Source organism: Misgurnus anguillicaudatus, chromosome 15 (assembly GCF_027580225.2).
Source record: "Misgurnus anguillicaudatus chromosome 15, ASM2758022v2, whole genome shotgun sequence".
Taxonomy (NCBI): domain Eukaryota; kingdom Metazoa; phylum Chordata; class Actinopteri; order Cypriniformes; family Cobitidae; genus Misgurnus; species Misgurnus anguillicaudatus.
This window is the reverse complement of record NC_073351.2, coordinates 6,495,873-6,628,263: the sequence shown is the minus strand read 5'-3', so window position 1 is coordinate 6,628,263 and position 132,391 is coordinate 6,495,873. Positions and strand designations below refer to the sequence as shown.

Here is a 132,391-nt window from a genome sequence, read left to right as displayed (position 1 = left end):
TGGCTTTATGCCCAGCTGCACTACTTCCTGAACTTCAGACAGCTCCTTTGTTTCCTGTCTGCCATTATTGGACAAACTGATTAATGCAGGTGTGCTTGACCACAGTAGTCACAGCAACAATAATGGCTCCAGTCTATGTGTAATGTTCACATATGTCTCCAATCCCTCCCAGAATATGTTACTGTTACCTAAAAGACAAGCAGAAAGCATTTCTTTATAACTACAGGTCGACAGCAGCAACGCTTCTCTCTCCCCACCTGAAGATCATCATGGCCATTGAGGGGGTCTCGTCCGAAGGGCGCGGGATAAGTCAGAGATCCCCCATTACTAATGTAGTCAGCTGCAATATCCACTGCAGGTGGAAAGAACTGTGATGCGATCCAAGCGGTTCTGAGGTGGGCGGCGAAAAGAGCATCTGGTACGCCTTTGGATGGGATTGTATGTGCATTCCAGGCTGCAAAGAAATTCTGTAACCCAACCACACAGCATTTTGAAGCAATGGCAGACACACAGTGCTTCCAAAATGGGTCAACAATGTCAAAGAACCCGTTGTTAACCAGGGCACACAGTGTATACTTAATTGGGTAGTTTATTCGCGAGTTGATCTCTACCCACTTTCTTTCGGCAGCGTGATTCTGTCTTGATTGACTTTGAATGAAGGGGGGTCTGTTAACATTTGTACGAAACTGCTGAATATTATCTTGGTGATACAAACATAAATAAAATTCACACCCGTGATCAACTCTTAGCTGGTCCCAAAGACCATGGCTCAGACAGATTTCTCTGTACACCTCATCGTAAATGATAAGGTTATTCTTGATCGGCATTACCGAAACCCCTACAATTTTCCCACTGAAACCATCAGAGGCAACAACTTCAGTCATTCCAAAATCCACAAGTTTTTCGTTTGGTCCACATGTAGTTTGTGACCAGCATATTCGGTGTAATATATATGGGGGTTCGTTTGAGGAGCAGTTCCATCTCTTCGCATTTGAGTGTACTGCGAGGTAATTTGTGCCAGAGTGCGTCTTACAGCTCTTTCACCCAGCCTGTATCCTGATGCTCTCAGCATACCAGTCATCATCTTTCTACCACATACAGGGCCGCAAATAGTAACTGCTGGTCGAACAACTGCATCAAACCCATTTCTTCCTAGCCTTGCGTAATCAAAATGACAAATGTCCCTTAGTGCACAAAATTTGGAAATGGAGGAAATACTGGAACCTCTCTCGAGTCCATACTGTTGCTGCAGGACCTCTCTTACTTGTTTGCATGTGTAACCCAGCTGCTCTACCAACCTACGGATCACACTTTCGAATGGATCAAGCGCACTCCACTCAGTCATTGTTCAGAGAAATATAGTGTTGTTGACGCTTAAAGTCCCAGTAACAGACGTCTAAAAAAAAGCTCAGCGCAACTCGGTCCCAGTGACCGGCTGCAGGCTTACTCCCCTACTGCCGGCGATAATGGTACGGTCCATCCGCAAACACAGAAATGGAAAATTAGAATAAGAAGTAATTTTTCTGTTTGTTCCAAAACCCGAAATTACAAAGCAACAACCTAAACACGTTGAATTGAAAATTAAACCGAGAGACAATTATCCGTTTGTAAAGTACTCATAAAAATTGAAAAATGAAAGTTTGAAACCAATTTTTCATTTGAATCATTTCGATGGTGCAAATTGAAAAAAGAACTGCAAAACGTTACACGGACCATTGATAGTTAGATCATTGTAAGAAAATAAATAGACACTTATTTGAAATGTGATGTGTGAATTGCCTTTTGAAATAGTAGTACTTTGATATTAAGTTGTGTCATATTGAAAAGGTGATTTTGGTTGAATGAACAAATGATCCAAGTTTTATGTGTATTGTATCCAAGCAATTGAGAAAAGAATTAGAGTTTTGAAAAATGTGCATTCTGATCATTGGTTGTGAGTTTTGTGTCTAGAGTTGTGAAAAATGATGTCAAGGTTCTGAAAATAGTAGCAAAGTGATTATGAAGTGAATATCTTATAATGTAAAAAACTTTTGTTGTACTTTACTGTGTAAATTACAAAATTACTTTAAACATTAATGGCACCTTCTATATTTCTTTAATTATTCATCTGTAATAGTTATTGTTTATATTTGTTCATTACATTGGCTATTATAAAACATTTATGCCAATAAATGTGTTTGAAGTTAAACCAACTACATACAGTACATTGTCAATCACTGTATCCCATGGTATGCATGCAGTCAAAAAACCAAACTCATACCAATGATAGCTTTTATTTTAAAACAATTTTTTTAAAGACAATGCACACATACATATAATCATGTAGGCTTACACAAACAGGTGCACACACGCACTCACTCACTCTACTCAGCCTGAAATTCCCCTCCATTAATGAGAAAACAATCAACTGAGCAAAAGCCCTGAAACTCCTTCTCTGAATAAAATCCTTGCAGGACTCCCCTTCTGCCATCACCCACATACCCAGGTGGGCAGTCCTTGAATATTTCAGTGCATTGCAAGCACGCAGTCAACGAGTAGGGCACCCGGAACTCTTCCCTATATTTTCTGGAAAATGAACTCCAGTTCACAACACCTAATTTAGATAAAATACAGAACAAACAATATGGAATAATTTTGAAGAAAGGCATTAACATAGTACTGAGTCATACAAGGAATTTCTTTTTATATACATATATACATACATATACATACATATATTTTAAATATATTACAGGAAAATGTTATACAAGATATGCTTGAGTGTTATTGGGCTTTGTCTGTAAAGTACAGCACCTAAGAGACTATGTTGTTCATTTACAAAGTAAAACCAGTTAAAAAAGACATAGACAGATGGCTAGATAGATGTTCTCAAGTACCTTTTACAGTACTCACAACTTATATCTAAAGAACTTACTGTCCAGCCATAGAAAGTGTGCCTCTTCTCTAAATTTGGGCCTGCTGACAATGTCCCTGAAAACCTTGCACGTCAGCGAAAGTCTCCGGAAAGCAATATCGCCATCGTCTGTGACGACTCCAATCAGGATCTGCCAGAGGATCTCAGGTGGCATCTGTCCAAAGTAGCAAATAGTCAGTCCAAAATGTATCTTGAAATACGACTTATTAAAAAGGGTAAGAGATTGACAAGAGATTATCCTGCCTTTACCTTGGTCAAATAATCCACAGGCAGTGGGGTTTCCATCACCTCTACATTGGCAAGAGTACAACAAGAGTAGCATCATTTTCAAATCCCTGTTATTTAGGTTCAAGGTTTAAAATGCAAACCAATACCTGCTCTTTCTGCTCTCCTCTTTTTCCGGAGTTGTTGTTTTTTTCAGCGTCTGACCTTCAAATGTTTAAAATATAAAGTCCCATGAAGACAGTTTGTTTTTAATGACATCCACAGGACCATTATTGAAATAGACTTGTTTAGATTACAGTACATGCATCAATGAATTGATCTATAGTTGAAAACATTTATTTTAAACTGCTCAATTTAAAGGATAATTCCGGTATTTAACACTTTGAGTCTCATTTCTGGTTTGTTTTGGATGAACTACAGTGATGGACACAGAAATTTTGACAATGGGTCGTGTCTTCAGTTTTTGACTCGTTTAGAAGCGTCTCTTGACGGCTTCAGAATGGAAGTCAATGACCATGCACAAACATGTCATTAAAACAACACTTAACGTTCATTTTCAAAACTGTGCTACTCACCGAGTGGTTTGTGGTGTTCGTTGATAATTAAAAACAAGTTGTGTAGCGAAATACAGTTTCTATCGTGTTTTATTTGGCATTTTGTAAAATTCCATTGACTTCTCTAGGAAGACGCAATGCTCGCTGATATATCACTCCGCCGCCGGGAAACAGAAAAGGGGCTGTTTACTCTCAGAAGAAATTTTTCCCATATTTGTAGGGCTGACATTCGATTCGTGGGTTGACATACGGACTACCGGCACATCCGGGAACTTGACTGTAAATTTCGTCACCGCCCCTTTTCGGGGGTTAAAAAAGCAGCGCCTCCATTGGCTTCCATTCAAAGTGGCGGAGCGGGGCGGCGGTTTTACACAGCCGGCAGGCGTAGATGGCTTGTGGGGTCACTCAGATTAAACATGTTGAGTGTTTGTCTGTCCATCCTGCCTGCCGTGGAGCGCGAAAGATACATTAACACATTTGATTTGGTGAATGTGGGAACATGTCCCTTTCATTCTCACAGCGTCAAATTTTGTGTAACAACGCCATCCAGTGATTGCTGGAAATATCGCTAAGCCAGTTAGTTGTATGGCTGGAAGGAAAAGTGCAATCATTACTCTAAATATAAAGACATAATAAATAAATACGAAGTAACTTTCAAATACGAAGTAAAATCATTCACTTGCTTCCCTGTTGACTTGATGAGGTACGTGTTTAATGTCCGGGTAAGACACCTCTGGCCAATAGGGAGCGTTGTTACACAAATTTGATGCTGGGAGAATGAAAGAGACATGTTTTTATATTGACCAGATTGGATGTGTTGATGTATCTTTCGCGCTCTATGGCTGGCAGGGTGGACAGATAATTACTCAACGTGTTTGGTCTGAGTGATTTCATGGGTTGTTTACGCCTGCCGGCTGTGTACGAAGGTTGCTTTGTTCCGCTGTTTTGAATGGAAGCCAATGGAACGTCTAGTGCGATTTCCCCCAAAAGTGGGCGTGAACCTGTTCAGAGACATTCTATGACGTTGCGCCGGTTGTGCGTATTCGATTTTCAGTTTTGAGATTCGAATATATATATATTTTTTTACAGCGTTAATGCAGAGCTTTTGCCAAGCAGGAAGTGCGCTTCACGCTCCCGCTCTATAGGTGGCGCAGAGAGACCAACATCCAGAGCCAACAGCACTAGTGGAAGAGATCACCTCAAACAGAAAGCACGCTTCCTGCTTTGGTATTCACGCTAATAATGTTGTAAATAACGTTCAGTTTCTTGCAAAAACTGATTGATTTGCTTCACAAGACGTCAATATGTCACACGACGTTATGGGGGATTACTGTTGTATTGGATATATATGCTTTAGCTCTTAAAGTGTGCGGATCTGTTGACTTGCACGACGGAGCACTGGGGTTTCTGCAAAATATTTTCTTTATTGTTTTGCTGATGAAAAAACATATTCGATGGTGTAAGTGTTATAAATAAACTTGATTTTGAAAGTATACTACCGTTTTATTACAGTTTGTTGGACTACGTTCATTCATGCTTCAGACTCAAATATAGAGCGGACGTATATACGCGGTTGTGAGGTATCTGAAAAAATAGTTCCACTATAGCAAACAACACGGATTGAAATCATACATTGCGCCAATATATTTGTTTTTAATCATCAACGAACACCACGAACCACTCGGTGAGTAGTACAGTTTTGAAAATGAACGTTAAGTGTTGTTTTAATGACATGTTTGTGCATGGCCATTGACTTCCATTCTGAAGCAGTCAAGAGACGCTTCTAAATCAGTCGAAAAGTCAAGACACGACCCATTGTCAAAATTTCTGTGTCCATCACTGTAGTTCATCCAAAACAAACCAGAAATGAGACTCAAAGTGTTAAATACCGGAATTATCCTTTAAGCATTTGGTAAATAAAGCTTCAATGAACAATAGTGTGACAGCACAGCAAAATCTGAGTGCAAGTTAAAATGTGGATAAAAAAAAGGAAGAAAACAAACCTCAAGGGGAAATTTTCCAAAAGTAGCAGACACCACCATCTCCTGATGCAAGGCATGTCAGCCTAAGTAAAAAAAAACTCAGTTTACTTTTAGTAATATGGGGGTTTCCACTGCATATTTCACTTACCTCTGTAAAATCAAAGGCCCCTGCTGTCACAAAGCTCAGTGAATACTGAAATAGTAAACATTACAAATACATTTTGGTCAGATACATATACTGAATAAACACCTAGTAAGCAACACACCACCTTTATAAACTTACCATTAGGACAAAGACACCACAGCTGTTGCTTCAATGTTGTTGTGGAAAGCCCTGTTAATGTTGTCATGCATGTCAGTACACCCTAAAAAAAAAAAAATATTCCAATGCTTTTACAGTTATTTAAATTAATATTGGTACCGTAATATCGCCGACACAGTATGGACCGAGGAGGAGGAGGACTGGGGTTGCGCCTGCTGGACTGAGGGGGAGGACTGAGGTCGGGTTGGTGGTGAAGGATGGCTGGCAATGTGCTTCAGCAAATTTCCCCTAGTTACCACAGTCGTTGAACAATAGCAGCAGTAAAAGTGGACCTTTGCCCGACATTTAAAATTACATTTTATAATGGTGAAATCTGAAAGAGGGGGAAAAAGGTTTGATATACTGTGAATGTGTGGATTGCAGACAATGAAGTTTACCATAGCCTTAAAATTAAACAAATTCAAATTCAAAAGCAATGAAATCAGAAGCATGCACAGTGCATTATTGACTGGTTCGTCACTATAGTATACTTAAACTAAATAAAGTGACATAAGCAAAACATTGTTAAACTCACCATTATGTTGAAAATGGTTCTTGATGTGGTAAAACATTAGCTGTGGCATGCTGGTGTACTGGCAGAATGGCCACTTATTACTGGGGTCTTTTAAGTACTGCTCACACTCCCTCTTGCTTAACACAGTTGTGTGCATTTTAGCAGGGGGAAATGGCTCTTAAAAGAGCCTTTGAGATATAAGATAAACAACAACAAAAATAGGTGAGAGAGAGAGAGAGAGAGAGGAATAAAATAAAATAATAAACACTGCAAAACAAAAATATAAAGTAGAACAGCAAAAGTGGTACACAGGGAATATAATTGATGATGACAATGCCAAGGATCTGCAAAGAGAAGGAAGCATCAAAATGAGCATAAAATGTTTTATTTTATTACTATGCAGGGGTGTCCAAAATTGCACTTGGAGGGCCACTGTCCTGGAGAGTTTAGATCCAACTTGACTCCACACACTTGCCTGGAAGTTTCTAGTATGTCTATTAAAGGCGGAGTCCATGATGTTTGAAAGCCAATGTTGATATTTGAAATCACCTAAACAAACACGCCCCTACCCCAATAGAATCTGGACCTTCTGTTGATAGACCCGCCCCACACATACGCAACCCGGCATTTGATTTGATTTGATTGGCTATAAGTGTGTTTTGGTAGTCGGCCCGTCTCCTTTTCCAACGCGTTTTTCAAACATCGTGGACTCCGCCTTTAAGAATTTAATTGGTTGGTTCAAGTGTGTTTAACTGGGGTTGGAATTAAACTCTACAGGTTGCCCTCCAGCAGCAGGATTGGACAGTGCATATACTGTATAGAAGCATAAGTGTAAGTAACAGTATGCAATATGTAAAACAAGCCCTACTTTCAAGGAGTTATGTTAAATTTATTTTACTATTCAGTGTTGTACGTTAGGTGCTATAGAGGTTGAAAGTTTTGTAGCACAGGCCAAACTGTTGTAGCACAAACATAAAATTGTATCATTACTATTAAGTTATCATGTCTGTAAACAAACTATACTGAACTGTACACGCGTGCTACATTGGAAAACGTATTCATTGCACAGACCAGTTTTTCGTAGCACTGTACAGCCATGCTATTGAATGGAGTTTCCGGTTCAATTCAATAAATGTATACTTTTTAAAAATAATATCAAAATAGTTTACATTTAATCAACCCACACACACACACACACGAACGCACAAACAACACATATGACGTTAGTTAGGCTAACACATGTAACGTTAGTTAACGTTATGCTTTTGGGAAACGCTGCCCTAGTTTTTTGTGTAATAGGTGAGTAAAGTTACACAATCTTTTACACCACTTCATTTGAACATCACACTAAACGCCACTTCAGAATTTAAAATTGTAATTGTAACTAAAACTAGAACTAAACAGAGTAGCATGCCTGTACTCACCATGCAGCGATAAACCACGAAAATGAAAACTTGCTAGAATCGACGTCACCATTTCACGCTACTAACCAATGAGAAGAGATGTTGGCGGGAAGAGACGTGCAATCCCGCACTATGTGTGGCCCGCCTTGATTGGCATCATCACTTTGCCACTAACCAATGAGAAGCAGTGTGGGCAGGAATGCACGTGCACACCCGCCCCAGGAGCACCCCCGCCCAAATCTGCAGGCTGCAGCCAGGTGCTTCTCTAAAAAACTGTAAATGTATCAAATGTTTCAAGGATTCATATATGGTATTCATGGTATTATGTTCTTGACTAATTTTGACAATTGAACAGACTACTTTGCATGTGATGACTTACAATAAACTAACGCTGACGTTTTGGAAAACAACCATTAGACTGAGAATCAACAATAAGTTTAGATCAACAAGATCTATTCACTTGGAAATTGTGCTAAATGTACGTTACCTGTACTTAATCATTTGCAAAGATGTACTGATATATTGAGACAGGTACTTAGACATTTAATGAAATGAATAAGAAATTAAATTCTGTTGTGAACAATTGCCAAGTGGTTTGGTGGTTTGTCCATGTTGTTTTCAGTGTTGCCAACTATTTTCAATGGAAAGTAGCTAAAGCTTGCTTGGAAAGTCGCTAAATGTCGCTAGATTACATAATTGCATCATTTGCATAACAGTGACGTCAGCACGTCGCATTTGCATTCTTACTACATTGGCTGTTTTCACGGTTCTCTTTCTCTCTGAACTGTCAAAAATGATATTTTAATACATATGAATGCCTGCAAATGTTTTCTCGTTTGATTATCTGCTAATGTTTTCATAAAACGAAATGTGTGTTTGTTCATGTTTATATGGCTAAACAGTCCAGTTTTAAAACATACGCTGATAAATGATGGGAAACATTGTTTTGTAGGTAAATAGCCCATTCACGCGTCAGCTCCGTACAGTTTGTCTGTTCTAAATGTGCTGCTGCTCGGCTCCCTCAAGTACATTTATTTTATGTACAGAGATTCATTTTATTTAAAGACCATTTTACATTTACATTCTGCCATAAATGTAAGCCATCGCGAGATCCGCCTGCTCCGGCTTCCCGCATGCACGATTATGCCGTCTGGACGCGGATAGATAACCACTCCTGCCCTGACTGTAGCTGGGAGAGTCTCTGCACTTCTGCACGAGGACTAGACCGTCTGTGAGTGCTTTGGGACGGAGGTTGAGCCCACGGTAGTTGCTCATTGAGAATAATGAATGTCGCGTAAAAAGTCTCCAAAAGTGTCCAACAACACCAGAAAAAGTCGCTAGATTTGTCGCTAGTCGCTTTTTTTGAAAATAAGTCGCTAAATCTAGTGACAAAGTCGCCAAGTTGGCAACACTGGTTGTTTTGAGAATGTCATTTCTGTTTCAAGAAATGAGCCAAACCAATGGAGAAAAACTGTAAGAAAAAACTAATTTATCAGTTTTTACTGGAGAATTAAGGGACGTTAAATAGGGTAATAAAGCAATGATTATAACTTAACTAACTGAATGAATAAGACATTTATGAACACACAACTACCAACATAGATAATACAACTTTTCTTAAAAACAAAAGCAAGTTTGAAACTACATACATTTAAACACCACATCTTTGTTTGTATGTACATCTGCGGCCACCGCCATTTTTTTTTTTTCAATAAAATGGTTGTTGACATCAATGCAGAGGACTGTGGGCTATCTGCGACAGCAAAGGATACACCTCATGTATTCCCTGTAAGCTCTGCCATAACAAGCTATTTTAGTTTCATTTAACCAAGAAAAATGGCATTCTGCGATGATCACTGAGTAATAAGTGTAAAAAACATTATTATAACATTACCATTATTATTGAATATAAGGCCCAGTAACATTTAAATATGTTTTCAAAAGGCTCGCAATGACATGCTGACTGTACATGCAATTGGGTGGAATTGACGGAAGCATGATGGCCTTCATCTTGCATTGTCCAACAGATATGTCAAGGTATTGACCATATTACACAGAATGAATCTGGTCCAAGATGGTAAAGGCAATTGTTTGTTTGCATTTAATTGAAGACCGTTCGAAAGGCTGAGTCCCAGAGACTGGAGAACTTGAGCCGTGAACTTGGGTGTCCTGAGAACATGGTTCAACAGTGGGCACATGACGTCAGACAGTGGGCCACTGATGGTACAGTATTAATATTATAAATAATAGGCTATTTACAGTTCCAGCATAGTGTGCTCAACAGTGTTGAGGACGTGTTACTGTAATCACATTACTTTCTTCTGTAACACATTACGATCCTAAATGAATATCATGTTTAAGGTGTTTTAGCCACTTTTGCAAACTGCACATAAAGCATAGTGTTAGTAGACATGGTGCCATTGATGCACTGTCAGGTAAATTTGTGGTTTCTATGCCTGTACCTTACTCAGGCTGAAATGGCTCTGCCCCAAATGCCTTACAACTAACAATTCAGTAATACAGCTATCAGAAATGTAAACTGACCTTTCCAGAGTGGTTATTTATTCATGCTTTTGTCTCTCTTCTATAGATGCTAGACAGGATGACCAACATATCCTTCAGTGGTCGAAAGAGCACATATGTTTGGGTGTCTATAAAAAAAAATGCAAGCCTTTATAATCAGACAAGTATATTGTTGACTTATCTATTGTATTTACATGACTTGTGAATCTCTTGTCTAGATTTTATGTTTCTGTCATGTGTTTGGAAACTATAGACAGCAACAAGATTCGACAAATGTGGCGACGGAAATTGGAGGGCGAGAAAAGAAAACTCTTTGAAGCAATCAAACAATACAATGAGCAGGTGCCAGAGGACGAGGACATAATTGAGCAGATGGTAGAGAGCCAACTCTCTATGGTGGGCCATGCCAGTGGAGAGGACAGTCTAATATGGCCATGGGAGGTTCACAGCACTGGTATGGAACAACTTCTGTGAGGGAGAGGGATTACATTAAGCAAACAGTCTTTGACGCAGCTTAATGGGCATGTATGCTATACAACTATATTGCAGCTTACAGGTCATTCCTGTTGAATGGCTCATTTTTATGACTTTAGAATCCACAAACACCCTCACTAAGAAAAAGATCTTCCATGCATACATGTCAAAGATGCGGCTGCAAGAAGATCCTAATTCTTAGGGAGATGAGACAGCACTGCACCCACCTCAGAGGGCTGGCTGAAGGCATTAGGAAGCAGATTGCAGACATGTCTGGAGGAAACTGTGGTAACAACATGGGGATAACACCAAGGTGCCATTTTATTATTATTTTTTTACTTGCCATTATTATTTATTTATTTACTTGAACTTTGAGTCTATCTATTGTGGCCTGTGTATTTGTTGTTGTGGTGCCCAAATGCAATATGATGTCATTGACAGTGTTTCTGAATGCTTGACTAAGGGTTGTCTTGTTGATATGACTTGTAGTCTAAAACTGAATTGCCCTACGGGGATAAATAAAGTTGTTTGAATTTAATGTTATAATGCTGTTCAAAGATGGAAATGTATGGCTGCTATCTTAACTGGTAAAGGGTCTAAACGTGTAAGAATTAATGTGTTCTATTAATGTGTGCCTTTTTCGTTTTATATTTCCTCCTAGGGAGTTTAACTGACGAGGGGCATTGTGGACTAGTGTCTTCTACAGGAAAGGCTTGCTGATGTGGAGGAGAAGATTCAAGTAATTTCCTCAAGATACAGCTTGGCTTTAGGACCTCTTTTCCCTGAAGACTGGTCCAAGGAGATACCGGAGATACCAGATGAGAGTAAAGGACTTGAATAAGAGAGCTCAGAGGACAGTGAATTGGAAGATGTGTAATTTGTTAATTGACATGTGTTTTCGATTTGCTTGCCGTTTTTGGAGGGGGTGGTTTTGAACATCCCCTTTATCAATAGATAGCCTCCCTTATTTAAATTACATAAATACCATTGCATTTGTTGTGATGAGTAAACTAGCAAAATTATTTCAGTGTCTGATCAAGTGTCCCCACCCACCAGCCCTGTAACTGGTCAAACTGATGTACTACTTTATGGATATTATAGAAACTACATTAGCCTAATATATAATGCTGTTTTTGTTGAAGCTCATCCAACTGCAGACGTGTTAGGTGACAGTATTTGTGGTATTTTGTGCCTCTTATTAATGCAACATATAAGTCACACATGCTATAAAAATAAAATATAAAATCTGTGTGCAATTAATTATCTGCCATAGACCCATCTAGTTTTAGCATTGTTCCTTCACAATTACTATTCAGACTGTTAGATTTTGGTTAAATTGATTGTTTAATGATTCATCTGTATGAAAAACTGTATTAAAGAGGTTTACATAGCGGGGAAAAGGGGGGAGGTACAAGTTACATTAGGAAATGTTGGCATGGGACTATTATTGATACAGGGGTTAATGACAAATTTGATTTGTGAGATTTGAGACATCTAGCTGGTTCTGTGTTCACAGAAGGCAGAGCCACGAATCAGAAAAAAATTGATTTGTGTAAAAGTGTCTATGAATGAATGAGGTGTGATTTCACCTTGCTTGCTTGTTTTTTATCATATGTTATTGTTTAATGCAACATCTCTGTTGTTGTAATTGTTTAATGCAACATGTTCTGTTAGAAGTTGAAGAAATGGTAAACTTAGGTTTAATACCCATGAAATGCATATGGTTTAAACAGGCCTTTGTATCACACCAGATAATATGGACTGCCTTTGCCATTTTAAAATATGCCATTTAAAGGCATAGTAGGCAGGTTTAAGTATAAAAAGTGTCTAAAACACTTTTTTCCAAAAAATTTTAACTGTCTTTAAATACCAATACATAAGTAAAATGTAAGTACTCTGAAAAAGAGAGTATAAAAATCAAGGGTCTGTAGACCTTTTACGACTATCTTCACGATTTCTATTTACTCCACCCCCTCCCTTCTGGGTTTCTTCTAAAGCCACGCCCCAAAACACGTGAACACGCAACCCTGACTGCTCTGCTGGGAGAAGCATTTACCTGAGACGAGCGGGGAGGAAGGAGCGCAGTGCATGTAGTAACATCATGTCAGAATCACATGTAATAATAATACACCTAACTTTATCAATATGAATATAAACAAATAGGATAGCTTTTAGTACTCACTATTATGCTAGCATATTGATACTGGTAATGTTTAAAATATATTTTGTTTGATTCGGTAACAAACAAGCTAGTTATATTTATAAGACAAAGCTAAAAACAGGTTGCATTGATACAAGTTTTATCATTATCATCAGTTACACTGTGACGAAGGTGAATTTCGTGGAAGATTCATAAAATATATGGTGTTTTGCATGTAAGAGTGATGAAACGGAAAATATCTGCACCGAACCTATATTTATGCCTGACACGACTGTCTTTCTTGTGATTTAATATTATGGTATTTCTGTGCTAAATAATAACGCATAGTGTCTATAAAATCATTAATTTCAGTGTTTTTATGAAGCGTATATAAAGTTTAGTTTTTATAATTTGCAGTAACAATCACAAATTATTTGTCATTTCTCATTTGTCGTTTTATTTTGTCATGACTGCTTTGATGCGCTTAATCTCCAAATTAAGTAAAAACACTGAATTAGCCGAGGTTTCCAAGGCAGGATCACCTTTGTTATATTTGTAGGTTTAGTTATCAAAATGTTTTTTTTGTGTGATGTTCTGTAGATCGTGGCTTTAAAATGTTATGAGGAATAATTAAACAAATGTTGCCTTACATTTTACCTTAAAAATATATAAATGCATTGTAAGTTTTGTCTTCGTTCATCACTTGAGAGACAGTTTTGGTTACTTTATCAGAAAGTTGTTTATGTGTGCTGCTTGTGAAAGAAAATAAAAGTTATCGATTTGTACCTGGTCTGACCCCCTCCCAACCCATGCACACAGACATAGATGATTCGACTATCGGTTGACTATGAAAAGATTCGACAATTCTGATACGAATATGTAAATCCTTAGTTGAGGACAGCCCTAAATTTGTTATATAATCATGGTTGCCAACTCTCACGCATCTGGTGTGACAGCCACGCATTCAGCCTCAATCTCACGCTCTCACGCTCAAAAAATAAATCTCACGCTAAAATAGACATTCTTCTCTGCTGCATTTTTTTCACTCATGTGCATGGCCGTACTCACTATTGACGGACCTCTGTAATTTTCTGACACTTGTCTTATTTAACCCAACGCTCAGCGCTCATTTAGCTTCTTCCGACGCCGTGCAGACCATTCTGAATGTGACATCTTATCATCGCGAGACCGTTTCAACAGTAAATGACTCAGTATGCGTTTAAATCGGTCTCATGGTAGTGTGATGTCTCATGCCAACAGGTCTGAGCTGCACCCCATTAAGTAAGATAAAGTCCAAATTATTCCCAGATGACGAATCAAATCACAGACAGAGGTGAAACTCAAAAGGAGGACAGCTGCGCGATTCCTCAGACAGTGGAAGTGCAAGAAAGATGTAAGTAATCAAACGCTATTATACAGCTTTATTACACGGCTCTCTGGAATGCATGATTCTGATTGGTCAGTTGAGACATTTGCAGGTTCGTTCTTTTCAAATAATAACTGCTCCAAAGTAATAACGCATAGCCGGTGCTACTTGTATGTTTTAAATCCCTCCGCGCCAACAAAGATTACTGTTTGGCGCTATCTTGTGACAAACACTGGACAACCACAATTAAGAATGGAACATTTTGACATTAATTTTAACATGTGCGGAAAAAAACAAAACATTTAAACAGTGGATAGAAGAACGAACAACGACAAGACACAGAGAGCTTACTGAGACTGAACTTGACAAAATAGAGCATGACAGCTACGAAGCCAACACACACAAAAATACAGAATGGGCATTAAAACTTCTCAAAGACTGGCTAAAAGAGAAAAATGGAGACAGACAAGTATGAAGCAGAGGATCTTAATAAGGTATTACGATCATTTTATGCATCTGTGCAAAGTTTCGCGGAAGGATAAAAATGTTAATTTAAAACAAATATGCCAATAAAATGTTTCAAATTCATATTCATGTCCAGTTTTTTTTCTTATGTGGCAAGTAGCCGTGTAATAAGCGGGATAATGTAGAGGCAGCCGGTAGTTATCGGGTAAATAAGCCCCTTCAGTGTAATACAAGACCCTCCGTACACTGTCGGGGCTTATTTCCCGATAACTACCGGCTGCCTCTACATTATCCCTTACGTATAATGATTAGATTCACAGCCTTGAACTTGAAAACCAGATGCATCGTGCGCGGCACAACGCTTCATCCACCGGTAGCTCGAGTGCACAGTGTTTAAATAAGCCCAGGTTCGTCTTTTGGCTTAAACGGACAAATTCACATAACATTTGTGAATGTAGCTGTCTTAGTGAGTATCATGGTAAACAACTGATTATGTCTTAACCGAATGTAAACATTTTATTGCATTCAGTCTAAACAAAGTCTGCCTAATAAACAGCAGTTAAGCTTAAAGATGATTATTTGTTACACCTGACCTAGATTATACGTTTCATAGGCTGATATGTGAAGAAATTACTGACATGACTTTAAGACCAACAGAGATTTGACCCTTTTTATTGAGGTTACACAGTGTTTATTTTCCTTAGCTTAACAACCACTGTACCTGCATGATAGTTTTAAATGATGTCAGCCACATGCAAGTTGACACAGCAGGGGATAGTCAAATGAATCAGTACAACACACATGTAAGAATCATAAAGATAATTATGGATGTTTTTTCATGGTTTCTGCATGCTTTCACTGCAAGTCCAGGTTCATGAAAGTCATTGCTCCAGAGAGCAGTTTATTGCATTTGCTGGTCTGGGGGATTATATTCCTATGATGAAGATGACTGAAAATAAACAGGATGTACAAAAGAGGGCAACCTGTTGGAGTAAGAACTTGTGTGTGATGACTCCTCCGTCACAGATGTTGATGGAATGCGTTGTATTTAAAAGTGCATAAAAGAGTAGGTCCAATGAAGACATTTGGCATTGTAACATCTGTTTATTAAAAACACAAACACACACACACACACACACATTCTGGTTTCCATGTCTTGTGGGGACATTTCATAGACGTAATGCATTTTATACTGTACAAACTGTATATTCTATTCCCCTTAGAGAGCTGTCGCAGAGATTCATCATAAACACCTGTGTGCCTTTATTGAGTGTGCTGTGAAATGGTAAAGTTTACTTTCTTACTGTTTTTCACATTTGTCATGTTTATTCTATTAGTTGATAATAAAGAGAGCCAAACAACTGCTTATAATATTTATTTACTGCTGTTTATTTATTGTTTAATAAAAATGTGTATAAGATTTTAAATAGAAGATAACGTAATTATTTTTAATTTGTTTATTTTCACAAAGTAGAAAATAACTGACAACAAGAAAATGTTTGGTGTTTACTGTCAGTAGCCTCTTTCACACAGTAATTCTGGTAAATTACCATGAATTTACCAGAATGAATTTACCAGTAAATACAAAAATGTGCTGTTCACACATGCAGTGACATTCCGTCTTTTTACCAGTAAGACATCATTCACACATCAGTATCAAAATATCTGTAAATTCGTTGAGAAAGCGGAAGTACCTGTGGCGCACGTTGAGCTAAGTGTTGTATTTGTAAACAATCCACGTCGTTCATATCCACGGTCCGTATTTTGTTGTTTTTACGTCTGTGGTAAACTCTGACAGTCGCGAAGTTGCTCATGACCAAACAACATTACATGAGCCGACGTCAAACCGAAAATGCATTTTAAACAACAATACTGTTTGCACTTTAGGCTTCACAGAGAGCGTGCTAAGGACGTCGGCAATTCGGCAAGCTGTTTTAAACAACTTTGGTGAAGAAATGTGGACGTAAACTTCAGGTGTGCTCGACTTTCAAGCAGCGTGTGTGTGGAAACGTCCGTAAAACAGTGCGGGGGTAAACGCGTCACCTGTATTAAAACATTATGATTGGTCTGAAGCTGTCAGCACGGTCTGACGTCATCTAAATGCCGGTAATGCTATATTTTTCTTTCACACACAGCGCTGACCGTTAAATTACTGGTAATCTTACAACCTGTCTTACTGGTAAATTGGGAGCACTGATTTACCGGAAAGGTTCTGTTCACACATGACATGTTATCGGCAATTTACCAGTAAATTACCAGTAAAGACTGTATGTGTGAAAGGGACTAGTATCCTTCAGCTGATTCAAGTTACGCGTTCGTCTCCCGTTGCATCATGGGAAATATGAGTGAACGAGTGTACATCGAATGTACCCTCAAAATCAGAGTGCATTGTGGGTAAAAAGTAGTGAATGAATGTAGGGAATGAAGTTGTTCACTCAGGTTTCAGACACCACTACAAAATGGCCGACACCCGATAAAGTGCACTATATAGTGGATAGGGAGCGATTTCAGACACAGCTACACACTCACTCTCACATTCACACAGTTACACACATCCTCATTCTCAATTACACTCACTCTGCTTCATACACACACACACACACACACACACACACACACACACACACACACACACACACACAAACACTTACAACATTCTTACACTATCACAATCTTCTCATACTGTTTCAAACACATCCTCCTCTCACAAACATCTCTATGTAGCAAAAGTCTACTATAAGCATGTCATGTGCAAATTCTTATTATTCTGCTTTAATTTTTTTATATTTAAAGCATATGTTACAGTCCATGTTTTATCACTAACAATTATTTCCATTCAACAGATGCATTTTTAAGATGAACCCCGATAAGGGATTAAAAGTGGTAAAGACCTCATCAAAAAAGCAACCGTCAGTGAGTCCAAAGGTTCTTTCACTTATTAACAAAATTGCAGACTTTGAATGGATAGAGTAAAACGTTTTTATCCAATTATTATTTCATGTTTCATCTATTATTTCATGTTTCATCGGTTGTCATGATGAATTATTCTATTCACTGTTCAGTTTTAAAGGAAAAATTAATAATTACTTGTTTACCAAACTACTACAGTATATTGGTGTAGTTTTAAATGTAATTGAATTTTAACTTTTAGACATTTCTTTCAATTTAACAGCACTGCAGTTATGAACAATTATTTGTTATATTGTAATATTTGTAATTGTAATATTGTTGCAGTTGTAATGAATGTTTAATTGTTATACAGTAATTAACAAACTGTTGCTACTGCCTACAATCTTTATACAAATGTTATTGGTATATTTTTGGAGATGGTTAATACATTTTTGAAATACATTTTGCATTTATGGCTGATTTATTCAAATTACAGCAGTGTTTACACTTTTTAGGGTTTTTACTTAACTTGCACAATATTCAAGTAAAGTTCATTATTGAACGTATTGTACATATTGAACGCAAAACATTCAAAATATAGAAAATTAATGTAACATCAAAATACTGTATTTTTGAATTACCGGAAAATGTCTGTAATTGATTGTGCCCGTTATTTTATGGTATTTTTCCGGCAAACCAGCTGCCGGAATTTTACCGTTTTTTAACGGATTTTTATTTTACATTGTAATGTAAAATTACAGAAAAAAACGTATTTTTGTATAACGGAAAATGTCTGTAATTTATTGTGCCCGTTATTTTACGGTATTCTTACAGTGTGGTTTGCAAAACCTGTAAAGTTCATGCTTGTATTAGACTCAGTTTAACTGAGGTGGACACTGTCAAAATTATTTATTTTTCTTTGTAGGCTGGAGGAGATTGAAAAGGCAGAAATAACAGCCTTGAGAACATTAAACATTGAACTGCAGAAAATACTACTAACCGTGTCCTCTTACCCCACTGAATGCAGTGAAATCAGAGAGACCTCTTTAAGTAAAACATGCATTTTTACACTGAACTAGAGTTGTGACGTTCGCAAACGGACCGTTTATTTTGAACGGCTCATAAACATGAACGATGGGACCCGAGTCGGTGGATTGAATTTAGACATTTGCATTTTATTTATTCTAATTTGTGAAAGTGTTTGTAGTAAAAGCTGTTTTGCACAGAAATTGTTTTTGATGTTTATTTGTGAGTAGGTATTGTTTGAATAAAATAAGTCAACATAGCTTTACACAAACACACACTTTGTACTAAAGGTAAATCCAAAATAGTGATGTTACTGTCTAAGCAGAGGGATGTTGTGCAACCCTATAAAATATAGTCTACACATGACGAATGAGGTAATAATCCATATTTCAGAATAATTCAAACTCAGATATTGGTGTGTGATATCTGATATCATTCCTCCAAGTGATTATTTCCAGGATAAAGCGAGATGCCCCCAGCTTGCTTCTTAAAACTGACTAAATATTTAAAAAGAGCAAGATCGCAAAAAAGGAACGGATCGCAAAGATCCGGATCCCCTCAAAGAGCCATAAATCCCATCACTACACTGAACTAATGAAATTGGGTTAAAAAAGTTAAAACATTTTCTAATAAATACACGTCCTCTACAGTGGAGCAGTCTGGTACTAACAGTCTACAACAGTCTGAAGCAATACTTACTGTGGTTTGAGATAACGTAATTTTCCTTTTTTAACTATTTTATTCAATATAAAAAGGTGAATTTCCAACAGTAGGCCAAAAGACACAATGAGTGTAAAAAGACCATTAGAATACAAACTACCTATTTTCTATTGTAATATAATACAAAATAAAATACAAAAGAAGAACACAGAAGCATTATTTTATTACAGTTTGGTTTGGTATGATTACACACCATTCCATGCACAAATTTCTTAGCATGGTTCGTAAACAGTAGGCTACTCAAGACAGACAAACTGTACTGGTAAAACATTTTAGTGACATATAGTCTCATGATTGGTCAGTTTCTAAGGTGTTACTAGGCCGCTAGCTAATATTTTGTTGATGGTAATGAAAAATTAAGTAATTGTATCTAAATAGGAAAAATGCTTGAAAATGATTACAATGCACCTGAATATATCAAGATGGGCTGCCATCTTGATATATTGCCTATACACATGTATAGTTCAATGCTGTGTCCATTTTAAGTTTTTCTTTACTTATTTTTTGGTGAAAGGAAGTTTGGGAGAAAATCTGAAGCAGCACTAGGTAGTCTTTATTCATTAAAGAGTGGCAATGGCAGTCTGGGTATCCAAAACCCGTGGGGAGTCAGTCTTACAGGCCAGGAGTATCCCATCACAAAATCCAGTCGATAGCCCCTGACTCCAAAAAAAGTGAAAATAGTAAAAGGTATGTCACTGTAGCCAATAAAAACTGTACACAATTTAGTCATTCAGCATGAAATATTGTGGACAGTTGTGATGGCATGTACGTCCTTCAAATTTTTCAATTATATGTGGTTTGCAAAAATTGGTTGTGAACAGAGGGACTTTTCTAGTCAGCATAATATCTCATTTCTCTTTTTCCATTCAAACCACATCACTTAGAACTGCCACACTACAGAAGTAAAAATGGTTATGAATGGTCTTCATTTAAAAATAAATCAGCTGCATTTATTTTTTGGACATTGTGATAAGTATGTGATGTTTGTTTTTTTCAGCCACCTTCCGTGATTGGCTAGAGCATAAAAATATTCCAAAGGAGAAATTAGAAGCCAGGGCCTCAAAGTCTGACCGTTACATCACAGAAAAGATAATGGACATTAACAAACAAAAAAAGGAAGCCATGTAAATGACGGGAATATCCAGAATGTTTTTTTTATTAAAAAGTGAATAAACCAGGCTGGTCGGCCAGCACACCAGCGATCAGCACTCCAGGCTGGTCGGAGAGCGCACCTAATGCTGGACCGGCATCCCAAGCTGGTCCCTGCATGCAAAACATACCTTATGCTGGTGACCAGCAATTCTGTTTTTTAGCAGGAAATTCTAGGCATAAGATAGCCTACACTGTAAAAAAAAAGTATTTTTACAGAAAAAAACTGTAGAATTTAACGGTATTATGACATTTTGATTAGAACTGTGAAATTCCATAAAAATGCTAACTTTGACATTGAATGTACATTTTCCCTGTTTTTTAACTATTTAAATTTGTTCCTGCAAAAAAATGTCACTTTCCTTTAAATAACAGTAATTGTTGGCTATTGTTATCCTGCAATGTCCTTAAAAAAACATTCCTGTGTATTTTTTGGTCAGAGTTTTAAAAAAATTAGTTTTACAGAGAAAACCAGTAGAATTTTACAGTCATGTCACATTTTCATCAGAACCGTGTTTTCTACTAAAAATGCATGCATTATTCTAACATCAAATAAAGCCTACATTTTTCCAGTTGAATTAGGCAGTGACTATATGTGCACAAAGTGCAAAAAGCAACAGTTGTGATTTTCACTAATCACAAATAGCTATATGAAGAGTTTGGTTCCAAAACGCAATAAACGCCATTTTTTAAAAAAATGAGTTACTGCCAGAATCAGTATTATATGAGGTCAGTGTTAAAAAGTACATTCTTAATTTTACGCAAAATCCAATATACGCCATGTTATTCTGTCATCTTTTCTCCCTTTTTTCCCAAAATGCAATAAACGCCACTCCCCCTTTTCTACAGAATGCCATAAATCCACTCCACAGATTGCAGCGCACCATTCACGCAATGTAAACAAGCAATGGCGGCGCGTTGAGTGCACGGAATCCTAGTTTTCCTCATCTACTTTGCACTTCGTGATCAACAAACAAACAAAATAATACTTTAATAGCATTGATAAACCTGTGATGGTTTTCTGTGACGGGAAAGAAACGTAAGCCATTAACACCTAATAATTTACGCAAGAGGCACTCGGGAGACGGGTGCTTGTTTGCCCGTATCGACAGCATCAAGTTTCTGTCATGATAACACATTGACCCCAGGAGATCTTATGAAAAACTTTCCATAATTTTAGTCAACGAAAATCGAGCAGGACCAAAACATTTTACACCTGATCGACGTCAAGTATAACCGCAGCAATGACAGTGATCTTAATATGACAAAGTAAGTGTTTTGATTAATGACATTAATGTTTATATTTTTAATTAGTGTGTACAACTAGTCAACTAAATGAATATAACATGGCAAAGATGAATGCACATTTACATAGGCGATTGATTCAATAGATTTATAGCATTTTGAATAAAAACTTGGCATGGATTTATTGCATTTTGTGGAAAAAAAATCAGTTTTTATCATAAATCTTTGAAAATCTAATTATGGATTTGAATTTTTTATGTTGTTATAACCTAAATATGCTATGTGAAAGTTGTAACAGAAAATAGTGGTTTTCATCTTGTCACTTTCTTGATATAGAAAACACGTTTTTACCAAAATTTGTCAAAATGGATTTATTGCGTTTTGGAACCAAACTCTTCATATATTCTATGTACATAGTTTGCAATAAGTCTAAGTAATTAGATGCTGTATTCTATATTTTGTCAGATTCTATTTGCATCTCAGTATTTTTGTACATTAACAGGATGCAATGATAGTACAAAGTGTTTTAATAAACACTCGTTAGACACTTTATTTCTACTTAATTTTGTGGAAAATAAATGCCTTTTCGATGTGATTTGTATTACCAAAAGGTATAAAATGCAGATTCGAACCAAGGACTTTGAAGCGTCAGATCTACGAGATGAGGCTTACACACCCACACCAGTACCTGTGCCACTGAAGACGTCAAATTGCGCATGTTTTGTAAAGTTCATGGTGATCGGACACAATGTATTATGTTGTTTCCTTTTTTCATGCATGTCATACATATCATTCGTTTGTTAAATAGGCGATCTATCGCTGGACTGTGTTTTTTCTAAAATCATATTTTTTAGTTTTTTGCCGCTGTTTTAAGTGGCGAAAGGCATCAGTGTTGTCTTGTGGTTGTTAGAGCATTTTATTAGCGTGGGGCAGTAGTATCTTAGTGGTTAGAGAGTCGGGCTTGTAAGCCAAAAGTTGCCGGTTCGAGTCTCGCGGCCGGCATGTTGCGACTGTGGTGTCCTTGAGCAGGTACCTTATCCTAATTGCTCCCCACACCTCGCATGTGTTCACGACTCATTGGGATGGGTTAAAGAGGTCACATTTCGAGTATGCGTTTTATACTTTCACTTATTGGTATCCTTATCCAAACACACCCTCCTGTCCAATCCACTTGTTAAACCAGATCGAAAAATCTGTTTATTGTTAAGTTAAGCTATGATTTATGGTTTTCATATACAGAAAAATAGTAATAGGAAACATTTTCCACTAGAAAAATATTTGTAACTAAGCAGTGCTGGGGCCCCACTGCCTTCTATTCACCTGTTAAGTCAAATATAACAAATAACAATAACAAAGAGATTGAAAAAGTTCTCAGCATAGTGAGGAAACGTTTACCCAACACTCAGCTATACGTCCCTATGCTCAACTTTTCTAGATCCTTACCGGTAGAAGAACAGTCCTTTCTTGAACAGCTGAATAATTATATTCACAAGAACACAAACTTTATACCTCCCCTGTCTCAAACACAATTTCTGGTCGAACATGATTACATACATTGGAAACCTACCACGGCCAGGGCTATGTTAAAACACTGGGCGAAACATTTAAACTTGCTCCAAGCATAAGCCAGAAATTTGGAGAACATAGTCTTATTATTAACCTTTCCGACTCGTTTGAACTTACACCGACACAAGAAGCTGTACTCTCTAAAGGCCTCTCTTTTATTCCAACACCACAGAGTTTTAAAACACAGAAAATTGAAATACAGAATGATTTACAAAAATATCATAGGAGGCTCAAATTGGAAACCTTTTTTGAACCTAGAAAGAGTAAAAAGAAGAAGCTGCCGTTCACACATGGGTCTGATTGGACACCAGCGTTATCCAGTTTACCCAAACAGATACCCTCTATAATCAGAGCAGACTACCTGGCTCTTAAACACCTCAACTGGTCCATCCAACCAGGCTCAAATCTTACGGTATTAGAGAGAAAGGCCATTAGAGAGTTGCAACAAAACAAAAACATTGTGATCAAACCAGCCGATAAAGGCAACGCAGTAGTTATCATGGACAGAGACCAGTATGTATGGGAGGGACAGAGACAATTAGCCGTGACCGAGCATTACAAAAGTCTAGAAAAACCTATTTATTTGGACACCATGAAGGAAGTGAGAGACATTTTAGAGGAAATGTGTGAGAAAAATATTTTAAAGGAGAAGCAGATAGAATATTTAGAAGGGCCTACGATTCCCAGAGCCAGACGTTTCTATTTGTTACCAAAAATACACAAAGAACCTGATAAATGGAGCATTCCTTTCAAAATACCTCCTGGACGCCCGATAGTATCGGATTGCAATAGTGAGACGTACTATACGGCTGAATACATTGAACATTTCTTAGGCCCCATTTCACAAAAGCATCCTAGTTATTTAAAGGATACTTATGATTTCATTTCTAAAATTAAAGATATTGATGTTCCACAGGAAGCCATGCTTTTCACTATAGTTATAGATAGCCTATACACCAACATTGAAACGACTGCAGGTATTGAAGCGGTTAAAAAATGCATGGAAAAGTATCCTGACAGTAAAAGACCAGATGAGTATATTTTAAAATTATTAGACATTAATTTAAACAAAAATGACTTTGAATTCAATTCTAATTTTTATTTACAAATTAAAGGAACAGCTATGGGTAAGAAGTTCGCCCCATCATATGCAAATATATTCATGGCGGCCTGGGAAGAATCTGCTCTCTCCTCTTTTCCTTTAAAACCTCACGCTTACTTCCGTTTCCTAGACGACATATGGGGTATCTGGACTCACTCGAGGGAAACCTTTTCTGAATTCATTGAACACCTTAATAACCATCAGAGTTCCATCAAGGTCAAGTTCACACTTAGTAACACTGAGGTAAACTTCCTAGATGTGGTCTCATATAAGGGGCCTAACTTCTCCACTACGAATAGACTAGACTTTAGAGTATACTTCAAGGATACGGACACACACTGTCTACTACACAAGTCGAGCTTTCATCCTAAACATACATTCAGGGGTATCATTAAATCTCAACTCCTCAGATTTCACAGAATCTGCACGGAAAAAGCCCAATTTGATGTAGTTACAAAGATACTTTTCTCAGCTTTGAGACAGAGAAATTACTCTAGATCCTTCCTTAGGAGCATACACAAATCTTTTCTCAAACCAAAACCGTCTAACGTAGTGAATGAACCACCGAGAACAAAGATCATCCCCATGGTGTCCAAATTCTGCGATCAAAGCATCCAACTGAACAGAAAGATTAAAGAAAATTTCTTTAAATTTACAGACTCCACGCCTTACCTACAAAAACATAAGCCTATTGCAGCTCATTGCAGGAATAAAAACTTACTAGATATTTTGGTACACAGTAGGGTACCTAAACCTCAGACTAAAAGTAAGGCTGGACTCTGTAAATATTATGTTCATAGGAAGTGGATACGAAATAGGGTCACGAAACAGATATTTGAACTAAAACAATCTCTGTCCCCCCACTCGACCAACTGTGTGTATCTGATCTTTTGCAATAAATGTAAAATGCAATATGTTGGCCAAACTAAGAACAAGATTAACACTAGAATTTACCAACACGTACATAATATTATTCACAAGATTGACAAAAGAAGACACTTAGTTAATCATTTCCTAAAACACGGACTGAAGGAACTTAAGGCTACTGGCTTACAATCAGATCCACAGTGGTCACTTAGAGACAGACTGAATACAGAAAGTTGGTGGATTAGAAAACTCAATACATCCTTTCCTAGAGGCCTAAATGAGGCCTAAAGGTCAGCTGATTTCTTTACTCTAGTGTGTCACACTGAAGTCTCCCCTGTTATATGGTTTGTGTATACACACACACTTTTAAATAATGTATTTCTTTACAAATAATATATCTTGATATACATGTATCTTCTTTTTCACATTACAGAGAGCTGTGAGGAACACATCTGATCACAATCACAGGAGATGAACAAACACACCTTGAGAGGCCTTAAACACAATTTCAGGAAAATGGCACAGTTTTCCTCACGCCTAACCCCAAGTCAGGTGATATCTGTGCAGTTTGTCACAAATAAAAATAGAACACCACACCTACCCCTTTCCCAAACCCCAAGGTCACAAAACCTGAGCCCTGATCTCCACATACACTGATAGAAGCCCCAACCTACCCCTTTTCTAACCCCAAGGTCACAAAACCTTAGGCTTATCCTTATATTGGCAAACAGCTTCTAACCCTGTAGGCCACAACCCTTTAAAATTGAAACACATATAATCACAACCCTTATATTACAATACATTGAATTCATTCATACTATACAAAATTATAGTAGCATAATACACATGATTTTTCACACACAGTATAAATATAAAAATTAAAAATACCCTAAAAGAGGTACACATTATATAATGTATACACACACACACTCATAAAGTTATTAAAATAAAGAATTACAGTCATAAGACACTGATTACATTTAAAACTATTACATAATCAAGGAAGTGTTCACCTGTTGATTGGGGATGTGGAACTCACAGTCTCTCTACGTACATGATTACCTCAGGTATGTTCCTCTACTTTCTCATACCTCTTGAGCATATATATTGAACAACACACTACACATACTTAACAGGACTGTGAAATGGGGGCCTTTCTGTTCCTGGGGGTGCTGATGGGATTGCTCGGAGTGGTCAGTGGACTGATGGCCCATGCAAACCGAGTCTGGACTTGTCCAGTCTCTGGACTAACCTGAACCCTTAACTGTCTTCAGAGAGCAATCACAAAATTTGCACAAATACATAATCATCCATATGGTGGAAGGTAACACACCTCATAAGATGAAATTCGTTGTCCAGGAAAACGAGTCTTCTTAAATGATTGTGAAAGCAACGTTCTAAAACAACAACAACACAATTCAGAAACCTATTTAGTACTTTTTAATGCAACTTGCATCAAACAATTAGATTTAAAAACGTATGTGATGATTAACTATTGTAATTGTATTCACCTGTTGCCAGTTAACCTTTAAAGGAGCGGTGAATCAAAAACTCAATTTTAACTTGATAATTTGTTATATAAGAGGTCATCATACTTAAATGAACATCCTGCAAGTTTCAGAACTGAAAACGTCCGTGCTACTGAAATATAACCGTCTTTGGCACCAAGCCAGCTAAAAACTCCAGTCTAAAATTCGGAAATCTATGACGTCAAAGTAGAATTGAAACACCTCCCCATAACCAAAAGGACAAGTCTACTTTTGTAGCCCCGCCCACAGCTTCGCGTGACACGTGTGTCTCAGTAAGTAAACATGTCTTTAAAGATTGACAAATTTAACTAAAATGACTTTTTAAATACATTTTTTCTGAGAGACTTTTATTTTGACGCGGTGATCTGTTATGATACCATGGAAACGCTTTTTCGGTTGTGAAAGAACCGCGTGGGAACAACCATGGGAACAACACAGAAGCTAAATACTTCAATTCGGAGGCTTGGAACTTAACATTAGCAATATGCTTGGATAAAGTTTGCTTTTGAAAAAGTTACAGCTCGTGTGGGGAGCGTTTGTTAACGTTGTGGACATGGATTCATTTGTAAAGAAGTCGATGCTGGATTTGCAGAGAGACTCAGTCAGAAGCACCACTTATATTGGATCTGACAACAATGACACAGCAGTATAATTCACAGTAAGACATTTTACTTTATTTAAGTTACTGCGTTTCACTATTGCTTTGTTAAAAGAGATTGCTTGATGTGTCCTGTTGTAACATCCGTGTCTAAATACGTTTGTTGACTGTTTTAATTTAGTAAAAACATTAAACGACTAATAAAGGTACAACACTTAACAATATGACTGTAATTTAAAGGTAGAAATATACAAAGTTAGTTATAAGGAAGGATTTATCAACCGCAGTTTAGATTCTGATGCCCGTTTACTGTGTTGTATACGGTAATTTAGGCATGTTGCGTTTGAAAGGTCAAACACTCAACAAAGCTTATTTTTTATCATATAACTGTGGTATTTAACATTACGTGAATGTAAAAGCAACCTCACAAGCACAATAGAAATATACAAAGTTATTGATAAGGATTTATTAGCCGCAGTTTAGATTCGGATGCACGCTTACTGTGTTTTATACGGTAATTTAGTCACGTCGAGTTTTGTTTCTACTTTAATATACGTATTGCATTTATGTGTATCATGTTTAGCACCCAGAATCTTTTGTGTCTCAAACATATTTGTGTTCGGCTGCTATTTTTATCACATTAATGTTTTTAAAACATTTTTACATGTAATGACGGGGAATGAAGCTGTCCAATCATAGCAGTGGGTGTTTACGTTCAGGTCTTCAATGCGGCCCGCCCCTTCAAACGAACCATTTCTCAAGACAGCCACTAATCCATGTTACAAAATAGCGTATTACTTATTGCTTTTGATGTTTTTGAATGTAAAAACAACGCGAAATGCAAAAGTAGACATCAATCAACGTCATAAAGCAATAAAATCGACCAATTCACGGCCCCTTTAAATTAGGTTGGATAATACGTCAACAGATTTTTTAAACACCTACCATTCACGACTTGACATCGAGGTCCATGATTGTTTTGATTTGTCATTGTGTTATATATTGCATCCATACAGCAGAATATGTTGCCTAACACACAAAGCTACTTTTGAAAACAAACTGACGCCTGCAAATATTCCAGCGAACCCAACTCCGCTCCGTGTTTTAGCTTATTAACCATGTCAATGAGTAAGTTTCCCGACCAAAAAAAAAAACAGGGATTTTTTCTCGAGGCATTTTTACGCTGTTTTGGAGCATTGTGTACCACCTGCAGATAACAGGCTGCTGCTATGTCTTGGCTGATGCTGTTGGGCAAGGGCAATGATTGAGAAGCAGTTTGACCAATGGCGTGCGTGAAGGCGGGATTTATCAAGAAAGATCAAAACAGTGCAGAAAGAAACGGACACAAAAAATGTCTACCATAGAAAGCAACAGGTGAAATTTCCTGCTACATTGTGAGGTAATCTACTGGGTAAATATGCTGGCATATAATATTGAAAATAAAATTGTAATCAACAAGTGTTACTGTATTTACGTTGTTTCTGCTTTTTTTGCAGTGCACCATTGGCCTTGTCAGTGGCTGAGGTCACATCACTTAACTGGCTGAAGAAGTAAGTTATCGTGGACCATCATAAAATTTGTAAGTGCATTACATATTTAATGGACCAAATAATTTTTTTATGTAAGAAGTGTAAGAACATCTAAAAAGAGTAACATGATCAGACATCATAATTAAAATAGATATGTGATGGATGATATATAACCATTTTCTCTTTTTTTATTTAAAGGCATCAACATGGAGATTGAATTGGAGACCATTGTTCTGTTCGAAGTGTAGTTTGTGGAAGATGCAATGATGACATTACTTTGAATTGTCAATGTTGTATTTTAAGCATATAAGCAATGTTCATATGATGGTACTGTGACACTGTTTAAAGTTTTTAATATTGTTGTTATTTACAATGGAAACTATTGTAACAGAAAAAAATAAATAAAGAGAGGAAATACAAATTATTTTCTATAATGACTTTTATTGTGACACATAACATACATTTCATGAACTACATATAAAATTATCTGTAAGCCATAATCAAAATAAAAATGCTGCACATGCCTTTCAAAATTATGGTCCATCACAGTTCATTTTTCAAATAACGGTCAAGATTTGTTATTTCAAATAACGGTAAACTCTGTTAAATAATGATTAAAACATGATTTCAGTTTACATTCAAAATATGCTTTATGAAGTGATGGTGTCAACATGTCATTTATATCTACATTCAAATCATGTTAAACAACTGCTACACCATCCTTTTACGTTTACAGTCAAAACATGTTTTATTAAAAAGGGTTTAAACGTGTTACGTTAACTTACAGTCAAATAATGCCATTACATTTAATGGTCTATGCATGTATTTGCAATTATACAGACAAAATATGTTATTTCAGATTACATTTTTTTTATTTTATAGTACTGTTTGGTCAATGTTCTTTTTTCATGTGGCTGTGTAAACATGTTACTTCAGTTCATGGGGTTTTACCGTTATTTTAATTAATGGCAAACGTTTGGCACCCTGTGCTGCCATGCATTTGCTCGTTTTTTTCTGGTTTTTTGTACAGTGTACATACATATCCAATAAATTATATCCAGATAGCATATTGTAATATGAGTGGCATGTCAATATACATACTAGTATCCTTTACATGTTTCTTCTATCCAGTTTTCCTTAATTGGGCACTGATGTAGACCTTTATTCTCATCTATAATGTTTTGTTGTTAATGTACACTGTAAAAAATAAATGTATTTTTACAGAAAAAAAACGTAGAATTTAACAGTATTATGACATTTTGATTAGAACTGTGAAATTCCATAAAAATGCTAACTTTGACATTTAATGTACATTTTCCCTGTTTTTTAACTATTTAAATTTGTTCCTGCAAAAAAATGTCACTTTCCTTTAAATAACAGTAATTGTTGGCTATTGTTATCCTGCAATGTCCTTAAAAAAACATTCCTGTGTATTTTTTGGTCAGAGTTAAAAAAAAATTAGTTTTACAGAGAAAACCAGTAGAATTTTACAGTCATGTCACATTTTCATCAGAACCGTGTTTTCTACTAAAAATGCATAGTCTAACATCAAATAAAGCCTACATTTTTCCAGTTGAATTAGGCAGTGACTATATGTGCACAAAGTGCAAAAAGCAACAGTTGTGATTTTCACTAATCACAAATAGCTATATATTCTATGTACATCATGTAAATGTCGCAATAGTTTGCAATAAGTCTAAGTAATTAGATGCTGTATTCTATATTTTGTCAGATTCTATTTGCATCTCAGTATTTTTGTACATTAACAGGATGCAATGATAGTACAAAGTGTTTTAATAAACACTCGTTAGACACTTTATTTCTACTTAATTTTGTTGAAAATAAATGCCTTTTCGATGTGATTTGTATTACCAAAAGGTATAAAATGCAGATTCGAACCAAGGACTTTGAAGCGTCAGATCTACGAGATGAGGCTTACACACCCACACTAGTATCTGTGCCACTGAAGACGTTAAATTGCGCATATTTTGTAAAGTTCATGGTGATCGGACACAATGTATTATGTTGTTTCCTTTTTTCATGCATGTCATACATATCATTAGTTCGTTAAATAGGCGATCTATCGCTGGACCGTGTTTTTTCTAAAATCATATTTTTTAGTTTTTTGCCGCTGTTTTTAGTGGCGAAAGGCATCGGTGTTGTCTTGTGGCTGTTAGAGCATTTTATTATCGTGGGGGCAGTAGTAGCTTAGTGGTTAGAGAGTCGGGCTTGTAACCCAAAAGTTGCCGGTTCGAGTCTCACGGCCGGCGTGTTGCGACTGTGGTGCCCTTGAGCAGGTACCTTATCCTAATTGCTCCCCACACCTCGCGTGTGTTCACGACTCATTGGGATGGGTTAAAGAGGTCACATTTCGAGTATGCGTTTTATACTTTCACTTATTGGTATCCTCATCCAAACACACCCTCCTGTCCAACCCACTTGTTACGCCACATCGAAAAATCTGTTTATTGTTAAGTTAAGCTATGATTTATGATTTTCATATACAGAAAAATAGTAATAGGAAACATTTTCCACTAGAAAAATGTTTGTAACTAAGCAGTGCTGGGGCCCCACTGCCTCCTATTCACGTGTTAAGTCAAATAACAATAACAAAATCCTAAATAACCACACATGGACTCATGGACGTATTTTTAATGAATTATTAATGGGGAGCAACTGTTTACGCAAAGTGCAAATAGCGGTAGATGCTAATTACACTAAGAAAAATACAGATATATTATTTTTACTAAGTGACAATATCAGCATTTGCACATAATATGCTATTTACATTAGGTGTAAATAATTTTCATTTAATAAATATAACTATCAAATTTGCACTAAGTGTAAATACTAATTAGATGCTATCCATATTGGCAGATACTTACACCTCTACAGTATACCCGGAAACATTATTCCTTACGTTATATCATGACTTAAGTGCATAGTCGAAAAAAATACCATGGAAGTCAAAGTTGTCACTGAACTGTTGGGTTACAAACATTAGTGAAAATAAATTTCTTTGTGGTTAGCAAAACAAATTAATTTATACAACTTGAGAGTACAAGACAGATTTTCATAATGTGAACAATCACATTAATGGTAAATAGAATGCATCCTAACTTAAAATGTGCTAATATTGTTTTTGGCAGAGTAAAATAGACTTCAGGATAAATTTGAATGTTTTCTACAACTAAACTAACACTGTGCAAAAAAACACATCTGCAGCAGCTCACTTCCATAAAGACCAAATAAAAAAAAGTGTAATTAGCAACCATCACTGTCAGGTCAGGCACAAAAAAGGGTTAAAGGATGCTTTTTGGAGGCGTTAAAGAGACTAAGCAGTAAACAGACTACTGCAAGCCACTTATATTTGAATACCTTAATACTGTGCTTTCATAAAGGAAATGTCCTACAAATGCATATCCAATTAGGTCGAGATGCAATAATCACTGTGCATGCCTTTCTATCCAGTCTTCTGTAAACCCTGACAGTTCTTTTAAACACATTAAGAAAGTGTGCACTGCCACAAACAGTTAGCAAATCCGGGCTTACATGTTTTCATGCCATAATATTTTTAAAACAAAATGTACCGTGACATCTTGGCATACTGTGTGACAGATGTAATGCTAAAAACTAATGAAAAATACTTGAAACAGAAATTGTACTGCATATTTACAAAATACACCAAAAACAGCTAGCACTTTTGTAAAATGTTATACAATAAATGATGGGATCCAGAGTATTGCTGTTAACAACTTTAGCTTTTTATTATATAGCAAGCCTTCAAAATGGAATGGAAATAACACTTCCACCAAATGTCATGTTTTAGAACACAAATTTGTTCAATAAAAAAAAAAGAAGTCGTCGACCTGGATTCTGATTATCCCGAACATGTCACATGGGTAAAAATGGATAAGGCATGTTTTTAGAACACAAATTTGTTCAATAAAAAAAAAAAAGTCGTCGCCGACCTGGATTCTGATTATCCCGAACATGTCACATGGGTAAAAATGGACAAGGTATGTTTTAGAACACAAATTTGTTCAATTTACAAACAAACAAAACACTGGGCCTGTATTCTGACAATCCCAATCACATCACAAGGTTATAAAAATTATTTAAGGAACAAATCACTGCACTGATGTACAAAAAGTCTGTCTGTCCTGTTCTTCAGAGAAATGTCAATCTTCTGAAAGACCACATCTGTGGGGACACAAACAGTTATAATTAAAACACAAACCAAAAGAAGGGCAGAAACAGCAACAAGCCTTAACCAAATACTCTCAGACAATTACATCACATTTATTGGAGTTAATCATAAAAATTGTATTTGGTGCACTTTATCATCGATGAATGATAAACACAGAAAATGAAGTCTACCACTACTATACAAGACAATAAAGCTTCTATACCCGTTACTCTCCCCAGTCAAATGCAGCAATTTTTGACGTCAGATTCAATACTCTGGGATTGACAGAGTACGCTCTCTTTTTCTCTCTCTTTTCCACCTTGGTACCTTTATGAGGATTTATTCTAAAGATGCACCTTTAAAACAAAACAACACAAACAATAACCTTAAATAATTGTTGTAACCTTCTTAACCAAAAGGAATGCATCCGATGAATTACCTTTGCAAGAATTCTAGTGTGGCTCCCAGTTCCACAGGGTAACTGATGTTCAATATATAGTAAAGAGAGAACATCAGATACAGGGCTTCTGTAAAACTCAAGAGATGGTAATTTACAATCATCTGGTCTACTGCTACCATGTACACACTGGCTGTCAGAGGGTTCTCTCCTTTGAACAAGCACAAAAATCAGTTAAGACATAATATTTAACAGATTGTGGGTCCTGGTCACCCGAAACAATTACTGTGGTGCAAGATCATAGAAAATAATACCCACCACACACTACTATACATGGTGTTGCTGGAAGCTTTTCTGAGCATATATCACTTGGAACACAGGTGTCTTCTACCATCACAAGAAAGTGGTCTTGGTTATTTTTGAAATGGGTTAGCAGCAACATCACTGCCCCACAAACATGATCCCCTCCAGCTCTATACTTTGTGAGGATTCTCCCTGCTCTGCTTGCTCTTTCTGTGCACTGAAATTGAAAGTACTCCAAAATTCTTCTGAACTTACTGGAAGCAGATTCTTCAAAGCTGTTGTTTATGTCAATGCCAGTGAGCTCTTTAAAGTGTGCTTTCATTCCTGCTGGCTGAAAAAGATATGGCCACGCATCAAGTAAATCATTGGTTTCTATTCCAGATTGGATGTCGTTTCTTTGAGAGGTTTAAGTAGAAGTCATTAAGTCATAGATTGTCTTTACATCACTTTCGTTATTTTGAAACATTACTAGCAACTTCTCTTTTTTTTTCCTGCTGCAATTCAGATGTTTCTCCAACTGGCATTTGTGGATCAGAATTTATACAACCATACACCGACTTTCGTTTGTTTGCTGATACTTCTAGAGTACCACAAAGTGGTGTACTAATAGCTTTTGCTCTTTTACAATTGTCAATTCTACACACCAGTTGTTTGAGGAGAGAATCATATCCACTTCCTACAACCTGGGAATTAATCTCATCTCTAAAAGAGTTTGGGTATGTAATCACCATCTGTCGGGCTATTTCTGATACATGTTTTTTTGCTGGACATTTGCTGACTTCCAGGATCTCAGAAGAAACAACGCAGACCAACTGTCTTCTCTCAGAGCAACTTGGCCTTTCGCCATTTTGCAACTTTTCCATAAAACTTGCTGGCATTTTTTGCCATGGAACATCAAAACTATAATGCCAGTCATGATCATAGAATGAAGTTTCACAGCTACTGTCACCTAGAAGATAAACCAATGTCCACAGGTTATAGGATGAACTTTTAATGCAGCTTTAATGTTTTGCAAAATTGCCTATTGACGAGCTGCAGATTTATTGAAGTTTAATAACGGACAAACAGAGATGGCATGGGACACTGTGGGTTTGTTAATGTGCCACATTATAGAATATGCATGTGTGTGAATATGCAAGTGGTGCACAGACTTGTTTTATGTCCACAGTGTATTATTGTCAGAGAGGAGGGGACGCTGTTGTGCGTTGTTCACAGGGACCGCAGGACCACAGTGCAACAAATCACTAGCATAAAATGGCACATTTAACATGTTGCTGGTGATTTGCTGCACTGCCCTGTGGTTGCTTTGAGCAGCGCACAACCGTGTTCACTCTCTGCTGGCATAAGCTGCGGATGACACACAACTGGATGATATTTTGGCTATTCATGCACCACAGAGTCACCACAGTGGCACATGTACGGATCACAAGATATGCAATTTTCAAAATCAATGTTTTGAGGCCCCGTGCCATCACAGTTTGTTCTTTATCAAACTACTATTTAAAATTTGAAGTGGATCAAAATACAAAACTTTTTTGATCCACTTCAAATGTTGACTAGTGTACAATAAATCTGCAGATTTCTACACACAACCACACCCAGACATCTCTGTGAACTGCGCATGCTAAAGGCTGGGCATGCTCACAATGCAAATTCTCCGTATAGGAATTCCAAGAATTGACAAATTACATGTTTTGCTTTCAAAATGTTTGTGGATTGTTTAATGTTGTTTAAGCTTTTTACTCATGTCTTCCACTTGAAGAGCTGGATGGTGAAATTGAACATCCAGGAGCAGGTGAACCTGATGCATCAGATGTGTATTCAGCAGCACACAAATCATTGGCAGTGTTTTGCAGATTGGAAGCAATATCTACATGGCATAAACAACAAACTGAATTAAAAACCATACTGCAGAAACAAGAAACATATTGACATACTATACTGTAATACAAGTAAAGAGTACAGCTAACAAAGTACAGAATGAAAGAGACCTGGGGTGTTGTTTTTTCCGTTTCATCTAATTGTATGCATGTACAATAATTAACATTTAAAGTGGATCAAACCTTTCATAATAGTTGTCTTAAAACCAATACCCAATACCTGTTCTTGTTTTAGGAAAACTTAATGAACTTTTTTGATCCGCTTCAAATATTGACTAGTGTATATGTAAAAATAACCATTGATTTGAAAACTTACTTGGGATTTGGGCTATTAGTTTTCTTGCTTCAATTGGTCTCAGAAAGCCACCTAGATCATCATCTTTCAAAAACTGTAGGTCATCTATGGTCTCCACACCTAGGCTGTTCAAACCCTCTATGGCTAGCTTTGAAGTAGTAGGGTTTGGGAACACAGTCTCAATAAAATGCAACAATGCATCCATTTCTGTTGGGAAAGGACAGTTTATCCTTTTTACAGATGAACAACGCTGTGCTTCAGAGTAATGACCTTCAGTCCCATGAAACTGTACTCATTTAAGGGATAATAATCCAGACATTCCTCAGCATTTACACAAATTAGTTCCTTTGTCGCAGGCAAAATCTCATAAAGTCCATAATCATGCAAATACATTGAGGGACGAGGAGTAACAAGAAAAGTCACATCATCATCTTTCACGAAAATCAGCTCAATCTGTCCAAATTGTGAAATAAAATATTCCTCTTCACATTTAAGGCAAATTAAGTTTCCTTTCCTGTAGAGGGTACCCTTGTATTCTACCCGTGTTGAAACGAAGTCTGGTTCATTAAGCAAGCTCTTCTCAACAGCTTTGCACACAGCATCACTGTACAAATGAGGAGAGTATGTGGCCAAGTCAACACTTTTAAGCTTTGGTGAAAAAAATGACCGTGAGTGAAGATATGCTTGAAGAAGTTGATGGTTGTGTGCCAATGTCTTGCATACATTTTTGAAGTTCTGTGTTCTTCTCATACTTCTTTTGAAGTATGAATGTTTGCTTTCAAATCTTAATGACCATAAACGAATTAAAGGTCCAAGACTCAAAATGATTGACGTATAGTGAAGTATGTAATGGTGTTTTGGTTTCAAATTTTGACCAGGAAACAGCTCCTTTCTGGTTTCCAGATATTCTGGTATTAAGACATTGAGATATGCAATCTGTGCAGTGGTAATCTTGGGAGCACACACTAGCTCAACCAGTTCTTTCAACTTAACAGTCAGTTGCCATACAGGATCTTGTGACTCTACTCTGTCTCCAATTATGACAGGAAGAAATCTGAGGAGACACCAGTTCTCAGCTGCTTGACCACCTAACTTTCTGCCTTTTTCACATACATGGGAAGGGGCAGAACCAGCATCAGAATCCAGATATTTGAATTGTGCAAGTCTCCTGTTCAGCTGTGTATATGAAAACCACTTCCTTTTTACAAAGTATTCCAAGAAAATGGCAAGATCGATAGCTACAACGCCTTCAAACAAGTCGTGGCCAAGGCATGGAGGAAGGCCAGGCTGAGCAACATGAAAATATTTGAGAGAGTTGAAAATGGAGTCAAACTTCAACCCATTTACAAAATTTTCTTCGGACATCCTTAGAGTTTCCACTGCTGCCTTATAGGACTCAACTGTGCGATTGGGAAAGTCTACACACACATTCTGAAGTTCACTGCGAGATAGCAAGCAATACCTACAGCAATGCTTGGCAGTACTGAAGTTCTGTGAGTAACCTCCGATGCAGTGGGACCCCAAATTATCACCGATAATAGCCACAATTGTTGCACGTACTATGTCTCCTGAAGATGTCACAAATCCATGCTCTTCAAGCTCTTTGACATCTGCCACCAACTTAGAAAAAATCTTGGTTTGACCAAAATAGTTAAAGTCTCGCTCATAACACAAAAGTGATAACTGAATGTTATCAATGCATGATCTGTAAAATGGCTCAAAGTTGCCAAGTGTAAAATACACTCCAATCATTTTGTGTTTTTTTTTAGCTGACCCAAGGGGATTCACGATCTCAAAGGCATCCTGGTACAAGATAAGTTGGATTGTAATCTCTGGCTGCTTAAACAAGTCATTGGATTTGAATACAGAGCCATCACAGATGTCAGAGAATACAGAAGAGTTTACATGCTGATGTTTGGCACACTGCTCCCACACCACTGGGTCGTTTAACATGGTTTTTAAAGTGTTCTTCAATGGAATATACTGGGCATAACGTTGTTTTCTGTTCTCATCACGACCAAGACACATACTTTGTGGATGCACGTATGAAAAATTTTTCTGATAATACTGTCTTCTTTGGTATTCTGTGGAAAGTAATGAATTACAAGCAGAATGTAAATCTTGGCCTTGCAAAGTCTGCACCACAGATTCAATATCACATTGTGAGAGGGCTGTTTTTGACTTGAGTATTTCACTGAACAACTTCTGTGTGTATTGATGACAGATATAATTTAAACTAGTGATGCACCGAAATGAAAATTCTTGGCCGAAACCGAAAACCGAAAAAAGGAAACCAAGGCCGAAAAACCGAAACCGAAACACCGAAATAAATTATTATGCCAATTATTAGTACAATTGCATTTATGGCTATCACTGTGTGCTAACTTTACTAGGGGTGTGTGACGGATAAAAAAACTCACAGTTCGGATCACATTACAGTTTTTGAGGCACAGGTGAGATTATTTTTCGGATCAGCAAAAAGCAGGTGGGAAAAATCTAATAAACAATAAAGAAATTGCAAACATTTATAAAAGAGAACAAAGTTGTACATTAATAAGGTCTGAAATTAGCATTAGGTACAGAAATCAAATTAAATGAATCATAACACAATAAATTAAATATATTATTATTTTTTACAGCTATTTGTCTCTTTGTCATGGGTTGTTTGATCAACATTAATGACACAGACTTCAGTAGGTTAATCTGACTGTAATCTATACAGACATAAACAAATGTTTTTATTAGAAAAAGAATACTGTGGAGAGAATTTTGTTTATATGTGCCCTTTCAATAACAGAGAGAATTTATGTTTGCTTGTTTTTTTTTTAAACGCGTCTCTATTCAAATTATTACTCTAGTGCAGCACTGATTTGGAGACATTTACAGTACATTAAAACATTAGGATAGGTGAAGAAAAGAAACCGATCCACCATTGCAAACACAGTTTAGAACAAACAAGAAGACAACAAAGAACAGGAATCGAACAATATGGTAACAAACATGCTCCACAGCTTTCTGTTTATGGATGAAATAAAATTAAAGAAGAAAAACGATAGTATGTGTGCAAATGCTGTCTATTTCCTTTGTATAATTGTTTGTAGTGGAGTGTCCTGTCTAAATATTTTCACGCGCATGCGATGTTGTACGCGGACTGTACGCGCACTGTCCGTGCGGTCTCAAATTTTGGGCTGCCGGCCACGGACCCTCCTGATGACGAAAATGATGGCGCACATACGCGGACGTCCCTAGTATACTTTCGGCTTTAAGGGCACTTAAACGCATGCATATACAGAGACTGATGTTGAATCCCAAACAGCGCAACAGTCCCTCCACATAAAAACGTTACGTTGTGTTTCATTGCTTTATTCGCCAAATGTACGTTAATGGATTACAGTAAGAGACACATAGCGCGACTCTCTCTAAAGTTTACACATCAAGACATTCTTAATCTTTGCAGACGCGTGCAAACAGCTGGACCCTGAGTGAAACCTGCTTGAGCACGAAGGGGAGGGGTGGGAGACGACTGATCACCGTGAAGGCTGAGTGAAACCCGAGCGCTAGCGCACAGATGAAAGGGGCGCGGTTGACATTCATTTTCGGTTTACATTTTCGGCTAGATTTTTTATTTCGGCCCGAAACCGATAATGCCATTTTCGGCCGAAGGTTTTGGCGACCGAAATTTCGGTGCACCCCTAATTTAAACCACTGATTTCCTCCACAATCATTTGAATGGTTGACGATGGCACCAGGTATTTGGCTTGCAGCTGCATATAAAACAGGCAGAGATTTTTCATGTACAATGAATGTGTGTTACATTTAGTCGGTGAGTCTTTCAAATTATTTTCATTAACCTCATCCTCAGTGACATCAGAAAATGCTGAATAAGGTTGCTCAGATAAAGTATCCATAATCCGTAATTGTGCAAATGTAGAAGTCCTGTGCTTTCGTGAAACATGGGCAGTGAAACTTGATCTTAAACGGAAATTTTTGTCACATTTTTCAAAAGGACAACACACCACCTCTCCCTTGGCTAAATGTGACCTGAGATGAGAAAGGACGTTGGTCATGTCTGTAAATTTTTGTTGACACTCTGTACTGTTGCAAACAAACGTGCCCATCGATTCATCAAAATGAGTATGTGGTCTTTTGTGATGCCGATAAACATGAGCTTTGAAAGCATTGTATTTTGAGAATTTACATTTGCATTCTGGGAAGCAACATGGAAATTGAATATTTGCTTCATGTCTGTGTAAGATTTGATGATTAACATATCCCTTAACTGTCTTCAGAGAGCAATCACAAAATTTGCACAAATACATAATCATCCATATGTTGGAAGGTAACACACCTCATAAGATGAAATTCGTTGTCCAGGAAAACGAGTCTTCTTAAATGATTGTGAAAGCAACGTTCTAAAACAACAACAACACAATTCAGAAACCTATTTAGTACTTTTTAATGCAACTTGCATCAAACAATAAGATTTAAAAACGTATGTGATGATTAACTATTGTAATTGTATTCACCTGTTGCCAGTTAACCTTTAAATTAGGTTGGATAATACGTCAACAGATTTTTTTAAACACTTACCATTCACGACTTGACATCGAGGTCCATGATTGTTTTGATTTGTCATTGTGTTATATATTGCATCCATACAGCAGAATATGTTGCCTAACACACAAAGCTACTTAACAAAGTCACTTACGAATTTTGAAAACAAACTGACGCCTGCAAATATTCCAGCGAACCCAACTCCGCTCCGTGTTTTATTAACCATGTCAATGAGTAAGTTTCCCGACCAAAACAAAAACACAGGGATTTTTTTCTCGAGGCATTTTTACGCTGTTTTGGAGCATTGTGTACCACCTGAAGATAACAGGCTGCTGCTATGTTTTGGCTGATGCTGTTGGGCAAGGGCAATGATTGAGAAGCAGTTTGACCAATGGCGTGCGTGAAGGCGGGATTTATCAAGAAAGATCAAAACAGTGCAGAAAGAAACGCACACAAAAAATGTCTACCATAGAAAGCAAAAGGTGACATTTCCTGCGACATTGTGAGGTAATCTACTGGGTAAATATGCTGGCATATAATATTGAAAATAAAATTGTAATCAACAAGTGTTACTGTATTTACGTTGTTTCTGCTTTTTTGCAGTGCACCATTGGCCTTGTCAGTGGCTGAGGTCACATCACTTAACTGGCTGAAGAAGTAAGATTCATAAAATTTGTAAGTGCATTACATATTTAATGGACCAAATTTCTTTTATGTAAGAAGTGTAAGAACATCTAAAAAGAGTAACATGATCAGACATCATAATTAAAATAGATATGTGATGGATGATATATAACCATTTTCTCTTTTTTATTTAAAGGCATCAACATGGAGATTGAATTGGAGACCATTGTTCTGTTCGAAGTGTAGTTTGTGGAAGATGCAATGATGACATTACTTTGAATTGTCAATGTTGTATTTTAAGCATATAAGCAATGTTCATATGATGATACTGTGACACAGTTTTTAATATTGTTGTTATTTACAATGGAAACTATTGTTACAGAAAAAAATAAAGAGCGGAAATACAAATTATTTTCTATAATGACTTTTAGTGTGACATATAACATACATTTCATGAACTACATATAAAATTATCTGTAAGCCATAATCAAAATAAAAATGCTGCACATGCCTTTCAAAATTATGGTCCATCACAGTTCATTTTTCAAATAACGGTCAATACTTTTTATTTCAAATAACGGTCAAACTCTGTTAAATAATGATAAAACATGATTTCAGTTTACATTCAAAATATGCTTTATGAAGTGATGGTATCAACATGTCATTTATATCTACATTGAAATCATGTTAAACAACTGTTACACCATCCTTTTACGTTTACAGTCAAAACATGTTTTATTAAAAAGGGTTTAAACATGTTACGTTAACTTACAGTCAAATAATGCCATTACATTTAATGGTCTATGCATGTATTTGCAATTATACAGACAAAATATGGTATTTCAGATTACATTTTTTTAATTTTATAGTACTGTTTGGTCAATGTTCTTTTTTTCATGTAGCTGTGTAAACATGTTACTTCAGTTCATGGGGTTTTACCGTTATTTTCATAAATGGCAAACGTTTGGCACCCTGTGCTGCCATGCATTTGCTCGTTTTTTTCTGTGTTTTTTTTTTACAGTGTAGGCTAGAAGTTCTCCTGCTCTTTCATTAACTGAGAGCATGGTGACATAAAATGGTTGACGTGTCATGCAAATGAGCAGTAAAAACCTGATTGTGCATTCCATATTTTTGTCACAGATGCTCGCACATCCGCGAGTAGGCTACTTGTAAAAAAACTGCTCGGGCTGTGTCAAAAACTCAATTCCTGCACATTGGCCTCCTCCCTATTGCCTATTCATTCATTCCTATGTCTCCAAACAGGGATGAATTTAGAAGCCACCAAACACTTCCATGTTTTCCCTATTTAAAGGTTGTTACATGAGTAGTTACATGAGTAGTTACACGAGTAAATATGGAGGCACAAAATAAAACTTTAGTTTGGAGCATTAGGCTAAATGCTAACACATTCAAGAAGTGCTGTACAAAGATTAAAAGTACACGCATTGATAAAAGATATGTATGTATTAATTCATCTAAGCTGAGGTAAGAACATAGTAAAATATTGAAAAACGGTGGTGTTTTCCTTTAAAGTGTGACAAAAAATCACGAAGGGGGCAAACACTTTTCCACACTACTGTATATGAAAAAAAAAACATACATTCAAATGGTTAAAACAGTGCAGTCAATTTCCAAAAGCATGTTATCCATGTAAAAACCTGAAAACATTATATGAGTCATTATGAGTCAAAATACCATTTGAGGATCTAGCATTTCACAGAATGAACCAACCCTGAGTGCTCTGACTTTTATTAGTTTTACAGTGACTTATACTATATAATAAAAAGCAGTGAGATTTATTTTGTTACCAATGTTGTAATAACATGGGTAAAAATGTAATTCACTGGGTAGATGCAGAAAATCCCACAATATTTTTGCATGAAATTAGCATAGCATTTGTAAAAAGATCCTCTACATTCTGAACTGGAACTCCATTCCCCCTTGAAATTCACTTTCCTGGATTTATTTCCCCAAGTATCCACCCTTATGTATGAACATCAACTGAAGGATATCAGCTGTGCTCATAAAAAACACATAATGTCAAGTGAACCCAGAACATAAGAACCACCAGGGGCTGAGATGTCCCACTTGGTGCGCTGTTTTCTCTTAGCGCCCTCTGTTGACTGGCTATGAGATGGCATCGTCTCAGATTTCCTGCTCTGTCCCACAACACCAGCTCTGCTTGAGGAGCACAGCAGCTTGAGGAATAAAACATCATAATGGGCTTCCCCTTTGACCATTCACTGATATTTACAGGTGCTTCTCTACTCATTACCTGGATGTTCTTCTGTCTTTGAGATTCATCTTCTGTACCTGAAGGCTGACTGTTGTTAAACTCCACAGATTCAGAGGTGTCTATTTGACGCTGTAACAAAGGGAGATGAGCGACTCCTGTGCTTTCCTCATGAAGCTGTGTGAAATGGTTTCTGCTTTTCTCTGTTGTCACATGAGACAGGGTGAGGAGACCTTCTCCTTGTGCCAGCTGTGCATATGCCAGTCCAGAATGACCTCTGTCTTTGGCTACCAGTGAGACTTTCCAGCTGCCCTGAGAGCACAGTGAAGGACAGGCAGACTCCACACGCAGAGCAGAACATGCTGGAGGGCTTGTGTCTTGTTCCTGTAAAGAAATGGTGGTATTACTGTTTGCATTCTTGAATATTTTTATATAATAAAATTGCTTCTTGTGTACAGGTAAGATAATCTATGTCTCCGTGATCTACACTGTTCAAAGGTTTTAAAGAAGGGGTGTCCAATCCTGCTCCTGGCGATCGACTATCCTGCAGAGTTCAGTTCCAACTCTAATCAAACACACCTGCCTTCAATTTTCAAGTATTAGAAAAAAAAAGAATGACCTAGACCAAATAAGACTTAAAACTTATCCTTATATGACCATTTTGGCCATTTGTCACCTGAAATACATCCCACAGGGGGCATTTTCTAAATTAGTGTCCTAACAGTTGATACAAGACTTTGCCTTTTGCCACAATCCTGCAGCCCTAATCCTGCAGCAACCATAAGGTATTTTACTATTATTCAAGTAAATTTAAAAAACTACTGAAAGGGAACAAATGTGTTTGTGTTTTCCTCTATATTTCTATTTCTTAAAAAATTTAGGTCTTGGGATTAACTGTTGGGTTTCTAAAGTTTGGAAACCCCTGATATACAATACACAAGTGAGATTGATCAAGAATGCAGGGGAAACAGATGGAAAAAATCCTCGGGCCTCATTTATCAAGCGTGTGTACGAACAGAAGTGTGCTTAGGAACAGTTTTACGCAAGGTGTGGAATTTATCAAATTGCACTTATACGTAGAAATGTGTGTAAATATACGCACACCTTGGAGCATGCGTAAACACAGAATCTAGTGGTAGAATAGCGATACTACACAGGATCATCCCCAATGTGTAAAGAAGTGTGTATTTATTATCCACAAGCAGGTGTTAACCCTCTGGGGTCTAAGGGGTTTTTAGGGCCCTGGGGAAGTTTTGACATGCATTGACATTTGTGCTTTTTTCAGTTGCTTAAAAACATATTATTGGCAAAAGTCTCATAACACTGTGTTCAGCACACTGGGCTACAATATTATATAATCAACATGTATGTACATGTTTGTATTTTTGAGAGAAAAAATGTTTATGCATGGTTTTTGAAAAAGCAAATGTTTAAGTCACTGATATAAATCCACAAAACTAATTCTAAACATGTTTTCCCAAGACTTTTCAAAACAGGATCTAGTAGTCTAGAGTTTTTTCTTTAAAATGATGTGAAAATCATTCGGCCTACTCATTCACATAAAACAATATATTGATTTACAATTTCTAAGACACTTTGGCCTGGGAAAGGGCATATGCGTGGAGGCGGGAAAGCTCGTGAATAATCAGTGATTGACAGCTGAGAAACAAAAGAGTTGCATAATGAGCCTTGTAGGAATGTTCAACAGGAATGTAATTTTCTCTGTAGTAAAACCATGACAAGGTTTCTTGGAAAGTTATAACAAAAATTTTCGATGTAATGTAAATACACACACACACACACATTATTTATATATAATAATAATTTCTATTAAAATATTTTCTATTAATTTAACAAGTATAACGTACCTTTTAAAAACCATAGTAGCCTAATCATGGTAAAGGTACTGTTTGGAAGGAAGTGCTATACTCTCTAGAAATCTGACCAATAGTCTTACTTTTGTCTGTTAGCTGCCTTGACATGTCAAGATCACATATATCCCAGCACATAGAGCCTTTTTTACCAGAGTACCAACACAGTACCACACTGTGTCTGTTCCTCGAACAAATAAATACAGAGCACCGTTTACCTCGTCTTGTCCAAATCTTATTAACATACAATTAGAACACAATACATTAACAGATGAAACTCAAATGTTAAAATTCTGCCTTCTTAACATTAGATCGCTTACCAATAAAGAACCTTTTATCAATGAAATAATTACTGACCAAAACTTAGATGCACTCTGTTTAACAGAGACCTGGCTTAAAGCAGACGATTACATCAGCTTGAACGAATCCACCCCACAAGACTATTACTATAAACATGTTCCTCGTCTAAAAGGGAGAGGGGGTGGTGTAGCTACAATATACAACAAAATATTTAAAGTAAACCATAAATCTGAACTAAAATTTAATTTGTTTGAAATAATCCTGTTAAATATGGAAATAACGGATCGTAACAACAAACAGCTTTCGTATATTTTAGCTACCATATATAGGCCTCCGGGCCACCACACAGATTTTCTTAAAGAAATAGCAGACTTCCTATCTGAGCTTACAGTCACTGTAGATAAAGCTCTTATCGTTGGTGATTTTAATATCCATGTGGATAACCCAAAAGATACATTAGGACGTGCAGACGTGCGTTTACGGATGTTCTAAATTCTCTCGGTATTAAACAAAACGTGTCAGGGCCCACGCATACTCGTAAGCACACATTAGACTTAATTCTGTCACTCGGACTCAATATTAATGACATTGAAATATCACCCCAGAGCGATGCCGTTTCAGACCATTGCCTTGTGTCATACACGATACTTCTAGATAGGACCGCTCAGTCTACAATATCCTACAGATTAGCCAGAACAATAATTTCCACCACTAAAGATAGCTTTATTGGCACTCTTCCAGACCTGTCTCAAATGAAACATGTAGCACATAACCGTGAAGATCTGGATATTATAATAGAAAACATGAACAACGTTTGCACTAGCACATTACATGCGGTTGCTTCCATTCGAAAAAAGAGAATCAAAGAAAAAACGCCAGCTCCATGCTATGACATCATACTGCAGCCCTTAAAAAGTAACTAGAAAAATGGAAAGAAACTACCGAAGCACAAAGTTAGAGGTATGGCGTTCAGCATGGAAAGAGAGTGCTCAACACTACAGACAGGCAATTAAAACCGCAAGATCTACCTATCTTAGTACGCTTAAAGAAAATCATAACAACCCTCATTTCCTATTTAGCACAGCTGCGAAACTGACTAGAAACAAAAAACAAACAGAAACCAATAGTAAACTCCAACACAATAGTAACGACTTCATGAACTTCTTTACTAACAAAATATCACTTTGTTTATGTAAATGAGGAAGAGTCATATCACTCCCCTGGTAAATACGGCGTACCTCAGGGATCAGTTCTAGGCCCTATCCTATTCTCGTTATATATGTTACCTCTAGGAGACATTATCAGGAAACATAACATAAGTTTTCACTGCTATGCAGATGATGCCCAGCTTTACATCTCGTCACATCCTAGCGAAACCCACCAGTTTGCTAAGCTTACAGACTGCATTAGTGATATTAGGGACTGGATGGCACATAACTTTCTTATACTAAACTCCAATAAGACTGAGATACTTATTATTAAACCAAATCGCTCCAAACATAATATGTCAGATTACATGTTGTCCATAGATGGCTGCACGGTTAAGAATTTAGGGGTAATGTTCGACAGCAATCTTTCTTTCGATAGTCACATCTCCAACGTCTGCCGCACAGCATACTTCCATCTTAGAAATATATCAAAAATACGCCATATGCTGTCTGCATCAGATGCAGAAAAGCTTATACATGCTTTTATGACCTCTAGAATAGACTATTGTAACTCGTTACTCGGGGGATGCCATTCAAATCAGGTAAACAAGCTACAGCTGGTTCAAAATGCCGCCTCAAGAGTGCTTACTCGATCTAAAAAGTATGACCACATTAGTCCAATTCTGGCATCTTTACATTGGCTACCAGTTAAATATCGCATACAATTTAAAATATTACTAATCACCTACAAAGCCTTAAATGGCCTAGCGCCCTCGTATATTAAAGAACTACTATCAGAATACAATCCACCATGTAAACTGCGCTCACAAAATTCTGGTAACTTAATTATCCCTAGAATATCAAAAGTGTCTAAAGGTGGTAGATCCTTTTCCTACTTGGCCCCTAAGCTCTGGAATGACTTACCAAACAATGTTCGAGTATCAGACACAGCCGATCAATTCAAATTTTCTTCTTTAACAAAGCATTCACATAAAATGTCCAGTAAATGTACTTTTCCCGCAGTAGTTATTTTGTCTAGAACAAAGTACTCACATACCTCATATGGGTAATATACTATTGCCGCAATAGTTAGCCTGTCTGGAACCGAGCTGACTTAAACCACTATAATGTATGACACTTGCATTACATGCGAACGGCCCCTACGCTAATAGAACTGTTTTTGTCTCCCTCGACCCCGAGGACAATGAGACAAACAGACCCAGTTCCTGTTGCTGTAAAGGTCATCACACCACTGATCTACTGGCTGTCCTTCAACGTGATGACCAGCCGATGCCCGACCAACGACCACCAGCAAAACCAGTTTAATCCGCTTACCCGCTTCCTATCCCTACCGTTTCTACATATATGAATATATTAATTTCTCCCGAGGGTTTTTGTCCTTCTAGTAGTTTTTTCCACCGGGGTTTTCTCCTAGGGGTTTTTTTTGTCCCAGGGAGAGTCAGCCAACTTTGGCTTAACTTAGCACTTTACTGTACATGCTACATTATTAATACGCTTGCTTGTATGGTTTAACCTTAGCCGCTATATTCTACTTCTTATATTATCTATTGATTTTCTGTGTTCTCCTTTACTCATGTAAAGCTGCTTTGCAACAATTAACAATTGTGAAAAGCGCTATATAAATAAATAAATTAAATTGAATTTGGCCATCGTAAAAATGAACACAGGGTTAGTGTTTGGTTGGCCAGTGAGAGGTTTACTTTTGTGAAGTAAAAAGCTCAAAACTGCCTATCGTTGTCTGGACTCTTATTTGTGTTTTTGTAATCCTTATAGTAGAAACACAACAACAAGCGTGATAATATAATCTTTTATTAAGGACACTCTCTCTTGGTCCATAAAACAACAACAACAACAACAAATATACACACATAGACACATACAGTTACACTTACTCATATACATATAAACTAAAACGCCAATGATTCCACATCCTTGAAAAAAACCTGACTGAAACTCTGTGCCAGGTTCGTCAATAATAAAATGATACTGCTAGAAGAGTCCAATAATCTACATATACATTTATGCATACGATTTCGTATTACAGCAGCACAGGTTGGGCACACCAGCACTGACAAACATTTGACTTGCACTGTTCCATCGTGGAACCTTCATCAGTAAACGCATTCCGTCATTATATGCAACATTTAGCCTTCGCATGCATCTTTTCGTGTAATGTCGCCACAAATGGGCAATATACATAGGGGTACAATACACTCTAAAAAGTGTGGTCTTCACAGATTCTGAGCACATAGCAAACTTACGGATCAAAGTATTCGCCTGAGCATAAAGTGCACAACACTGTCTGTAGATGTCCCTATCATCAGATAGGTCATCAGTGATATAGTGCCCTAAATATTTAACCTCATTACATACTTTTAGTGAATTTCCAGATTGAAAGAAGTCAGGAACTGTCAGTTTCCTGTCCTCCCTACTCCTGACAATCATAATATTACTCTTTTTTGCATTATATATAATATCAAAATCAGAACCATACTGTACTCAGTAACTGTTGAAGATCAGCACTATATGGACAAAAAAAATCACCAGATCATCTGCGTACATTAAATGGTAGATAATAGTATTACCAACAACGCAGCCTGTTGTACAATCATTTAGCCGTTTTGACAATTCATCCATATAAACATCAAATAAAAAAGGGGACAGAATACTTCCCTGTCTGACCCCCATTACATACACTGAATGGGGCAGACACACAATTACCCTATTTTACATACATTAATTGATGAGCATACCAGAATGCCAAAATTCTTACTATAAGTTTAGGGACTCCTCTATTTTGTAACTTTAAAAACAGTTTTTCATGATTTACACGGTCAAAAGCTTTAGAAGCATCAATAAAACACATAAACATTGTGGAATTATGGCTATTATAAAAAATCTAAAATCCCTTTTAGAGCAAAAATACACACATCAGTACCATATTTTGGTTTAACCTCTTAAGCGTCGTCCTATCCTTTAGAGTGGGGGGGGGTGAAAAGTTGAAGTGCATCTTCAAATGAATATAACTCTGGCACTTTTTGGTCTAGAAGCCTAATCTTGGTCTTGTTTTAAAGAAGACAATTGAAGGTTTTTGACTGAAGTGTAACCAGGTGAAAATATTTAACAGAAAAATTGTTATAGCAGTTTACATTTATTTTAATAAATAAAAATAATCCAATAACATATTAATTTTATTAAAAAAATTATAAAAAGGTAAATTTTTTAAAAAAGTAATAATGTAAACATGAAGCCAGATGTCTCAAGCAGTTGTGATCCAAATTTCAAGTTAAAATCACAAAAAATGAGGTTTGTGTTACAGTTTTAGTGGTTTTACCAACAACGGCCAGTAGGTGTCAACGGTTTGCTGCATACTCTTGTCATAAATGAATCAATTACTTTCACAGCATTATTATTACTGCTAAAACATTTTGAAATATGAAAACTACATTCTAAGAGCTTTCCAATGATATATAGTTTGTCAACATTTTTGAAGATTTATAATAGGATATAGGCATTATGAATAAATAATAATAATATGCATTCCTATGGGAGGGGGGGGCAATGTAACAAAAAACTGTCACTAAATTATTTCTATCATCAGATGACTTTGACATATGAAAACTACATTCTGAGAGCTTTCCAGTGATATATAGTTTATCAAGATTTTTGGGGTTTAGGGTGGGGGTTTAGTGTTAAAAAAATGTAAAAACATATTGGGCCCTACATGTGGGCCAGTGACCTTTTTGAAACTGACTTTCACTACGTCATTTTTCTCTCAAAATGGTAAAGATATATGATAACTACACTCTTAGAGCTTTCCAATGATATATAGTTTGTCAAAATTGTTTAGGTTTGGAATAGGGTATTAGTGCTATACATATGTAAAAAACAAACTGGGTCCACCTGTGGCCCGGTGACATTTTTGAATCTGACTCTTACTCTGTTATAATTTCTCCAAAATGGTGATAAAATATGAAAACTACACTCTTAGAGCTTTCCAATGATATATAGTTTGTCAAGATATTTTAGGTTTAGATAGGGTATTTGTGTTACCAATATATAATAACAACATGGGCCCACCTGTGAACCTGTGGCATTTTAGAAAATGGCTCTCACTATGTAATTTCTTTCCCAAAATTCTGATGATAAATGGAAACTACACCCTTAGAGCTTTCAAACGATATATAGTTTGTCAGGATTGGATAAGAATTCACGTGGAAAACACTGAAATAAACGTAGGCGCCCCACTGGCGAGACAGTGACATTTATCAGGATATAAATGTTTTGAGGCGCACTCTCTTCATAAATGAATCAATTACTCTCCCTACATAATTTATTTTATAAAACACTGCTGAAATATGTATTCTAGAGGCTTAGACCTTTCCAACAATATATAGTTTGTAGTGATAGATTAACATTTACCTCAACAATATTGAAGTAAACTTAGGTGTCCCGTATACGGGACGGTGACGCTTAAGAGATTAAAACCAAATTGGTTGTCAGAAGTCAGGATAAATTGTCCCATTCTATTCAGTAAAATTCTCTCAATAACTTTCGACAAGGTACTGGCCAGAGCTATAGGTCGGTAATTATCCATACTATTTATTTTTCCTGCTTTTTCTTTAATAATGGGTACTAGCGTAACTGATAAAATAGAATCTGGTAAAACACTGTGAGCTATCAACCCAGTAAAACAAATAGCTAACAGAGGGTATATTCTCTTACTCCCAAATTTTAAATGTTCAGCAGATACCTCATCCATGCCACTGGCTTTATTATCTTTTAACATCATAACTGCATCAAGTACCTCCTGCGTAGAAACATTCAAAACTTCATCATTTGGAATGGTACCCACTACACAGGGATTACTCTTAACACAATTATATAACTCAGAGTAGTGCCTTTGCCACATGTGTGTAATCTCCTCTACCCCATTTACCCCACTTATATTTGTTGGCAGGGATGTTTTACAGTTATTCATTCGTTTAATTTCTGTCCAAAAATTATTCAGATTATGGTTTTGTAGTTTCTTCGCAAGTGAATCAGATCTCAATATATTTCATTCCTCTTGATGAATCTTAATGCATACTTAAAATTGGCATTTGTCCGTTTCTTATATTCAAACAGTGGACCATGTCTGTGTCTTCCTGACTCAACCCAGGCTTTGAAAGCGTTTCTAGCCTCATCATAAAACTCTTTTACATATTCATTCCATCCTGGCTTAGTATTATACATCTTAGATTTACGCAGAGGACCTACTTGAGGTTACAAGACACTCCACAATATTATCATATAAGACACATAACTCACTTCCATGCTGTGGGTTTTTACAGTTAGAGTCACAAACATGTAACTGCATTTCTAGGCAACTCAATATTACTCAACAACCCATCAGATTGAGCATGATATTGTTCCAGTTCCTCCTCTGTTTGATAAACTTATCAATGTTTGTTTACAGCCGCCGCCGCCATTACTCCCTCACGTGTTGATCATGAAAGCAGTATGTGTGCACATGCAAGTGATCCTGTGTTTAATAAACTTGCTGTGCGGAGATATAAGCTTTGACGCAAGTAAATAAGGATTGTACTGTTTGCAATCGCGTATTTTATAAGAATACCAAAAAACGCGTCAAAGTTCCTGACTCGTGTGTTTGTGTATGTGCGTTCCCGTCGCTTAAACTGAAGAACAAAGAAAACACTCTGGTTTCTCTTTTGTTTCTATGACAAGTATTCGTTAAGTTCCAGTTAATTTTTCTGATGTGTTTCTGAAAGGACTTCACTGAGGGAGAGAGAACAAAACGCGCATCATGTTTATTTTCTTAATTTTGTGAAAAGCACAACATTCTGTTTTTATTGGGAGTGGACAGAAAAAAACTAGACACTTTAACATTTTAAATGATGTATAAATCATATCTGTATGTACAAAATCAGCAGAGTAATCCAAGTCTCTTTGCGGAGTGATTAAAAATAAAGAGTTTGCGGCGCCTGCGCCGCAGTCGACCCCAGAGTGTTAAAAATGATGTGTGTCATTGAACAGCAAACCAGTGTTGAAGTTAATGATTTATTTGTGATTTGTTGTCAAATTGGTGTCTACCCCTATAAATAAAAGCTTCGACAAACGCTTGCCACAGTGCAATGGCTTATCTTGCGTTAGTGGAAGACTTGGCAAATCATCCATTCCGCCTGACACGCATTTTCAAAGATCCCGCAGATGATGTTGGCTATATGCGGCTGTTCAAGGTGGAAAGTTTTGTCGTTGTCTGTCCTCCTCCAGTTGCACTGATTTTATGTCGGTGTGCTGTGACGCGTTTTTTTTTTTGCTGATCATTTAATGTTAAACCACTTTTTTATTTCTGGGTGTGTTCTCTCCCCATATTCAATGGAATTAAACGCACTGGTAACATGTTCCCATGCAGATTTGTTTTCTTTTGTAAGTCATTCCTCCCGCACTAAGTGAACCAAACAGGATGTGTTATTAGGATTTAACCTCATCCACCAGCAACTCATTTCTGTGTCTGTAAAGTTCCTCGTTTTCACTCTCTTTGCCATTATTGCGTTGAGGGAAAAAACACAACCACGTGACTTAAAAAGGGAGGTGTTGTCACCATATATGGTTCATTGGAGACGTTTCAGAATGCAAATGACCATGAACGTGCACTGTGCTTAAGAACAAGTGGGATTTATCATCAAGGATAACTTACTGATGTGCATACGAACCACGTGCGCACGTTAGATAAATCCCGATTTTTTTGTAGTTCCGCACCTATTAAAATTCATTCGTAGGTCAAAGTATAGAACATTTTCTACGCAATGTTGATAAATGAGGCCCCTTATCTTAATTTTTTTATACTTTTATCATGTATATTGCCAAATAACGTAAGGTAGGCCTACATTGTGTCAAAAAAAGAACAAATATATAATGGACTTTCAAAATTTTGTTTTAGTTGAGAAAATGTCATACTCATATGAAACTTACTTTTTTCAATAAATTAATGAGTCTATCAAATTGATTTTTGTTCCAAACAATGACTATTCATAGACGAGTCATTGTTACATCTATGACTTGGATAAAAAAAAGGCAGTTCGAATGAAGACACGCTCAAGTTTATTTTAAATCTAACGCGCAGCAACCGCACTCAAATACATACGCATCTAAAACAAAACTCGTTCACACGCAAGGGCTTTAAAAAGCAAAAAGTGGCATGTCCTGTGTTTTCCATGGGTTTTAGATGTTAATGGACCCTAATGCAAGAATTTTTCCAATACGTGGTCGGGACTTGGGACACAATCAACTTGGGTTGATAATGATAATAAATGATAATAAATAATTATGTATGTGTGTGTAATATATATATATATATATATATATTAGGGTTGTGCCGATAGACGATAGTATCGTGTATCGACGATCTTCAGACATATCGCCAATGGCAGGCTTTCATGGCGATAGTCACGACGATAGTTGGCGAATGGTTATTATTATTATTATTATCATCATCGTTTTATATTAACACCCACAATACATGCTTTTCCTCACATGAGGGTTTAGCTTCACTTTACGTGGAGAGCTTGTAAAGAGAGAATTCCTTCTTGCACGTACCTGCATTAATGCGCGTTCCGCTGGACTGATGCGTTTAAAAAGGCACCTCATGAGAACACCGCTGCTTGACACGTGTAGTCTTCTGCAACAGCACTAAACCAATGCATTGAATTGTTTATGTGCGCGCACGTGTGTGTGCGTGCGCAGGTTCATGTTTTTACAGTTATTAAGTAATCATGATAGGGTTTTAATGACGCGGTCGCATTAATGGCATCAGGTTTAAGAAGGTTGCGGTCATGACGGTGTTGCTCTTGTTTTTTTTTGTCCACCCATCAAGTGACTTGTTATAATGAGTAAAAAATTAACATATAAAAAAATGAGTAAACTACTGCCCCGCCCCCCGATAATATCGTGTATCGCCGATCTCACAGGCTGACGATAGGACGATCTGAAAATAGGGCATATCGCCCAACACTAATATATATACATACATATATATATATATATATATATATATATATATACTATGAAAATTCAATGGGCCCCATTTTAAGAATGGACTTCTCCTTTAATCTTATATACCTTTAGAGTAGTATTGCATCCTTCAAATATATAAAGACCTTTTAGTTTTATCAGACTTATAAAAGACAGATCAGCTGTACGGATTCTTTAGGCATAAATCCGGACGGGAGCAAATGTAAGTCCCTTTGCTTACATTTACAAGTATACATTTACTTATATATGCTACTACACCAATGGTATCTTGCACTGAACGATTTCTTATATATATATATATATATATATATATATATATATATATATATATATATATATATACACATATATACATATACATATATATATATATATATATATATATATATTTTTTCGTGTTATGAGGATACTTGCAAAGACAGGAATTTTGACGCATATATCTATTTAAGGCCAATAAAGCAGCAAAAATGCTCACAAGCTTAATGAGCAGCGGTTGTGCGACTTGCACGCTCCTCACAGACAAAGAGGAGCGGTTGAGCAACTCGCGCGCTCCTCACACACAGAGAGAGCGCACGTGTCGCGTATAGATCTGTTTTTTTGTGTTTCAGTGGCTTAAAATCACTTATTTTAAAACTGCGGTGCTTAACTCATTCACCGCCAGCCTTTTTGAGAACAGTTGCCCACCTGCATTTTTGTGATTTTAACAAAATTTTCACAAAATTCCTTGCAGGAAAAATTTTCTTCTATAAATATATAAACATACAAATTATATCAAATTAAAGAACACACCCTCTGCTTTCAAACAAACAATAAACAAACAAAATGGGGAAAAAACGTTTCATTATATATTTACTTTTTCCACTTAATTTAACCACTGAAATATGGATATTTTCTTCAAAAATACAACATTTTGAGCAAAAAGCTTGAAAAATTGCGTTTTTGTAACGGAATTTATGTTAGAGATCAGACTCAGAATGACTATCAAACATAAAGGCATTTAAAATCAATCATTAAATCTTTTTAACTTCCGTTTTTGATAAATTCGGTTTAGTGGATAAAAGCGGTATTACACTTTCACTTTGAAATTTGTCCAGAAAGGCATATTTATTAGTTAAATATTAACTCATAATTGACGAGATAACTCGTAAATGGCGGTGAATGAGTTAAAGCAACACTATGTAGTTTCCATGTAAAAATGACTTACAGCTCCCCCATGTGGTTGAAAAGCGCAACAGTGCCTGGTATCAGACACTCTTCTGCAGGCAGGGGGAGGGGCGGGGCTGTGTGCTCTACCCTCCACCGCCACTTTCAGAGTGTGCTTGTAGCAGCTAGGAGGCTGCTCATGTTGCAGCAACAGTACAATTTGTCCAGTTAAAAGTTGTTCTATCACTGAAATAATTTAAGAGACATATTTAAAGGTAAAAGCTTATGTGACTCTGTAACCAAAAGTCCCTGTGAAGAAGTGGGGCAGAGTTACGAAACATAAAATCCGGAGAGTGTGCACATGTGACTAAACAACATTTAAATCATCAGTCCAGATTATTACTTACTCTAAAGGTGAGGATCCAGATGCACTAAAATTAAGGCCATGTTGATGTCCTGATGGCTTTTAATATAATCCACTAGCTGCCTTTAGTTCCTTTAATTAAGCATGTTTGTGCTTCACAGTGTTAAACTTTCCTTTTAATCTCAAACCTCTGTGAGGTAAGTCATGTCTGCGTTGATGTTCATATCAGACCCACAAACTAATGATCATCTTCTCCACTTTGGTGATGGTGTCTAATATACCATAATGGTCTTTTAAAAATTATTAAATAACAGCCAGAAATATTTTCTTTTTCATTCTTAGACACTGACTGCACCACTTGTATTATATACAAAAATAAGCGTTTTATATCAACGACTATGCAAATGAGAGTTAATTCATGAGCATTTTAAATGGGTATTAATTAACTCTTTCCATGCCAGCGTTTTTTTTTTTTTAAAGTTGCCAGCCAGAGCCAGCATTTTTTAAAAGTTTAAATACCTTCCAGAAAATGTTCTTTAAATATATAAACATACAATATATCAAATGAAAGAACAGACTCTCTGCTTTCAAAAAGCAAAACAAATTTTTTTTATCCTATCTTCACTTGTTCTCTTTTTATCACCTCTCAAATATTGGGTAGGTTTCTTCAAAAATACCAAATTTTGGGCAAAAAGCTGAGACAATTAAGTTTTTGTGAAGGACTTTTGATGGAGATCAGATTCAAAGGGATAATCAAAACATACAGGGAGTTTGAACTGTTTGCCCTAAGGCAGGGCTATTTAAATCTTACCCTGGAAGGCCGGAGCACTGCAGAGTTTGGCTGTTTCTCAATTCCAAGAACGCAAAGAACGGACTTGCGTCCTCGTGGAGATCGGTCTTGCCAGGCGACCTTGGAAGAACGAACTCGGAAGTTTTGCCGCAATGACTTCTGGGGCGTAAAGCGATTTCAGCAAGTCTGCACTCGATGCATCCTCGATATCAAGAACACATCCGGGTATTTTCATGCGTCCTCTGTCCTTGCGTTCTTGAGAATTGGAATTGAACTTCGACCGTTAATGATGACGTAGAGCGAGGACACGAGGACGCAAGATCGCTGAAGAACGCATATTGAGAAACAGCCTTTATCTCCAACCCTGATCAAACACACCTGAGCAAGCTAATCAAGGTCTTCATGTTCATTAAACAATCACAGGTGGGTAAGTTTGATTAGGGTTGGAGCTAAACTATGTAGTGCTCGGCCCTCCAGGGTAAGATTTGAATAGCCCTGCCCTAAGGGAATACTTCCAGGTTCTATAAGTTGGGTAAGAGCGCCACCTGGTGGACAAAAGCGGAAATACGGATTGCCGGAAAAACTCGCCATTGCTTTGATTAATTTATCATGATCATAAAATGTGTGGAAAAAGATCAAGAAAGAATAAGTGTTTGAGAACTTTTGAACAGTAGTGTATATGATCTTGTGGTTCTCACCTGAGGTATGATGGTCAGATGTACCACAGCATAGTTTGAGTCTTGTGAATCTTCTGCCTTGACAGTAAGGGTCAAAGTGATGGATCTTCCTATCTGAGCTTTGTGAGGTGTACTCAGTTCAATCTCCCTCTTTACAGAGCTCCTCTCAGCAATAAACAACCGATTTCTAATAGAGAATAAAATAGTGGTCATGAACATATATGGGCTCAGAGGCCAAAGCTTTCCCCTGCTGAATAAACCAGCATACCAGCAAGACCAGCATATGTTGTGTTTTGGTGCTGGTTTGCTAGTGAACACCAGCTAAACCAGCACCAAACCAGCATTAGCACCAGCTAAACCAGCACCAAACCAGCATTAGAACCAGCATCACACAGCATATGTTGTGTTTTGGTGCTGGTATGCTGGTGACCACCAGCTAAACCAGCATAGACCAGCATAATTCCCATGCTGGTCCATGCTGGTTTGATGCTGGATTTTTCAGCAGGGTCTTTATGTATTGTCCACCTTTTTCTCGAACCCGGAAGTAAGTTATATGACGTATTTTCGTTTATATTTACTACACCTGCCATGTATGAACCAGTGTGAGGATGAAATTAAGAAGTGGCTTGAAATATGAAGATATATTCAATCATTTCATGTTGTTGATCGGAGGTGACGGGTCTTCAATGCGCAAAAATAAAAGCACAGAGACATACCAGTATCTTTACAATGGGAAAGTCAGTTGAGTGTTTGTACTTGGAATTTACCAAGACTTTGTGTTTTTAGCTTTTTAGGTGATGGTTTAAAATGGCGACACGTCGAGATTCACGCTGTCCGACACAGTCAGCAGTATCTTTCTTATTCAACACATTGTAAGTTATTTGAACAAACCATAATAAACATATTAAACTATTACATGTATTCAGTATTGTTTTAGTTTTATGAAAATATTATTACATCGCTTCTGACGCACTAGGTGGAGACATGAGCTGATGAAATTATTTGCTTACTTTTTAAAGTATTTGCGTTTTCATTTAAAACATAACAAAAGAACGCTTAAACACATTACAAACTATTATAAACATTAACTAAGCAGATTATGTTGTATATATTCTGTACTGTAATCACATTTTTGTAATAATATACTGTATAGTAGGAGAATAAATAAATCTGCTGAATCAGCATATTTTTATCAGCACAATATTAGTTGTTTTTAAACAATTATTGTATTTATTGTTTAGTGACAATGTCTATGAAAGGTTTACTGGATGGATTTGTAAATACAGATCATGATTGCATGTGCGCCACATACACATTCAGTTCTTGTGCATGGATTGTGATATTTACTGTATTTGTATTAGCTAATATGGCGACCCCTAACTGCACAAATTATGTCAGTCTTCCTGGATTTTATAATTAACATTAAACAGCCAGTCAAAACGGCACTCTGTGTCCTTCGCAATAGACTACCATTAGCTTTAGTGGCTCACCGGAAGTCATAAACAAGAAAGCTCAAAAATGGCGGCGCCCACATTTACGTCAAGAAACAGGTGGATACATTCATCAAATATTTTCGCTTCAATTCCGCTTAATCATGACCTCAGGCCATTCAGAAATACCGGTTTGTTGGCAGAATCCATTAAAAGATTAAAAAATACAAATTTACAAAAAAAATGTAACAGACGCACTTAAAGGCTTTTGCATCTTAGCTCTTCATACAGTATATACATCATCTGATTGGAACTGTTATTTGATTCTTAGTCATTGACTCACATAAAATAATATTTATGGGCCAAAGATTATAGCTTTTGTTATTATGTTATGTCATTTATTTATTTTTACCTTCTGAATTTCTCACCTGTGTTTTTCATTGTGGGAGAGGTATCCATAGTCATCTTCTGCTGAAAGAATGAACTGACGGCTTGGGCCATGGTTAAATACCTCAAACAGCACAGTAGAACTGTGACCTGGTACAAGGTGTGGAGCAGAGAGGACCTGCCCGCGAGGGCCACTTTTAAATTTAGCCTTTTCACACTTTACCAACACATTACTCTCAGAATTTTCTGTATTCATACCTGCATCTGTACGTGTGTCGGTTGAATCATCTCTGTTGAAACTCTTTCGAGGAGGTTCCCCTTTCCATCCTTTCCAGAGAGACACAAACTGAATTGCATTCTGGGTACCGAGTCTATGTAGCCCACTAGCTCCTCTCCAGACCAAGAAGAAGATGAAGAATTTAGCAACACAGTCAGCAGGCTCTCCCCATTGGGTCCTAATAGGGTCATGTGACTGAATGAGGCATCTCCATTGGGTGAGAGGCCTATCACAGCAACCACTAGAAACACTGGGGTGTCTGTAAAGAAATGTGGTGGTTAAAAGTGTTTTCACGAAGTTGTGAATTGGTCTATCAAAAGCAGAAAGGTTTCAGACAAACCTGCTATTGGACTGCCTTCTCTTTTCCTGCCCCCTGGATGTGTCTCATTTGCCTCTTTTGCAAAATAGTACAGAAAGTCCAAGCTGCTGTCACCTAGAAAATACAGGTTCCAGTGTTTAACCATCTGAAGCACACTTTTTTATTTGCAACATCAGCTGTTTCAATAGCAAAAGGGAAAATAATGAGTAGCTAGAGAATTAAAACTAAACACATTCATTTTTTTCTCATGGAGAATCCAAACTGATCCTGCAGTCATCTGTTTTATTATTATTATTATAACTTTTTTTGGTCATAATGCTTTTTAGTTGGGATGCTTAGGTTAACAGGAAAACACTGGGTCTTTACCTAGGACGTTGAAAGTAACTGGTCCAATGGCTCTGGTCACAACCTGCCATATACCTATTTCTAATGGCGTCAACAGGCTTATTCTGTACAGACCCTGTGATGAGTCCACCACTGCCAGCGGGCCATCAGAGCCAGGAACCAACTGACTAGAACCTGATAGATAGATAGATAGATAGATAGATAGATAGATAGATAGATAGATAGATAGATAGATAGATAGATAGATAGATAGATAGATAGATATTTAAGTTAGGTTTATGTTTTTTTACACAATCAACACACACATCTTTGCTACAATTAACTGTGTTTGTTAATTAAGTTTGTTTGTTGGAACTACTGTTGTCGTACAATTACACAATAAAGGTACAAAAGTCGTACCCTTTCTTTCATTGGGACAGTACTAGGGATGCTCTGATCGATCGGCCGATAATGCTTGCTATGCTTTCAATGAATTACGGTGAAATGCCGCTACATACAAAAGCCAGGGGGCACTCTCATGCAGAAACTCAAAATGTGCTGCAGACGAAGAACCACACACATGCAGCTATGATGACATGCAGCTCCAGGAAATGTCTTAAGGATATATTTATATTGCTGTTCTTAAACCTTTTCAGGTATTTCATGATAATTAAGAATATGTATAATAATTATGTTTGATGAGTGTTGCTTTTTCAAATGCATGTTATAAACGATTCAAACTAACAGCGATTTCAGATCGATAAGGACTTACTGATCAAAACCCGTAGTACATGAAATAGCTGTGAATAAGATCGGCCGTCCGATTAAGAATAGTGATCGGCCACGTATTTTTAGTAGGGGTGTCAACAATAATCGATTCGGCAATGCATCGCAATGCGCGCATGCACGATTCAGCATTGATGCAGCAAAGTGCCATAATCGATCATGTCACTGTTTATTTTCTGGCCTCGAGTGGACAATAAAGTTGTGAAGTTTCAATTACTTCCGGGGGCATAACAACAACAATCAAGATGGCTGAGGTGGAGAGAGATGACAGTGATAGACGCGTAAATAAAAACGCACCCTTTTCCATGGAAAGTGGACCTATGGGCACATTTCGTATTCTATCTAAGTTAATGGGAAACTAGACAAGACTTATGCTGTGTGTAAAATTCTCATCTCAGGTATATAATTGTCATTGTCTTAAAGTTGCTCAGCTTCCGTTTTTGTTGAGAATAGTTGCACTTGACTTTACTACTTGACTGAATAAAAATTTCCCTTGTTGTGTACAGTAGAATTCTGATGCATCGCAATGCATCGTAGAATCGAATTGAATCGATTTGTTACCTGGTGAATCGTAATTGAATTGAATTGTGAGGGCAGTGCCAATGAACACCCCTAATTTTTGGTGGATATTGGCATTGATCGGAGCACCCCTAGACAGTACCTTTTAGAAAGGTCCAAATATGTTCGGTTTAGGTACAGATATATACTTTGAGATACCAGTATGTACCGCTAAGGTACCAGCATGTTCCTTAGAGGTACCAATGTGTACATTTTAGGTACAAAAGTGTACTTTTTAAAAAGGGACCGCTCCAGTGACAACTTTTGTATCTTCGTGTGCCTTTTTTCTGACCCTGCTAGAAAATTTAGTTTAAAAACAAACAATTCAATAAAATTCTGTCAATATACTAAAGGTGGATATTGTTTATATATCTGCCTATAATAGATAGATATCCACCCCTACTATATAAATTCTTTGTGTGTGTGTGTGTGTGTGTGTGTGTGTTTTGTCCCCACAAAGATAGGAATACCAGTATTTTTGTGACCTTGTGGGGACATTTTGATGTCCCCATGAGGAAACAAGCTTATAAATCAAATAGAATGATGTTTATTAAAAATTTGAAGTAGCAGGCAGTTTTCTGTGATGGTTGGGGTTTGGGTTAGGGGAAGGGAATAGAAAATACAGTTTGTATAGTATAAAATTCATTACGTCTATGTCCCCACAAAACATGAAAACCAGAATGTGTGTGTGTGTACCTGATGGGCTGATGAGCTGACAGTGTATGATCTGGCCTGTGATGTGCAGCTTCACATTCATCACAGCTTTGTCCACTCTAAAGGATTTCGATGAATCTAACCCACTGTCTACATGAAGCAGAGTCACCTATTAAGAGACAGAAAAGACATTTTAAATGAGTCATATTACCCAGATTTCATGTTTTCCTTTGTCTTTAGAGTGTTAAAATATGTCTTGCATATAGAAGGTCTGCAAAGTTGCAAAGATTAAAGTTTCAAGCCCAAAAGAGATCTTTTAAAAAGTAAAGCCTCATCCACAATGCCTCGTTCAAACAAACCCCTGCAGTTGGACGTCATACTGCAGGGAGCATTTGCATAACATAGCCCTAATGTATACACAAAGATATAGGGTGTAACTTTTGCTTCGTCTGCGTTTTCTGGGTCAGATTCAGGCTCGTATTGATATGGTAGTAACTATTGCTTTGGGAGCTAATCTTCAAAACATGGTAAGGAGTGTCACATTTCCGTTTACGCACTTGAGATATTCGACTGATCACAATGCACTGAATAGCTGGCCAATCAGATCACACTGTGCTTTCTCAGAACGATGAGATTTGTACAAATCGACGTGTTACAGAAAGGCGGGCACAGAGGAGATACTAGAGATGAAAAGGTATGAAAAATTTACATCACGGTTATAGTGACCAAATTGTAAAATTGATTTTACATGTAAGTGCACTTTTGTACGCATGAACTCTAAATAAATAACATTCATCATGGCACATTTTGGGTTGTGAGATAGTTCAAATAAAACACAAGTGAGTAAATCAGATTTTCATATAAACACAGGACAAATCAGCAAGTGAACATTTTTTAAATTTAAATTCAGTCAATGAATCACTGTCATCACAAACACATGGGAGCAGATGTGAATGAATGAGTTTGTCTCACATTATTGATTAAATTGGTTGATGATGGACAGGGGTTTTTGAGCTGTGACACTGACATTTTTATTGCTGTAACCATTAAACCGGTAATCTTTAAATATGTAGGAGCTACAATAATGTACGGTATGTGAAAAAATAATGTGTTTTTTTTATCATAAAGCAGGCAAACACATTGCATTATGCCAAATACACCAAATAATCTGATTTTTAGCAATGGAATATTGGCCCTTTAACATGATTTTATAAGTGCATTTACAACAATGAGTGAAAATCCAGAATAGCAACAGGACCCCATTTAAATCTTAAAAGAGACAGATGCTTTAATCTGCTGGGCCTCTTGATTTATTGTACCTTACTGGAGGTGGTCGTGTCTTCTACAATAGCCGACACTTTGTGAATGTCTTTTTTTGTAGTGAAGATGGTCATTCCTCCAGACACAGATGAAAGAGAAGAATACAGAGAGAATCTATCTGGAGACAGAGTTTCTCTCCTCTTCCTCTTTCTCAACAATCTTCCTCTTCCTGTGAGACTTGGATCTTCAGTGAGGAGAAAATTCACCTAGGACAAAAAATAAAAAGACAGAAAAAAACTGAACAAAACAAATAAAACAGTGTGTGGGAAATTTTTGCAGACGGACATTTGTGAATAGAAGTTCTATACTAAGACTACGTTTACACGTGGGCGGCTATTTTCATAAACGGACATTTCAACCTCTCTGGTTCCAAAAATAACTTTGTGTACACATGTCAGTTTTCAGAAAAGTGTTAATTGACACGTACCCGTGTATATATGGTGTAACAAGAAGCTCAAGCCCACGTAAGCCAATCAGAATCCCGAAAAACAGCAACAAATCACTTCCTGTTCCTCTTTTGAGCTCTGGCGCATACTGTGATGTTGCCTGCCTAAACATCGGTTTCTCTCAGTTTACATGCAACCGTACACACGAACATTTTCAAAATCTCCACTCTGGCCGGAGTTTTTAGAAAGAATCGGTTTCAAAGGCGAGTTCTCCGTTTGCGGGTAAACGAAGGGCGCAAAAGATGGGAAATGTCTCAGTTTTTCAAAATAACCATGTATGTGTAAACAGGGCCTAAACCTTGTTTTTATTGTGTGTTTGCTTTAAAGGTAGTTTTGTCAATAAAGGTAAAATAGCTAAAGTGCCACATGTCATTACTAAAACATTCCTGTGTGTATGAATTGTGCATGTGTGTTACCTTTGTTTGCTTCTCCAGTATGAGAGCCTGAACTGCACCATGCAGATGAGAATCTTTAGGGGAGGCGTCGGTAAATACGAAAATCTCTGAGAGTGGAGGGCAATGGGTCAAAGCCAGCTGACCAGGAGACACAAACACACAGAAAATATATTACACATTAGAAAATATATACAGTAACTGTACCTAAAAGATTTCATTTTAACTTTCTCTTTAACTATCTTGAACTTTATTCAAACAACTTCATGATGACATGAATGCTGCTAAACATCACTGGGTAGGACCAATTCTTCCTCCACTTCCTGCACTTATAATATCATCACAGTACCCTTTACTGTGACACAAGCTTTGCTTCCAGGACTGTGAGACAATTCCATTCATTTTAATGGAGAACTGGCGATTTCCAGCAACATGAGGGACAATGAGCATTGGCGACAAGATAGGGAGTGTCCAGAGTGCAACAATGTTGAAAAGCCTTTAACTTTTTGCAAATGATTAGCGACTTTCGGGAGCAACTACCAATAGGAGTGAATCATGGAATTCACGTCACAAACTGATGTCACAAAGTTCCGTGGGATAGTCATGGAATTTTTTGCTAATTTTTCCGTGTTATTCTCACGGATTGGTTACTTAACTGTTTTGTCCTATTTTCTTACCATTGTCGCTTCGGTTTAGGGTTAGATTTGCATAAAATGTCATCCTTACCCAAACCCAACGCCAGGCGACAATTGTTTAAAGTTTAGAAAATATAAAAGAATAAAGCAGAACAAATAGTATAACCCAATACTTAAAGTGACATACTTATGCAAACACCAAATCTAACCCTAAACCGAAGCGACAATGGTTTGAAAATAGGAAAAAGCAGTTAAGTAACCAATCTGTGGAAAAATGCGGAGATCCGTGAGAATGCCACGGAAAAGGAGCAAAAAAATTCTGTGACTATCTCACGGAAATTCGTGGGATCATGTTGCACGTCATCTATCAAAGCCTCCGACTTTATTGAAAGAGACTGGTGACACACATCGATAACGTTGCTGGTAGTGTGCATGCAGCAGACTACTTATGAGTGACCTTTGTATGCATCTTCATGCATCTGTCATAGTTACCTGAAGGGCAGAGAGACACATTTCTGGTTCATCTTCACCACCGAGAGCCATCAGATCCTCCATGTATAGCATAAACTCATGAGGATCATCAGTTTCCCTTACCGGACCAAAACCTGAGATACAACAGACATTTATTAACTGTCACAGTTGTAACTGTATAAAACACACAGAAGCTTAATTGAATATATACATCAAGTCTAACCAGGGTCATGGAAGGGTACCAGAATGAAGGTGCCGGGCAGACTGCTTCTGCGACTCTTTTTGCGGACCTGTATGATGGAGAGCGCACGGAGACGGGCGGCTGTGATCTCTTCAAACATGCTGCCGGTGGTGTCCATGACAAATACCAAAGCTGGAGGCTGCTGGACACTGAAGAGCCTACAGATCCAGCATGTGGATCATTTAGTAAACCCACAAAAATGAATTTATTTAAAAAGCATTCTTATTTTTAATCGTAAAGCTTTTACAGACTTTAGATTAAAAAGAAAATGTGTGTTTTTTAGTCATTGTCTGTTAGCTTCTCTTTGACATTCATTCTTAACAAAAAGACAACACGTGATCCACCCCACCATACTTTCTTCTCATTCACTGCGGTGCCTAGAGGAAAACAGATCACTGTAAACAATTGCTGTAGAGGTAAATTAAATTGACCTCTGACCTGAGGAAGCTTTTGGGCCCAACCTCATCTCTGAGGTCTTGGAGCACTCTAAGGGTTGCCGTGGTAGCCAGATGAGCAGCCTCTTTATGGAGGTAGTGATGAGGGGAGAAAAGAGGAGATGTGCTGTCTTTGTTGATTCCTCCTGCAGCTCCTTGGTGACGACTGCTGTCCAGAATCCCACCGTGGCTACACTTGCCTTTTTTTAATAGGATCTCCTTTTACTTTTCTTATATCTAACAAAATATTCACTATAAACATAACCGAATCTAACCATCTAATAGACAGGGATATCCAAAGATCATAAATCACCCCAAAATCAAAAGAAAAGTTTAACAATTTTACGACTTATTGTGATTTATTGTGATATTCAAAACTTGAAATATACCTGGTGGTTTAGCCGGGAAGCTGCTGAAGTAGCCAGTAGTCAGTAGTGGCTTTGTCTGCTGAATCATTTGCTCCAGAAAATTGTTATAACAGCTATATCTGTAGCACTCTGCACAGGTAGGAGTGTCCTCTGAAAACAACAAATACGTCTACTGTAAAAGGCAACCAAACTAAAAAACAGTATTTTGAGCAGATGGAAGTGTGATTTGGTGTGGTAAACAAGAAGAGAGATTCACCTGAGGCCACAGGTACTGCAGGCTCTTCGGGATGTAGGAGGTGAAGATATATTGCCTGCTGACCCATCTCCACCCAGTTACTATGACTGTAGAAGTCCTACACACACATTTTGTATTACATAAAGTTGATTGCTAACATTACCCTTACGAAAATTAAGCATGGTTTTATTGTAACCTTAAACCATGGTTAGTGTAGTAAAACCATGGTTTTGCTGATATAATCAATAGATTAAAAAAAACATGGTTACTACACTTTTACCATAATAAAACCATGATTCATTTTCATAAGGGTGGTTTTATTGCAGTACCATGTTCTTTTTTTGTTTGTTTTAACTGTAGTAAAACCATGCTTAATTTTCGTACAGGTATTATAACTACAATATTTAGAAATGCATGAATGCTACAAATATCTTGACTCATATGTCTAAAAAACTGTGTAATTGAAGTGTAAAAAGCATCCAAATATGTTTTCTATTTGTTCTACCTGTAGTGAGTGGAAGAGCTGGCCCAGGCTTTGTCTGGCACCCTGGTACTCTTTTGATTTGGTTAGCAGCACCGTTTGCTTCCAGAACTCCCGCAGCATCTCTGTGGCTCCTGTAACACGCTCAGAGTCAAAGTGATAGATTGGATCAGACCGCGTGGCGCTCAGGAAGTCCATGTCTGCGTTGGTCCTTGCTACGTCACCCACAGCATGCCAAAATCCCCGACCAAGTCCAGTATACTATAACAAACAAATAAGAGCAAATATATTTTTTTAATTAACTCGTGCAGCAATGCATGCTGGGAGTTATAGATCAATTTGTATGAAGTTTTTTTTGTGATTATGTTTGAATATATATATATATATATATATATTCCTTTATATATAAGTTGCTTTGGATAAAAGCGTCTGCCAAGTGCCTAAAATGTGTGTGTATAAAGCAGGGGCGCCGCGTAGCCAGAATTTTATTTTTGGGGGGTTCTATCCTAAAATGAGGGGGCAACTCATATATATATGTATGAGTCGCAGATGTGTTATGAAAAGATAATCATTCAATTTTGGCCGTATTTGGGTGCACACATTATCTGATTTCACATATAACAACGTTCTCCCAATATATTATTATACAGCATATTATGATAATGCTATGCAAATAATATGTGAAGAAGTAGCTTTAAATAAATATTTTTAAAATGCTTTAATAAATCCAACAACCCCACGGGGCTACACGTCCATAAGAGGTTTCTATGTTAAGGATTAAGGAACCATTGCCTCTTTGTTTCTACATTTAAAAGACAAAGCTGGCAATTCTGGTTATACTTTCGTTCTTTTAATAATTTCTTTATTTTATTTTATTTATAAATCACTCGGGGTTATCTGATTTAACTATTTGGCTTGTGTTTTGTTTCCGTACACTTCAGGCATTTTGCACATAATTTGTTCTGCACCTTGTTACTTCTGACCTTATTTATTTTATTTTTTTTTAAATGATTTATTATTAACGTAAATTCTGATCTAATTTAAGTCTGTACATTTTGGATTGCTTCTCGTTGCATTGATATTGCGCTGTTTGCGTTCTGGCCATGAGGCTGGCGCATGCAATTTAGCCGAACACGCTATGTGCTCTGCGTCTCATATTTAGGAGTTCATCAAACTAAACATAAAAAAACGGATGTTTTTCAATGGGTATAAGTTTTTAAAATGTATTTAAAACAAGGGTGGTTTTCTTGTCAAAAGTTAAACTACAAAACAGGTAAGCAGTGTCTTTAAATTTCGGTTATGACACGGAAAATATCTGCACAGAACCTAATTTATGCCTGACATGATTGTCTTTCTTGTGATTTTAATATAATGGTCGGTGTTCACTTTCTAATGATAGAAAAGAGATTCCTGAAATAAATAATATAAGAATCATCAGTTGTTTCTGTACCTAAAGTGAATAGAGATGATCAAAGTCAAAGCAAGCAAGCAGGTATTTCTGTGCTAAATAATAACGCGTAGTGTCTATAAAACAATACATTTCAGCGTTTTTCTTGTTATAAATTAACATTTAATGAATTGTATATAAAGTTTAGTTTTTATCACTTACAGTAACAATCACAAAATGTCATTTGTCATTTTTTTTGTCATGACTGCTTTGACGCGCTAAATCGTAAAATTAATTAAAAACACTGAATTGTAGCCGGGGTTTCCAAGGCAGGATCACATTTGTAATATTTTTTAAGCTTAAAGGAACAGTATGTAGGACTGTGGCCAAAACTGGTATTGCAATCACAAAACCTGTGGCTAAAACTTGTACTGCAATCACACAACTGGTGGCCAATACACAACATGACAACATAAACATTAGTTGAGGGCTGCAACTCCACTTTTTAAATGACAATATCCTGGCCGGATCACTGTTGTCAGTGATATAAGTATTTGAAATGAAAATGATTTCTTAATGTCTAGTGACATATCAGGGACATGTTATGATTAATTGATATAAATTTCTTACATACTGTTCCTTTAATTATCAATTTTTTTGTTATATCTTTGTGTGATGTTCTGTAGATCGTGGCTTTAAAATGTTATGAGGAATGATTAAACAAATGTTTATGTTGCCTTACATTTTACCTTAAAAAATTATTGTCACCGAATATTAATGAACTTTCATGCGAAGATGACAGCGTAAGTTATGCAAAACAACGAGTGACATGAGCTAATCCAATCAAGTTTGAAAATAGCTGCATTTTACTGCGCAGCATTTTGATTGGTCAGTCTATCAATCAGACTAAGAAATCAACATTTTATTTTAAGCAATTGGAAATCTGAGGGGGCCGGACATGTAAATGAGGGGGCCAAGGCCCACCCAGGCCCCCTCGTGGCTACGCCCCTGGTATATAGACACACACACGCACACACACACACCTTCTGTTACGCGCGCAAAAAAACGAGGATGGTGATGAGATACAAAAACATTTAAACTTTAATTAGGAATAATAACATTGACCATACATACATGTAGACATTGACAATAATGGACAAAAACTATGATAAACAACAGTGTATAACAGACAATGAGGATGATGAACATAATGAATGACAGGTGAATACAATAACGATGATGATAATTAACTGAATTAACAACAGGTGATGACAATGAAACATAACGGAAAACATAAACTACAAACGGATATCACATATCAACTCAGTATCATGAAATTCCGTACCTATAGCCACATAAATTTGTTTTTCCGTGAAACTGACACGTTTTTCCGCCTTTTTGCGTGAACATGTCACACATTTCTGTTTACGCGTCACTGTCATGTATTTGTTACTCAACTGTTTTGTCCTATTTTCTTACCATTGTCGCTTCGGTTTAGGGTTAGATTTACATAAAAGGACATCCTTACCCAAACCCAACTCTAACCCTAATGCCAGGTGACAATGGTTTAGAAATGAGAAAATATAAAAAATAAATCTGAAAAAAAATAGTATAAACCAATACCTAAAGTGACATCCTAACGCAAACACCAAATAACCCTAAACTGAAGCGACAATGCAAAAAGGCGTAAAAACGTGTCAGTGTCACAGAAATATACGTGACTATAGGTACATAATTTCGTAATAACAAGGTTGCACATCTATGCATATTTTGGTTTATGGACTCACTATTACTGATTTGTCATTTTTATTATTATTACCTCTGTTATTTCTAAAACTACTATCAATATCATACTTAAATTTTTGCTGTTGACTCCTGTTTGCTGTTGACTTTTTTTTCTCTTTTTCCATTTCATTTCCTGTTAGTGTAATATTTAACTTTTTTTCTTTCTCTCTTTTGCTTTTTCTTTAATTTTCTATTTTTCTTCATCTTTTTAAAATTAAAAAGGATTTAAATGCATGGGAGATGATGCAGACAAGAGCGAATGTATGAATGTAGTTGTTTATTTTCAGTTGCTTTATCATATTTATATGCCTTTTCAAATATTATCAAAGGATCTACTTAAAGCATGCTGGTGAACCAACACAATCTTGCTGGCTAAGCTAGCTAAAATTAATCTAGTTAAGATTTCAGTCTGTGTGCATGTTTCCTTGAGAATCAAACCCACAACCTTTGCACTGGTAACACACCGCTTTTATCCCAATTGTCTTACAGTATGGTGCTTTACAGGGTATATATTTTATCAGTATGTGCTCAAATCCTTGATCTTATGTGCTGCTCACACAGTGCTCTACAGAAACATTAGTGAGTATGATACCTACCAGCTCTTCACTATCCACATCTTCCATTATTTTGCTTAGGGTTTCTATAGTGATGTTAAGTACAGCCTGCTCAGTCATGTACTGATGTGTGTATGAGTCCCAGGACATTGTCAGTACACGAGACCAAAAGTTGGGCAGGAAGGCTTGACAGATTGGCACAAAGCAGATGAGCAGGACCAATGCACACAGTTGGGTCTTTGCCCTGATGTTCACACCTTCATACATCATTACACACCGATCGAAACACCTGGAGTGGTCATAGAAAGATGCATCTGTAAATGTGTGATATGGAGGTAAGTGCTTTATTACGACTTATACAAAATGATGTTATGTACAGGATGTGGTGAACTGTCTCATGATACATGTGCCATTCGCTTTGCCTATTGGTGGTACTAGAGTTTTAGCCTATGCTAAAAAATATGCAGACATTTATTTTAGACATTTTAAATAAAGCAGTGGCAGCAAAATATAATAACCTTACATTATAGGCCTATCATATTTTTTTGTGCAGGCAATTTCAGTAATTCACATTCAAAAATAATTTTAATGATAAAGTGTTATACAAAAGATTAAAAACAACACAAAAGATTAAAAACAACACAAAGATTAAAAACAACACAACATGTGTTGTCCCCTAATCCACATCTTTGTATTATTATTGAAATTGTTGAATTTATATTTCAACACAAAATCAACAAAAAATTACACATAATGTGTTAAAAGCATAACACAAAATGATGTGTACAAATTTACATATCCTTTCATAGTGTGCTTCTTAGAGATGCTTGACCAAAACAAAGAAATTTTAATTTTTTTATTAATAACCTTAATGGTTTGTTATTGCATGTCAGGTTTGGGTGAGACTTGATTCAACTGTTTACAACCACTGAAGTGTGAAACAATTAATTTCCGATTTAGTCATATATTATTTATATCACTAGTATAGTGTTCACCCCACTACTACACATACTATAAACACAAATAAGGCATAGAAAATTATTTTTACCACTTACCTCTTTAAATTATTTCCTTGGTTTCAGTGTAGCGTTTCTCAGCGTGTGTTTTTTATTTGACAGGGCCAAACTCCAATCAGCAGTGAGCGTCTGGTGTGGTTTTAACCCACAGCCAGATATATGTCATAGGTGACGCGTCTCTTCACCACATTTCGTGCAGTCTTCAGAAAAACACGTCTTAATGCTAATGTGGTTGTGAATATTTCTGGAGGTGCCACTCCGGCTCGGAGAGAAACATGTTAGCAACCTGCTGAATTGAGAATGATGATAAAAGTCCACTAGGCAGTATATCATGACCTCTCTATTGCATGTGTTTCCCTTCTTGTCTTCTTTCTCCTTTACCCCTCTTTCTCCTTTTTCTCCTGACAATTGCCCCATTTTAGCACACTGCATTGACTACACACAATAGTTCTGAATATTTTAAGGGCCACGGCGTCCCCCTTGCCCCCTACACACACACACACACACACACACCATAGTCACTTCCCCCAGTGCCTCTATTGTGACATCACCGCTCAAAGACTTCAGGCATGTTGCTAACCAACCCGTCTTTCTGGCATTAAACTGCAGACTTATACTTTAGAGGTGCTAAATAAATAAAGTATGTTATTGCTTTTGTAGTTTGTGCTTCCAACCTAGAGAGACAGGGGTTAGGTTCATAATTGGGTACAACATACAATTTACTGCCCTTCATTTTAAAATGTAATGTTAAGCACAGCTAACCTGTCACAATATCCCTTCTAGTTGTATGTTAAATTCATTCAAATCATTTTGATCTTGCATAAAATTTTTTACAAATAAAGGGCAAATGGTACTTGTATACTGTATGCATTTGGGTATTCTGTACATGCAATACGCATGCTGTGTCGTATGCTATTTCAGAAAAAAACGTATATTTAAGCAGTCTATTGTATCATTAATCAATGGTGTTGGGTATTGTGTGCGTGTGTGCGTTTGAATGATGTATAAATGGGTGCATTGAAGCAGAACAAATGAGTAGGACAAGAGCATGGACTGATGTTCTGACCAAATCAGTGTCAAGATAAATAATTTAATGGGCTGGTCAGATTGTAAATCACACATGCCTTCTATTGATCACCAAAAAGTAAAATAAACTGACAGACATCTTCCTAATATGGTATGATCTGTTTCATCTTACCAAACCAAACGACTGTATAAGCAAAAGGCATGAAAACTGTCCAAATATGGTCCCTAGCTGTCACTTTTTTGTGGGCTAGTAATACCCTAATGCAGGGGTCTTCAACTAAAATTGGTGGAGGTCCAGTAAATGAACCCTCTGCACCAGCCGAGGTCCGGACATGTACTGCACGTAAAAATATAAATTGACAGCTTTCGCCAGACTAAAGAAATTAGTGTAAATATTTGTTTTATTAAACAAAATATAGTGTTACCAAGTATATTGAATAATGTTTCTTCATATGTACAGTATTGTTCAAAATAATAGCAGTACAATGTGACTAACCAGAATAATCAAGGTTTTTAGTATATTTTTTATTGCTACGTGGCAAACAAGTTACCAGTAGGTTCAGTAGATTCTCAGAAAACAAACAAGACCCAGCATTCATGATATGCACGCTCTTAAGGCTGTGCAATTGGGCAATTAGTTGAATTAGTTGAAAGGGGTGTGTTCAAAAAAATAGCAGTGTGGCATTCAATCACTTTGTGAAGAAACAGGTGTGAATCAGGTGGCCCCTATTTAAGGATGAAGCCAACACTTGTTGAACAAGCATTTGAAAGCTGAGGAAAATGGGTCGTTCAAGACATTGTTCAGAAGAACAGCGTACTTTGATTAAAAAGTTGATTGGAGGGGGGAAAACCTATAAAGAGGTGCAAAAAATGATAGGCTGTTCAGCTAAAATGATCTCCAATGCCTTAAAATGGAGAGCAAAACCAGAGACGTGGAAGAAAACGGAAGACCACCATCAAAATGGATAGAAGAATAACCAGAATGGCAAAGGCTCAGCCAATGATCACCTCCAGGATGATCAAAGACAGTCTGGAGTTACCATTAAGTACTGTGACAGTTAGAAGACGTCTGTGTGAAGCTAATCTATTTTCAAGAATCCCCCGCAAAGTCCCTCTGTTAAAAAAAAGGCATGTGCAGAAGAGGTTACAATTTGCCAAAGAACACATCAACTGGCCTAAAGAGAAATGGAGGAACATTTTGTTCGCTCACCCCGCTGACCACAGCCTGATCTCGGACACTTATAATTTCCAGCTAGCTCTGATGTATCCGCCTTTGATGGGTCAAAATTTAGATTTTATTTGTTTAGGGTTGATCAGACCAGCAGTATTTGGTCTCATGAATTTATTACTTGTTTCTTTAATTCATATTTAGTCTTTTTTTATTGTTGGCACGAGGAAAAAGTTAATAAAACTATATTTATATACTTTTGATTTTCCATTTAATCAAAATCCAGTTTTTTTATTAATAAGTCAGAGAGATGTTTCTGCGTGCTGCTTATAAAAATCAGTGGTGATATCTCACAACGTGAAAATAAGTAATTAAGTGTCCTTACCTTACCAGTTCCAAATGGCACTTTTTAGTCCTTTTGAGGGCACTTCAGGGAGAAGAGATGCGTAAACAGACACTACAGATAAAGAGCAAATGATTGTTTTCATTGCTTTATTCACCAAGTGTGTTTTAATTGTCCACACGATGTGGCATGATTGCGCTACTCCCTTGAAATATTATATCCAGGAGCTCTGATCTTCGAAGGGATTAGGGCATAGGGATAATCACTTCCGATTGGGATTCACAGATTGATTCACGAGCTGGAACACACGGAAAGTGTTTAAAAACAGCATTTGTGCCTGTGGATTTGTGTATGTGACCATTCGCTCTGGTGGCAGCTTTTTCCAATTACAGATATGTGAGTATATGGCTCAAGAAAGAAGCCTCCCTCACTAATTATAAAATGACCAGTAGGTGGTGGAATGATACAAATGGTGAAGCGGTTACTGTGATGATATTAGCAACAAGGGGCCAGGCTTCAGTACATACGTAATGACCTGATATAGCACACTAAATACAAAATAGGAAGTGTTTAATAACTATATGCACCTTTTTCATAATGCCTAAGAGAACGTTTGAAACCAGTGTGCTTAACTAACCCAAGCTGATTGACATTGAACAGTTAGACTGGAGGTTTAACCATTCAAGTTCGGACATTCAGTATCTCTACATATGTGAGTATGGCAGACTTAAACTCTTTTAAACAGTTCAACACTGAAGAAATAAAAGAATGACTGATTGCACTTTACAGTATGCACACTTACAGGAACTTACTGAACTATATGTACTTAGAAAGGATACATTTGCTACTTACTCAAGTGCTATACTATAAGCATATACTAACTATAGGCAAGTGTTACCAAATGAATTTATATTGTCCAGGCTAAATGTAACAATAAATTCAAACTGTTAATAATATCGAAGCATGCGGCAGTGTTTCCGCCTTCACAGTGTAACTCTTAGATGCTTTAGTGTGATCACTGACTCACTTTGTTCAGAGCAATGAAGCTATAACAATTTAGATGTTTATAACTGAATCTGTGCTGTTACAGTCAAACAAAACTTCCCCAGAAACTGAGATGGTTGCGGTGTTTCTGCTCTTGTGTAAGTGTTACTGAAACTCCTAAATAATCCTAAGTACATAATGATTGAGGTGTTTGATAATAATGATTATTATTAATATTTCAGGCATCTCACTGAAGCTGTTCCTTCAGACTCAAGGTACGTCTGAATACATTAAATGTACAAGAGCAAATGACTATTTGCAGATTTTGAATGTATATTTTTCTAACCAACAGGTCAAAACATCCAAAAAGCAAAGATTTATAGTAAAACCAGAGAGATTCCAGAAGGTGATGACCTTGAGGTTACTTGCAGCACGTTTGGTTATACGACAAAGAGTGTTTATTTATATCTGTGTCAAAACGGGAAAGCTATAGAAATGAAAAAACAACGCAATCAAGAAGACACAGTCTTTAGACTACAGCATATAGAAAAGAACAAGACAGGAAATTATAGCTGTGTGTTCTCAGAAGATGGTTTGAAAACAAACGAAGTGATGGGATATGGCGACAACCACATCTTCATAAATGTGACCGGTGAGATATGACACTTATATGTCGTCAATGTTTTCTTCTCTAGACAAATACACTATTAAGACCCTTCATAGCACATAACATAAATTACCTTTGTGCAGTAAGTAATTTATGAAACATGACAACAGTTTCATGCTATGTTTAATGTTAAACGTTGAGCTAAAGGATCTTTATCTTCACCCAGAACCCAAGACTTTAATTCCTGCTGAGATACGTTTGCTTAAGTCTGAAGTACAAGAGGGAAGTGACGCTGAGTTCACCTGTAAACCATCAAAGTTTTTAAACAGAACCTCGACCAGACAGTTGATTTTGGCAATTTTAATCAAAAAGGGAACAAATATCTCTATAGTCAATATTTTGGACCCAAAGAAGGCAATGGCAACATTCACACTCAGGAAGGTCAGGAAGGATGACGCTGGAACATACAGTTGTGTTGTGATGTTGAACACACTCTTTTATCCTGAAAAGTGGGTCTATGGAAATAATGAAGTCAACCTTAACATAACAGGTAAAAAAGGTGGACAAACAAAACAAAACCAAACACTGTATTCTACAATGAATCGCGAGTAAAGCTGGACTTTAAATAGTTTATGTGTTTAGTTACTATAAAGTACCATTAGATTTTGTTATAATTATAGATTTAATGAATGTATAGAAATGTAGATACTAAACTATACCAAAACAGAAGAAGGGGATATATAAAAATCTGACTTTTTCCATGTTTAAAGGAGCATTTCACCTTTAAAAACATTAATCTTTATTGAAAGTTCATCATATGTGAAGTCGAAATGTAACATACATTTCGAATTTGGTGCCTATTTGACCGAGAAAAGGGGTGTCCTGCAGAGTTTAGCTCCAACCATAATTAAACATACCTGAAGCAGCCCATTAAGGTCTTACTAGGCATACTAGAAACTTAAACTCTGCAGGACACCGGCCCTCCAAGACCGAAGTTGCCCATCCCTGATCTATATAGTATTTTGAGCTAGTAATCACATGCATACACTGGACACACCAAAGATTTATTTTACATCTTACAGATGTCCAATTTAAAATCACTTCACAAACTGACATTTTTCGTATAGTCGTTGTTTTTTCTGATTGTGTGTTTTATTTTTGACAGCTGCACCTGTGGTGTACAGCAGCACTGGGGAGGTCAAAATATTCATAGTGTCTTTAATCTTATTGTTGTTCATCATTCTGTTACTGGGAATTTTGGCAATGATCCAAAAGCAAGGTACAGTAAACACTTTCCTGTAACATCATTTTGCTTTGTAGAAGAGTTCTGCTGACTAACGCTATATTTCTTCTTTTATAGGACGTCTTAGATGCCTCAATAAAAGGTCTGTTTGAAATGTATTATTTTAATTTTAATTGCAAAATTAAATCGTAGCATTAATTATGTTTTTACAGCTACAAACCTAAAACATTTAAAAAGTCTTTCATGCCATAAAGATTGGTGTATAATTTTCCTTTAACCATTTTACATTCACAACCACACTTTAAGTAAAAATAAACATATTCTCATAGGATCACATTGTATTTTAAGTATGTGTGTTCTCTGGGAATTGAACCCATGACCTTTTGCGCTGCTAACACAATGCTCTATCATTAGGCCTCATTGAACATTTTATTTTAATGAAAATAACTGATATACTATATGTAATAAACAGATGTTTGGAGAACGAGGAGGAGCCTAGAGAAGTAGTCCGAGTACTCCATGAAGGTATTTGTAAGATGGTTTTATTTAATATTTATCACACAGCTTTTCCTAAACCACTAACCCTACTGTAATATTTAGCTTCTGCAATTATTTCAACCAGAATCACTCAACATACAGACTATATTCAAACTTTGTTTTAATTTGTGTATCATTTTACCCACATGCATATCTAAATCTGAGTTTTGTCACCATTTTAAGATAAATCTCCTTACACTTATAAAACGATCAAGACTCAAAATGTAATAAACAGCATTGATGTCTCAATATCTTTGCACACTGTAGTCGTATGCATTTTTTCATATTTGTTATCCTATACATTTTTTCACGGAAACAAACCTTGCACACTGTTTAAAATGCATATACATCCTTAAAAATTTGCACAACAATACAATCACTATTCACTACGATTGGATGAATAACAATAAGCTATTGTTTAGCTAACTTAAGCAAGGCAGCTTTCTCAATTCCTCCCGCTGGGGTCTGCTGATGCTGGCCACTGCTCTGGGTGTTTGTGTGTGCGTTCACTACACTGGGATGCATTAAATGCGTGGGACACATTTTCCGCGTGGGCTAATATATACGTGACATTTACAGCAAATTGTATCTGTCTTTATATTTCTTCCATATTTTTCCTCACTTTGTGTACTGCAAGACGATGTGGAGCAAATTGTCAGAGGATAATCTTGATATAAGTGTTCGCTTATAAGGTGGCCCCGATGCCAAAACACCTCTCAAAATGCCTGCTACGAATGCAGAAAATCTGATCTGAAATTGTTTATAACGGACAAAAGTTTTCGGAGGCAGTGTGCAAAGATCTTTCTATTAAGCCTGCTTTTGCATATATGAGTCAATCTTTTGTTTATTGCATACATTTAACCATTCATAGCCACTTTCACATACTGTATGCATGCTACAGTCCAAACAATGTAGTATAGGTTCTTAAAAGGGTCTTCATAGTGATGCCATAGAGGAAACATTTTTAGTTCCTGAAAGAATCTGTCAGCAGGGGCGTAGCACAGGATTGGGGGCCCTATGCAAAGATATTGTGTGTGTGTATACCGTTTTAAAATGATGTAAAATGAATAGTAATTAATATTTTAAAATTTGTATTACTATACACAAGACAAATGATTCACTGATTAAGTAACCACTTGTGAATTACTGCGTTACAGCATTGAAGTTGTAAATCATGTATAGAATAGTATAGCATAAGTTGTATTAAAATAAGTTTTATTTGCATTCATGTCAAAGCAGCAGCACTGCAAATCATATATTGTGCATAATATGTCTTATACTTAAAAATAGATTGAGCACCTCAGTATCCGTTTAGACATAAAAATTGCGGTTTAACAATATTTTATTGAATTTTACGAAAACAATCAAACATTAGGGGGGGGGGGGGGGGTGAAAGGTATTTCATGCATTTTGACTTATTAACGCAGTTTAAGAGTTGGTGTCCTCATGCTAAACATAGGCAAAGTCTTCTCCCGAAAAAACACAGCCAAACGTCAATCAGTGGGATAGCAAGAACCGAGAATGCTAGAAGTTACAGGCATCACTTCACGCGACAGTTTTTTATATCAAGACTCAACAATGACACGAGAGAAGAAGTGTGTTTTGGGATGTACTGTAAGGAGAAGAAAGCCAGCCTTATGGAAACAATGGATATAGGTTGTTTATCCGGGGTAGCAGCAGAGTTTTGCATTTGTTGCGCTGGATTTCATTGAAGAGTTTCAACCGGGTCATAAGTTGCATGCGGTAAGTAAGACTATTGTGTTATGTTGGAAATAGGCGCTTCAGTGCATATTATATAAACGACACGAAAATATAGTGAATAACAAGTTTAACAGTGTTGTAGGGATGCACCAATAGGATTTTTGGGCTGATACCGATTTAAACAGACAACCCCTGGCCGATGCCGATATTAAACACTTGTATACAATACTATATATTTGGTCTATTAGCTAGTTTATTTCTGCATCAAATTATTTTTACTGAACATGGATTGGATCTAATTAACATTCAACTGACCAACATAATAAGAGAGGCACAAATTAAGCTAAAACAAATATAATAAGACAACATGACAACCTTCAAAGGTGGTTTTTGCTATTCAGCATTTCTTTTATTAACAACATTAACAATTTTTTTTTTTTACATATAATGGATTTCTTTAATAAACATAAATAATGCCAGTGCTATTGCTTTAAACAGAGTATAAATATTGCTACTTCAAAAAAAGTTGGACTTCTTTTCCCCCACTAAAGTGCAGTCTGTTTCTTTTATTGTCCAAGACATTTGAGCCAGCTCAACAAAGGTATTCTGTCGGTGCTTAAGTATAGTGGACACCAGAACATTAAATCATTTAAATTGAACAACAGACATGCAACTCATTGCCTTCATGCGGTTAATTAATAAACAATCGGTATCAGCCTTTCTCGTGCCATTGCCGATATGCCGATGGTTTCAAATTCTTCAAAAATCGGCCGATACATCGTTGCATCACTAGTTGTATAGTGTTGCATAACTCGTGAGTCACTTCTCCCGCAGCTTGTAACACCTCCTTCCGAATTTTTTCGTACGTTATCAGAGATGTCATACTCCAATTAACATCAGATATGCAGAAACAGCCTGTGTTATGGCAGTGGTTCTCAATTCCAGTCCTCAGGACCCCCCTCCAGAATGTTTTAGATGTCTCCTTATATGAAACACCTGATTCAGTTCATCAACTTGTTAGTGTGTTAATTAAGGAGCCTGATGAGTGAAATCAGGTGTTTCATATGAGGAGACATCTAAAACATTCTGGAGGGGGGTCCCGAGGACTGGAATTGAGAACCACTGTGTTATGGGAGCTTTAAACAATTAAAGATATTTGCAGAAAAGGATCCAAAAACCATGCAATAGGCCAGTGTTATATATTTTATCCAGCTGACTACTAACAATGGGTCTCATTCACTAACATTCGTACGCACAAATTTGTGCATAAGATGTGCGTACGGATGAACAAATCATGATTAAACCAAACTTTTGTATCAAAATGTCTTCTAAATGTACGCAAAAACCACTCGTATGCAAAAATCTCATAGCCTATGCTATAATCAAATACTAAGCTATAAATATAATGTTTATAGTAATGTTGATATATAAAATGTACATGATTATATTTTATATTATAATATTTTCTGTATTATATATTATCATAAATGATCAATATTATTTTTGTATACATCATATTATACATAATTAGGCTATAGCCTACTTATTTTTACTACACATATAAAGAAGATGCACGTAAGACAAATCTTCACGCTTTCCTTCTCACTTTTTAAATCTCTATATAAAAGTGTGTGCTTAATGCCTAATGTAAACGTCATGTAAATGTAATGAGAAGACCAAACTGTGAAGAGTCTGTTTTATTTTAGATACAGATGCACGTCTCTGTCATATTAATGAAATGTCATATTTGTTAAAGTATCCAATACTTCTTTAATGTTACTCCGGTCGGTGGACAGCATTGGCTTCCTCCAGCGACAACAAAACATCCCAAATAAAATGCAAAGCAAAACAGAACTTTACCGATAATAAATATGATCATGGATTTCTTTTCGAGCTCTTTTGCTTCTATTACAAACTGCGCTAAAATTTTCTGTGGACCAGCGCTGTGCTGCGGAAAACCCTTATATGAAGCCGGTTTGGGCATGTTTTATGCAAATTACCAACCTAGTGCACACAGCCGCTCATGTAGGACACTCCAAATTCACTAACGTAAGAACAAGTATAAGAACAAATAAATGCGCATACGCACGTGTTGTAAATTAGGCAAAAATTTGTGAAAAGTTTGTGAGAAATGTGCGTATAAATATGAAAAGCCTATGCAATTATTAGTGAATGAGACCCAATATCTCTAATGTTTTCAACTACTTGTAAATTATGAGAAAAATTGTCATTCTAAACAGTGACATGGGGCAGTGCAGTCGCCTTTCAATTACATTAATATAAAAAAGTCACAGACAAATGCATAAGTCAGAGCCGATCCTGACCTCCCTGGGGCCCTTAGCAAAATTCTGCTTAGGGGCCCTCCTACCTGACCCATGAGCCATGGTACTTGAACCGGGCCGTGAGCCATGACCCTTGAGCTTTGCCACACATTCACAGTTGACACCCCACTGCTCTCACTACACAGACATGGGCACTATTTCAATTCAGCAGCGTGATTCTACTATGGAAAAGGCAGTACTAAGGTCAGGGCAGTAGAGTCTTGTGTGTAAAACAAACCCAAACATATTATGATTAATATGATTAATTATATATATTATGATTGAAATGGAATTTTGATTTTGTGACGAAAATTCTCGGTCTGTTATTTTTCCCCCTTGAATTAGCCTATCCCCAACATTTTCTGCAGTAACGTTATAAAAAAGACTTTATTATTGTAGGAGTATTTTTGTATTTTCAAAAAACGAATTACTTGTATTTTATTTAAATACAGTTTTCACATCAGTATTTTGTATTTTATTAAGTTACATTTCATGAGCCAGTATTTGTAGTTTGTAACAAAATAGTTTTTGATGTATTTGTGCCCACCTCTGTACTACATACAAAATATGGTTACTACTATAAATCACACTCTTAATATTTATTATTTAAAGCAACACTATGTAGTTTTTTGTACCTTTAAATAATGTCTCTAAAATGAATTCAGTGATAGAACAACTTTTAACTGGACAAATTGTACTGTTGCTGCAACCTGAGCAGCCTCCTAGCTGCTACAAGCACACTCTGAAAGTGGCGGTGGAGGGTAGAGCACACAGCCCCGCCCCTCCCCCTGGCTGCAGAAGAGTGTCTGATACCATTCACTGTTCCGCTTTTCAACCACATGGGGGAGCTGTAAGTCATTTTTACATGGAAACTACATAGTGTTGCTTTAAGTAGTGAAAACTGAATTCTTGATATCAAAAATCCATATCATGTGAAAGTATAAAAGCTAAAAAGGGTTGCCATACTGTATAACTGTTTATAGTATGCATAAGAGCAATACTTGATCCCTGATGGTTATTATTTACTGAGGGATGTGCATTCATTTTGACCTAATCATTGGCATTATACCCATTCCAATGTAAATCCATTGGTTTCCATATTGCATTAACGTTGTCATTTAGGAGTGTTATCACGCTGTTTTTGTAATGGTCTCCACACAAATGTTACTGCTGGAAAGTGCGCGTGTCGCGTGTCATTTCGTGCACGATTGCACGCGTATATGAACGCAAATTCACGGGCGGCGCGGTTATCGAGCTGCCGTTTATAAACACAGTTGCCCTTGGGCGTTTATTCACCTGAATATTCACACAATAAATTGTTGTGTAACAGACAGGCTGAGATGCACTGACGACACTACACAGCTAATTTAGCAAGTCAGATAGAAATACAGAATCACATCAACTTAACTTTACTGTTTGCTCTTGCTGACATGACATCAAACTTGAAGAGAACAAAAGTTTACCTGATTGCCGTTCTCGCGTATAACTTTCATTTTATTTCCTTTTTCTTTTTTCATGGCCAGATAGCTCCGCGTCATCTCAGTAAACAGTAACATGCGGTGTAAAACAGGAGGAGGCGGGGCCTTACGTAATTTGCGGGGCCCTATGCAGTCTGCATAGTACGCGTATAGGGCCGATCGGCTCTGGCATAAGTAATAGCGTCTGTCGGACTACTCGCTTGTTAATGTTAAGTTTGTTGATCTGAACACTTAATTCTGTGCTGTGTTAACACACCATCATATTGGACTAATACTGTAACATCTATTACTAACAATTGCGTTTTCAACACTACATGAAACATTACATAATGAAATAAAACAATGTCATCATCAAACACATTTATAAAACTTGATTACTTTACCTTATGTGTTAACATGATTTCTCGTCTAATTGATGGCCATCAGTAGTTGAGTTAAAGCCCTCTAGCGGTGCAGATTATACAAATTGTATCCCTAACATGGCATGCTCTGTGGTGTAATGCTGCGTTTACACCAGCCGCGGTAGAGGAGGGAAGCGCGAGTGATTTCAATGTTAAGTCAATGTGAAGACGCGTTGACGTGGTCTGGAGGTCTCGCGGCGCAGATGAGGCGTTTGGCGCAGTGCGGATGAGGCGTTTGGCACAGCGCGGAAGACGCATTTCTGCCTCATTCGTGCATCTAGTTTCAATTTGGTGCGAATGGTGCTTTTTGTGTTTGACGCAAATTGGCGGCTGGCGCCCGAGTTGAAAAATGTGAACTTTGGCGGAATTTTGCGGGACCTGTTGCAAAAAACTCTGTAGATGCATCTTGTAGATGGCATAAGGAGTTCAAGAGGAGGCAGACTCTTTGAAAATGTGGCACTGTATATAGTTTTTAGATGCAGTACTGTATTTATCCACTCAGCAGTGAGGTCTTTATTGTACTTTGCTTTAAGACTTCTGCGTGTTATCTTCATCAGGGATCTCCTTTGCCTCTGCTACAAAGGAGTAAAGAGCATCTCTTCTTGTAAAGCCCTGATGTTGTTAGTTTCAACTTCAAGAAAAATATTTCCTGCTCGAAGAATCACATTCTATTTTCAATGCACTGTAGAACTTTCACCCATATAGTCTGAAGAACAACTGTATCAAAGGTCTTAAATTAATTCTTCAGACCAAAGGCTTCTGACCTGGCTTTATTTGTCATATTGCATGACACCAAAATGGAGTCTAGTGCCTCAATTACCATGGGTAAGCATAAGTAATGAGTTAACCGTGAACCGGTCTTCTTTTGTCTTGTGCTCATTCAAAAGGTGGTCAAAATGAGCCAGCTTGCATTTGCTAGTTTATAGAAGGATTGAATCCCCCTGCAGATTTGTCAACATCTGGGGCTATGCCCATAATTCTGGATCAACAGCTACAAACTGAGAACTAAAATAATTTCTTTCTAGCACTGTCTGCACTTTATACTTTTCACTGTCCTTTGGCTGTAAGGAATCATTTGCTTTCGTGTCTACACCTTCTTCTCCGGCCCTACTGCTGCCTCCTGCATCTGGAGCCTTTTCTTCCTGTGGTGTGGGTACCTTTACAAGCATGAATACAGGATTCAAATCACCCAGAGCCATGAAATGAATGTCTGATAATTATTCTACCATTTATTCTACCATCAGTTACATGATGTGCATAGTGTAAGAACACACGGTAAAAGAGGTAGTAGAAAATGCATTTCCAGAGGAACTGCGAAAGTGTGCTTGCTCTGGTGCCGCCGATTTATTATTTTTTTTATCTTGTGCTTCCTCACATTGGAGTTCCAAGTTCATGTACAACGTTTGGTTTCAATACGCGAAAGTGTTCCTATCATATCAGTTATAGCACTAATGGTGATGGGTGATGACTGTCTACATATTGTTTGTGTAATATTGTCTTTGTTTTTATAGTGTCATTTTATATGGTGCCCTGAATTTATCACTTTCTAGCACAGATGTGTGACTACCTTTCCTACATATTGTACTGCAAAGCCTTTTTATGTCCCTATATTTACACCAAAACACTAAATGATGTCGTTGTAATTTTAGTTAATACATTTTTTTCTAAAGAAATCACTGCACTGATACTACAGAGGTTTAACATTTTGTAGCACGTGCCAAAAGGTTTGTATAATGTATAAAATGTATAAAACAACAACCACAAGTGAAGTTCAATGTAATATATAGTTATGATCATATGAAATCAGTTTTATTTTTCATAAATTCTGCTTTAGTTTATTGCCCAAATTAAATGATACGGTGGAATAATAAAAGTGTCGTTTATTTAAATTCCTAGATAGTATAGTGTTTTTATATTAAATATTAAAGGTATAGCGGAAGATTTTCGTTTTCCGGGTGGATCACCTCTGTTATTGGTCATCCCAGATGTCAATCATTCTGATTATATGTTGACGTATAACCGTCGTACGTGCTCGCCTCTAGGTTCGCTTGCTGCACATGCGCACTTTCACGTGTATGTGTGTTGTGCTACAGTTTCAACCATTCATTGAAGCTCGCGTTCTCACTGTGTTTTTTTTTTCAAAATGTCTGAGGGTCGCAAGAGAAAAGTGTCTACGAATTGTATGACAAGAAGAGAAAGGTCTATAAAGAACGAAACAAGACCAGAGTGTTTATGGGAGACTATTTCACACGCTGGCGTGAGCTAAAAGGACAGGTTGGGCTTCCCACGCGAAGTTTCTACTGGAAAGGTACATTTTGTCATGCTATTTGGAGAATACATTAAAAATCACTGCTAGTAAAAGTTGATGTAAGCTGGCACAAGTCACGAACCGCACAGACACGGTAAACATGCCGACAGAAACTTGTAAACAGAGCGAAGAGAAGAACTGAGCTCCTGCATGCTCTCTCTCTCTCTCTGTCTCGTGCACGCGTTTAACAGGCGTTCCCTCTCGGGAGTGTTGCGTGTGCATTTTTTTAAAAATATCGAGGGGCGGTTCTTTTAAATAATTCGGTAAAATCTTCCGCTATACCTTTAAAGTATATTTTATACTATAAAGTATTTGATTGACATTATTATTTACACTTTGCCGTATAGGATAGATGACTGATTTCTAGAGCTTGAGCTTTTATCAAAATAAACTCTTAGAGCAGCTCTGGAGATTATGTTCACCTGCTCATATGTTAAATCCACGAGTGTCACACGTGTTAAACCGCAAAACTTATTTACTGAAGAGACACGCAGAACAAGTGGCCTCTTGCCTCACGTGCGACAAAGAGTTGTGCGTCAGTAATAATGTTACATGGGGAAACACAGAACTCCATCTGTAATTAAACATTTTGCCTTGCCTTGAGGCAAATCATGTGTATGGAGTATGGTTTGATAAAGCAATAAACCCCAAGAAGCAGTGGGTTACCAGTGCATTTTATAACAGCTAAGGGGCGTTGTTAGGCACGGCGTTGTTAGCTGTTATAAAATGCACTGTAACCCCACTGCTTCGCGGGGGTTTATTGCATTTATAAAACGGTTACTTCATACGCATAGCAGGGTTTCACAAAATGAAACACAAATAAGTTGTAATTATATTAGTACAAATATTGCTCTTCCGCCAAACAAAGTAGTTCCTCAGAATCAAGTGTGGCTGCAACAGAGCGCAGTTCACAAACAACACAGACGCAGCAAAGACAAAATGAAAATATGATTAAAGACTGTGGTGTTTATTTTTATAAATCAACATTCACCTAAAATATACATTAACATTTATATCGTGCAACTGTTGAAATAATGATCAAATATGCTTGGAAGCATGCTCTTTCCCCGTCAGTGTTTTTTTTTTAAGTTGCCCGACCCAGTTTTAGTTTAATGCCTAACAGAAAAATGATCTTCTTTTAATAAACATAAAATATAAAACGAAAGAACAGACCATCCGCTTTCCAACAACAACAACAACAAAAAACTTTTCATCCTACCTTCATTTGTTCTCTTATCAGTTATCACCTCTCAAATTTTCAAACGCGGAGATAATTCCATTTTTGTGAAGAACTTTTCTAAGAGATCAGATTCAGAGCCATCAAAACTCACACATTACGGTAAATCCACCACAACGCTGTTGTGTTGAGTAAATGCGTCAGTGTTTAAGTTTGGGTAAGATTGCCATCTAGTGGACAATAGCGGAAATATCCATTTAATACAAAAACAACCCAGAGAACGTTTTCTCTTTATTAACGAGATGACTCAACAATATCTATGACATTTATCTGGATATCGCCATAATTGTGCAAATGTAGAAAAATTTAAATATGATTAAAGACTGTAGGGTTTGATTAATGTAATTTATAAAATGTCATAAAACTGGGGCCCCCCTGGCACCATTTCACAGCCCCCAGTTTGAGAACCACTGCTTTATTGAACCAATCAGCCAAAAATGGTTCTTCTATGGCATCCTGACACACTTTTATTTTTAGGAGTGTAATTGTGTTGATCCTACAGTACAGCACTTGATATTGGAGTCTGGATATTTTCTATCCCCTACTGTTATTTCCTTGATAGAGCTGATAGAGATAAACTTTAACTCTTTACTCTGATTTCTTTTGATTAAAATCTATAACAGAAACAGTTGAAGCTGAAGCTGCTGGTGAAATACAAAGCACCTGGTATGCCGGTAAATCATCAATAAATCAAAGCTTAGTATTTTGTCTTTGCTTCTTTCTAAACATCTTCTACCATTTCATCATGTGTTGTGGCTGTGATTGTCAATATAATTTGTAAAAACACAAATTTATTTTTAAAGTTTTTCATATTTTGTTCAATATGACTGTTATCAAAAGTTTTACTTACAGTTTTTCTTCCTACTTATGTTCTTATATGATGTTTCTTTTTTCTGTTCCTGATTACATGGACTGATTTCTCATAAATGATGTAAATGTGCACAGTCAGTTCTCTGAGTGGGATGACTTCTCTGATACTGGTAAGTGTGTGTTCACAAGTTCTGGTTCCCCAATACACCCCATCATAATCTAAATGCTTTGAGACATTTTTGAAATGTATATTAAAACAATTTTGCTGGTTTACAAGGGTGTCCAGAGATTTAATAGTTTTAGCCAGTGTGGGTCCTAAAGGATGCCTTGAGAATATCTTCATATCTTAAATTGTATTTTTTTCTCACAGAGGAAGACGACCTGCATATTTATCAGGTATGTTATCATGAACATTAAAAAAAAACTATATACAGTATATTCAGCTGTATTTGTACATTTAGTTATTAATACATTTGTTCGTTTTGCTCCCCCAACCCCAGAATGTATGAAAAATCATCTTCATATGCCTGTCTACAGTATGTCTGATGAGACAATTGTCTGTAAACTCTGAATTTCTTTTACAGGAACATCTGGATGTTGAAGTACACTATGCTGTGTCTACTAAAAGGCAACAAAGCATTGTAAAATCTGTCTGTGATGTGTGAATTTCTGAGGTAGCGTTGAATGGATTCTGCCATAAAACTGTTTTTTTTTAATGGTCTGGTCTGAGTATTTGATGAACGTATAATATGTGCCCAGAGCATTCGGTTATTAATCTAATTTTTGACAGAGGTGAAGTTTAGCGGCTTTTGCATCTGAGCTCCTCATACATTTAAACCTGATCTGATGTCCTTCTTTTAGACGTGGCTCACAATGTGAAGATTTGCCTTAAGTGTTTGGAAAGTACGTACTATTTAAAAGAATAGGTTTCATTTTTGCCACTAACCGCTTACACACTGCAGCCGATGCATAGTTAACCACCTTTACAGCAAATAATGTGTCAGGTAGGAAGTGAAACGAGAATAGAAATGGAGCAGAATGCAGAGTGTACGTCCAGTAAGTTTATCTGCTTATGAAATGGCTGTAACCACAAAACACTGCAGTCAAAATAACATACCTCTGCTTTGTGCTTTTCACTAAAGGTTATGAACAAAAGAACAAAGATGCACAAATTTGCGATTAAAACTAGTTAAAATACATAAACCCAACACCAATACAGTGTTTAATTAAGAAATATCGCTTGAGTAGGAGTGTGATATAGCTCTATATCATCATTAGGCCAAAGGCAATCACAGCCGTGATGATACAGAGCTATATTACACATCTTTGAGAGCAATACTATATTTATACAGTTCGACAGCACAAGTTTGAAAAAAAAGAAAACAATGGAGTGATTTTTAAAACCTCTTTGTTTGGGGAACTACTTTCTTCCACCATGAATTTAAAGCTCAGAATGAAAGTTTCAGCTGTTTGTTTTAATAACTCAATACACTGAATAGCCGTTTCTCAATATTACCGTTTCTTGGTCAAAAAGTGTAGTTTTAAGATTAGTTCAGGTGAGAATATTTATGTATAATATTCAAATCTGCAGTTGATTAGTAAAGATAGCGCCTATTTGAATATTTGCTTAGAAAGATTCGGACGTGAGATTCAGACGTGGCCATGGGGGTCGGATTGGGGGTAAAACCAGTACTGATTACCAGGGCCCGAAGGAGAGAGGGCCCTTAAAAAGTCTCACGGGCACACCCCTTGCTAATGCGCCAAATGGTTTAGTCCATCTGTATGTGCTTTTTTTATGTTAGTCAGTGCTTTAAGTGGCCCAAAAGAGGTGCCGTTACTCTGAAAAAATACCCTTAGAAAGACCTACTGTAGAAAGAGCTATTGAACATAAATAAAATGTGCATTTACAACATAGTTTAATGCTAAAACTAGTTGTTCAGATAGAAGGAGCTTGAAAAAAAAATACTGGCCATTTGAAACTCGAAAGTCATCACTTTTTTTGTCCCATTGTTTTCAATTTTCCGGGTGGTAAAACGTCCTTCAAATTCATTGAAATTTCGTTCACTTGTAGTTTAGCAATTAAACTAAATGTCTATTACAATTTCAATAATGTTTTTTCTTGACACTGACTCACAGCAGCAAAAGTGACGCATACACTTTTAACTTGTAAAACTCAAGGGTGTATGGTAATGTAGTCTCTGCTCTCGGTGGGACGAATTGGGAAGCGTGCATTGTGAAGGGCGCTCTGTAAAGTGGCAGCGCAGCCAAAGGATTAAAATAAACCTATGGCGGTACTGAGCGCAAACTTCTGCAGTGCGGTTAAAATGTCTTTCTCAAAGAAAACTAAATCAGGCAAGAATAGTGATGTCCAGTTCGTGAACGAATCGTTCTTTTGAACCGGTTCTTTTCAGTGAACGTCTTGAATCAGTACACCTAATCGGACTGAATCGTTTAAAAAGTTTGTGTCTCGAGACAGCAATTATCCACAAGTTACTCACTTTCAGATGTGCTTGACAGTCATTCCGATTCGAATTAAGAGAGAGTAATCCATATCTAAACTCGTAGAAGCTCTCCCCAACAGTATCACTGACTGAACCGAGGTATGGTGAACTTTGTTGATACTGAGCATGCTCAACAAACATACTGTTATTCCAGAGTCACAGATAAAATGAATACCTGAATCAAGAACGGTTTCTATCGGACGCGTCCGACTTGATGAGCCGTTAATACTGCGCATGTGTTACTGAAAAGCACAATACAGCGACTCTCGACTCAGGAACAGCTTGCTGCATTTATGGAGTCACCAGTTCACTGATTTGAGAACAGTTTCTATTGGACGCGTCCGAAGCATGCGTGAGACAAACTGTACGGACATCAGTGAGTTGCTGTGCTAATACTATAGCCTACATGAACTAAGATGATTGACAGACATAAAGTACGTTTATTTATTACCATAAAACTTACGGGAAATATGCATGGTACAGCAAATTATATTAAACACCGTTTTGACTAAAATGTATTTGTTAGGTGTGTGTGTGCAGATTATATTTAAAGTTGTTATGAGCTTGATCATGATTTCTGTTTTTTAAAAGTGCTTTAGTTGGACAACTAAATAATAATAAATCAACCATACACGACTTTACTTGAACATTTTGTAATGTATTTTACCCTCCTGGATGATAGAATTAGATGCGAATGACGTCATTACGTAAAGTACGTTAAAGAACACCATTATAATAGCCTAATTTGAAACATGTTTAATTTTAAATGAATAGGCTGTAATATCTAAAATAAGCATGCCCCGGGACGCGGCCAGCGGGCATCTGTGTTCACCCACCCCGCTGACCACACCCTGACCTCGGACATTTGTTTCTATGTTTGATGGTCAAAAAAGAGATTTTATTTGTTTTGGGTTGATCAAACCAGCAGTATTTGGTCTCATGAATCTATTACTTGTTTCTTTTATTCATGTTTAGTCTTTTTGTTATTGTTTTAGTTACGAGCACGTATGGCTCAATAAAGAAGCCTCCCTCACTAATTGTAACATGACCAGTAGGTGGTGGAATGATACAAACAGTGAAGCGGCTCTTAGCCAATTAGATTTGAGGACCAGAAAGAACTGTTGTATTAAATGTTATTAAACACTCAGGATTACAGATATTGACATTACTCTTAAACAAATCACTATTGCAGACTGGAAAACTGTAAGGTCTCATGATGTTAAGATACTGTTGATTATTATTACAAGCATGGCTCGTTGGAATGCTTGATTCTGATTGGCCATTTGCAGGTTTGTTATTCCCAGATAGCAACAGCTCAAAACAACCCGAATTCTGCAAATCATTTTAGCAGGTATAGTTTAATATTACACAAAATTTTATATAAATATGTCTTTTAATAACATTCTGAAAATCATTTTAACATGTATAGTTTAATATTACACAAACATTTTATATAACTATGTCTTTTAATAACATATATGACAATATACACTCACCGGCCACTTTATTAGGTACACCTGTCCGTCCAACTGTGTGTTAATGTAAATTTCTAATCAGCCAATCACATGGCAGCAACTCAATGCATGAAGGCATGTAGACATGGTCAAGACGATCTGCTGCAGTTCAAACCGAGCGTCAGAATGGGGAAGAAAGGTGATTTAAGTGACTTTGAAAGTGGCATGGTTGTTGGTGCCAGACGGGCTGATCTGAGTATTTCAGAAACTGTTGATCAACTGGGATTTTCACACACAACCATCTCAAAGGTTTACAGAGAATGGTCCGAAAAAGAGACTATATCCAGAAGAGCATCTCTGAACACACAACATTTACCAGATCTAAACCCAATGAAGCATCTTTGGGATGTGGTTGAACGGGAGCTTTGTGTCCTGGATGCGCAGCCGACAAATCTGCAGCAACTGCGTGATGTTATCATGTCAATATGGACCAAAATCTCTGAAGAATGTTTCCAGTACCTTGTTGAATCTGTGCCACGAAGGATTAACGCAGTTCTGAAGGCAAAAGGGGGTCCAACCCGGTACTAGTAAGGTGTACCTTATAAAGTGGCCGGTGAGTGTATTTACAAATGATTAAACCAAATAGTGTGTTTGTGACATTTGAACTTCTTGTTTTAACACCAAAAGTAACAGTTTTGCTTGCGGAAGGTCTGCTTTTGTTAAATGACCAAATATAATATTTTAAATCAATATTTAATGTTCCTTACCTTACTGGGCAAATAACCGTGTAATAAGCGGGATAATTTACAGCAGCTGGTTGTAATCAAAAAATAAGCTCCTCCTCTTTGCGTTCAGTCCTGATCACACTGTCGGGGCTTATTTCTCCAATAACAACCTGCTGCCTATACATTATCCCTTACTAAAGATGCCTTAGTTGTGAATTTTTTATCTATGCTTTGATATACTGTGTTGACATGACTGTAAAGTGTTTTAGAGTAAATAATTGTATTATTAGGCAAACTTATAAATTGAATGTTGTATTTTGATGATATTCTGTTAGACAGCTTTGTGAAATTCTTGATTCTGAATGGTGCTATATTTTTTGTTTAATAATAAACCTTTTGAATGGCCATTGTTTTTTTTTCAAACAGTAAAATAATTCTACAATATTTTTGTTTGTTACCATTTATTCCAAATCCTTACTTACCATTATACATACTGTACAGACACTTTATACTATGAATGCTTGTGCATATATTTATCTCATTGTTATTATGAACTGATGTGAGTTTTTAACTGGGAGGGGCAGCCCTTACAAGAATAATGGATAATCCATCATTGTGATTGGTTCTTTCTTCTGTGCGGGAAAATGCAAGGGGGTGGGTGAGGGCTTTTCTTCTGGAGCGAGACGGAGGGTGTGAGTGTGTTTGTGTGTGTGAGCAGCCGCACACATTCTGTTTGGTATACGGCATCCAAATGGAAGGAAGATATACTGAGGATCCAGTCTCCTTACATCCATAATCAGGTAGGAACAAAAAATACGATAGAGAGAGAGGGAGAGAGAGGGAGGGGATGAAAGCATACCAAGAAAGGTTAAGTGCAACAGACAGGTAGATAGATATGTACTGTTCATTCACACATGCATGTTGTAGAAGTGGTGTTATTTTCACACAGTTGTGGCTTGCATGTAAATATGAAAGGTGCAGTATGTACATGTTCAAAATCTTCAGTGCATATAGTGTATAGATCACATACACAATACTCACGTGTGACTATTCAGTAGGTCTGAATCTACTGGTGGATAATAAAGGGCATGCTTGCTTATGGCTGCTTGCAGGTCTTCTTTGTGAGTGTGATTCTCCTGATGCTATCATGGTAACAGCTCACATCACTGTCAGATCTCTACTGCTGCTTGTCTTCTGTCCTGTCCACTGTTCTTCTATAGGTGAGCTTCTCTGACCTTAATGTTCTTTCTGACTGAATTTTACAGAAATCTGTCAGTAACATGTCCAGGTCTCATTTCACACAGCACAAGAAAAAAAGATTTTGCTTAAAGTGATACTCCATCATTTTGTCATATTAAACTATGTTATTACCTATAACTAAGAAGAGTTGATACCTCTATCATCTAAGCACTGTGGAGCGCAGCGACACTTTGGTAGCATTTAGCTTAGCCCCATTCATTCAATGGTACCAAACAGAGATGAAGTTAGAAATGACTATAATGTATGGCGGAATAGCACTTTTGGGAGTACTTCGACTTGCTTTTTTCAGGCGAGTCGAAGTAAAAGTGCTATTCTGCCATACATTATAGTTACCCTTTTTAACCCGCTTTTAAAAGCACCACATTTTATTTTGTGCCACCATATTTTATCGTATAACTTCTCGTTTCAAATAGGGAAAACGTTGATGTGTTTGGTCATTTCTAACTTCATCTCTGTTTGGTAGCATTGAATGAACTGAGCTAAGCTAAGCTAAGTGCTACCAAAGTGTTGCCACGCGCCACAGTGCTTAAGTGCACGCACTTAGATGATAGAGGTATGAACTCTTCTTAGTTAAAGTAATAACATAGTTTAGGGCCAATCCCATTTCTCTGTCTTACCCCTTCCCCTTCCATTACCACTTTGTCTTACCCCTAGCCCTTGTCCCTCAAAACCAAGTATTAAGCGCTAGGGGTGAAAACACACCCCTATGAAATGACACACCGCTTGGTTACGGTTACGTCATCATACATTGTCGTTTGCTGGCTGCCAGTTAAAACTGTAGACAAGTATGCAGTCCATTCATGGCTAGTTAGAGAAATACGGGAATGTTGTGCAAATCAGCAAATACGGGAATGTTGTGCAAACCAGCAACGTAACGTTAGCGTAGCAAACTAGCGAAATTTTAAAACATTTAAATTAAGAACATAATTCAAATATATATGAACAGGAATGTGTAGAGCACAAAACAAGACGTTAGTAATTTTTAAATTAATTATTAAGCCGAAAATACTTACATTTATGGACGCTCTGGCCGCCATTTTTGCCGGTTGCGCAGTGTATTCTGGGTACCCCTTGGTTTCAAGTAAGCTCGTGGAAATTCTTGGTTTTAAGGGGTATCTACCACTTGCCCTTAGCCCTACCCCTTGATCAAAACGAGAATTGGGATAGCCCTTACTCTCACGTGAACGTGCAAAACTAAGGGGTAGGGGTAAGGGGAAGGGGTAAGACAGAGAAATGGGATTGGCCCTTAATATGACAAAAAGATGGAGTATCACTTTAAAGGCCCCTGTTTTGTTGTGGAAAGAGTCTTGGGGAATCTTTCTTTCTTTCATATAATTAAACAATTCTCATTTCTGTAAACAACAAATACTAATTTTTATTACAAAAGAATAAAAAAAAACCCATTATATTATTTAAATGCTAACACTACCATAAGGTTGTATTAGTTAACATTAGAAAATCCATTAATTAACATAAACAAAATGAACAATACAGTTTTTCAGCATGTATTAATAAATGTCAATGTTTGTTCATGCCAATACACTTATTTATGTTAGTTCATGATGCATAATATTAACCGTTACAGCGCTTGATTTTATAAATGTATTAGTAAATGCCAAAATAAACTAGCCTGGGTTTCCCCATGCTGCCTTGTTCATTTTTAGTTCATTTTAACTAAAGCATTAACTAATTGTTAACAAATACAACCTTACTGAAAAAGTGTTACCATTTAAATTGTAAAATATTTATACATTTTGATATAAACATAAAATACAGTAGGCTATTGCAGTTATGAATTAAGGGAAACTACTTAGGATTAGGATAGTTAAATTATGTTTTACCTCTATTCACCAAACTCTAATGCTACAATTGATAGTAATATAAATCAAATAATCTTCATATGGGCACATTATAGCATGTCTTCTGAAAGTGCTATGCTGTTTTACTTACCTTAAAGGTTGTGGTATAAAATATCTTTAATAATCCTGTCCCCAAACTGCATCACTCTAAAAAATGCTGGGTTATTTTCAGACCATGGTTGGGTAAAAGAAGGGCCAAAAACAATATAAACCAATGGCTGGATTTGTCACATTTTTTTATTTATTATAATTGCATATCAGACATTACATTGGAACCTCCCCTGCATGGGTAGGCTACTGTAGGTCCTTATAGCCTCTTGCATGCATGCAATTTTATTTTTAATATTTTATAATGGTGGCTGATATAATGGTGACCTAAGTTTCTCTCTCGCTCTCTCTTTCTTTCTCTCTCTCTCTCTCTCTTTATTTGATTACTCTATCAAGCAGGCCTCTTTTTGTGATAATGGCTTTCTGTGACAGAGGGGCAGATACGATCACACTATTGGATTTTCTTACGCTGCGTCCGAAACCGCCTACTTCCATACTACATAGTAGGCAAAGTAGTGCTTTTTGCACTCATATAGAGTATGGTAGTAGGCGATTTCGGACACAGCATTAGTTTGCTATGAGAGAGTCAGTCGGGGGTCAAGAAATCATGTTTTTGATTTTTTAGCAGAATATTTTGTGGGAAACAACTTGCATATAATACACACTAACTGGAGCTGAATAAATCAGGGAGGTAATTCAAAGAAAAACTATCAGATTCACTTTACATTTATTTGTATAGCACTTTTCACAATGCATGCATGCAAATTACAACTACTTGTACAACTTTCTTGACTAGTAAGGAGTTATAAATTATAAAAAATAAAGTTGAAAAATGTTAGTTAAAAAAAGTTAAGCATATATTACCAAAATAATGTTCTGTTTAATTATAAATGATAACAGGTCAGATGTTCATGACTTAATGTCTAACATCTGATTCTACTACAAATTAAATACAGTAGAAGCTAATTGAATTTAATGTACTAAATTAATCTTAAAACCACACAGTATATCTTTATTTGCTTTAAGATATATAGTATAATATACTTCAGTGTGGCACAAATCAGATTGTTTATGGAGTGGTTACGCATGTTCCCCAACATTTATTATACTTAAATGTGGCAGTTGTCACAGTGTGACCTGATAAATAATTCATTAGTTAATCAGTCTTAAATTGATTGAGAAGGAGCAGAACCACGGATATATTGATCCATGAACAAACAAGCTGAAACCGGATTACTGTCTGTGGTTGGCTCTGGACTGACAAGTCACAGAACATCAGGCTTTATAAGTATGTCAGTTGGGGCAAGATTTAATTAAAATCTAAATGTAGAGTTAAATAAAAAGCATAAAGTAAATCAATACAAATGTTTAAGTCGTACTAGTAGTTTAATACGAGAAATTGAGAAATGCCAGTTGCCATAAATCTCAGATTTGAGTGTCCCCGGCTGTGTTTTATAGCATCTGAGTCAAATCTTTCCTGTGGGTGTCGGTGAGGCTAAGATGATTGATTCTGTCTTATATTACATTTAGCTTGGAGTGACCATAGAATTACATGACAAAATTTGTAGATAAGGAGAGCCTGTATCTACAGTAATAGCCTTCATGTCACAACTAAAATGTGTCAGATATCCTACTACACAAAGGCATTATTAAGCTTAAACAAATGAGAAAAACTTTTTTATGTAGTAATATTATACTGTATATTCCACTGCATAAGGTTTTCATGAACATGCAGTTTCATAACAAATTGCTTTATAAATAAATACAAATTGCAACAAATTAATTTGTTGTAGAAAAGTATGATATTATTTTTTACAGTGTATAGGCTAATCTTAAAAACGTATGCTCTTTTGTTTAAGCTGTGATAAGTAGGGCCATTTCCTGTAAAATTACAGTTGCCTATGCTGAAAGAACACCATTTAGTAGCTGTAAGGATCTGTAATTACAGGATCATTCAGTTTATTTACAGTAATTTACTGGCATCTGTGCAGCCTAAAATTGCTCTTTTCAACAGTGATTAGTTTGCAACAAAATGGTAATAAAGTGAACATTTAGGCCATGTATTAAAAACCTATTGTAAACTCTGTATATAGAAAACAAAGATCAAAGAACATCCCTTCCACCAGCGATGCTAAGCCAATTTCACTGCCAATGGTCCATAAATCTCCACTCGTTACTTCATCTGCCAGTGCAGAAATGGAACATGTGTCCTGCAAATCATGTTTTCCTTAGTGGTCCAGAGACGCAAATCTAATTACATAGGATGTCAGAATAATAAACAGCTTTCTGAGATCCAATCATACAATATCAAATGGGCTTCATAAGAGTTCATCAAGTAGACATAACATTCATTAAGAACTCATTTATAAGGCAGGTTTAAAAGGCAGTATTTCGTTGCCTGGTCACCATCTGGCTTGCATCATATAAGAACATTTTAAGCTAAATGATTGTAGGCTACTATGAAAACACTGTATTTCTTAGATTTTTTCAGTTTTTTTTATCAAAATGTATTATTGTTATATATTTAATACATTAATATAGGGTAATCACAAACATGGCCCACCCAGTCACATTGCAGCGACTTTGACGATGTGTGTCGCACATCTCTTTCAAGGTTGCTAGAGGCGTTTCTAATTCTTGTTACATTAAACAAATGAGTAACCATCCACTCAGTGCTTTAAGTGGCCCAAAAGAGGTGCCGGTACTCTATTTTTTTTTTTTTTTTTTTTGCTGACTCGACTCCTATATTGAAGGGGTTTTATATTTAGCAGTCAACAGACGACCTTGTAAAAAATAATTAATCCTTTTATAAATTTGTGGATTTGCTTGAGCTAGAAATAGCTACTGAACATAAATAAAATGTGCAAAAGGATTTTTAAAAAATACCATTAGAAAGAGCTACTGTAGAAAGAGTTTTTGAACATAAATAAAATGTGCAAAAGGTAGATATGTGAGTAAAATTTTCAGCATGGTTAAATGCTAAAACTAGTGGTTCAGCTTGAAAAAAAACTTTAAAATGACACCAAGACCATGTCTATGGGGTCAAGAATAACAAAATACTGGCCATTTGAAACTCTTATTAAAGTCATTTATTTTGTCCCATTGTTTTCCATTTTGCGGGTGGTAAAACTACTGTGCACGTCGTTCAAATTCATTGAAATTTCGTTTACTTTTAGTTTAGCAATTAAACTAAATGTATATTACAATTTCAAGAATGTTTTCTGCACATCGCCTGAGGAAATCCAAAGTTGCGTCGAGGGGAACCAAACTGAAAGCCGCGACAGCGGAGATTATCACGTACCTACAAGGCTTGCGTCTGACCTGCAGCTATCATTCTGGCTTGGTGGCGGGATGTCAGCGAGTCCTCTGATTCTGACCTTGTTCTTTTACTACTTAGTCTAAAACAAGGGGGGCATATTACGTGTTCATTGTATTTTCATTTTAACCGAGCAGCTATGGTTGCGCGTTTCACACACAAACACACACCTCTCCAGAGCACGTTGACACTGACTGAAGGACGCATGCGCTTTTAGCTTGTAAACGCAAGGGTGTATGGGTAATGTAGTCTCTGCTCTCGGTGGAACGAATTAGGAAGCGTACATTAAGGGCGCTCTGAAAAGTGGCAGCGCAGCCAAATGATTAAATTAAACCTCTGATTTTTAAACAGATGAGCGTTCCGGTACGCTAAAAGCACGTTCTGGGCGCACATAGAGGTGGTGGTACGCTCAAGAGCTATTTTTAGAAGTGGCGGTACTGAGTACCGGGGCGTTCCGGCCCACTTAAAGCACTGCATCCACTGCAGAAACTGACAAAATGGATGACGCGAACTCCACGTTTCACTCCCAGAAATCGCCAAAATGGTGTTTACTCATATTGGCCCTCATTTATCAAAAGTGCGTACACCAAATTTCCAGTGTACACCTGGATCGATTTATCAATATGGACGTTGGCATACCGCACGCTCAAATCCTACGCCAACTAAGGAGGTGGTGTACATGTACGCATGTTTTGAGTTGCGCAGAAAACTATTCCTAACACCACAAAACGCACTGACAAACTAAAAGATATAATATATTATGACCCACTGTAAAAAACAGCAACATATTAATTATAAACTTTATAAACTAATTCAGTGTTTATTTTTGTGCATCATGGACATCAATGTTTAGTTTATGTGACTCTAGCAAAGCATTTGATTTGTAGGCATATGTATTCCTTCAGCTGCGAGCCATGTGCGCTTTCCTGATGTTGCAGGGTTAGGACCGGCAGGTGCGCAAGGACTGGGTTCAGTAATGAAAGGCTTTCAATGACCAAAAAATTATTCAGACTCACAAAATAATAAAATTACATTCTTCTTCTTTTAATAATAATAATAATAATAATAATAACAACTACATTGTGTCAGCTTGTCGCTGTGTGTTGCTTGTAATGTAAACAGAGCATTAGGAAGCAAAAGATCAGGGGCCGTATTCACAAAGAATTTTAAGGCTAAAAGTAGCTCCTAACTGGCAAATTTTAGGAGCAACTCCTAAAAATAATGGGCGTGTCACTCCTAACTTTAGGACTCCTAATTTTTTTCACTAAAAGTAATTCACGAAGCATTTTAGCTCTAAAAGTAGCACCTAAGTCTGGGACAGCTTAAAAGAAGTCGAGAGGACTCCTAACTCACTAAGAGCTATTCACAAAGGATCGTAACATGGCTTAGGTGCTGATTAACACATACATGGACAGTTTCACCAACTCAAAAGCATTGCCTACACTTAAAAGCACACTTTAATGTAAGCATATTTTTATGACATTTGTTTCATAATTCATTACATTCATGACAAACAGGAAGTTTTTAGAATTACATGAAACAATAATGATATTATATATTTAATATTGTACGCCAACCTGTTGCCATGCTTGCCCGTTTAAAGGCTGCAGCCCTTGACTGCGATTGTAATGCATACCACCGCCTCTCACAGTCGTCCGGGGTCCGCGACACAAGCGGGAATGCATTGATCTGCAAACAAATCCTCTCCCATCAGTGATGCGCGGGTTGATCCGAAATGAGCGGGTGCCTGCGATTACGAGTCATCCAAAAAAAAAAATTTTATGATATGCCGGTCGGGTCGTTTGAAATAAAAATGCCAGTTAACTATTTTAAATAATTACTACTTTTAAAAAAATGCGGGCTTCTTCAATATGGGCAACACATTTCCTTGCTTTAAGTAGTCTATTTAGGCTAATAGGATGTAAATTAATCAAGCAAGTGTTAATGCAATGTCGTTTTTTATTATTAGGCAATTGTCGGTTTTCATTTGGGTATTAGGCTACCTTGATATACTTTAATTTCATTCACGACTTTTCTTTTATATATGCATTTCGATGGCATTACTATTATTATTTTGTGTAGGACACAGACATATTTCTATGTTGTAATTGATTTGGTGCGTCTGTGTTATGTTCCGCATGACAGCCTGTCATCTAACAACCAATCACCGTGGTCATTGCGAGTCAGCTCGTGCATGAGAATTGACGTCATCCGTAGCAACGAAGACTCACTCTTAGTTTAGGAGTAATAATTTTTCCTTACTAAAAGTAGGTCTGAAAGGCGTTGTGAATAACTTTTAAGAGAAAACTCCTAGCTAAAATCTTTTAGTGCGATTTAGGAGTACTCTTAGTGGTAAGATAAAATTCTTTGTGAATACGGCCCCTGATGCCTTTATTCTTAAACATATGAATTATGTAAGGACTAATTGATGAATGGCCATTGAATTATTCGAAAATAACACCCAAGGTGGTAATGTGACACAATGAAATACATAGTAGAAAATTTGTATTTTCAAATAAATCAAATTGAATCGTGTCTGAAACCGCGTGATCGCACAGATCTGATTTCAAGCATGCTTGCCAAGTAGTTAAATTCAAAATAGTGTATTTGCACGTGCAAAAGATGTGACGTGAATTGCCCCTTATTCCACCCTGCTGAAAAAAAACCAATAAAACCATTACAGAAAATTCTAATGGTTTCCATTAAAATACCAATAGGAACCATTAGTTTTTACCATTAAAACCACTACACTGTAGTGTTTTTGGGCCATATTAGAACCATACATATTCCATTAGAACCAATACATAGAACCAATACATACCATTAGAGACCAACAAAAAGCAATACAATGTATTGTGTTTTGGGCCATATTTCATTAGAACCAATAAAATACCCAATAAAACCATTAGAATTTTCTGTAATGGTTTTGTTTTTTTCAGCAGGGCACTTATACCACGTTTAAAATCAGAATAAAGCATTCAACAGCCCCATGGCATAAAAGAATAAGAGTGACGCCATTCAATCTGTTGCTCAAAATCTTGTAAATGTGGCATGAGCATGGGCACTGAGATTTTCACTTTGGGATCAATACACTCACAAACTTGTTATCTGAAGTGTCACACTTTATGTAGGTCTTTACAGTCATGAGCATTCTCCACTTACTATTAGTAATATTTTGATGTCCAGTCTTTTCCTGATTTAACCTACTTGTCTTGTTATAGGGCCACCTGCGCTGTCTTCCTATGCCAAGACAGAGGACAGACTTTTTAAAAAACTTTTCAGCAACTACCAGAAATGGGTGAGACCAGTGGAGGATCTAAACGGAACGGTACAGGTTAAATTTGGGCTGGCTATCACCCAGTTGGTGGATGTGGTGAGCACCAGAGACCATATGGGTCTCTTGAGACTCTTTAACTGAAATGAATGTAAGGTCAGTTGTAGCAAGACATGTTGATGCACATCAATAACATTTGTGGTTTCATTTGATAGGATGAGAAGAACCAGCTGATGACCACCAATGTGTGGATTAAGCAGGTAAAGGAAAATATAATATTCTAATAAAACATTTATTATATGGCTCTCTTTAATACTTAGTCAGTTAAGAAATACACTGGTGACTGGTCAAATCTCACTAAATCCCTGAATGTGCAGTGATTATTTATAATAAGGGATGACGCACAGCCACAAATAAATCCTCTAAGGTTGCAAATAAAATGTCATATATGTTATTATATATTAAATTGCATGTGTCATAGTATCGGGATCAGGTCAGAATTACAGTAAGCATTCAGATCTAAGCATTCCAGACAGTAGGTTATACATTTGAGTGACATATATTTCTGTCTGAACTCAGGAGTGGACAGACATGAAGCTTCGGTGGAATCCGGATCATTACCTAGGAATCAAATCCATCAGAATTCCCTCAGACTCCATTTGGATTCCTGACATTGTGCTTTATGACAAGTATGTAATGCTTTTGAATCGCAGTTGAATGAGGTAGAACTAAAAGCAACTGGTATTAAAATTTCACAGAAGGCGTCTTTAATTAAAAGTTCAGAATCTCTTATTCCTGTTTATTTATTCCTTTCTACATCCCCATTTACACCTGTTATTAATAATATACACTGGCGGCCGGTGACTTTTTTCGAAGGTGCTCAATGCAAAGTTCATCACATGTATGTAGCCCGTCATGTGTGAGGTACCTTTTTTCAAAATATGTGTTCTGCGTATCGAGAGATCCTGTGTGTATCTCGTGTTTTGTGAAAATAAGTGCCCGCCGCAGATGCGCCCAAAGGGTTTATGATAAAAGAGACGCTCGCGTTTGCCAGATACTCGCATAATCTCATGCGTAATCAAAGTTTACTGTTAAAGCAACACTAAAGAGTTTTTGCTCTTTGCTCCCCCTACAGGTTGGAAGCGGAATTGTCCATTACCACTGTCGTAAATGATTTAGCCTACTGCTGCAAAGTTGGCTCTGATTGGATTATAGTTCTGCCGTAAAGCAAGTTTTTGTAGTTTTCACTTAAACTACAGGACCGCGACAAGACAGGAAAAGAGGGCTGATAGAGGGCTGCAAAGCCAATGTGAAAGTGCCGTTCACCCTGTTTCGAGTGGATGAACGACTGAAACCTTTTTGGAAACGTTTTTTTGGTGTTGCTTTAAGGGAGTGTCTTGCGTGTATTTTGTGAACGTGAATCATAAATGGTTTTGACGCAAGTGCAGCAGGCACTTATTTTAATAAATCACGTGATGCACACAGGATCTCTCGAGGTGCAGAACACATTTTGAAAAAACATTTTGAAAAAATTAACCACACACATGACACTCCAAACACTTATTTTGAATTAGGTTCAAATCTACCTTTTGCGAACGTTTTTCTCCCTTCCCCTATTACATTCAAAAGGGATTTATTTTGAATAAAAATTAGGAAAATGTTTGAGAAGTGGAAAAAAGGTGCCCAAAGAGTGTTTATTAAGAGTGAAAGTATTTTTTTGGGTAAAGTGTTGATATAGGGAGCAGTGGCAGACGGTGACTTCTCTTCCGAGGGGCGCAAATTCAAAACATATGTTCGGAGTGTCATGTGTTGCTCGTCATGTCAAAATATGTGTTTGGTGCACCATGTGAACATGCATCATTCGTCATGTCAAAATACATGCATGCTCCACACGCCTAAAAAGGGTTTATGATAATTCACAAAATACTTGCAAGACACTAACCTAACACAAACTCTGAGACTAGACTCTACACATGAGACTAAGCAAGTATCTGCCAAAAGCGAGCATCTCTTTTATCATTAACCCATATGAAGCATCTGCAGCAGACACATATTATGACACGTGATGCACATAGGTTTACATGACGCGGCAAAAAAACATATTTTGATGTGATGAGCCACACACAGTGTTAATTTACAAAAATAGGTGAGGTGAAGATACAAAGTATAAATAGCTGCGGAGGCTGTATCTTTGCCCTCATCACAACTCTCTCTCAAACCTTGAAGTGATCTCAAAGTACACTAGACGCTAAACAATTTAGCAAACTGTGTAAAGTGAATTATAAGAGTTTAAACAAATTGTAATTTAGACGGATATTAAAAATTTACACTGGTTTGGACCTCAGTGACATCATAGCTGGATATGACAATACACAGTACCCCCAACTTAAAAGGTCTTACCCTTAGTGATATTAAAATTTAAAGGATACTTAGAAGCAATGAGAGTTTTTTGGGGGGGGCTTTGTCAGCACCACATTAAAATCCGAGACCCTCCAAATCCAAAGTAGTCACAGGAGTAAAGTTTAAGATGCCTGTTACTGTAAACAAGGTGTAAACCATGATTTGTCTTGTCTGACCAATCAAGATGGTTGTTAACACTAAATGTAAACAGAAAATTAGATATATAGGTATAATACAGATAATGTAGATCTGTATATCAGCTAAATGACAATGATTGTAACTCGCAGTGCAGATGGTAATTTTGAGGCCACTGTGACAAAAGCAGTTGTGCGTTATGATGGAAGAATCTCCTGGACTCCTCCTGCCAACTACAAATCAGCCTGCACCATAGACGTGACCTTCTTTCCCTTTGATCTTCAGAACTGCTCCATGAAGTTTGGGTCCTGGACTTATGATGGTTCACAGGTACAGTAAGGCATTTTCACACATTAGAAACGTGAAGCTCACTTGCTGTCTAAACATTACATGTAGTGTGTATGTATTTCTGCACTAATTGCGGAGTATTACGATTTATAAGGTGGACATTCTTCTTGAGGATGTGCACGTTGACAAACGGGACTATTTCGACAATGGCGAGTGGGAAATTGTGAAGGCCACCGGCAGCCGACGGTTAAGAACCGATGGGACATTTTTCTACCCATCCGTCACCTACTCATTTATCATCCGCCGACTTCCTCTCTTCTACACACTCTTCCTCATTATTCCCTGCATTGGCCTGTCTTTCTTAACAGTGCTCGTGTTTTATCTTCCATCCAACGGAGGAGAGAAAATCTCCCTTTGTACATCTGTCCTTGTCTCACTTACTGTCTTCCTGCTGGTGATAGAGGAAATCATCCCTTCTTCCTCAAAGGTGAGACTGTGTGAGTTAGAACTGCTTGTGATTTTAACATTAATTAAAAATGTAGAATAATTTAAACACATTTAAAATACATAAATTATTCTGAATTTTTAAACATACCTTGTTAACTTGTCACAGAGCATGGTATTTTTAACCCTTGTCTTGTAACTAAATTCCATACAGCAGGGTTCCCCAAATCTTACCCTGAAAGGCCGGAGCACTACTGTACAGAGTTTTAGTAATGTTAGGTTCTTGAACGAATCGTTCTTTTGAGCCGGTTCTCAGGAAGTAACCGGCCGAGCTGGTTCGCAAATCGAACTGAATCGAACTTTAGTTTTGGGGATAGGTTCCGGGTTGATGACGTAGGACGCACAGCCGAAATAGCACGTCGGACTCATAGAACCGAACAAAGTTTGTGGATGATTGCCGAGGCGAGGATTGCCGACGATTCTGACGGATGAGTTGCTGACACTGCGTGTGAATCACCGAGGATTTGAACGAGCCTGATGCGCGAAGTTTTTTTTTATTAGTTTCTTGATATGCTTGTTTTATTGGTTTTGATACGATTTATTTTGCATGCAAATCATATTGTAGTTGTTTAAGGAAGACCAATGAGTTTAACACACAAGTTTATTTATTATTTATACTTACACACATCCACAATTGTGCATCAGTGTCTTTTAGGAATCTTATTCAAGTTGTAGGCTTGTCAAAACTGGTCAGTTATATCTGGCATTTACTATTTATTTATTATTTATGATCTGCGATTTAAACTGTGACCACAAACATTACTAACTTGTGAATGCAAGGCAATAAATCACTTATGCCTTTACAAAAACAACTTTTTATTTAAATGTTTTAATGTGTTGACACAAACGACTTTATTTGAATGTTTCATTGATACAATAAATGCGTATAGTAATGTCATTTCTTGATGACGTTTTTGATCCGGTTCAATGAGCCGAACTGTCCGAAAAGAGCCGGTTCGCGAAAATGAATCGGACTTTGCATCACTATAGAGTTTAGGTCCAACCCTAATCAAACTTACCCATCTGTGATTTTCTAGTGGTCATGAAGACCTTGATTAGCTTGCTCAGGTGTGTTTGATCAGGGTTGGAGATGAACTCTGCAGTGCTCCGGCCCTTTAGGGTAAGATTTGGGGAACCCTGCCATACAGAGACCACTTTTCATGATCTAGTCAACTCCATATCAAGATTACCACCACGTCCTGCAGTTTCAACCTATGACTAGTTTTAACTTTTTAAATCATGACACCTGTACTTAAATTAATAGGTGGTCACACACTATAAATGTATTTATCATAACTGTGATAATCAAAAGCTTTTAGGTATTGTGTGAACTGCTGTATGCAACAATATTTGCTGTCCTCCAGGATAAGTTTGGTTGGATTTATAAGGGAATTTTATCAATGAATTTATAAAGAAGTTTTATATAAAAACATTTTAACCCTTTTCTTTTTTTTGTTTATAGGTGATTCCTCTCATTGGAGAATATTTGGTCTTTACCATGATATTTGTGACACTTTCCATAGTCATCACTGTCTTTGCTATCAACATCCACCATCGTTCCTCATCTACTCATCACAACATGGCACCCTGGGTCCGCCGGATCTTTTTGCACCACCTGCCTAAACTTCTCTGCATGCGCAGCCATGTGGACCGTTATGCCAGCGCTGTGGGGAGCCTGAGAGCAGAAAGCACTGGAAAAGAAGGACTGGGTTATGGAAAGAGTTTGGGTCATGAAACAACCCCTCTTCTTAATGCAGAACACAGTTTGCGGGCAGCCCTGGAATCTATACATTACATTACTCTTCATGTTGTGAAGGAAAATGAAGTCAGAGAGGTAAAAAGGCCAAGGGAACACATACTATGGAAATGTATAGCGTACATGCACTGTAAATTACTTTGAACAAAAGCATATGTCACATGTAATAGTAGAGTAAGAAAAAGAGTAGACTGGAGTACAGTGGAAAGGAGTGGAGTATAGTGTAGTAGTGTGTCGGGGAGAAGAATGCAGTAGAAAGTAATGAAACATAATAACCTGGAGTGAAATGTAATGGAGTGGAGCAGAGTGAAGTGAAGTGGAATTTAATATAGTGGAGTGGAATAGAGTAGAGAGGGTGGAATGGAATAGAGAGGAGTGGGGTAAAGTGGATTGGAGTAGAGAGGAATAGAGTAGAGAGGGTGGAATGGAATAGAGTGTAGTGGAATATAATAGAGAGGAGTGGAGTACAGTAGAGTGAAGTAAAGTAGAGTGGAATGGAATTGAGTAGAAATTAGTGGAATATAATAGAGTGGAACATAATAGAGTGAAGTGGAACATAGCAGAGTGGAGTACAGCAGAGTGGAGTGAAACATAGAGTGGAACATAACAGAGTGGAGTAGGGCAGAGTGGAACAGAAGAGAGTGGAGTGGAACATAATAGAGTGGAGTACAGCAGAGTGATGTGGAATATAATGGAGCTTTTGCATTGCATAGTCCCCAATGGATTGTGTCGGGTCAGCTTACTTTTGGGGGCTTTTCCACTGGGTACAGTATGTATTACCTGATACCTTTTTTCGTACCACCTCAGTTGGGGTTCCAATCGAGCTGAGCTGATACTAAAATGTGATGTGAAAACAATGTAGATCACTGATTGGTCTGAGAGAATCATCACTACCAGCATCATGCTAAACGCAAGATTAGCTTTACACTGCAAAAAATGACTTTCTTACTTAGTATTTTTGTCTTGTTTTCAGTAGAAATATCTAAAAATTCTTAAATGAAGATGTATTTTCTTGATGAGCAAAATGACCTAAGAAAATAATACTAGTTTTTAGACAAAAAATATACAATTTAAGTGCATTTGTGCTTAAAACAAGCAAAAATATCTGCCAATGGGGTGAGAAATTTTTACTTGAATTAAGTGTTTAAGAAAAACGAAATCTTATTTCACAATTTTTTTTCTCACCCCATTGGCAGATAATTTTGCTTGTTTTAAGGACAATTTCACTTAAATTGTATATTATTTGCCTTAAAACTAGACTTATTTTCTTAGGTCATTTTGCTCATCAAGAAAAAGCATCTTAATTTAAAATTTTTTTTGATATTTCTACTGAAAACAAGACAAAAATACTAAGTAAGAAAGTCATTTTTTGCAGTGTACCTTCGTGCTTAAGCTGTGTCGAGCAAACCTGTTGTCATCTCTGTGTTGTAGTAAGTTCCCAAACTCTCTTTTAGCTGTGAAAATCATCCACAGGCTGAGAATCAGGGGCCTCATTTATAAAAGTGCGACGTAGGAACTATCCTACATTTCATCTAAGACCATTTCTGAAATGATCGTAAGTGTGATTCAGAGAAAAGGAGCTTACGCACAAAAAAACGTGCGTACGCCTCTTTTCCAGATGTGCAGTTTATAAATCGCAAATGATCTTAAATTTGTGCGCAGCTGAATGCTCTTAGAACTCCGCCTTCTAAACGCCCCTAATTTAATTCATTAGCATATAAATATTACATTTTCAAAGGCCAACTTCTCTGACTGCTACAATGGCGAGTGGTAAGAAAACATATTTGTTGTCGTTTGCTTAAGTTTTTAATATTTCTAAATTTTAACATGGAAACTTTATTGACATCATTCAAGATAAGGCGATTATTAGTGGATCTTTCCGTTCACGAGTTTCATTTAAATATAGTTTTACACGTAGGCTAAACGTAATATTTGTGTCTTTAAAGTTTTGTTTCAGTTTGCCATGCCTCCTATACGCGGCGGTGTTCAAATAAGATATTTTCGGCTTTAAAATTCAAAGATCGTATCTTGAACTGTCGGAATATATTCCATATTCATTTGGATTTACAGATGTTTAACATTAAAATCGATGCATGGGAATAATTTATATTAATTTTTGAAATACCCATCCCTCTTAAATGACGCATGTCCCTTATTGTAGGATACATCGAGGCTTCACAATTTAGTTCCTTTCACGTCGTTTTAATCATTAAATTCGATCCGTTTTACTTTCATTCAATAAATCACATGTTCTGTAACATTTACATGTGCGTTAAACACCGCCAAACAATTTTGCTATATTTTTAAATATTTTTTGAAAAGATGACGAACTAGAAAATCGTTTCATGAACATATAGCCTGGGCGCCATCTTTTTGCATTAGAATAGGCCTACATTTTAAAATATCAAAAATAGGCCAACATATTTTGTTTTAAAATATATTCTAAAACCTGGTTAAATTATTTTGGAGTAGTATGCCTTTCCGCATTTTCTGTGTGCATCATTGTTGCATGTTTTTAGGTTTCTATTCTGAATAAACAAACAGCGCAGTTTACATGCTTCGTCCTTGTTGCATTAGCTCATTAAGATCATTCTAAACAGATTTCTGTAATTCAAACAACTCTGAATTGTAGTTGAGAACGTCACGGCGCACTATTAAAACATTGTCGGTAATTTGTCGGTCGGCCGGGCTCGGACACAACGTGCAGGAGCATCGGTTATGGTTTTTTGTGCCCGATCTAAGCTCTAATACAGATGATGTTGACGCTGTAAAAGTTTCGAATATTTATTTATTTTTTATCAAACATATTCAACACTTTTTTTACATTAGCCAGGGGATGAAAGAGAAAAAGAATTAAATAAAAACGTGGAAATGCTGACATACATACATTTAGCAGCTTTCTAGTTTATCAGATTATTAATAGATTTTAGGTAGCCTATTGCTTAACTTCTAATAAAAAAATACGGAATAATGGTTTATAATCACCATATTTACATTTATTTATAATAAACGTTGCAAACAAAAGTAACACATTAATTAAATAATATTTCTTATGTAATAAGATATCATATGAGAAAAAAACTAATTATTTTGCTTAAGCAAAATATATGAATTCTAACAAAAGAGCACAAATCTAACCTTTTTTTTTTTTTTGAATAAGGACAACTCCAAAACAAATGAAAAAAATTTTTCTGTATGTTGACCACAAAAGGTACAAAACAAAAAGTTTCGAATATGCCTACCTGCAATACTGCAATATTGCCACAAGGAAACGTGCGTACGTCAAGTAGGAACCTGGCGTGGAAGTAAGCACTTTTCCACGTCAAAGACGAGTTTTATAAATCTGAGCGTTTGAGTGGATTTGAGCGTACGCACGGTCTAAGATCAAATTTGTGCGTAAAAACGCTTTATAAATGAGGCCCCAGGAACCCCAATGCCAATGTTACCCGACGCGCATGTCCATATATGCATGGCATTTTTGCAACGTATTAAATGTGGCTCAGCAGAGAGCGTCGACTGATGCCATGGGTGTTTGTACAAAAACTGTCATGTGAGACAGAGGTAGTGATAAATGCAGTGTGCAAACATCTATTTGTGGTGGTCAATTTTAATTTTAAAGGTATGTACTGCATTCCAACGATGGCTCGCTCCGGCTTTTTGTATGATTTCACAGCAGTAGGCAGCACAGCCTATAATTCCTCCCACTCTTAAGTTGCACTAAACTCGGTGGAAAAGCTAACCAAGCCAGGGTAAGGTGAGCTGACACGACCTGACCTGTGGGGTACTTTGCAATGGGAAAGCACCATAATAGAGTGGAGTGGAACATTACAGAGTGAAGTGGAGCAAAGCAGGGTGGAATATAATAGAGTGGAGTGAAATGTAATAAAGTGGAGTGGAACATAATAGGGTGTAGTGGAGTAGAGTGTAATTTAATAGATTGGAGTAGAGAGGAATAGAGTAGAGAGGAGTGGAATGGAATATAACAGAGTGGAGTGGAATAAAATATAGTGAGGTTGAATATATTACAGTGGAGTGGAATACAATAGAGTGGAGTGAAACATAATAGAGTGGAACACAGCAGAGTGGAGTGGAGTAGAGTAGAGAGGGTGGAATGGAATAGAGTGTAGTGGAATATAATAGAGAGGAGTGAAGTGCAGTAGAGAGGAGTGGAATGGAATTGGATAGAGTAGAAATTAGTGGAATATAATAGAGTAGAACATAATAGAGTGAAGTGGAAAATAACAGAGTGGAACATAACAGAGTGGAACATAATAGAGTGAAGTGGAACATAACAGAGTGGAACATAATAGAGTGAAGTGGAACATAACAGAGTGGAGTAGAGTGGAGAGCAGTGGAATATAATGGAATGGAGTGGAATGCAGTTATTATGTGGAATATTATGTATTCATATATGTAATTATGGATTCATCCTTATATTGAATCAAATAAGTGCACTGTAGTTTCAACACAATCTCATGGTAATTCTTAACTATTTACCTAGGTGGCTAATTTGTAGGAATTAGTAAAATCTAAAAATACACTTTTATTAAAAATCACCACCGTGTAAAATAAACATAACTTTTTCTGAGATAACAGGACAGATTTAGTAAACAGGGCAAATTGGATGGGAGTGGAAATTCAGCATGTGATTTACTGACAAGGCACCTGTTAAAGAACAAAAGGCGCTTAATATATAATTTCCATAACGACCAACACAAGCTACAAAGAGCAGCACAAATTAGCGCAGGGTTTAAGATGCTTTTTAAGGTGTTAATGTGTTACATAATGGCACAAAAAACACTAAAATAAGGCATAAACCTTAGTAAATCATGTTGCGTGATTCATTTAAATACTATCCTCCTATAAATATTGCGTCTGAAATGGAAACTACAAATGCATATGTAATAAAGTCAGTCACAAAAACAACAGTGTCCACACTTTTCCAGCGTACATTTTTAACTGCGGGTCTTTAGTAAATCTTGACAGTAGTTTTTAATGTCAAAAGAGGTGTTTACGCTGACGCAAGCTGTTAATAATTCTGGCCCCAGGTTGGTTATTTATGTTGCAGGGCCAATTAAAACACTATTTACATGACCAGCTTAATTGTGATTATCATGATTTGATTACAATATAGTCCTAATAAAGTCTATGTGTCTTTCTTTAGGTTGTGCAAGACTGGAAGTTTGTGGCCCAAGTTCTGGATCGTGTTTTCCTGTGGGCATTCCTCCTGGTTTCTGTGCTTGGTTCTGCTCTGCTTTTCATCCCAGTTATCTATAAATGGGCCAACATTATTGTCCCCAACTATGTTGGAAGTACTAGTTAAAACACATAAATGTATACAATTTATGATATTTTAGGATTTCTAATAGTATAGGGTACATATATGTAGTCATTTTGGATTTTGAAGTTATCCGATATGCCAATAATCTTCAACTCAAAAACTCTAATGCACACTGTCTATATCAATTAATTATACACACATTTCATTAAGGTAGGACATAGAAATGCTCTTCTGCCAAGAGTGAGTAATTGTCTCATTGTGTTTTTTGTTTTGTTTCATTATCATTATTATCACAGACAGCAGCAGGTAGGTTACTGTCATTTTAATGCACTGACATAATATACTGATACAAGATTAACAACTTTTTATTCACTTAAAACCAGAGCTGGCAAATCTCACGCATTCGCCATGTGACACACGGTTTTCCCTGTTTTCACACGCACTCACGCCACACATCTAATTACTTACACAAAAAAAATCTGATCTTGGGCCAAGACTCATTCATTCCTTTTCAAAATCCTCAACAGTACTAGATAGTGCTGATGGCGTCTGTAGCTGGCTGCACCCCGAAGTTAGCAACAGAAAAAGAGATACCCTGCATATGCATTTGTAGGAGTTTACCTTTCAGATGCAAAGTTTATGGGAGGATATTATTTAAGCGATTCACGCAATGCAATTTACTAACGTTTGCACGTGTGATATTACTGGTATTTGAGGCATTATTCAATGCCGAAAAAAGCATTTTATTTTGAGCTTAAAATGGCTGCAATTGTTGCTGATAAGAGAGACATCAGAGAGCGCTTGGTACAAGGCAAAGGATTTTTTAACATGTTTATTTGGAAAGTCTGAGCATCTTATTCAAAAATATTGTTTGCCAAGCCATGTTATTTGCTGGAGGAAATAAAAGAGGAGTCACTAGAAGTCACACAATAGCAGGTGTCTTGTAACCCTTCACTTTTTTGTCTTCCGATGTCGGTGGTGCTGAACTCAAGCTAATCAGGCGAAAGATCACACGCAAAAGCATCAGCACTGCCTATTTGCGACCCTGAACTAATTCGCAGTGCTCAACCTACCTAGGTCAAATCTTAAACCCTGGTTTATAAATAAGGCTTTATTGTGGTACAAAGGCAGTCATTTAGGCATAACAATTATTTTCTGTTTGAATGTTCAGCTCAAGTCTAGAAGGCCCAACAAGTCATGATGCCAAACTTAATACAAAATTTCCTTGGGGTGGACCTTCAGCTATGTCTACCTCACAGAATGTAACCAATATGGTCCATCTTCAGTAGGCTGCCCCATCAACGGCTTTGGGCCTCCCCACAAACCACCGGAATGCAGGGTACAACATCAAAATAATTCCAGTTCTGTGATATCTGAGCCACCAACTTGTGTGGCTGAATGAGTCATAATTTTGATAACCTCTGACAAAATCTCACTCCAAGTTTTTTTTTTAAAGCTGGCAGGTATGCTTAAAGGTAGGATATCACATTTTGAAAAATGCTAACGGTAGCCGACTAGCAATGAAATTACAATCCCACCCTCCATTTAAATCGCCACCCAAAGTCATGCCTCGTTCAAAACACATGAACACGCACAGATCAGACGGTCACATCTCATGTCTCATTCAGTGAGAAAACTTTGCAGTAAAAAGTGAATAACATTACCAAAATAACCAACATAAACAAAGTGTTACATGAAAGGTGCAACCTTAGGAGATGGAAGGGCTGAGGAGTAGGGATGGCAGAGTGGGCCATCACTTAATTGACCATCCCATAGAGTCTTGCTGGTGTCTGTACGTGTGCTTTGGGTGTTTGCATTTATACGTCAGAGGAACAATGTGCGAGTAAAATAACAACATTTAAACTGGTGAGTCTCTTAATCCATATATATATAACTGCAATGACTAATACAGATATTGTCCTAAATTGGAAATCTGAAGTTGTGACAGTTAATATGGCAACATGCAGCCATATAATATGCAATGTAACACTGTTACATGATTGTAACAATCATAACAATTATAATCTAACAGCCTACACCCCTAGCTGACCTGTTCCTGTTGCACTCCTTACAAATATGCGTAATCAAGTCTTTATATTGGCATATCTGGTCAATACCGATAAGCTATTATTGGCCAATAATATTCTGCATCCCCACATATATTCTTTCTAAAGGCTTTTGTACAAACCATTGAACAGACTGTGCCTTAGAGCCTTGTTTTTTTATTTGAATAAGATTAACTATGCTGTTGCATTTACGTTATTGTAACTGGGATCCATATTGTGCAGTCATTAATGCTGTAACATGCTGAATGGCATATTCATGTTGAATAAAGCTCAATAAAATTTACAATAAAAGTAATTTTCATTATTTAAAGTGATTTTTGGCATACAACATGCACCATTTTGAGTTCTGGATACAAATGAATGTATCCAGTTGAAATTATGTTGAAATTACATTTAATCAACTTTAGCAAATATTTCTCTTGGTAGTTTTATTAACTCAGTAAATAATGAAAATTGTTTTCCCTTAAAATCAGTACACCTAATTAATGTGCTTGCAGATTCTTGTGTGGTGTGTTTGAATCCTTAATAAAAGGTATTTACAAACACTTTTTCAGTGGAGTAGAGAAACTCACAAATATCACTGGACCTGAACACTACCCTGCATAACAATGATAAAATATAAACTAGAGATCGACCAATATATCTGTTACCCTATATTTTATAAGCATGTCCCATTATCAGATATCGGTTTTGTAATATCAGATTGACCAACATCTACTAATACACACCTACACCCAAAGGAAATGTAAAATCAGACCATAGTTGCTCTTTAAAGTATTGGTTCCACTTGGATGTACCATGTGCTGAGAAGGCACAGGAGGACCAGGGGAAATGGAAATCTTTTAACTAAATTATTTTAGTTGTATGTTAATGATTTGCTTTAATTTGCATTTCTTGAGCTTTAAGTTAAAATGTATTTGTTTGTTTGTGCATATCCTTTCATTTGTAAGTCTTTTGCTTTGTTCATTCATTTGGTTGGTCTGGTTTTAGACGGTTAGTTTGCCTTTTGTTTGTTCTAATTCTTTGTTGCAACAAGTTGAGTTTATTTGCTTTAACTTTACTTGGGTTCAAATGATACATTTTTGCCAAAAGGACTTGGTGTTCTTTCTGCCTGACCGCTCTGGTCCCTCACAACTGCGACAGGGAGGTTGTTAGTAAATAATCATTAAATTTAGGTCCGGTCCTTATACATTTAAAGAAAGGATGCATTCATTTTTTACAATTTTTTTGCGTTATGCTATTTAACACATTAAAGGGATAGTTCGGCCAAAAACGATATTAAACCCATGATTTACTCACCCCCAAGCTGTCCGAGTTGCATATGTCCATCGTTTTTCAGACAAACACATTTTCGGATATTTTAGAAAATGTTTTAGATCTTTCTGTTCATTAAATGTAATGTTACGGGGTCCAGCAATAGTCCACGACCTTCAAGTCCAAAAAAGTGCGTCCATCCTTCACAAATTAAATCCAAACGGCTCCAGGATGATAAACAAAGGTCTTCTGTGGGTAATCCGTACGGTGTTGTTGTAGAAATATCCATATTTAAAATGTTATTAACGTTATAAATTACCTTCCGGTAGCGCCGCCATTTTGGAGTGATGCACATTCAGGATGAGAGCTTACGCAGCGTACAGAGTTTCTCTGCTGCTGCTCTGTGCCCCCGCCCTCCGAATTTGTCATACGTCACTAAGAAAAGTGCGTACACTATGCTAATACTCTCTCCTGAGTCTAAGATGGCGGCGCTACCGGAAGGTAGTTTATAACGTTAATAACATTTTAAATATGGATATTTCTACAACAACACCGCACGGATTACCCACAGAAGACCTTTGTTTATCATCCTGGAGCCGTTTGGATTTAATTTGTGAAGGATGGACGCACTTTTTTGGACTTGAAGGTCGTGGACTATTGCTGGACCCCGTAACATTACATTTAATGAACAGAAAGATCTAAAATATTTTCTAAAATATCCGAAAATGTGTTTGTCTGAAAAACGATGGACATATGCAACTCGGACAGCTTGGGGGTGAGTAAATCATGGGTTTAATATCGTTTTTGGCCGAACTATCCCTTTAAGGGGCGTTTTACAAGACAGGGCTTATCCTAGTCCCAGACTAAAATCCATGTTTGACCTGACTTCATTTAAAAACACCTTGCCCTGGCATATCTTGACATATATTAGTGCCATTGTTTTGTCTCAAGATGCACACCACATAGTGTCAAACATGTATATAACAGTACAATATAAAAGATAGTGTATATGTTTTCATTCAGGTCTAAAAAGCTTTATGTGGCCAACTCATTGTACTGTAAGCCTCACATCAGGATATGTTAGCTACAGGTCCTTGAATTCTGGCTGCCAAACCCCTCTTAGCACAGTTTTGTGATCCATGCTCGTCGTCTCACATCGTCTTTAGCAAACCAAAGCATTTAATTTTCTAAAAGGTTTTTGTTTCAGAGATCAGTTTAGAGTTTAGCCACTAGCCAAACCGTTTAAAAAAATATAGACCAGAAGTTCACTTTAGTTCAGGCTCGTAACTGCAACAATTCAAATGCATTTGATGAAATTGTCTAAAACCTCAAAAACAAGAGATGCTCCAATTAGGATGTTTGACCTATTTATTTTAATATCTACACATGGACCTACATCTCATTATAATAGTTAATTTATTTATACTTTTGACAGTACACTGGTTCAAGGGTTAACTTTTTGTGTTATCCAACACCTAGTACATTACTTTTCAGATTTTTCTTCAGACTCTTCTGGGCTTCACTGAATAGAAAGGTAAGGTTTTACATTTTTTTTTTATTAAACATTGTTAATGAAAAATATTATTCCTTTCTATCAGTATTTTTCGCACGTTGGACTTTTAGTTATTGGAATAAGTTCTCAGGGCAGCATTGCATCCTATTGGTTCTCTCAGTCGTCCAATTAGCGAGAGCAGGAGGCGGGAGATGGATTATTTTCAACGGCTCTCCTCAGCGGGAGACATCGCGCTAGGAGATAGTTGCAGTTAAGGTAACTTAATGTTGTGTGTTATGTTGAACTATATTACTTTATTACATTAAAATGTCAAGATAATGAAGAATTTGGATTTTAAGTAAAGCTTATTTTTCCGACCCACGGTTCGGCTCGCATGCGATTCGCGGATTAATACGCATAAAATAGGGAAAGTTTATCATTTGCCCATGTTTCAAAGGCTTGCAAATGTTAACATTCAAGTGATTTTAAACAATTTAAACGCAAAAAGGCGCTAAAGTGAGCAGTTTTCTGCACGCACAGACGCGCGCGGCTGAATCTGTCCGGTTCAGCTCAAGTCAGACCCCTATTCCCTTCAAAGATAACTCTTTGATGTTTAAACCTTAGAGAGAGTTGCGCTGTTATATCTCATACTGTAGTCGATTATATTTGGTAAATAGAGCACTGAAAAACAGCGTATCGTTTGTATGTGAAGCGACTGTTTATGCTGCGCTGTTTACAAATCGCCCTCGGTCTCTGTGTGCGCCCGTTTGAGTGCACTTAAATATCAAGTTTTTCTTTTCTAAATTGGAAATTATGCTGAGTAATTAATAAATTAGTAAGTTCTCTATGTTAGTGTAATATAATGTAACGTTAACTAGCTTGAATGCACCCACTACAACTAACGTTTACACGACGATAAGCTTATGTTATGTGGGAAAACCGATATTAGGGTTAATATTGAAGATCTACAGTTGTTTTTCGCTCAATATAAAGTTAAGTGGCTCATCAGTTAAATGTATATCCTCTGTCCCAGACAAAACCTAATATTTATGTGGAGGACGCAAGATCGTTTTATAATTATAATATGACCATGTGGTAAAACAATGAACCTCATGAACTCATATTTAGAAATATGATGTTAAAGATTTGTGTTGTCGTTGCCAAGATAAAAAGAATAACGTACATCAGATCTTTTTTTTAGTAGGCCTACACCAAAACGTCAAATATATAACCTATATAACTATAACCTAAAATACTTATTTGTTACAAAAGCATTGTATTTATTTAATATGGGGACACTTTTTCAAAATGTGTCATTATGTTTTAAGTTGTTTTTTTTTATTTATTGTAAACCACTTAAAAATAAATAAATGGTTTTAAAGAAGAATATTTGTTAATTTAATCAGCTTTTTCATTGAATCAAGATAAACACTGAAAAGAAGGATAATGGTACACTACATGTTACACTTAAAGTTTTCTGCTGTGTACACAAATCCTCTACAAGTATAATTGTGGCTGTATTATTTGTGTCCCCTTCAAAAATGTTATATTTATTGTCCCCTCCACTGTTAGATCAGATTTATGCCCATAATGTAACTTGTCTCAGAGTTTTTTTTTGTTTGTTTACAGTGCTGAACTCAACATAATCGAACAAGTGTTGGGCGACAACATGGACATGTATTCAAAGGTCACACACACACTTGGACCCCAAGTATGCCAGGTTGTGTTTCAGATCATCAGAGAGTGCCTTGTTGCAAAAGCAAGGGCTCTAGAAATTTGACACTTTTTCTGTCACAATTACACTATGTGCTGCAAACTGTTCCCTTTCAAGGGATACTTGACGCTGTGTCATGTAATGACATTATGGGGAACGCTATGCAGCGTGACGCGCGTGAATATTGTGTCAACTAGGTCTATATATAGACGCCGGCGGATGACGTCAAGAGTGACGTGGCAACGCGAGGCTATAAATAGGCGGAAATAATATAGGTCAAACAGCTTCTGCTATTTCAGCGAACGCTTGTGTGAATGTGAATGTGTCTAAATCTATATCTAGTGAGATTAGATTAGATTAGTTTAAAAAACTAGGGAAACATGGATAAGAGAAAGGGATTTAGAAGTGTGTTACCCCCTGTCCTAGATTATTATTGACGGGGATAGCACGAGTTTTGTGTGTTTGGTGCGGACTACACGCACGCTTTCCCCGAGGGGGAGGCGTGCGGGCATTGTGAGGAAATACCATTCAAATGCTTCGCTCTCGATGGGTTTTCGCAAGCGTGGTTCAACGGGTGCCCGTGAGCGGCTTCACCCGTTTTATCCGCGAGTGTTGTGAATTACTCTAGTTCTGAGGATCTAGATGTAATTAATGTTTATACAGAAAACAAACCCCGCAAGCCTTGTGGTTCAACGGGTGCCCGTGAGCGGCTTCACCCGTTTTATCCGCGAGTGTTGTGAATTACTCTAGTTCTGAGGATCTAGATGTAATTAATGTTTATACAGAAAACACAAAGCTTACTGATTTATACCCTTTCTCCATGTTACGAAGAACTATTATGTTGTGACCCGATCGGCTGTAACAATCTAATATTGACTTTACTGACCAGCACAAAGTGAAGGCTGCCAGTGAACTTGACGATAGAGGTTTAACTTTCTTCCCTGATTTACACTGATAAGTTTTTAAACGGAAGACCATGCAGATATGCAGACTCCTCTCATTTATTGTTAAACACATCAGCGAGTTTCTTAACCCTTTTTGGGGGTTTTTTAAATAATGCAGATACGGCAAATGCCCGTATTGACAGTATCTCGCGGTTTATTTGTTGCGAGAGACAGCAACAATGTAAATGGATTAACAAGTTTATATGGTCGCGGGTCGCGATGGAGCATGCCTTCGCAATATTGGCATTCTTCATGCATATCAAGCAGATATTGTATGAAATAAAGGGTGAACCTGAATCCTGTAATATTAGATGAGCTCAGGAGAGCGGAGCTTCTCTCCGTGCTACTAAAGAAACGGGTTTTTCCTCGTCGCAGTTTCCCCCGAGAATCTGCATCTAAACAGTATTAACACAACATACAGATAACAAAAACAGAATGTTGTCTCTCGTGTCCCCCCTCTCCCTCAGAGAGCTTGGGGGACGAAACAACAACCAGCAACCAGAGAGGCATAAGGCTGATCTGAGAGCAGTCATTATCTCAAATCATAAGGCTGCGTTAAAGGGGTCCTGTCGTTCACAAGTGGCCTCTTAAGGCACTTCTCATGGAGCACAGATAAAACCTGTGCCCGATGTGCCCTCACATACAAAATAGTTTGTTAACCCCTTATGTTCTGTCTTCATTAAAGAAGACCTAATTTTTGTCTCCATTAAAAAAGACATATAAAACAGAACAATAGGGCATTTTTAGTAGCTCAGCTGTGCCCTGCCGGTCCTCCGCTTCAGGGCAGTGAGCATTCTGGAGTCCATCCCCTTTTTAGGGCATTTTTTCCATGAGTGAAAAAAAAAAAAAAAAAAAATCACAAAATGGCTGCTAGAGGTTATAGAGAGAGGCTACATAATTCAGTTTGTTTCCCATCCTCCCAGGTTCGGAGGGGTTTTACCCACCGAGGTGGGCCCCGGAAAAAGACCACCTTATTAAAGGAGTAGGTCATCGCTTTATAGCCATTATTTTATTGTACCAAAAAAGGATGGAGGGCTGAGGCCTATTTAGATCGATCTCTGAAGAGATAAAAATTCTAAAACTGACATTTCCTTTTATTGTGGCGTTAATCAGGTCTGAGGACTGGTTCGTCATGATACATTTTAAGGACCCCTATGTCCATATATCTATCCTCCTGCAGCATCTGGAAATTCCAGGTTTGCTTTCGGGGGCAAACCATACCAATATCGGGTTCTGCCATTCAGAGTAGTTCTTTCACAGCGCATAATGCATGGATTTAACCCTTGCTCCTCTGAGACTTCAAGGGATCCAAATACTTAATTACATAGACTATTGGCTTGTGTTAGTCCAGTCTCGAGACATGGCAGTTCGGCATCGAGATGTCGTCCTTGCCATTATGAAGCGCCTAGGGCTACGGAACAACGCCAAAAAGGGCATTTTAACCCACTAGCAGAAAATATTATTTCTTTGGGTAGCTTGGGACTCAGTGAGGATGTAGGCACGTATGTTTCCTACACACACAGAGTCAATCCTGGCATCAGTGTCTAGGATCAGATAAGGCCAATTTTACACCGTAAAGCACTTTCTAGAGTGTTAGGTCCGTTGGCGGCAGCATCTAGTATTAGGGAGGCCTGGGGTCGCGCCCTCTATACAGACTGGCGCATCAGGTTCTCCTTTGGTCTCACGGAAAAAATTTTTTTTTTGTCATTCAGACATCCCCAGGGTCCAGAATGTGAGAGCAGACACCCTGTCGAGGCAGGGGCTGAGGTTGTAAAGCCCATACTATTCGAAAGATTATGGTTTAAAATGGAGATTACTCCAGATTTAAGATCCACTATTTCTGTTTTTATGCTCCTATTACTAAGGGCTCTCTTTAGTGTTTCGAAAGCCCTTTTCATGGCCTCTTTCAAACACATTTGACTTGTGTGCAGATACATTTCTGTCACTGAAGTTAGCCTTTTTATTAGCCATCATAGTTCAACAGGTGCCCGCAAGTCGGCTTCATCCGTTTTAACTGTGAGGGCTGTGAATTACTCTAGTTCTAAGGATCTAGATGTAATTCATGTTTATAAATAAAACACAAAGGAGCTCCACACGAAATTAAAACTATTTTAAATGGAGACTATTCACTACTCGGTTTAGTGACAAACATTTATTTCCAAACTGCCCAGTGGCTTCAGTTCTGGAATTTTTACAAAATCGGTTTTCATCCGGTTTATATCCATTTACTATCAGAGTATAGGCTGCGGCTATCTCTGTGTCTATTCTCCTATTTCTAAGGGTTCTATCTGTAGTGCTTCGAAAGCCCTTCTCATGGCCTCTTTCGAACACATTTGACTCATGTACAGATACATTTCTGTCACTGAAGTTAGCCTTTTTTATTAGCCATCATGGTTCAACGGGTGCCTGCGAGTCGGCTTCACCCGTTTTAACTGAGGGCTGTGAATTACTCTAGTTCTGAGGATCTAGATGTAATTAATGTTTATACAGAAAAACACAAATGAGCTCCAGATGAAATTAAGGCTATTTTAAATGGAGGCTATTCACTACTCGGGGTAGTGACAAACATTTACTTCCAAACTGCCCATTGGCTTCAGTTCTGGAATTTTTACAATACCGTTTTTTCATCCGGTTTATATCCATTTACTTCCAGAGTATAGGCTGCGGCTATCTCTGTTTTTTATGCTCTTATTACTAAGGGCTCTATCTGTAGTTGTTTCGAAAGCCCTTCTAATGGCCTCTTTCGAACACATTGATTCATGTACAGATAAAGTTCTGTCACTGAAGTTAGCCTTTTTATTAGCCATCACTTCTGAGGAGAGTGAGTGACTTCTTATTCATGCCTGGAGTTCGCTTCAGACGAATTAAGGCTATTTTAACTACCTGGTGTAGTGACAACCATATTTAGTTCCAGACTGCCCAGTGGCTTCAGTTCTGGAATTTTTACAATACCGGTTTTTATCCGGTTTATACCCAGAGTATATGCTGAGGCTATCTCTGGTTTCACTCTCGTATCCCTGAGGGCTCTATGGGTAGTAGCATCACTTCTCTGAGGAGAGTGAGTGACTAACAAGCTTATCAGCTGCTTCTTCATGCCTGGAGTTTCGCTCCAGGCGACATTTAAGGCGGTTTTAAATGGAGATTATTCACTACTCTGTGTAGTGACAAACATTTACTTCCAAACTGCCCACTGGCTTCAGTTCTGGAATTTTTACAATACCGGGTTTTCATCCGGTTTATATCCATTTACTATTGGAGTATATGCTGCGGCTATCTCTGCCTTCACGCCTTATTGCGTGGTACATTTAGGACGAGGCCTCCTGCTCATATCAGAGTTCCAGTATGGGACAGTAGTAGTTCTGAAAGGGGTTCTTTATGGCACCTTTCGAACCCATTAACTTGTGTACAGTTAAGTTCTGTCACTGGAGTTAGCCTTTTTATTAGCCATCACTTCTCCGAGGAGAGTGGGCAACTTCCAAGCTTATCAGCTTCTTCTCTACCCTGGAGTTTGCTTCAGGACATATTAAGGCTATTTGCACCCAAGACCGGGTTATGTTCCCAAGGTTCCTAGCAATGTGGCTAGAACATTGGTCTTTCAGGCTTTTCATCCTCCTCCTCAAGAGTCGGCGGATCAACAGAGGCTACATCTTCTATGCCCTGAGGGGTTTTTAGAGGTTTACATTAATAGATCTTCCACCTTAGAAGATCCGACCAACCTTTGGTCTGTGTTTGGTTCTCCAAGAGAGAACATTCTTCCTCTAAACAAACAATCAATAATTGATTGTGGAGGCTATTTTTATAGCGTATGAGGTGCACATTATGTTTTCACCTCTGCGAAAATTAGGGCACACTCGACTAGGAGTATGGCGTCTTATCTGGCCCCTTTGTCAGGGACCTCCGTGCTTTGTGGTGTGGCGGGATAATCTCCCCCACACATTTTTATGAGGTATTATGTTTTTAGACCTCCCTTTTCTACCGGGATCTCAGGTCTTTATGTCTTAAGTTGTGCGTAGACACCTTCACACTTACAGACAGTCACAATTAATTATGGCGTAGTGGGTATCTCGTTCCCCATAATGTCATTACATGACACAGCGTCAAGTATCCCTTGAAAGGGAACGTCAGGTTACGACTGTAACCGTGGTTCCCTGAGATAGGGAACGAGACGCTGTGTCCCTTTGCCATAACTCCTTGTGCCTGTAGCATTCGCTTCAATTTTAACAGAAGCTGTTTGACCTATATTATTTCCGCCTATTTATAGCCTCGCGTTGCCACGTCACTCTTGACGTCATCCGCCGGCGTCTATATATAGACCTAGTTGACACAATATTCACGCGCGTCACGCTGCATAGCGTTCCCCATAATGTCATTACATGACACAGCGTCTCGTTCCCTATCTCAGGGAACCACGGTTACAGTCGTAACCTGACGTTCACTGTACTGTACTGTTCTGTTCACTGTTAAATCACTGCAAAAAATGCAATTAAACTATATTTTTGGATTAAATCTGTTTATTATTTAGCGCTTATATCTTCTTGTTTTGCGCTTTCTGTAAAGCTCTCGTTTGGCTTGCTCTATCCGCTGGCGATAAGCATGAAGTGCATGTATTTTTCGTTTTAGTTTAGTTTAGTTTAGTTTTATTTAAAATTTGACAAGACAGGACATTGCAGAACAAAACCCTGAAATGTGTCAAACATACACATACTCCAAGAAAAAAAAAGGGAAAAAATATCTAAAATTATATATATATAATTTTTTAAAGAGTTAGGAGCACCAGCAAAAATTTAGGCGCATCCATCAAAAACTGTAAAAGCACCACAACTACTATGTAAATGTTAATAGATTTATTTAAAAATAAAACACCACCACCGGGCTTTACACGTCCTATGGCCAGCATTTAAAAGTTGGTCTTCTATTTTATTTTATTTTATTTTATTTTTTGCTGCATAAATTCCTAAATTAATACCCAAATGCTGTTGAAATAGTATTGCAGCAATTATAATTTAACAATTACAGGTAACATGATTAAGATTTCATAAAAAATCTAGCAAACACGTAAAACACTGATTAATTGTGACATTACAAAAGTGACCCTAATATAGAAGGCTAATATATATTGGTATTGATAACTGCATTACCAGGATGCTTTTACTACTAAATAGGCAATGTTTTAAAAAATACAACAAAAACATACCATCAGCATTGTCGTATTCCACAGCAACATGGACCACAAGGATGTTTGTCGAAATGTCCATTCACCAGCGCATGCGCACATACACCATCAAACACACTTTGACAGACAGCTCGGTGTCTCCATCAATAATAAACACATTTGTCATGACACGTCTTGTATTTTTGGCACTTTCGCCATGTTTAAGCAAGGTACGTCTGGCGCTTAAAATGTTTTGATTCCGCCATTAACGCCGTTTTACAGGATTTACAGTAAACACAGTAAGTTACATTTTCATAGCGGATACACTCGAAATCTTTAAGCCACTCTCTCTGAAAGGTTTAACGTCAACTCGTATTTTCCGGTGGTGGAGTTACATTTGAATCCGGTTCGTCGTCAAAAAATACAGTAATAACCTTGTCTGTAATCGGCTCGCTCTCGTCATGCTCGCGACGCGTTCGTCTTTTCACATTTCCGCGCTTCACGGCAACAAGGAATGACTGACGCTCATATTAGCCAATCTGCGGTCTTCATTAAACGCAAGAACTTAATGGTGAAATTTGATTGGTTATGTATCGTTGGAGAGAACACTGAACCTGGGACAGCGCCAGCACGCAGGATTACAATCAACTCGCGTCACAACAAAATGGGCAGTCGCACAAATGCTCCCAACTATATTTTAAGGTCGCACAGATTAAAGTTCGGTCGCATATGCGACCAAAATGGTCGCAATTTCGAGCCCTGTATATATATAAATAACACAAATACACAGATAAGTCATCCATTCAGCAATTTTAGAGCACGAGGAATAAAGGAAAGTTCATGGCGTTTAGTTTTACTTCTGGGTACATCAAATGTTCTGCGCCGCCGAAGAGAATAAGCAGGAGTAGAAGCCATAGGCAGGAAACAGTGCAGCGGTGACAAACTATCCTTAATTGTCTTAGTAAGAGTACGTATTGTGGCTTCCTCACGCCTCTCATTTAGTGTTGGGAGAGTTGAAGACGGAATACCTATTATCCGACAACAACGCTTTTGAATCCTCTCCAACTCCTCAGAGAGACTTTTAGGAAGTCCACCCCATACTGGACTAGCATACTCGAGAACTGGCTGAATAAAGGTAAAATATACTTGCACTAAAGCATCACGAGGAAGTCCAGCTTTTTTTGCAGCACAAAGATAATGTATTCTGGGGCGTGCCTTCGAAATCATGTACTTAATGTGGGCATCCCGTGACAAGTCTGATGATATTTGGACTCCGAGCAATTTAAAAGTAGAAACTCTGCTAATTGCATTCCCTGAGATAACAGGGGAGGGAGGGGAGGGAATGTTGTCCTCTCTTCTAGCACTGATAACCATGTCCACAGTCTTAACTCCATTTATTGCCAATGAGCGTTCCTGTCCCCAATCCACTACAGAATCCAAGGCCTTCTGTGTGAGTCCAGGTAACGATCCCATTAGAAACTCTGTTATTCTTAGGTCATCAGCATATTTTACAGGTATTACAGAAGAAGGCAAATATGAATCCAGGCTATTTATGCATAAGACAAAAAGCAATGGGGATAGAAGTCCCCCTTGAGGAACACCAGCTGGAACTGAGAAGGACTTGGACACACAGGAGCCCCACTTGACACTCTGCTCTCTATTACTCAAATAGCTTTTTACTATGCACCAAAGAGGTTGTCTAACATGCAAATCAGCTAGAGAATGAAGCAGTCGAGAATGTTCAATTGTGTCAAAGGCTCGAGTGAAATCAACAAAAACAGCGTGGATGTCCAGTTTGGGGGAGCTGTTAAGTGCATCGTGCCAGTGTTGCAAAATTTGAATCAATGCACTATCAACTGACCTGTTCCTCATAAAGCCATGTTGTGTTGGCTCGATCTTAGTAGCCGTATCCTCTAGAATGGCATCTCTGAGGATTCCTTCAAACACTTTTCCAACACAGCTGAGTAGTGAGATCTGGCGATAATCGGCTGGAAAACTAGGCTTTGCTTTTTTAGGAACAGCTTTGACTATGGCCTCCTTCCATTGTTTTGGAAAAATGTTATGCTGGATGCATGTGTTAAAGATGTCACATAACACCGGTGCCAACTCTTCATGAAAAGTCTTTAGCACCCAGGGAGGAATGCAGTCAGGACCTACAGCCTTAGCTGCATTTACTTTACGAAGTCTGGTCTTAACTTGTCCAATACTCAGAGGAGGTACACTACAGTTTGACAGCTTGCAGGTAACTTCTTCCTCAGGCAGAGAGATATGACTCGCATAGTTCCACACTGAAGCAAAATGTCCAGCCAAAGTATCACATTCACGTTGCATGATGTTTTGGTCTTGAGACACCATGTCACTCTTGTCTCCTTCCATTCCCATTATGCTCTTCAATGACTTAAACCATTGTCTTGGTTTAGAGCATCGCAGTTCTTCCACCTCATGCTGGTAAAATTGTTTCTTTGCGTTCTTAATTTGTTTTGCAGTGATTGATTTTAACTTCTTATACAGGGTTTTGTTACCAGAACAAAAAGCCGTTGTCTGTCTTTAATCAGATCTTTAATTTGAACAGTCATCCAAGGCTTGTCTGTGTTTGTAATAGAGATTTTCTTTAAAGGAATTGTTTTATCCAAGATGGACATAAGAGTGGAAGTAAAGGCACCGACCTTTGCCTCAGGATCCATAACTCCATGAATGTAAGAAAAATCAGTAGTGTTCATTTGGAGGCCCAATTCCCTCATTGTCTCTGGGGTGCGTTTTCTGCAGACAATATGTTTAATAGTCTTGGTGGGCCAGTTTCCTGCATTTAGCAAGATGGTCTGATGGTCAGACGAACCAACAGGAGGCAAATGCTCAGGTGTATTGTACATGGAGGAAATATTGGTGAATATGGAGTCTAATTGGCTAGCCTTTCTTGTTGTTCTGGACACAATTTGTTTCAGACCATTTCTGCAACAGATAGCTTCAGACTTATACTTATTTGTATCACCAAGTATGACAATTGCAGCCTGCTGGTAATTACATTCAATGTATCTGAGACAGCTGTCCAAATACTGTGACTTTAATAAATCCGGTTGAGCCATTACAGAGGAACATGGAGGAAAATATAACACAGCAGCAATAATACAGCTTAACTCACATGGAAGATGATTAGGACGTAACCAGACCCACAAAACTTCATGTTTGTCCTCTTCTAGTTGCGTCAATCGAATTTGTTTGATGGTGTTACAAACATACAAGGCAACTCCTCCTCCCCTACCTTCTCCCCTAAAGTAACAACTGAATCTTGTCACGACCGGGAATGGGAGCAAGGACACAAACGCAGGGTTCACACGAAAGGGTAACATTTAATATAAATAACATGAAAACAAACACGAGAAACAACATGGGCAGGTAAGTACAACAACTGGAACACTGGAAACAAACATGACATCAGAGACAATCATCCGGCAAGTGCACATACAACAGGCAGGGGTATATATACAAACAGACTAACGATACAGGTGTGATGAGGCAGGTAATTAATTAACAAGAGTCCAGGTGATGACAATCAGAACAGACACGGATTTCACAGTGACATTACCCTCCCCTTAATGAGTGGGTACCAGACACTCAAAACAAAACAAACTGGAAGTCTGGTAGGGTGGATCCAGGGGAGGGATGGAGGGCTTGGAGGCCACGACGGAGCCGGCGGAAACCGGGGCAAAACCGGCAGGGCAGGAAGCCGGGGCACGGCCGGGAGAACCGGAGTGGCCATCCCAGGTACCGACTCTGAAGACTCCACCCTCCTGGGAACCGACGGGGATCTGGTCGTCCTGGGAGTCGACTCCCACCATCCTGGGGAAAGGGGCTCCTCCACGGTGGCGACCACCCCGGGGAAAAATCGAGCGTGGCATCCGTTCTCGAGCCCCAAATCGAGCATAGTGGTGGACCTCCCAGGAACCGACCCAGACAACTCGACCAGCAGGGGAATCACCGGAACCAATACGATCCCCAGAACCCGGCTCATGTTTCGCGGCAACCACCCCGGGGAATGAATCGGGCATGGTGATGGCTAACTCGAGCCCGGTCTGGAGTTCTGGGTGTTCCCTCCTCGTACCCGCTGCGTCCTTCACTGGCCGGATGATTCTGTCACGACCGGGAACGGGAGCAAGGACACAAACGTAGGGTTCACACGAAAGGGTAACATTTAATATAAATAACATGAAAACAAACACGAGAAACAACATGGGCAGGTAAGTACAACAACTGGAACACTGGAAACAAACATGACATCAGAGACAATCATCCGGCAAGTGCACATACAACAGGCAGGGGTATATATACAAACAGACTAACGATACACAGGTGTGATGAGGCAGGTAATTAATTAACAAGAATCCAGGTGACGACAATCGGAACAGACACAAAACATGACACGGATTTCACCGTGACAAATCTGGGATACAAGCATTTAGCCAGGTCTCCGTGACGGCAACAACTGCTGAGTTATTGATCAGTGCTATACTATGCAGCTCATCACATTTGTAGCGTAAAGAACGCACATTAGAAAGGAGGAAACCAGGCATTTTTGGTGCTGCCTTGTGTTGGGTTATCTTGATGTTAATTAAGTTCTTAGGATGGTGCCCACAGTCCGATAAAAACATTCTTTGCCCACTTAGCTGTCTTTTAATATCCACATCAGTTCCACAATTAGGGCGATTTCCAACAATTGTACAGATTGAACGAATATGATTTCTCCCAGCTTTCTTACCCCTTGGACGAGATCTGAGTCGAAAAATCCCATTCAGCTGCAGTATGTTCTTGACTTCAGGAGCCAAAGGAAATGTACATCTTCTCAGACTTTTAAAAAAATGGAGGTCACTAAGATGCCCAATTTGTGCCATTGTATGGAAAAGATGGAAGCAGTTACTTGAAGAAAAAATCCTCAGTACTTCCTAGAGTCCACTCGGTTTAAGAGAAGTAGGCCGCATACCAGAATCCAACCAAAATCTTCTAGAAATAGATCCATCCACATATCCTTGCTTCCAATATAGCAGTAAAATCATACAAATAAATAAATTATCCATGCATTTCCGAACTATATTAAGTTAAAATTGTTAAAAAACAGAATAAAAATTCCCAGAACCAAACAGCTCAACATTCATGCGGCTGCCATTAAAGGCGCCACCCCTTTGATGTTTTCTTGACACAATGCCAAAACGATGAAAGGCCACTGTGTGTGCCCTCTTCACTGTAGTGTACAGGTCACTACTATACATGTAATTTTCTGATTTGCTCCACTCCAGTAAATCTGTCAACATAGACTGAAGTTGAACTTGTGCATTGACATTTGTTGGCACAAACAGATCTTCACTTCCAGCAGTGGGACATGTAGAATGTAAATTGTTAGTCGTTTGCAGGCAGTCAGCAACATGTAAGCACACACACTTTTGACCATAACTGTTGACAGCACAGGTACAAAAGGCAGGGTCACCAGTAAATACAAATGTGGCACTTACATCAGTGGGGTGAATAGTGATGAAATCACCATCAATGTGGTACTGTTTTTTGGCAACAATATCTCTAGCCATGTCAGCACGTAGCTGTTCAATATCAATACATTTCTGTGCTTCAGTGTATGCTGATACAATATGTGTGCATACATTTCCCTTATCATACAATCCACAGTAACACTGCATCTTGTCCAGATCCACAGTGTTCAAAGTTTAATCTGAGTTGGGGCCTGCCTCTGTTTGCACAGAGCACTTTCCTTGCTCATTTATCAGGATCTGCTGTCCCATTGTGTTCTTGGCTGCTTTAGATGTTGATGCTGATGAGGAGACCCTCAGTCTTCCTGCATCTGCCAAATCGTCCAGGTAGCTAGATTAACAAAAGAGCATTTAGTCTTAGGATAACGGGCATTATTGTGTATAAAATGAAATCTAGTATTGACCTTCTAAATCACCAGAAATTGATATTTTTTATTTCAATTCTCATTTAATTGCATTCATGCAGGACATGTAACAGAGGAAAGTATTGTGAGCATAGAATTAGTCGTTTCAAGTATCTGAAAGATAACATTACCAAATTTACTTAAAGTGATAGTTTGGCCAAAAATTATATTAAACCCATGATTTACTCACCGCGAAGCTGTCCGAGATGCATATGTCCATCATTTTTCAGACAAACACATTTTCAGTTATTTTAGAAAATGTCTTAGATCTTTCAGTTGCTAAACAGTAAAGTTACGGGGTCCACGTCCTTCAAGTCCAAAAAATGTGCATATAATCCGTTGTTTACCATCATGGAGCCGTTTGGATTTATTTTGTGAAGGATGGATGCACATTTTTTGGACTTTAAGGACGTGGACCCCATAACTTCACATTTGATCAACTGAAAGATCTAAAACATTTTCTAA

The 132,391-nt window shown here is 37.3% G+C and overlaps 3 protein-coding genes and 3 long non-coding RNA genes across 11 annotated transcripts; 3 read left to right on the top strand and 3 right to left on the bottom strand.

The window, feature by feature from the left end:
- Positions 1-2,315: 2,315 nt before the first annotated feature.
- Positions 2,316-5,884, bottom strand: LOC141349769 (uncharacterized). 2 transcript variants are annotated; one of them, XR_012357797.1, is made up of 5 exons: positions 5,824-5,862; positions 5,697-5,758; positions 3,289-3,343; positions 2,915-3,204; positions 2,316-2,593 (listed from the first exon to the last, which is right to left on the bottom strand). It is a non-coding gene; the product is annotated as an uncharacterized lncRNA (long non-coding RNA). The 2 variants fall into 2 exon arrangements; XR_012357796.1 differs by having other exon boundaries at positions 2,317-2,593; positions 5,697-5,884.
- Positions 5,885-32,823: 26,939 nt separating this feature from the next.
- LOC141349228 (uncharacterized) lies at positions 32,824-41,011 on the bottom strand. 2 transcript variants are annotated; one of them, XR_012357636.1, is made up of 8 exons: positions 40,736-41,011; positions 40,494-40,557; positions 36,167-36,352; positions 33,986-34,919; positions 33,710-33,878; positions 33,494-33,626; positions 33,053-33,284; positions 32,824-32,950 (listed from the first exon to the last, which is right to left on the bottom strand). It is a non-coding gene; the product is annotated as an uncharacterized lncRNA (long non-coding RNA). The 2 variants fall into 2 exon arrangements; XR_012357635.1 differs by having other exon boundaries at positions 32,824-33,284; positions 40,736-41,010.
- Positions 41,012-41,057: 46 nt separating this feature from the next.
- On the top strand, positions 41,058-41,678 carry LOC129455305 (uncharacterized). The gene is made up of 3 exons (XR_012357637.1): positions 41,058-41,206; positions 41,303-41,374; positions 41,520-41,678. It is a non-coding gene; the product is annotated as an uncharacterized lncRNA (long non-coding RNA).
- Positions 41,679-41,730: 52 nt separating this feature from the next.
- Positions 41,731-73,246, bottom strand: vwa7 (von Willebrand factor A domain containing 7). 2 transcript variants are annotated; one of them, XM_055174783.2, is made up of 17 exons: positions 72,444-73,246; positions 71,431-71,677; positions 67,687-67,923; positions 67,203-67,299; positions 66,968-67,096; positions 66,583-66,778; positions 66,127-66,302; positions 65,925-66,037; positions 64,822-64,938; positions 63,959-64,165; positions 62,682-62,808; positions 60,684-60,836; positions 60,339-60,431; positions 59,980-60,257; positions 59,763-59,899; positions 57,926-58,091; positions 41,731-43,940 (listed from the first exon to the last, which is right to left on the bottom strand). In XM_055174783.2, exons 2-17 carry the CDS (start codon positions 71,656-71,658, stop codon positions 43,335-43,337), a joined length of 3,060 nt encoding a protein of 1,019 aa, XP_055030758.2. In that variant the 5' UTR covers positions 71,659-71,677; positions 72,444-73,246; the 3' UTR covers positions 41,731-43,334. The 2 variants fall into 2 exon arrangements, with proteins under 2 accessions (XP_055030758.2, XP_055030759.2); XM_055174784.2 differs by lacking the exon at positions 72,444-73,246 and having other exon boundaries at positions 71,431-71,705.
- A 2,250-nt stretch (positions 73,247-75,496) lies between these two features.
- On the top strand, positions 75,497-92,459 carry LOC129419730 (uncharacterized). 3 transcript variants are annotated; one of them, XM_055174897.2, is made up of 12 exons: positions 75,498-75,653; positions 76,032-76,083; positions 76,168-76,200; positions 76,278-76,577; positions 76,759-77,082; positions 77,698-77,811; positions 77,893-77,917; positions 78,248-78,300; positions 88,382-88,432; positions 88,704-88,738; positions 88,939-88,964; positions 89,153-92,458. In XM_055174897.2, exons 2-12 carry the CDS (start codon positions 76,059-76,061, stop codon positions 89,211-89,213), a joined length of 1,047 nt encoding a protein of 348 aa, XP_055030872.2. In that variant the 5' UTR covers positions 75,498-75,653; positions 76,032-76,058; the 3' UTR covers positions 89,214-92,458. The 3 variants fall into 3 exon arrangements, with proteins under 3 accessions (XP_055030873.2, XP_055030872.2, XP_055030871.2); XM_055174896.2 differs by having other exon boundaries at positions 75,500-75,653; positions 88,382-88,424; XM_055174898.2 differs by lacking the exon at positions 88,382-88,432 and having other exon boundaries at positions 75,497-75,653; positions 89,153-92,459.
- A 1,242-nt stretch (positions 92,460-93,701) lies between these two features.
- chrna5 (cholinergic receptor, nicotinic, alpha 5) lies at positions 93,702-114,584 on the top strand. The gene is made up of 9 exons (XM_055174708.2): positions 93,702-94,048; positions 94,361-94,468; positions 102,953-103,104; positions 103,221-103,265; positions 103,585-103,694; positions 105,693-105,870; positions 105,983-106,315; positions 107,795-108,166; positions 113,253-114,584. Exons 2-9 carry the CDS (start codon positions 94,396-94,398, stop codon positions 113,409-113,411), a joined length of 1,422 nt encoding a protein of 473 aa, XP_055030683.1. The 5' UTR covers positions 93,702-94,048; positions 94,361-94,395; the 3' UTR covers positions 113,412-114,584.
- Positions 114,585-132,391: the final 17,807 nt, after the last annotated feature.

Bases quoted from the DNA above. Each gene is read 5' to 3' on its own strand.
- vwa7 (XM_055174783.2), bottom strand. From the start codon at position 71,658: ATGATGTATGAAGGTGTGAACATCAGGGCAAAGACCCAACTGTGTGCA. The intron at 66,303-66,582 runs GTCAGAGGTCAA...CTGGATCTGTAG, and splicing joins GGGCCCAAAAGCTTCCTCAG to GCTCTTCAGTGTCCAGCAGC. The intron at 58,092-59,762 runs GTGAGAAATTCA...ATTCTCTATTAG, and splicing joins TCCCACAATGAAAAACACAG to AAATCGGTTGTTTATTGCTG.
- LOC129419730 (XM_055174896.2), top strand. From the start codon at position 76,059: ATGGTTGCGGTGTTTCTGCTCTTGT. The intron at 76,578-76,758 runs GTGAGATATGAC...ATCTTCACCCAG, and splicing joins CATCTTCATAAATGTGACCG to AACCCAAGACTTTAATTCCT. The intron at 77,812-77,892 runs GTACAGTAAACA...CTTCTTTTATAG, and splicing joins GGCAATGATCCAAAAGCAAG to GACGTCTTAGATGCCTCAAT.
- chrna5 (XM_055174708.2), top strand. From the start codon at position 94,396: ATGGTAACAGCTCACATCACTGTCAGATCTCTACTGCTGCTTGTCTTC. The intron at 103,695-105,692 runs GTATGTAATGCT...TGTAACTCGCAG, and splicing joins GACATTGTGCTTTATGACAA to TGCAGATGGTAATTTTGAGG. The intron at 106,316-107,794 runs GTGAGACTGTGT...TTTTGTTTATAG, and splicing joins TCATCCCTTCTTCCTCAAAG to GTGATTCCTCTCATTGGAGA.